Below are 144,179 nucleotides of genomic sequence, written 5' to 3'. Positions count from 1 at the left end.
TGTCTGCCAAGTATGCAGCTTATCTGATTTGCAGTATGACTGTCCACATTTAGTCCTAAACAGAAATCCTCTGTAGTTCAAAAAAATTAAGACTCTGGGCTTTGAAAAAAGGAAGCAAAGTACGAAAGGGAGATATCTCACAAAAAGGCTGCATTTCTCTAGGAACTGAGCAAGCATTTCTCCAGAAGATTTCTACTGAGAACAGCAGGGCTATCAAATAGCACTTTTATGTCTCTTATTCAGATAAGGCTTTTGTTCAGTGTTTGCTACATTTTCCCTCTTAAAACATAAGCTAGAGAAGGTTTCTAAACTGTACATTTGTTTATTTCTGTCTTGGTGCTACCTATCTGCAGTAGCTTTTGCCATTTTTTCTTTGTGTTCATGTGAATATTATCTGAATGGACAAGTATAATTATCAGTTGTAGTTCTTATTGGAAAAGATGAGATAGGGAATGCAAATATCATCCCTAATGCTAAGTTTATACTGTGGGGTGTTTTTTTAATCACTCTTCTTTCTTTACAGACCTAGAGGGAAAATGCTATCAAGTGGAATACATTTATAATGTAAACTACAGGCACAAAAACCTGCCTTGTTGGAAACATGCACAGTTTTTCACAGTGTGAGGTAGCAGTTTTACTGTCAGTAGGCACTGATTAGAGACCAGGCAGGAATGTGCTCGGGGTCATACTGAACAGTGGTGTGTGATTTGCTGTCCTATTAGCAATGGTTGAGTCTTGCCCAAAGTCCACGTACTTTTGGCATGGATGAACTCCGACTTGTGTGCAGGTTTGGATCTGTATCTGGAAAACAGTGTAGACATATCTAAACTAGTCACGTTTATATAAACCCCAGCTGGCAACAAATATGCAAATCAGGCTTAAATTGAAACAAAAATCCTTTATCCAATGCAAGATTAACTTTTTTGAATGATAATGACAAATCATTAGTTTTCTTTCACAGATACCACTAACTGCCCTGGGGCACAACTCTGCAGGAAAGAAAACCTCCCTTTTTCAGGTTCTGCCTCATTATCCCTAGATAACTTCACTGCTGATAGGGATATACTGACATGCAAGCATATAGGATTCAGTGACAAGAGAGAGTAGATGGGTGGTGGCAGCTATTTAATTTTGGAAGGAAGGTGATCTCAACTCATCTGGAAGATAATTTGATTTTTATCGCAGTCTTCCAGTAAACATATTCTTAAATCAGTCTCTGTTTTTCAATTCTGTAAGCTCTGTCAAGCTAACAATGCAGTGAATCAGTGGTAGGTTAAATTTGTGTATAACAGAAATCACTGATACATACTAAGAAAAAAATTTCTCTTTCAAAGACAACCGAGAATAACAAATATCTTAAATCATACTGAATCTGCCCTTTTTTGAGTTCTCACCAAATCTTGTTACAAATATTTTTTATTAGAAAATAATAAATTGGAATTGTTTTGCGTTTTTTTTCCACTTTGTGCTGTGTGTTATGTAGAGCACAGTTATGCTTTCTGGCTAAGCAAATGCATTTCTGAACCTCAGTTCTGTCTAATGAGCTAGCAGAATATATCCTATTCATAGATTAACAGATTCCTTTAGGTTGGAAAAGACCTCTGAGATCATCAAGTCCAGTCCTTGACTGATCACTGCATTGCCAACTAGGCTGTGGCACTAAGTGACACTCCAGTCATTTGTCGATCATCTCCAGGGATGATCACTCCACCACCTCCCTGAGCAGTCCATTCCAATGTTTAACAACCCTCTCTGTGAAGAAATTTCTTCTAATGTCTCAATTCCTTTTAATGTCCAAAACTGGCACACCATCTTGCTTCCTCTATATCCACCCACAAATCCATATTGGAAAAGAGTCAGCCCACCTGGAATAACCTGATCTCCCCCTGATACTTGTTGTAAATTGTGTCTCTTCTGAATTCCAGCTCCAAGCAACAGCACAGTGCCTGATTGCAAGCATCCCTACAGCCAGGCTGTGTTTGGACACCACATACCAGCAGGTTAGGATCCAAGGCACTCATAGCTGGTTGGATCATGCTTAGCAGGCACTGGGAACAGACTTTTAAACTGTAGTTTGTGTCTGTCTTTGAAACAGAACAGAAATTCCTGGGACTACATTGTACAGTACTATTTTAAACAGATGAGAATCCGATGGTATTACAATAAATAAATAATAAATTGTAATAATAATATTAAAATTTTTGTGTGTAGTTTTCAACCACGTTTAGCATCTTATTGTTATTACATTGGACACTCACATTTTTACTCACTGTATCCTTTCATTCTAGAAGCTATCTTCCTCCACTTATAGATTTTAAAGGCATCCTTCTTCAAAAACAGATCAGCAGCCCATGATAGCTTTATTTTTTCTGAGCTGCTTCTTCTTTTACATGAGACCTGACTAAAAGTAAGTTATTCCAGTTGTTTTTAAAAGTTCTAAAATTATCCCTGTGGATTGCAATGTGCTTGCACTCTATATACTGCAATAAAGTTTTGGCAAAAGAGCTCAGAATGCAACAAGAATTTGTAGTGCATTGTATAAAGTACTGAATACTTTCATGAAGGTAACAGCATTCACTTATGCTTAGACAACCTCATTTTGACTGCTGATCTGTGAAAAGATGAAAGGAGAGGTCCTCATTCTCCAGTGACACCTAAAGAACTGTATAGTTTCAAATATAAAATAATTGTTCTTGATCCTTGCTGGAAGATACTATATGTTTGGGTTTTTTTGAAGATTTGATTTTTTTTGAGTGGAAGATTTACCACTGGTTGAGGTAAATTATACATTTAGTAAAGTGCCATAGTCATAACATCAGTGTTCCTAGTAACTGAATTTTACTGACAATATTGAATCATAGAATGGCTTGGGTTGGAAGGGACCTTATAGATTACCTAGTTCCAAACCTGCCCATAGGGACACCTTGCTCTAGACCAAAGCCCCATCCAACCTGGCCTTGAATACTTCCAGAGGTAGGGAGTCCACAACTTCTCTACCCAATCTGTTCCAGTGCTTTGTCACCCTTGCGGTAAAAAATTCCTTTCTAATTCCCAGTTTGAACCTACTGTGTTTCAGTTTGAAGCCATTCACTCTTGTTCTGTCACTGCACAGTCCCTCAACAGTGCTCTTGGATGCTTTCACCAGGAACTGAAAGACCACAGTAACATTTCCTCAAAACTTTCCCTTCTCCAGGCTGAGCAACCCCACCTCCTATGTCTTCACGGGAGAGGGGCTCCAGCACACTGATAACCTTGCTGGCTCTCTTCTGCTCACTCCAGCAGGTCTACATCCTCTGAACCCAGAGTGGATGCAGTGCTCCAGGTGGGCACTTGCAAAGGTAGAGCAGAGGGGCAGAACCACCTCTCAGCCTACTGCCCATGCTGCTTTTGATGCAGCCCAGGCTGGTTCTCTGGGCTATGAATGGACATTTCCTCTTGACAGCAGGATGCAAGATGATGAATGGCAGTTGAATGACTAGATCAAGAAGTGTGAATGTTTTAACATGATCTGTGTGGTTTTTTGCTGTTATTTCTGATTATGATTACATCAACTCTACTTTTGAAGCCATTATTCCTCTCTCATGCCTATTATAATAATAGGTTATATGATAACAGTGTTAGGTGAATTTAAAACACTTAGAAATTGGAGAGAATGCTGAATACTGAATGTGGCAAAGGTTCTTTTTGTTGTAGTCAATACAAAATGAGATGGCCTTAAAACAATGCTTTGATTCTTTCTTGTAAAGATTAAAGTGCATTATTTCAAACACTTGAATGCTGCAGTTAATCCTATCATATGTACGTAAGTGCTACTGAGGACGTTCCTGTAATCTAGTAATTAGTAAAGCAAAGCCTTAGTTATCTAATTGTCATTGATAATTCTAGAGTTCTAGTGATTGTGATAAATACATTGTGAAAATTTGCAGTACAGGAGCTCCTGAGAGCTTTCATTTCTTTTAAGGCGGAAAATGCAAAAGTCTGGGTCAGATGTTTAAAGTTTGCTTGGCATAGCATCTTGAAGTTCTGGATGCTTCATGTTGCAGCATCTAACAAAAATGATATAGTGGGAAAGGTAGGGAAACCATTTTTGGGGAAAAAAGTAGTTGTGTATCTCAGTATTTCTTGGTGTGCCTAATTATTTCTGCTTTTTTTTTTCCTTTCTCTTGCTGTGTCTGCCCAAACCACCCTGAATTAAATGTTTTCCACATTTCTCTTCATGGTGAGAAAAGCTGAGACTTGAGAAAATTGTTCCATAAGATAAGTCATGTCCTTGTCTGCTGTTTTTCTTTGACTATCTTCTCTCTCTGTTTACAATCCAATTGTTGTTCTAGATTTTGCCTCAGTTGTTTATTTCATAGAAGCAAGGAATTTATGCACTCCCCACATAAACATCTGCTCATCTATCATTATGCTGAATTCAGTACTACAGTCAGCAGTTTGCATATGGTTTTATGCTTATAGTCTCTCATAATTTTTATCTTGTCAGGTCTCACATTCCCTCTCACAGTTTGGGATTGTCTTTATTCTTCCCTATTCCTCAGGTTTGTCATGAGACTCTTGAGAGTTTTGTGCTTTAAATAGAGTTATGTCTGTCCTAGGTTCAGAATTCTTTTATTTTTGTACCTGTCTGGTTTGGAGCATTTTTTTCATTGTTCTGGTGGTTATGCTTGTATAGACACTTTAAAATATTTTTCTTAAGGAAAAAGCTAAAAAAACCCTGCCTTTGCCTCTCTAATATGCTACTTAAAATACATAACCAGATAATGCATGCTCAAGGTAAGAGTTATTGATACCAACATCCCAACTAAATTGCACTTTCCACATTTATAATTAGAGCAGATACAGAGGTGTGACCTAGGAGTTGACCCTGCTCTGAGTTGGTTGATGAGTGAGAAACTGGGAAATGACATCTTCTCAATGTCCAAAGTGGAATAAAATCCCAAAGTTGGAAGGGACTGAAATGGTATTGGTTCTTGCACTACATCATGCTCCAACCCCATCTCTCTCTCTCCATCCCCTCTAAAGTAGCTTTCACATTTGTTACGGCGTTATTAAAGATTAATTGGGTGAAAGAGGCAGACTGAAAAAGGGCATGAATCTGTGGCCATATGGTCACCAGAAAGTAACTGAAAGTACTCTAAATCACATTTATGTACTTTGTTCAGTAACAGTTCTTGAAACACCACCAGGTATCAATTTTTTTATTTTATTTCATATTTTAAGTTTTATTTTTAGAGTGAAACTGTTGTCAGTGGCTGTCAACTCATGTGTTTCCTGTGGTGGAAACATTTTTCAGCCCTTTGATGGGAACCAAAAGAAGCCCCATTAGCAGGGGAAGATGCTGAGCCCATGCTCTGAGGTGTTCAAGGCACTCTGGGTAACTCCAGTACCTCTGACTGCTCCAGTCTTTACATAAGCATTTCATCTAGTGACACTCTAATTAATTACAGACCTTGAAACACAGACCAGAAGGAGGGCCTTGTGACATTAAATCCCTTTGATGTTCCTTCTAGCCCCTTAATCTCAGCTGCTGAACAGGGACTTGGCAGCAGTGGGGAGCCCTCACCTGCAAGGTGAGACACGGGCTCAGGACCTTCACTGGCGGAGGAGAGCCTGGAGCAGTGTGTGTGCCTCACAGGAGCTGATCCTTACCTCTGGCTCATGGGACTCACTCCAGGGCTGTTCCCCAGTTGTCCTGCATGGAGCTGGTGTTAGCAGACTGGCTGCCCTTGGGAAGGGAGCTCGTTTTTAGCAGTGCTAAAAGCCCACCCTGGAACACAGAGGCACCTGCAGGAGGATTTATGGTGCAGTCTGACGTGACACTAAGCACCTCAGCGCCATCAGAATGAACATCAGAATGAATGTGTGACGCACAGAGCCCTTTTGAGTGATGCCTAACAAATGCACAACCCGTGGCACTTCGTGGCATTTGGCTAACTGCAAGGTAAGGTGCCTGCTAAATGCTGTTTTCAGGCTGAGTAGATAATTCCTCTCTGAACACCTACACAAAGGACCTCTCTCTTTTGTGGATCCAACCTATGGGGTTCGGCTGTCTGTCTCTGCTCCCACACACGCTTAGGATGGTTCTTTGCACGCTGGGCCTCAAAAGATGAGTCTGGACTCTAGGTTTTTTCGGTCTTCAGAATTGTTTATTATATTTTATCTACAAAGTCCCTTCTCTGCCTGACCGGGATCTGACCAGCACAGCAGCCAAAGGCACTCTGACCACCCCCAAGGCGGGCACATCTTTTATAACAAAAACTACGTATATCATATTTACTTTTTATCTCCAATACCTATCACCCTCGTCAGCAAGTACACCCCCACCCCAGACCAATCCCCAAGTGCCAACACCACAGCAGAAGATGGACGACAAGAAGAAGAAAGAAGAGTCTTGTGACATGCCCTGATTCCTCCATCTTGTCTCTACAACTCCCCTGTACCAAAACCCCAAGACCTGTAATTTACCCTATAACTATGTTTTCCCTTCACCATTCACACCCGAGTAATTCCCACAGGTTCCATCTCCTCATACACAGGTGGCACATCCCTAGATGGATCAAAATCAAGCCACCAAGTGCTTTTGGCAACATTCCAAGACCTCCGATCCCCCCCCAACGGTTCTCTCAGTAGCTCTGGACATCAGGAGTGATGTGCTGAGCTCCCACACCAACCCAGGTTTGTATTAGCTGTTGTTTGATGGCTAAATACCCTCCTAAGGGTTTCATTTCTCTAAAGGAGTCACACACTAATTTATTCAGAAAAAGTATCTTCCATTGCCTCAATACAGACACACTTTAATTGTTGTCCCTGTGAAACTCCTCAAAACTGAACCACTTTCAAGTAGTTCAGTCTTTAAATATCCTCTTTTATTCTCATTCAGGAAATTCTGGTTTTGATAACAGTCAAGGATTTTAGTTTTTCATTTCAGCTAAAAAAAAAGGTCAAAGGAGAAATATGGTAATTTTTATCCCTTTAATTACGGGGCTATTTTCTGACATAGAGCAGTGAAATCTGGTTAACAACATATAATCAAAGGAAAATAATTTTATCTTTGATTTTACTATTTTAGCAATTCTTGAAGTAAAAATACACCTCTGTGTACGATTTTGCTCGCCCACTACTTTTAAACCGCAGTAGGAGCTCCTCATGTACAATCATCAGCATTTTGCCTATATTTTTATGCATGCAATTTGTCATCAGTTTATGCCTCTTTAAGGCTTGGCAGTGATTTCTTTAAAAGTCTCTTCTAATTGCAGTGCTGAAAAATTACTTTTTCTTCCTGGGTCTCCTTGGTAAAAGAAGAAGGCATAGTAGCATAGAAGTATTACAAACTGAAGCAGATGGGATTTTGGTTTTGCAGAATATAATGAAGCTTGCACATAAAGTTAATTGTTCCATAACCAAGTACATTTCTTGAACTATGATGTAAATTAACCAGATATTTCCAGGAGGAAGGATTTTCACATAATTTAAGAAAGTGTCACTAAATAACATGCAAATAAATAGAATCATTCCAAGCTAGGAAGGCTTGGTGAGGTCAACAAATAAGCTAATGCAAGGAATTTGGCTGCCTGATGCTTTTGAAGATGTCTAGTCCTTTCTGATGACCATGTTTAAAGTACTCATATAAGTCAGAAACTTAAGTAAGTAATGCCAAGTACTGAAACATCAAAATTAAGAGAAGCATTGAATGGAGTTACCCCAGTCACTTCTTTTGGGAGTTGCCAGTAGCAGGATTAAATCAGATTTGACAAATATGTCATGGTCATTTGAGAAGAGATTTCTCCATTGAAGGTGAAATAAGCTTTGTCAGTGCAAAAATGTAAATGCCTTTTCAGATGAAAAGGTAGTTTGAGCAGGCTTTTTTTAATGATATCTAGTGTAGTGTCAAGACTGTTCTATTTGAACAGAGAAAACTGTTTATAGTTCACTGTAGAAAAGAAATAAAATATGTGCTACTGTGAGGGACTAAACAGTGGTGATAAACTTACTACTTACCGTAACTGGCTGTAACTTTAGGGATTAAAAAGATGAGAAAAAATTTTAGGGATTAAAAAGATGAGATCTGAGAACTTTTGAACAGGCATCAGAGAATATTAATATAAACTACAAAGGCAAAATTAGTGTCTTTAGGGTAAAACAATAAGCATGCAAGATCTCCCTTGCTTGTTTGTTGTTTTTTTTTTTTTTTTTTATTGTTCTTACTAGTCTCTGGACTGTCTTACCTCTTGAAGTCTTTCCCATTTTTTTTTTCTGTTAGCATGTTCTTGGATCATAACTCTTTGCCATTATATATATTTAAAACCTAGTAATTTTTTATTTATTCTTTTAGTGTGCACTGTAAATTGTATGCAACAGATACCATGAACCTTATATAAAATATAGAAAGAGTTGCCAGCCCTAAGTCTTGCACGTGCAAGGAGGCAACTTGTTCATATCTAATTATGCTGCCCTTCATTGGTACTACTGGAACTCTTTTTATTACCCAGTAGTCTACAGTCTGTATATACAGATGGCTCTTTATTAACCACAAAAGAGTAGTTTACAACAAATCCACCTACTTGGTTTTGCTTAAACTACAAGTGGTCATGTTTATGTTTTTTTCAAATACTCAGGAGTGTTTTTTCTTTTCCTTAATACAGAAGATAACACTGAGTATTAATGATCTAATGCTGTGGAAAGAATGTTTTGAAAGAGGAAATTACTTGTGCATATGGCATAGTAAAGTAATATCTGGAAGATATGTACATGCATGATCTGGAACCTGTATGGGGGAAAGAGGGGAGTTCCCACGGGTGCTTCCTTAAATTGAGATATATAATCATACTGGTTTTGAATGGTAATAGTCTTTTACCAAGGAAATGCTATTGAACTAGAGGAGCTTCAGATTCCATATAGTCCTCCATTGTCTATAGGAGGCTTTGCTTCTTTAATCTCAAAGCACAGATTTCGGCTGTAGCCATCCAGAGTACCTATAGGTTCATTCTGCAACAGTTCATCCAATTTATTTTCTACCAGCCTGAACATTGTGTAACTGAATTTTCTAGGCCCTTGTTTTAATGTATACTTCAGCTCTATGAACTTCATGCCTTTCAAAGTAAATCTGTCATTGCTTTTGTTCCCCCTTCCCCATCCCTAATCCCACTGTTGAAGGAAATCTCTGCCTGATGGAGCCCAGGTCTTCTGTATGACTGATGCAGAGCTCACAGCCTGTCGGCAACAGAAGAATGCATGGAACTGCAGGTGTGGCAGGCAGAAACAGGTTGTCTAGGGACACCTCCAGCCCACAGCAGTGAATGAAGCTCTGGGTACATCATGACATTTGCAACTAGTCAGAAAGGGATGTTTGGATTTCAGAACATAGGCATGTCCTTTAGTAGGACAGGCAGCTTGCCTCCAGCTAGAGAGAGTAGCTATGGGAGTCTACAGGAGCCTTATCTCTACAGTTACTTACCCCCAACTCTGAGTGCTGCAACAATTTTTATCATGTGGTATTGCCTACGGGAGTGATCAGCAAACTGTTGAAGAGGCTCCGGGAGTGCTTCTTGTCAGAAATGATCTAGAACTCAAGATTCTGCTATAAAAGTACAGTTGCTTAGGGGAAAAAAAAGTGAGGTGACTTTTAAATTAAAACTAAATCACCAGTTTCTGCTGTCCCCTTGGCTTATGTACCTACCACATTTCCTTTCTTGTTCACCTGTTGTGTTGAACTCCAAACACATACTTCCCAAAGCCCTCAAGTCCCCCCATGTCTTAGAAGACTCCAAGAAAAACAAAATTGTACCAATCAACCTGATGCACAGTTCTAGGACAGATGTACAACCCAAAAGCAATTTTTAGCTTTCAAAAATAATGAATATAAAAGGCCTCAGATATCTAACTGAATAGTTCTGATTACATACAATTAAAGGCCTTACTCAGATGTCTATTATTTGCTATGAACTCAGAGATAGATAGCAAGGTGAGATTTAGCAAATCTTTTAGTAATGGGATGAAGTTATGAAGCACAAACTTCTACCAGTTATGTCTGGATGTAAATGAGAAAGTAAACACAGGGAATAATTAGAGAAAAATGCAAACAGACAAATACAGAGCTTTATTCTTTGTACTCACAGTGTGAAGCTTGATGCCAATACACTGTCTTTACTGTTAAAAAATATTTCAGGATAATGTAGATAAATTGACTAAATTCTATAGCTGAATACTGCAGCAGCCAAAGAATTAATACAAGTGCACAGGTCTCCGCACTCATTTATTCCTGAAGAATTAGGAATGCTACATTACTTTCTTAAAATGCAATGAGGCAATAGGACAAGATGTAATTTTAAAATGTGAAGAATTTAATGGGTCATATGCTGCTAAAGAAATTTAGTTTCTGAACTTGTAATCAAATGCTTGTATGGCAAGTAACTATGCCTCTTTTCTCCTGCAATATTTCTTCTGAAATATGTTCTTCACAAATGGTGTTCAGAACAATTTATTGGACAGTGTTGCCACTCCTCTGTAGGTAGGAATACAAGGGAGGGATGGTCTTAACAATGTTTGCTTCTATCCAGTGGGAAGCTCACATAATCAAAACTGCTGGTGCCTATTCAGGTGAGACAGTGATATTTGTTATTCCAGGCTGAAAGGAGGGTTGACTCGAGGATCTGTGCCCTCATAAACTGGAACACACGGATCTGTTCCCAGACTATCTAAAAAATAGAGACTGATGTTTATACTATGAGGACCATTCCTTCCTGGATAGTTTGTGTACTTTTCCACTTGGCAACCTACCCATCTTCAGAGTCCAGATGTTCTGATCACCTGTGTGTTAAGAGGTAACTGAGACAATTGCATCCTGCTATCTGGCCGCCCATTTTCTAAAATCTCACTTTGTGATGAGTTACTTTGTCATCACATCCAATGTTTCAGCAGTACAGCTCAGATGGTGTTTTTTAGGACTGATGTGACATATTCTTTACTTCAGTAGAAGGTTTATATTTTAAACCATAATGTTTATTTTCTTGTGCAAGGGGTAGGTAGACTGCTTGGCTCTTATCAGTGTATACATGATGACATTTGGACTTGGGAAATGTCATGGTTTGACACTGACCCAATGCCTAGGCACCCACAAGAGCTGCTCGCTCACCTTTCCCTGCTACACAGCAAAGGCAGGAGAAAGGAAAAAAAATTATCAAAGGCTTCATGAGTGAGACAAGGACCAGGAGAAATATTTTAAGGCAAAACAGGCTCAACTTCAGTTGCAAAGTGAAATTTATTACTAACAGAATAAGAGGAGGATAATGAGAAGTAAAATAAGCTCTTAAACCACCTTTTCTCTCAGCCCCTTCCTCCTTCCCACTGCCAGGGATACAGGGCATGGGAGTTTTGGTCAGTTCATCACCAAGACTTTCTTCCGCTGCTCTGGGAGAGGAATCCTTCCCCTGTGAGGGCGTGGAGTCCCTCCCATGGGAACAGTTCTCTGTGAACTTCTCCAGTGTGGGTTCACTCTCACGAGCAGCAGCCAAACCTCTCCTGCTGCATTGTGAGTCCCTCCCACAGGCAGACACTCCTCCCAAAACTGCTGTGGCGGGGGTCACTCTTCCACGGGGTGCAGTCCTCCAAGGACAGGCTGCTCCAGCCTGGAAGCTGGGCTCTTTCTCTCCACTGGGTCTCCCACTGGATCACAGCCTCCTTCAGGCATCCACCTGCTCCTACATGGGCACCTCCCCCATGGGTTGTGAGTGGATCTCTGCATCCCTTATGGATCCCCACAGGCTGTGGGTGGATCTCTGCATCCCCCATTGATCCCCATGAGCTGTGGGTGGATCTCTGCATCCTTATGGATCCCCGCAGGCTATGGGTGGATCTCTGCATCCTTATGGATCCCCATGGGCTATGGGTGGATCTCTGCATCCTTATGGATCCCCATGGGCTGTGTGTGGATCTCTGCATCCTTATGGATCCCCATGGGCTGTGGGTGGATCTCTGCATCCTTTGTGGATCCCCGCAGGCTGCAGGGACACAGTTGCTTTGCCATGGTCTCATCATGGCCTGCATGGTCTTGGCTCTGGTGCCTGGAGCACCTCCTCCCCCTCCACTGACCTTGATGTTTTCCAAGTTGTTTCCCTTACACGTTCTCACCTCCTTCTCTTCTCTGACTAGAAGCCGAAACCTTGTGACTTTGCTTTGATTCTCTTCTTAAATATGTCATCGTAGAGGTGTTACCAGCCCCTCTCATTGGCAAATCTTGGCCAGCAGCATGTCCAGCTTCAGAGCCATCAGGGTTTGGCTCTGCTGCACAGGGTGGAAGCTTCCAGCAGTTTCTCACAGGAAACACCTTTGTGGTCCCCCTGCTACGAAAAACCAGGCTGTGCCAAACCAATACAGGAAAGTCCTCAGGGTAGCCACAACTGATCAGTCTGGTTTGCTCTGGTCCCATCCTCTCTCTTGAATCAGCATGTTACTTTTTGTACAGTTTTTCAAAAAGCCATTTTGAGAGCTGATCTAGTTGAAAATCACGTTTTATGTATACTTGATTTTCAGTTTCATTCTCTGAAATCAGCTAACTCTTTCCACAAGGTCAAATGGTACAGGCAAAGGTAGAAGATAAGTGGACAATGGAAGCTTGAACAGATCCTGTGAAATTTCATCATCATTTCAGGAGATGAAGTGGGGAGGGGAAGGAAGAAACTGCCTTCTGTAGTATGTTGTAATGGCTGTTATTGACATTCACATAAAAATTCACATTCGAAGTTTAGTCTGGATTGTTTTTTTTTTCTTTTATTTATTTATTATCTTTTTGCATTTGTTCTCCTGCTTGAGTGTAGGCTTTAAAATTTGTATTTTACAGTGATTTTGATTTATCATATTTGTCCCGCTGGATGTTCTAATTCAAGGAACATGGCCTTGAGAATATTAATGACTATTACAGTCAACAAGTTTATGAAAATTAAGGATTTCCAAACTCCAAAGGTGCTCAAATAATGCCTAATTTTCTTGGATATTCTTCTTACTTATTCCTTCTTAGTAGAGTATCAGAGTGGTATATGAACAATTGCTCTTTTTATCAAGTAACAGAAATGCCTTCTAAGGGAGATTTTTAATTTTTTATTCTGGTTAAATGCATGAATAGGTTATTTTTTTCCCAACAGAATATAATCTTCTCCTTCAGTGAAGATTGTGGCTTGTGCATTCACTCCACATATGGGAAAGTAGAACTGAGTTCCTTCCTCTTTGGGAGACAGATTTATGGTCCTGAAAAGAGTGCCATAAATACACAGCTCTCAGATGAGTGCATTTGCTCTGAGCTTGTAAAGTTGTCTCTCTTTGTCTAAACCAAAACATTGAGCAAGGGCCTGGGCTCCTCCTTAGGGATTTCAAAACAGATGAGCTGAAGGTTCACTGCCTCTCTGTTCAATCAAGGCAGAAAGAAAACCAAACCTGGATTCTACCAAGTATTCTAGCTAGGAGCTGATGGAGTTTTCTAGAGCAGGGGTCCTTTGCTGAAGCTATTTCATCTTCTCTAAAATATTTACGCACATGTCAAGAGGCATTCCAAAAATGTGAGGCATTGACATGAGGTCTCCTCAGGCCTTGTAATCCTGTATAAAATGATGTTTTTTCATAGGGCAGTTTTATGAACTTTAGTTTTCCTTCAAATGAGTGTCCCCAAACAAAACTTTCTTTTTCAGGCTTAAAAGATGAATTTTTTGGTAGATGGACCAGAACTTCTCTACGACCTTTTTCAATCTCAGGAAGGGTTGACAAAAATAAGTTTAGCTTGATAAATCCAAATATGATTTACCTTTTTTGTTGATTCAACAGCAAAAATCTCAGATGAAATAACCTCAGAATACCAAAAACCACTGCTCTGCCATTTTCATATGTATCACTTCTTCATTTAAAGACCTTTCTGTGGACATCTGTTGAGTACTATATTGCTTGAAAATAGTTCACTCTAATATTTTTAATCATTTATTTATGATATTTTTTTGTGATTATGTTACATAATACTGTGTCTTTCTAGACCATGTAAACAGAAAAGAATAATTTTCTGTCTCAATGTAAATGCTAATACTGGTACCAGAGTTATCATGTCTGACAATTGATATCATCCAATACAACAATCCTGCTGAATATTTTCTAAGATAAGCAAGTATAAGTGGCAAGATTATAGTCAAGGGAGGAATTTATAAATGTCTCCATAAAGATTTTTACCCACTATTTACTCAGTGCTGTTCTTGTGACCATGCTTAATGAAATGCAGAAATCAGACCTGAATATTTTAGAAGTCTATTCATCTGTATTTCTCTTTTAGCATTCTCTTTTCAGTATGAAATACTCTGCCAAGAGCTATGTCTGTGTAGTTTACAGAATTCAGATTATGTAGGAAGATGAAAATCTAATTTAATAAGGGAAAAAAAACCCTAAAAAAGCTGATAGCATATAAATGTCCATAGTGGCATAAAATAAATTTACAAAGATAAAAAAACCAAGGTAAATCTCCTTATGTAACATTTATCACTATTTTGCACACCAAACCTCCTACAGCATATATAAAAACTAAAATAAAGACAACAAGGAGGATATTAGTAATTGATTCAGGTAGATGCAAATGCCTGAAAAGAGAAAAAAGAAGAAAATTTGCTGACACATTATCAACTGATTATTTTCACCCTTGAAATACTTTACCAATGTATATGTTTTCAAGATTTGAAAGAAAAAGAAAAATAAGAAAAAATACATTTTTATATAAAAATATAAAACCCCTAAAGTTTACACCTGGAAATCATTAATAATGACCTAGTATCAATTGTGGCTGCTTTTCTATACTACTCCCACATAGCAAGAATAATATAATTCAGTTAGTCTGTTTAGACAACTATATATTTTATGTTGTGAATGTTAAAATAAATTGGTCTTATTCTATGCAAGATTTAGCATAAACACACTATAAGCTTTCTAAGACAACCTTATCAGTCACAAGACAGCTGATCTACATTTTATAATACATTTAATAAGTGATTATGGGTTTTAGATGGAACAAAGTAAAGGCAAAGTTCAACCAAAACAGATGGAGCTACAACAGGATTTGTAAAATGGGTTACTTCACTGCTGGCAGCCGAGATCTCATTTAAGAGAGAATCAAAGCACAACTGAGAAAGAAAAGGAAAGCTGAAAAGGTCACATAGAAGATCTGAAAACACACTTAATCCAGAAACTTTTTTTGCATGTTTTTCCTCAATACTTTTGAGGTTTTGAATTAATATGACACGCCTCTCTCTGAGCTAAGGTAGAGAAACTGCCTACAAGAGTGTATCTTTACTTTAAGGATATAACAGTGGTCTCACTGCATGTTTTGTGTATCAGGGAAGTAATGGAGAAGACAGATAGTACATACACTGCTGTAGGCTTAGCTTCATTAGTGATTGTGCTAGAGAATCAGAATCATAGAATGGTTGGGGCTGGAAGAGCCCATAAAATTTCAACCTGCCTGCTATGGGACATCTTTCACTAGAACAGGTAGCTCAGAGCCCCATCCAGCCTGGCCGTAAACACTTTCAAGGATGGGGCATCTACAGCTTCTCTGGGCAACCTGTGCCAGTGCCTAACCACCCTCACAGTAAAGAATTTCTTTCTAAAATCTAATATAAACCTACTCTCTTTCTCCTGTCACTAAATGCTCTTGAAAGTAGTCTCCCTCCATCTTTCTTGTAGGCTGTCTTCAGGTACTGGAAGGACACAATTAAGTTACCTTCCTATCTTCAGGCTGAATATTCCCAGTCCTCTCAGCTCTTCCTCACAGGAAAGGAGCTTGATCTCTTCAACCATCTTTGTGTTCCTCCTCTGGACTATCTCCAGAGGTCCCTGTCCCTACTGTGCTGGAAGCCCATCTCTGGATGCAGTGCTCCAGGTGGGTCCCACCAGAGCAGAGCAGAGGGGCAGAATCCCCTCCCTGCCCTGCTGCCCACGGGGCTCTGGATGCAGCCCAGGACACGTTTGGCTCTCTGGGCTGTGAGTGCCATGGCAGGGCATGTGCAGCCTCTCACCCACAGCACCCCCAAGTCCTTCATATCTCAACTTCCTTTCCAAAGATATTAATGAATCTTTACAATAAACACACTGAATTATTGTGGAATCCTTTTCAAGAATATGTTGTATTTATGAGGGCTTGCTTTTAGTATTAATTTAAATTAGATAGATAGATAGATAGATAGATAGATAGATAGATAGATAGATAGATAGATAGATAGATAGATAGATCTGTATATACTATTACGGGAACAGGCAAAGCACCACTAGATTTACAGAAAATGCCTTCTTTTTTTATTATGCTTTTTCTTAAAAAACCAACAAAGCATGGATGTGGCACAACTAAGACTTGTGTTAAAAACTGAATTAATAATTTAATATTAATTCAGAATTTGTCTTGCATGCATCAGTGGGACTACTCATACTGAAAGCTTAGATATGCTTTGCAAAAGCAAGGTCTTCATTCATAGTTAATACCCATGGACATTATTTTATTTAAACAGAAAAAAAAATACTGACTTTATGTCCTTTAAAAAACCTGATTTACCTAAATATTTCTTCTCTTCCAAGTAAAAGCCATCTCACTCTTGTTTTCTTCCAGTTATTTCTTAAATTTTTATTAATTTTGGTTTTTACCTCCACTTCTTCTCTTTCCACTGCCACATTGTACATTTCCTTGGGACAGGTCTTTTTGTTTTAAACATTCCACACTTTCTTTTATATTTGCTGTACTTGTGGCAATCATATGCATGGCTTGCAAACAAATTGTCTTCATAACTACCAAAAGACACAGTCAATGTGATGAATGCTTTACATGTTTGGCTGTGTTTCCTGACAGCTACAGAAGTAAGCAAAACCTCACAAAATGCACTCTCTTTCATGATTTTAATGTTAAATGCAATGGCTGAGCTATTATTTATAAAGGAGGGAAAACTATGGTAGCTCCTGCCACGTGACACAACTGTTCTACTAGATGAGAAACAACCATAAAAGATGGCCTGTAAACAGTTAAAAAGATAAAACCCTTAGCTGCTGAGGCACTGGATGGAAGACTGTGGGAAAGTGACCAAGGAAGACACCCTTATGGAGTCTGAAAGTTTGGCTGTTGTATACAAGCTTGGGATGCTTTTGGTAAGAGTTAGATGAGACAGATGCATACGCTCATTAATTATTGTAAATGTCACTTTCTTTTATGTTTAGTTCCTTAAGATTAAAGAGAGCCTTCGTTTAAGAAGACTGACTGAACATTGCATTAACTCCCGGTTCCAATCTTCTGAAGGGAACAAATACAGGCACCCAAATCTAATTATGTCTGTGAAGTTAAGCAAGGTTGTGCAGCAGTGGTTGAGCAAACATTATATGACTTTGCTTGAGTATAGGAAAGAGTATAGCTGCAGGAGCACAGAGGCTAATCTTTCCCTTTCTTCAGCCTCTCATTTAGAGTTTGGTCAGAGATCAGTACCCCACAGCCTGCAGTGTATATGTGAATTCCATCAGTGACATGGTCTATTGATGGAATTGGTCCTCAGTTCCTAAGGGTTAATCTTGCAAGGTGCTGAATGCTTCCCACCCTATCAATTCCATCTAAACAGGAAATACTTGACAATCCCTTTTAATTTGGGGTTACAAATTCTTAGTTAAATTCAGGCACAGGTTGGCTGCAATGGAGGCCGTTACAGAAGGAAAGCATCAGTACCTGATAATAGATGGTGACTTGGTGAATTATATTTACTATAGCAGAAAATGGACTTAACTGGTTATTTTTAGCAAGGTAAGTATTTTATGGTTTGAGTACCTTCTGGCATGACTATTTGCTATGAAGAAATTTCATTCTGGATAAGAGAACAGAGTAGATTGTTTTAAGGTTTTTAACCATGTGTTTGCTCAGAAATTGAGAAATTTACTATGTAGTAAGTTCAGCTGTGCTTAATGACACCAGAAATAGTACAAATTTCAGGAATTTTGTACTCTTTAGCCATTCACTAAACTTCTGGGACCAAGTGTGAACTGGGAGCAGTGTTTACAGCTCTCAGGGTCATAAATTCAGCTATGCTGTGTGCATAACAAAGCCATCCAGGTTCCCTGTGAAGTGACTGGGAGCAGCAAAGCTCTTAGGAAGGTTATTTTAAAGAGCTGTAAAGAGGCACAGCCTGTGGCCAGGTAAGGAAGGGAGCTGAAATTCTGCCTCTCCCCTGGGCTTAGGTGCTTATCTGCACCCCTGGAGACAGGTGCCTCAGACTGATGGGAAGGCTTTGTTATGCTCAGGCAGGAGGCTGGACCTTCAGCACTGATCACTGCTTGGCCTTAGGCTGTAACTGATAAGAGGCACAGTAAGCTTAACTTAATGACAGTCTACTATACACTAAGGACTCTCAAATGATAGAGAAATATGCTGCCTATCCTGCTGCAGAGTAATCAAGAATTGAGGCCCCATCACTTCCATTAGAGACCATTGCCATTGTGCAGCCAGGAATGCCCACGACTAGTAGAAATAGCAAAATTACTGGAAAGAGGCAACTGTGTTTAGGAACTGGCATGTACTTTAGGGCTTCCTTCTGGACTTGTTTGTTACTGATATCACCAAGTTGTGTATATAAGGTTCCGAAATATTCCTGCTTGCCTTTCTTTTAAACTTCCAGTTTCTGTTAAAAAAGTTCAATTTCAGCCATTCTAACATGAGCTGCTTATGCAGTGAGATGCCAAGAGAAGGGTACTGAATGGATGGGATACACAGAAGTTCAAGGTGGAAAAGAGGGAATAATGAGATGCAGTAGGAAAAAAAAATGTCCTAATTGTGTAAGAGTTAGTGAGGAAAGGAAAAATACAGGGGGAAGTGAGGCAAACAAGCAAAGACTGAAAGCTAGGCTAGTGAAGAAGGAAAAAGAAGAATAAATTAAAACCGTCATTACAAAGTATAATAGTAAGGGTTACAATGAAATGTGGTGTCACTGGGGACTCTAATTGCGTGCTTTACTAAACATTGCTAGGAGCATTTATCATGCCAGCAGCCATAGGTTTAGCTACTGTGGGCCTCGATGCCATCTGGAAGGATGAGCACTCACTTAAAAACAGGTCTCTAACAGGAAAGTTAGAGATCATTGTCATAGCAATTCAGAGCAATCCACACTACATCTGTGTGTAGCACCTGTACATGTTTAAATACAGCGGTTTTGGAAACTTCAACACTGAATTGAAAAAAATAAGGCTTAGTCCTCTATCACCTCAATACTTTTCCCCCCTCTATTACTATTAAAATTAATAAATAAAAAAAACCTAATGTGAGAGTTTTACACTCCCTAAGCTATGAGATAGCTTAAAATAATTCCTAAAAACTTACTGAGGGCTGGACAGCTGATATATGTATAAGCTATTGTTTGATACTGTAATTGAAGACATTACTTTTTAAAATCAAAAATATTTGAAGTTCTTGCTAAGAATTAAACCAATATTTTAGGTCATGCTATTAATTACATTTAACTTTTTTTTAAATGGAAATTACTTTTATCAATGGATAGGTGCTAGCTCACTCCAAAAATCAGTGAAGATGCTTTACTTACAGTGAAATTCAGTCTGAAATTGTGTTAAGTTCACCGTGTTAGTGTGTTTTAAGCCAAGTAATCACAGACTTGCAATGATGACCCAAAAAAGTCATTATATTTACAGCTCCACCAGGAGAACATCACTAAGGATTGTATATACATAGAGTGCCATTGACTACTTGGATGGACAGCAGTAATGGTATTAAGCACAGCTGTCTTGTATCTCTCTTAAAACTCATACAGGCTTAAAGAAAATTACATAAACTCTGAGTATTATTACATCATTACATCTATTACATCAGAATATTAGAATGTAGTTGCTAATAATGGGTGGCTAGTGAAAATTATACCAAAGATGTTTTTATTCCATGTGTCACTTCTCTGTTAGCATGGAAAGGTAAGTGTTGCTCCTGCATCTCTCACACCTCAGTGCTATGTCTTCAGGCTAATCACAGAACCAGAGCATGGCTCAGCCTTGAAGGACCCATAGCAAGTCATCTGGTCCTCCCTGCCCAAGCAGGGCAGTCCTAGACCACATGGTACAGGATTGCACCCAGACGTTTTTTGAGTATCTCCAGTGAGCGAGACTCCACAACCTCTCTGGGATATCAGAAAGCATTTCTTCCTCATGTTCAGGTGGAACTTTCTGTGCCTCAGTTCCTGCCCATTGCCTCTTGTCCAATTGCATGGAACTGCCAAGCAGAGCCCAGTCCCTGCTCTGATCCCTCCCTGCAGACACACTCACATTGATGGGGTTGCCTCCAGTTGTCTCTATGGGATTCAGCTGTCCGTCTCTGCTCCCACACACACTTAGGATGGTTCTTGCACGCTGGGCCTCAAAAGATGAGTCTGGACTCTAGGTTTTTCGGTCTTCAGAATTGTTTATTGTGTCTTATCTACAAAGTCCCTTCTCTGCCTGACCGGGATCTGACCAGCACAGCAGCCAAAGGCACTCTGACCACCCCCAAGGTGGTTGCGTCTTTTATAACAAAAACTACGTACGTCATATTTTCTCTTTATTCCCAATACCTATCACCCTCATCACCAAGTGCACCCTCACCCCAGACCAATCCCCAAGTGCCAACACCACAGCAGAAGATGGATGACAAGGAGAAGAAAGAAGAGTCTTGTGACATGCCCTGATTCCTCCATCTTGTCTCCATAACCCCCCTGTACCAAAACCCCAAAATCTGTGATTTACCCTATAATTATGTCTTCCCTTCACCATTCACACCCAAGTCATTCCCACAGGTTCCATTTCCTCATACATCGGTGGCACATCCCTAGATGGATCAAAATCAAGCCACCAAGTGCTTTTGGCAACGTTCCAAGGCTCCCGAGCCCCCCCAAGGGTTCTCTCGGTAGCTCTGGACATCAGGAGTGATGTGCTGGGTTCCCACAGTCTCCTCTCGAGGCTGAACAGGCCCAGCTCCCTCAGCCTGTCCTCAAAGATTATCCCTTGGTAATTCTGTAGCCCTGAGCTGGATGTGCTGCACGGGCTCCATGTCCTTCTCATCCAGAGGAGCCCTAAACTGGCACAGCACCCCAGATGTGCCTCACCAGGGCTGAGCAGAGGGGGCAGGATCGCCTCCCGGACCTGCTGGCACTGTTTTTCCTAAGGCAGCCCAGGACACTGCTGACCTTCTTGGCGGCTCATGGACGGCTTGCTTCAGAAATTACTGTGTCATTTTATTGTTTTTTATGCCTTAAGAGTGGAATGGTTTTGATCCTTTAAATGTTCTACCCCTGGAAGTCACTGTCTTCAGACACCTCTGAGTTTCAATCTGCTGGTGACTGTCAGATATTCCTGGACCTTGGAGAAAAATTAGAGGTTTGGTTTGGTTTGGTTTGGTTTGGTTTGGTTTGGTTTGGTTTGGTTTGGTTTGGTTTGGTTTGGTTTGGTTTGTACTAGAGCTTTATTTGGAGCATATAAAAGTGGAGAAATATTTTTGTTGCTGTTTTGGAGTGTCAATGGCCATTTTGTGGTTTTGGATTATTTTTCTAACCTCTGCCTTTTTGAATGCTCTCCCACACTAGAGATATTAGATGCCAAATAACACTGCCCTAAGTTGTATATATTCCCTACAATGGCAAACTTTCAAGTTTGGGGTTTCTTTAGTTTTTCTTAAGACTTCTAGTGTGTGTTTGTATGTCACTTGAACATGTTTAGAAAAATGTATAAAGAAGAGAGCTGGGGAGAGAACAGGGTGTCCTGATGCTTACTGAAATATTTCTAAGAGCTTTATTAATAGGTGGGAAAGGGAGTTACTTCTGGCATAAAATGAAAGAAATCTTCTTAGTCTAAAAAAGGCAAAATGCATTTACGAGCAGAATTTGTCTGACCTATGCATTTCCTCTCAGTCACTGTTTTGTTACTGAAACACATTCACTGTGTTGTTTCTATTTTATTTTCCCGTGTTACATTTTGGGCCAGTCTTCTCACATAAGTTTTCTAATCACGTACCTCCATTAATTTACTTTCTTTTCACTTCATTTACACCTCTGTAAATATTTTTTCAGGTTTCCAGGAGCACTAACATAAAAGTTAATTGTGTTTCTTTTTTACTTAATCAGCTCAGTATAATATAACTAAGGTGAGCTAAACTTGGTACAAAACTAGAAATGACATGAACCAGTTCTTAAGACTGAAAAGCAACTGGAAAGACATATCCTGAATTACTTGAGCCATGACCATTACTGTCAAGGCCAACTGTCCTACTGCTCATGTAATTACTTGTAAAAAGTAAGTTTCTTCATGGCTGTGTGTCTCTGCTTCAGCCAAATCCAGCACAGGGGGTACATCCCCTGTAAAGGAATTAAAGCATGCATACAGATACCTTTGCAATAACACTTAAGGCACCTGGATGCCAACATCTTGTCAATCTTTACAAATTTAAAGATCAATTCTATGGATTCACCTTGACTTTCCAACATCCGATTTCAGTATTTTAATAAATGGAATGATCTCAAGCTATGATCAAGCTTTTCCTCAATGAAATCAACAATTGCTGCCATAACTGTACTGAAGTAATCAAGTAAATCAATGGCCAAATTGACTTTGGAAAATAATAAATTAAGAGCCACTAACAACAACAACAAAATATAATAAATAACCATACTGAAGACTTCTTATTCAATTCAGTAGATGCTGTGAAGCCAAACATACTAACTTTCTTGAACATGGTGGTTTTAGTTTGTGGATGACTCTTCAATTCACTGTTACCAAGCCTAAAAAAACAGTCTGAGGCTTAAAAAGACAGTCAAGAATTGTGCTAATTGATATGACACTGAGAAGAACCTTGTGGTTAGAATGAACTGTAAGCAGAATAGTCAGCATAAATATCCTGCAACTGGCTAACCTCTCCCTTTCCTGATCTGCCTGGGAGGGACAAGAGAAACCTTTAACTGCAAGATTCAGGACCAAATCCCCACCAGAATAAATCAAGTTCTGATTAAGTCTTTAAACTGTGATGAAGGGGAAGGCAGCAAACATGGCTGCTGATATTCTAGATGGAAGAGCTAGGAAGACACCTCAAAATGCAGCACTTCTTAACCAATGTTGCATCACTTGACAGAATGACAGTGTCTTACCATATTATACTGCATTTTGGACTGTAGTGACAATTTTTGTATGCCTTGGAAAAGTCTTGCTGAGTAAAATCATAGAACCATAGAATGATTTGGCTTAAAAGGGACCTTGAAGATGATCTAGTCCCAAACCTCCTGCCATGGGTTCCAGAATAACTTCCTCATATAAATCTCCTGCTGAAAAGCATTAGGCTGGTGCTCCGTCTGCTTTACCAAAGCAGAAGGAAAAAAGTATAGGCTTTTATGGTAAAAAAAATCGATTCCTAACTGTATGTAAGTTTTATCCAAGGACAGACTTGCATGAAAAGCAATCCTGTACTGCTTCCACACTGAAAACTCATCTGGAAGTCTCCCTTCAAGATAAATTATTTTATTGAGGCAGAAAGTCATATCACATGATGGATTTAAAGTTCCCTTCTACTCCCTCCTATAGATAGAAAAAAAAAATGGAGGTAATTTTTCATAAAATACTGCTTGTCTTCTGTGTTTGAAATCAGTAGTAAGATTAATGCAGATTTCTAAATGAAAAAGAAAACCCCACCCACTATGAATGAATAATCCATAGGAGCTGTTTAGAGCAGGGTGAATACATAAAACCTGAATTTTGTGAATATTCTTTCAATGTTATATCAAATCTGTTTCTACTACTTGCAGTCCTGGTTTTATTAATTGTATGCATTGCATACAATGCATACAACTAATAATACAATGCATATTCTTCCACCCCCAATTGCACTGGGGTGGAAGAATACCTGTTTTTTTGCGGACTTGATGAATCCTTCCAAGTTATATTATGGTCATTACTTGTTCTGGACTAGAGCCCCAAGCCTGTAACTTGGATGAGCGCCCACTGGTAGGGACTGGACTGCCTGTGCTCTCTCCCGAAAACCTTAGGTCTGCGAGACAGTTTTGCTGGGGAATGAAGGGAGAGGAGCGCAATTAACACCGCGGTGGCCACAGAGATCCTCCTTTTACTGTTTCCATGGGCACGCACACCCGTCGACAGGTCGGAGGGGGAGGCTGGCAGGGGACGGCACTCTGCCAAGGTGGGCTGCCGGGCTGTCCTGCCCGGGAACGGCGGGGCACAGCCCTGCCCGCGGTGCCGGCCAGGAGCGCAGCCGCCGCGGAAGAGACGCGGGGGCCAGCGGCGGGAGAGCCGCAGCGGCGGCAGCGCAGCCCTGCCACTCCCGAGAAGGGCGGTACGGGAGGGCATTCCCGCCGGGGGCACTGAGAGGAGCGGGCCCCGCGGGCCGCAGCAGCCCTTCTCCGCCCCGCCGCCGCCGGCCTTGCGCAACACGGCGTTGCTCGCTTCCTCTCCGGTGTGGCCGGGGAGCCGCCCCGCCGTTCGCAGAACTCCTCCTGGCATTTCCCCATTGCTCGGGAGGCGGCGGCAGCCTGTGCCCGGGACCCGGGCGGGCGGAGGCGAGCGCCGGCGGCAGGGCCGGGACCATCGCGCCCGCTGCCGCCTCCTGGGGAGCCCGCCCGGCTCTGTGCATCCGCCTCTTCCTCCCCCCGCGCCGCCTCCGCCGGGGGAGCCGGCGGGGGCCGTACGTGCCGGGCCGGGAGCGAGGGGAGGGTCTGCGGCTCGGCGTCGCTGCAGCAAGCGCCGGCCCCGCGGCGCCGCCAGGGACCGAGTGCGGGTGCCGCCGCCGGCTCTCCGCGCTGTGCTTGCTGCTGCTGCGCGGCGATCGCCGCTGCTGGCGGGAGGGGCAGGGATGTGAGCGGCAGCGGCCGGGTCGGCTTGGCCCCCCCGCCCTTTTTTTTTTTTTTTTTTTCCCTCCGTTTTTTTTTTTTCTTTTTCTCTCGCCTCCAAAAAAAGACCAAACCAGCCAACCAACCCCAAAAAACCCAGAGGGCGTGGGGGGGTGGGGGGGGGGGGGGGGATCCCGTGTCGCCGCCGCCACCCTCCGCTGGATCCATTGTGAGGAAATTGCTATTCGCTAGCAGCGGCGGCACATCTGGGCGGGCGCATCTGGGCAAACAACATCGGCTCCCGCCGCCTGCCTCCAACGTCCTCCAACCGGCCGAACGGATCTCACCGGGCCGCCGGGGAGGCTCCTGCTCATCAGCCCCGGGCTCCTTCTTTCGGGCTGAATCTTAAAAAAACCTTGGCAGTGCGGGAGGTGGGGTGGGGTGGAAATAAAGGCTGCTATTTTTTTCCCCTGGGATTTATTTCATGGGGATGTGTTCAAGACAAGAGAGGATTCAGAAGGATATTGACGTTGTGATCCAAAAGTGCAAGGCGGAAAAGGACTGCCTGTTTGCAGGTGAGTTTGTCCCCGGGCGCCAGGTTGGCGGCGCGGAGGCTCCCGTCGCCGCCGCCGCCGCCGCGCCCGCCCCGGACCGCGCTCCCGCCGTGCCCGTGCCCTTCGCCGCCGTTCCCGGCCGCGGGGCCGCTCTCAGATCCCGTCTTCCTCCTCTCCTTCCGAGGGCATATGAGGGCAGCGGAGACCGGGCGCCGGCCGGGAAAGGGGCGGGCGGGGTGGGGGGGTGGCATCCCGAGCCGGGGAGCGTAGCGGCGGCCACACGCAGCACCGGGAGCGTTGGGCGCCAGCCCGCGCCCGAGCGCGGCGCAGCCCGCGGGGTTTTCGCTGCGCGGCGGTTCCCGGGCGGCCGCCCTCGGCGCCAGCCCTGATCCCCGACCCCAGGCCGGTGGCACACCCAGCCACAAGCGGGGCCCTGACCGTGCCAGTAGCCCCCGCCGCCCTCCCCTGGGCATTGGCGGCGCCCCCGCGGTGCCGGTGCCGTGCCGGTGGCGTGCCGGTGGCGGTGAGCCATCGCAGGAGCCCGGCTGTCGGCTGCCTGTTGCCGTGTGTGACAATGGAATTCCCTGCCGTTGCCATAGCACCGGGCACTTGTTGCGAGGGGCTGGGGGGAGATGCTGCATTTCCTCTGGCTCACCCCGACTCCCTCTCCACCGCCCCCGTGTCGAGAGCTCAATGCTGCTCCGTAAAACCTCGGCTACTTCAGCCGAAATAAAGGCAAGTTGTAATAAAGCAGCTCTTTGTCTTTCAGATTTCAGGTATTCAGACTCCACCTTTACCTTCACCTATATTGGAGGCTCCAAAAGGTACTTTTTTTTACGGTAATTACTCCATTTCCTGGTGGCAGTAAAATGCGGTGGTTCAATAACGTGGCAGGTTTTTTTGTTTCCATATCTTTTGCAAGGTTGATTAAATCATCAGCCTTCGTGCAAACGTAAACTGAGGAAGAGGTGTGGAGGGAGGTGATGAGAAAGGTGATCCTGGTCGTCAGAGGCTCCTTCCTTAGAGTCCTGCTCTGTGAAGCTTTTTGTCTTTGGTTTTTTTTCTCAATTTATGTAGAGACATAGAATTCCTGCCATATGTAAGCCTAACAGAAACATTGCAAAGGCATCTGTGTATGGTGCAAAGTTAATTCATATTAAAAAACTGGGAAAAGTTAAGATTGTAATAACAAATATGCCAAATTTCACATCATCAGCTTACTTCAATGCATGAGAGCCATATTTGGTCCCATGGCAGATGCAAGGCTGTCTGCAGTTGATGGAATTAAATTCTTGAGACATTAAATGAAATGTCAGTATAACCTAGAAGGCTAAAAAAATGTTGTATTGAATACTATTTTATTAAATAGTATTCAATTCAACTGTGTGTGGTATGAAATACTATTTTTAAGTGGATCCAAGTTTGTGCTTAATAATTGGATTGTACCTGTACACATTTTCAAAATATATTTGAGCATTCATTTGTTGCACTTGTCAGTTTTCAAACAGAAATATATGTAGAAACTTGAACACATTATTCTGCTTTCCCTGATTGTTAGTTATAGGTATTAGAGTAAGTGGTAAGTTGGTCTCTTTTAGCTAGATTTTAAAAATTTGATGTAGCAAGATGTTTTGCATTTATTTTTCGTTCCTTTTTTTAAAAAAATAATTCAGTTTCTCTGGTATCTTTGTCAGTTATTTTTCTTTTGCAGGGTACATCACAATAAAGTACTGCATTCTTTCATATTCTTTGCAAGTGAGCCTGTCAGTGGAGGCAGCACTCCCACAGCCATCGATGCTCCCCCTGTGCATACTTTGGGATCTGGCTGTAGAACCAGACTCCCAGATGGTCCCCAGGCTCCCAGGGTTGCTCAGAAAAATGTTTTCCCACCTCACTACCCTACCACTTCCTACTAAAGGAAAGGACAACTTCTGTCACTTTCAGTGAAGTAGAATATTTCACCCAGTATCTGAGAACCAATATATTTTTGGGTTGCTGATAGTATACTTTTGCCTTCAGTATTTTAATGTATGCTTTGCTTTGGTGTGGTTTTAAGACAGTTTCAAAAGAACTGATACTGAAACACAAGCCTCGCGTGACATCAGCACCTTAGCATAGATATGAATTCAGAAAACCTTAAAGGTGTGACTGCCATGTTGATGATCACTTTTGCAAGCAGGGCCTAGCTCTGGTGAGCTAAGGTGATAAGGAGGGAGAGGCATGCTAATTGTCATGAAAGGCAAGAAAAATGCAAAATTATAAGTTTTGTTTTCAATAGATGGAAAAGAGAAAAATGTAATCCATAAAGCACAGGCATAGCAAAGCATAGTACCAGTTGGATAAATGTGATGAATATGATAGGAACTATCTACCATGTTTGTAACCCTAAGATAAGGAAACTACAAGTTATGTAAGATGTCAGCCCTTAGAACTGTACCTTTCAAATAAGGAAACAAAAAAGGGCGGATGCCAGAGTTGTAAAAGTATAAAAGCCTGTGTAAAAGGAACCACAGTCAGACATGCAAATGGAGGTGCTAACCCCTGCATGTTCTCTTGGCATCAATAAAGGTGTGCTTTTCTTTACAGTACCTGCTGTGGAGTAGATTCCTTCAAATCAATGCAGTAAAAACTATTTAACAGAGACACCATTTATCATTTAAATAAAATGACTGAATTTGAAAGTTGCTTTGAACTGTTCTCTAAATCAAAGATCCTAGCAAGAAAACAGGAAGTTAAACCTATCTTTTGTTTCCATTTTCTGAGCTGAATAAAGTGAAAAGCCTAAGGGTACAACTGATGGCAAACAAACTGGTTTATCAATGTTGAAATAAAGTGTTGGCACTTGCTCAGTGAGAAACAGAAGAGGGCCTTATGTTCCTCAGCCTCGAATTTTAACAGGGGTCAGCATTTGCTCAGGAAATTGATGACTGAAAAACAGTCTCAGGACCTTGATGATTCAAACAGAATTGAGAAACAATTGTAATGCTTACAGAAACTGGGGGAAGTGAGTTGTTACTTAGAGCACGCTCAAATTCCACTTTCGTTTTGACATTTTAAGCACATCAAAAAAGCGTCCTTTTAGAGGAGGGTTTCATGTTCTCTGTGTTCCCTCCTTGTTTGTGTTGCTATTTAGGAAGTTGTTCTGTGGTATTCTTGGTGTACAGTGGTGTTCTGAGTGGCAGGCCTACGGCAGTAAGCTCTCATACATAAAAAGTGTGTAAAATGAAAGCTATTCAGAACAAAACCTCAGCTTCTTACATCAAAGGTGTGTGAGTGGTTTCTTCTTGGAGGAGGCTCTCGTGTAGCAGCAGCTCTACTGCAACATGTGCAGCATTTGGGCAAGTCTCCTGTACAGGGTCAACAGCAGTGACTTATACATAGTGACAGTTTAGGAGAGCACAAGGTCATCCTAGGACCTTCTTTTTGGCCTTGGGTATGAGTTTTTTTGCTGACACTGCAGCAGCTGTGCTCTTCCTGAGCGGTAACACCATTTTCTGTTTACTGCACTCAGGACTTGTCCCCAGATGATATAGTCTCTTTTAGATCATGGTCATCAGCCAGTAGGCCCTGTACAGTTGCTTCAGATACTCAGCCCAATGAGTTTTGTTTTTCCAGTCCACAGGAGCACAGACATTAGAGTAATGGGCAGAGGAGTGGATGTTCACTGAATGGATGTTCAGACCAAGGAAAGGTCTGAATGAATAAGAGTAGAAGTGTTGTGTAAGAAAGATTAAAGTGCTTTAGTACTCATTATTAGCCATGCCTGTAACTAAGAATTTTTCATGCTTTGTTTCCTTTAAGTATTTTTTTTAGGTCAGTGTGTATGTAATATGGCCTTGGTTTAGCCATAGTGATTACATGGAAGAGCAGAAGTCCTTGAAAAACAGCAATTTGTTTGAGAAGCAGGATTCTTTGGCAAATGATGATACTAGCAAGTTAAACATCTCTCTGGGTTTTCCTCAGCATACTGTAGTTGCCTCTAGTGCCCATTATGTTTGTTTCACAGTGATCTTAAATTTAAAAACCCAGAGCTTGTTAAACAGTGCATCAGGGTAAGTCCATGGAAGTCAGTGTACCAGTATTATTACAGTTATTATGAGGACCTAAGGTTTATTTGTGGTTTTTTTCCTTCAAACTGCTGAGTTTATCTGTGTGAGTTTTTTTTTTTTTTCTTGGGACCAGCTTCTCAGGTTTTATCTGATTTTTCCCTTGTTGCTTGGATTGATTGAATAGCCTCTTCCTGCACTTTTGAAATATTAAGATAGTACATAAGCATGCTGCAGATCCATCCAAATAGATAAGTCTGACACAGAGGACATTTATTATTGCTTATGTGGACTTAACTTGTAATCTCATAGTAAATTAGTAGTAGTTCAGACAATCCTTTTAGAGTATATTCCTTAATGCACTGTGTTCACACTTCCAGATTATTAGATCTGTTTGTCACTGCAGAGATGTGACCTGTTTCGGGAAGGTTGTAATTAGCAATTTATTAGTAAAAGCATGTCTCCATGCTAATGTGGGCACTAAGTGGAGGGCAGATTGTTTATCAATTTAATATGTTTTTATTTCATTTTCAGAAAACAATAAGTAGGTTGATTTCTTATAAAAAGAGATGTTCAGCCAAGTGCTGTGACTGTGCAAGATTTATTCTCCTTTAACTATATCTAAAGGAAAATTTAAAAATTTGTATTTTTTTCTGCAGGATCTAAAACACATATTAAATTGTGAACATGTGGAGTTCTGCATTTTAAAAGAATCTCTAGTTTGCTTTTTCTGTCCCTGTATGAAACACTGTTCCTCCAGAAACCAAGCAGACTGAACAGATCTGCTGATCTGTCATCTTTCAGATAAAAATGCATACTGCCTGAAGTTGTTTTCAGTTTATATGTCATTTGACATGCTTTACATAGAAGCAGCGCTTGGTTGTCCTGAAAAAGATATTTTCTCTTTAGTATTTTTCCACCCTGCTCTTTTTTTTCCCTGAGGCTAAACAAGGACATCATATCAGTCCTGAAATACTTCTTCATTCAAATACATTCTTAACTCTCATTGGCAGTGAAGGACAATGACGATAAGATTGTGCATGAGAACTAATAATGAGATTTAATACTGCAGCATACTGCAACTAGGTAACACCTGAACATACAGATTAATTTTGCCAGCAAAGTTCTCATCTCCCATTCATGCAGTGGCTTATGTTCTGCCTACTGTACTTTAGCACAGTGATTGTACCAGTGGCAGTTCTGAAAAAGCCAGGAAGTTTTGGTCTGGAGTATTTGTTTTTTTGCTTAAAATAATGATAGTCATTCATTATGTGGTTTTCATTTTGAATATTTGGCTTTTTGTGTTTTATTCAGGAAGTTATATTGTAGTGTCATGTAAAATGATGAGTTACTTTCCGTTTCACTGTAGTAGTGAACATTTCACAGATAGGAAGCTGTGCTACTGGAAGAGTGACTAAATTGCTTTTAACTTTATAGCTAGAGATGAAAGCACTCTCTGAAGTTCTAGCACATTAGGTCCACAAGGTGTTTAAACCACTTGACAATTAATAGGTGCAGATAACCTTTTTCTCCCCTTTTATGGTATGCTCTATTGATGCTTCTGTGGATTTACAAAACTACATTTGGTGAAGAATTTTGACATTCTGGTGTAACTGATAACACTGAAGTCTTTGGTACACGAATTTGTAAAGAAAAACATGTTTGAGATAAATGATACATATCTTAATATTGATGTTCGCTTTATGTAAAATATAGGAAAAAAGAGAAAACTGAAAAACGGTTTTAAACTAAAACATATAATTGTGTCCATCAGAAAATACCAAAATGAAACACATTTTTTTTGGTTGGTTTTCTTTATTTCCAAAATCATGTAGTTTAAGACCAGCGTCTTTTGATTGGATTCAGCTCCTCTGCCAGGTTTGTTACATGGCAGTGTGCTTACTGGCTGTGCCAGAGTTGGAAGGGCAAGGTTAGACTGTTCCTTTTGGAAACAGTGGTAGCTTACATAAGATGAAAGTATGGCTTGTGAAGGTGAGAACTCGATTTAAATGGAATCCATTGCCCTGACTGGTTTTAGTTTAGATGTAATCTGTTTTATGCAGAGCCTAGGAAGGGCTGGTGCAAGCACAGGTAATCTCCTGGTGCTGATGGCTGTGTGTAACTTTGCATTCAGGTTATTAAGTAGGTAATTACATTCCTAAAATCTACTCTTACAGTAAGAGAGGGGTGAAAACTAGATACACAACTTTTACTGAGTCATCTGTTACTTGCTGATTCAAAATACCTGGAAATTTTTACATCTTTTAATTTTATTTCCTATCAAATATGGCTTAAGATTTTTTGCAGTTACTGCAATATTTCCTACACTGTTTCCATGAGAGAAAAGTCTGTGGTATGAGATGGGAATCTAGTATAGCTATTATATGGCAAGAGTTGTGATTTTCATTTTTTCACTAAAGATTCTGTAGATAAGGTAATGTAGAATGCAGCTTTGGGTACTTAAAATAGCAGTTTTGGGTCAGGCATTACTAAAACTTCAGTTTTAAAATCTCTCTCTAAAACAAGTGTTTTCCATCTATGATCTTCTGTTAATGCACCTCCATTCTAACTTTATACTGCTTTTAATATTGTCTGTGTGCAGTATGTACGTGAAGCCTATCCGTAATTCCTCTAGACATTTTTTTGGTAAATGCTGGAAGAAGTTCAGCAGGTGTGATTTGACAGATTACTCATCCTAGAAAGAGATCTAGTAGAGCACAATAGTAAGAGTGCATCATTTAGTTCAGTGCTAAAAGATTGTGAGGAGCAATATCACCACTACCATTCCACTCACGGTGATACTGAACTTGCCTTATTTTGTTGGGTTTGTGTCTGACAGCTCCTTATTACCTTGCTATTAAAAAGTTGTTCTGAAATTAACTCTGTCCCCATCACTGCATCATGTAAAAACATATACTTCAGGGAGAGCATGGTCCTGTGGAGATCCTGCTCAGGTCTGGTGAAGCAAGTTCCTGTCCTCTTTCAGCTGCCTACTGATACTAAGAGCAACTACTCTAAATTGTGAACCCCTTCCTTTCAGTGAGAAAAATGTGGTTTTAGGCATTTAAATTAATGGTCTAGTTTTCAGAAGTGTCAAGCTGCCATACCACATAGTAGTCTTGATATTAACATGGGTTGTTTAGCACGTTTTAAAAGTGTCACAATTTTTATTGCAGGTGTTTTTGCCATACAGATGTGTGCATTGTTTTTTGAATGGTTTTCCAGCACAGAGTTGGGGAGAGTGCTTGAATGTCTTTACAGAAAACAATTTCAGTAACTTCTTTCTCTACTTTAATCACATATTTTAACATATTAGTACCTAAAAATAAACCTGTCTGCTGTCACTGTTAAAGTGTTAATGTGGTAAGACAAATAAATTTGAAAGCAGAGTTCACTCTGCCAAAATTAATTTAGATCATTTTTCTCCATATTGGGACTAATGCCATTTCTGCCTTTTCCTGTTAGTCTCTAGTAATTTCCCATATATTTCATTGCTCATAAATAAAGATCTAAAGATACCTATTGGTGTATTTTTTTCCATGGATTACTTACTGTGTAGAACATGAATTCTCATTTGAGTCAGAGTCCAACCACTCCTGAGTCTAAATAGATTCAACACCTAGAGTGAAAGTAAATTTAAACTTGCTGGGAGAGTTCACTTAAAACTAAGAAATGGATGAAATGTGAGTCAATCTAATGTGTAAGTCTGCTTCAGCATTAAAGAAATCCTGTGGAAGAGGACAATTTATGTCCTCCTTGCTACAGGAGGGTGAAGATTTTTACAGCTATATCGTGGAATATGCCTCCTTTGAGGAAAAGGAGGTCCTTTTTAATGACATAAAATTGACTCATGAGGATAAACCTGCTGTCCCATGTAGCAGTAGCAATAAAGTCTTACTGAAGGAAGAGAGCCCTAACAAGGTACAGACTTAACATCTCCTTCTCCTGAGATCCCTTGGCATGCTTACACAAGGTAGCATCCACCCCACTTCTATGGGCAGAAGAGCAAGAAAGAGTCTTGAGTAAGGAACGTGGGGGAGGTTGTTTCTTTTACAAGTCAGAGTTCTCTGGGAGTTTTGCATCAGGAATTGTATTCCCCTACTGCTAGGGCATCCAAGTAAGCTATGGTCTTGCACATGCTCATGCAAGGCAGCAGGCAGAAAACAGCCTTGGTCCAGTGCTTTGAGCACCTTTCTGTAGCTTGCCTGAAGGCAGAGGATCTGTGTGAGCCTGCCTTGTCTTCTCCTGTCTGTCACAGAAGATGGTGGCATATCCTGGCAATTAGGATGGAACTGAATTGTGCTGAGGGAGAGGTCTGTAATGCTCAGTGGGAGCTTGTCTGGAGCCAGGAATTAAGGGCAAAGAGGAAGCTCAAAGAAACCAGCTAACCCTTCAGATGTTTCCTCCCAGCCTCAAGGCATTGATCAGAAATAAAAAGGGCAACAGCATGTCACCTGGATAATGAAATATACTGTTTGCCAAAACAGAGTGCAAAAAATGGTCACATACCATTTGGAGAAAGGAGTATGTAATTAAAGGATGAATTCCTTTCAGATTGTGTAGCATTCTGCATTTCATCTTGTACAGGCTCCTATCTTCAAATCTTGTTACTTTAAATAAGTGTTCCATTTTAAGCTTGTAGAGAAGAATTTTTTCACATAAGAGCCAAGCTAGAAGACAGCCTTGCTTTGCACCATTAAGATGTTATGTTTCTACCCAAAAAGGTGTAAGGTGTTTGTGACAGACACTGGTTGCTCTCAAGCAGAAAAAATAGGCTATGGATTAGACACAGTATTTCAGGTCATTAGCTTTTCAGCAATTTTTTTTTTTTGTGGGGTGTGTGTGTGTGTGTGTGTGTGCATAATCACTTATTCTTGCTTATTCTTCTTCCTTAACGTTGAAAAAATCATCTTGGTTAGGGAGTTCTCACCCCCAGAATATTCACACACACAGTAAAACATCAAAACAATTAGGATGCTTCTTCTGTCAGTCTGGAATTGATAAAGGTGTTGAAACCAGGAAGTATTTCATTGTAGTAAAAGTATCTGTTGATAGTCAACTTCTTGATCTGATTTAGAGCTCTGTGTCTGGTGTAGTCCTGCTGATGGGATGAGGCTCACTTGTGTGCACAGTGATACTGCTCAATGTTTGATTTTGTACTGACTACTCACAGTGAACAGCACTTTGAATGATTTTTTTCGTATGAGTAGGGGAAATTCTGAAGACCAGAGCTGTGTTTTCTGTCGTCTTTGCAGACGTTTTTTTCTCATCTTTGAGTACTTTTGTAGATCGGAAAGCTGCAATCTATCCATGGGAAAACCTCAGTTTCATGCATGCTTACTGGGTTGCTGATGTTGCTGAGGGCATGGACAGATGGCCAGTTGTCAGACTCGTGCTCCTCCTCTGTCTTCCTAGCCTTAGCATCTGAAAACCTGGTTGTCACAGAGTCATCTGCTAAGAATGTGATCTGGGCCCTGTGAAAAGCCTCTTTACCTGTCATTCAGTCAGAATCAGTATCAATTCTTAAGCTGAGTCTGAAAATGGTTCAAGATCTTTTTGTAGGTATTAGGTAGGTATTTTGTAGGTATTAGGTTCAAGATCTTTTTGTAGGTATATTAGTTGAAAGAGAATTGATGATTTCTTCTCAAGGACAATTCAGTGAAAAAAACTAAAAGGATCATACTGATTTTGTCTATATTGAAACTGTGTTCAATCTGGTCATTTCAATATATATTTTTGCAAAACAGTGGAAACACAGGAAAGAGAATTACAGTATTTCAGTTTACAGTTTTTCAGACAATTAACAGTATTTCAGACCAAAAAAAAAGTGACATTCAGATATTAAAAACTTCTGGAAAACCTACTTGGCTTATAACTGTAGAGCAGCATTTACAGGCACTATCAGTAGTCTTAGTTACAGACAGGGACTTATATAAAGTAGTTTATGTTTTAATGCAGTTCTATGAATTTTTCATGAACTCTTTCATACATTGTTGTAGCTGTAGTAGAGTTACAGCTGAAAACTGAACATGCTAATTCTGCTCTTTTAAGAAAGTATAATGTAAAGAATTATTTTACTGCGAAGACTTTCAACCCTTCTGTAGAAGAAAGCTTGTTAGACTTGGTATAAAATTTCAATGCTAGGATTTTGTAGGCTCATTCTGAAGAAGGACTATTGTTTTATCAGTGGGTGACAAGAATAGTGAGGTTGGATATGTTTAAGTGGCAACAGGAGGAAAATAACCTTTGCCTTTGGTATGCAGTCCTGCTTTCTACATGTTCACTGTGCCAGATTTTGCTGTTGATGGAATTTTTACAGAAAACTTCAGTGTTGATTAAAGCATTAAGTAAAATAACATGGGGTTAGCACCTACCAGTTCAGTTTTTGTTAAACTATTTTCCTGTGTAATCTGAGGACATTTACAGTTTCATGTTTTAGCTGTTCCATTTTATACATTCATTTTGGTATTCTATTTTTAAATGATGAGTTGTGAGTGCTTCTAATACTTCTTTGGTTTTAGCTAGATACAGTGAATTAGAAGAATTGCATTCTCCCTGTGAGTCACTGATGGGGAGGAGGCAAGTACAAGGAGACTCCAGGCTCTTTTTGTACCTGAATTTACATCTCATTCATAATCATTTACTTGCTATGATTTGTCCCTCTTGTGATGAATAATTACTTATTATGCTGTTTCTGTGTTTAATTATCAATTATTAGATATAACTATATAAAAATATGACTTCACTAAAATGTATGCCTTTATTTAAGACATGAAGAAACACATTCATTCTGCGGTTCAGCAGAAAACTGACCTTTGCCAAGGGCAGCAAACATAAAAAGATATGTTGGGTAAATATATATCTTCTGTATCTAGCACTGTCTGGCTTCAAGGCAGACATGGATGTGTGGAAGATGCTGGCCTCCCAGGGGGCTCCTAAGGATTAAACGTTTGCTGTCTGTGAAGAGAGCAGGAGTTGTAGTTAAATGAGTCAGGATAAAAATTACAAAAGCTATTGGTTTTATGGAGCACATAAATCGATCACCATTTGGGGTCAAGAAAAGCTGGCTACAGTCTTTACTTATTTCACCAATTAAAAAGTCATGATCAGCCAGCAGCACAGTGAGTCAAGTCTTTGACTGGAAGATCACTGTGAGAGGTGGCCTGTCTTGTGTGGCATGGCAATTTCTAAAGCACATTTCCAGCATATCTCAGTGTGTGTAAGTTGCAGAGCTTTTGATGTGAGTTCTGAGCAGATCATCATAAATTGCTGGGATTCATGAGGATTTTGTCCTTCTTGTTGCTGTTTACAACATATTCCTGTCTTAATTTTGTTCCGAGTTAACTTTTCTGTTGTACTTTTTGTGATGTAACATTATTACCATATTCTCAGCTAATTTAAATTGACAAATTGCCATGGAATTTGGCGAAGTCATGCCAATTTACAGCATTGCGAACCTGTCTATATTTGTATTCATCTTGTTAAGGAAGTGTAAGTAGAGCAAAGCTAAAATATAAATGTTATCTTCTTTGACTTCTAATAGAAAAGTTTAGTATATGCATGATTAGTTACATACCAAAGTGAAAGTACACGTTATTTGTGTTTGCATTTAGGTGACAAGTAAGGACATGTTGCATTGAGGCTGATAAAGGGAGATACAAAGTATGGTTTTTAGGAGTAGCTTGTATTGAAGTGGGGAGGACCAAAATGGTGCAGGGATTCCTGAAGCAAGAGGGACTTGAGATGTTCTCCCATGCAGGAAACAAGTGTTCCCAGCAGTGTGGCATTTGAGTCTCAGGTTTGCATGTGCTGCAACTCGTAGGTAAAGGCCAAGACAGTGGGGTGTCTTTTGGTTTTCAGGGCAAAGCTGAACTTGGCAAAGCACTGACCAGTTTGTTTATAATTGGTGGTCCCATGGGATACCTCTGGCACAAGGAAGACTTTATCCCACAGAAAATACCACCTCTGCGCTCCCCCTTGGGCAATAATGATGACTTCAGTCTGCAGAAGTTAGAGAAAGTTTGACACCAACTGTGGCTGCTTTCATTTTGTCTGTGCCACTGGGGAGCATAGTCTCCTTGCAGTTGTCTTCCTATTTCTTCCCAACTTGTCATTTTCCACCTTCTTTCTTACAGCCTTTTGTTTTCCAGAAGTGCTTTGCGTACTGATTTATTCTAACCAAAACTTCTGGTTGTTGTCTTCACATTGTTGAAGCAGACAGAAGTGAAACAGTTACACAAGTGTGCCATGAAGGTTAACAGCACGGAGCAGCTCTAGACCACGCATCGCCCAGTTCTTTTCAGTTTAGATATAGGTTCTGAAATGCTTCTTTCAGTTCTTTGGAAGTTTCACCAGAATATCGTATGCACGTCTTCGTGGCTGTGTGGCTAGGAAAAAATCCCCCAGAAATCACCACTGAAATAATTGCAGCTGCTGCCTGAGTTGTTTGCTGGTTTAGGTTCAAAAGTCCTTTTAAGCTAGGGTGTGTTTGTGATTTCTGTTGAACCTAAGTAAGTCTAAACTTAGATGTTTGGAAGTGGTATGTATTTCAGATCTTTAGCTGTAGATGCTGCACAGGTGCAAGAGTGAATTTTAGCTTGAACCAGTAGAAGTTGCATGCTCTTAGCGTGACAGAAACTGTAAAATAGAATGGCAAAGGAAATAAACCCAATGTTGCCTACATGATTTCCCGTTCTTCATATTACAGGCTTCTTATGCTTTAACAAGCAACCTCTGTAGATCTTTGTGAGTCTCTCTCCAGTAATTATTTTTTAATTCTGCTCTCCTAAATAAAGGAAATCTGATATTTTGATCAGTAACAATGTATGGTTCATTAGGTACATGGTGCTCTTAATTGTCACTTTGGACACTGAGGGTGTTCACTCCCAGTACTCACTTTGGTGATCATGACAATGTTATTTTCCTGTTTGTGGTCAGTAATAGGACTGCTCGATGGTGACTTTTTACTCTCTTTAATGTTTGAGCTTTTCCTTGGTTGGATTCTGCTTTGATTTATAATAGTAAAAGTCACAGATGAATTGTCCTGTTAGTGGAGTTTCACTAGTGTGAACTGGACACCTTGGGTATGTCTGTGGTTTCTTTAAGGGTCAGGCTTGAAAACCAGGTTTGCCTGTTGTGCAGATCACCAGCCCCAAAGGCACAGTGTGGATGAGATGTGCCCTCCACACACAGGACCTGTAGTGCCCAGGAAGTCTGCTGGGGGGTGTACCAGAAGGTACAGCTGGAGGGGTGAGCCATGGACCGTGCCCTGCACAGCCACGGAAATGGTGAGAGTGTGAAACTCTAGTGCGTGCACCCTCCCCGAAGGCTGCTCTGTCACACCTCCCTTAGTGCACTGGCATCACCTGCAGTGATTGTCCTTTTCAGAGCTCTCAGAGCAGGACAGAGAGCTGCCCCAGGTGAGCTCTGCTGTCTGTGGGACAGAGCCTGTCAGTCTGCCACGGGAGCCTGCACTTTGAAAAGGCTGCTCTCCTCCACTCTCGGGGCGAGTGGGACTTGAGGAGTAGTGGCAGGCTGGCAGATAGCAAAACACTGCAGGGCAGTGTGGTGGAAGCTGGGTCAAGTAAAATAAAAATTAACTTTAAGAAATAATAATGAGGCTGGGGGAAACCTTTTGTTGTCAGCAAAAGGCTTGCCAGGCAAATAGAAGGGATTCTGTAAGTTCAGTATCAGTGGAATCTGGGAAGAGAGGAGTTGAAGAAAGATCACAGATCTTTTTTATTACCTCTGCTTCCCAGAAGTCTTGGAGTCCAAGTTAAGCATAAAATATTTGATACTTAAGAGGAACTATGCAGAAAGTATCTCTTTGGCATTGCTAATCCTATGCAATAATCCAGCATAAACCAACCTGCAGCATATGCAGCCACTCCAGATCATATCCAGTGTGTGCACACACGTTGATTTTTGGCAAGTCGTGTCAGCTTTCCTGTTAGCATTCCGCCTTTCTCAGAGGATTTTTAGATCTGAATACATCTGGGCTCTTCTAATAAGTTTATTTTTTCCCTTTCATTTTTTTTTCTGGTTCAAATCTGTGTGTTTTTTTAAATAGTCATGCAAATGAGTTTTGCCCTTCATTTCCCTTCTAAGTTGTCACAGTGGCCCTGAGGCTGGCAGAGGTTCTGCAGCATTGCTTAGGGTGTTGCTAATATGTGGCTGAAGGTGGAAGATCTTGTCACAGGAAGAGGTTCACTGTTTCCTTTTTGTCACTGCTGCTGTTGCATGAAGGACAGAAGCGAAATCAGGAGGAAGTACAGCAAAGAAAGACCCCAGTTTGATATTCAGTTCTGTTACACCAGTTTAAGGTGCAAGCCTGCCTGTGTGAGGAAGGCATCTTTATTAAAGAGATTGTGTTACACAGCAAAGGCAGAGTAAGATGTTCTTTCCTCTACAATTAATATATGTTAAAAGACAATAAGGACAATGAAAATATCTGTTTTCTCATTATCTGTTTACCTCTTATTTTCTTTGAGTTTAAGTTTATTTTTAATGGCAGTAAATAATTCTTGCAAGAGTTTGAAGCCGGATATGTTATGTGCTATAATTGTGTTATTTCCTTAAGAGATACAATGCCAGGCTTTGTATTATTTTAATCTGAAGGGCTGAGTGTGACTAATACCACACTTTGTTCAGATTTTCTACCTCAAGTTCAAAAAGTAAGATTTTGTTTATTTGACTGATGTGTATTCAAGGCTCAGATAGATGAAACAGTTGTGCTGTTCTACCCCTAACATCCTTAAGTTCCTTGTTGGGTGCCGTCCACAGGTCTGCAGTGGCACATTGTGTCAGTGATGGGGACATCAGCTGCTACTGACTGAGTGAGAATCCTTTACAGCTCTCAAACTTCAGTGATATCAATGTCTAATGATTGCAATATGCTTATGGTGAGCTAACTGCATATATACTGTGCTGAAAAAATGCTTGGTTGGTGAGGTGAAGGCTAAGTGGGCTTGAGTGATGTTGGGACTTTCCTACCTAGATTGTTTCAATTTTGAAGTCAATTGGTCAGAACTGCTGAGGTTTTTATTATTGTACTTGATAACTTTCAGGAGATTATCATAGAAACATTTTCATTTTGCTGCTGATCAGTCTGTTGACTGAAACAGAATATATAAAAGGTTTCTTCATTTAGCCTGATCCTCTCCACCTCTGGACTATGAAAGGAGACTGATGAGATGACATAGCTTAACTAAAGAGAAAGCATAGTTTAGTTTCCTTTATATGGTCTTCTTTTTTTACCTTTACTACTCTATTTTTTTCAGTTAAAGTTTATTGGAGTAATTGAAGGAAATATTTAACTTCTGGCCAAATTTAATTTAGAAATAATCTCATTTATAGTTCAAATTGCTTTGATTATTTCTGTGGCTGCAATCATCTGCATGAAGTTGAAGTAGTGATACTGGCTTTATTTACACTCCAAGAACCTAACCCAGTGTATCTATCTGAGTATCTTGGCCATCTGTCTAACTAACCACCTCCTGCCCTGCCTGATGTTTAAGTGTAACATGTATTTATTTATAGAGGCTCAAGGTACTCTCTGATTCCTTAATATAATTTTCATTAAGATTGACCATATCACATGGCCAATGTCACCAACAGCATTTTGAGAAATTCAGTTTGCATTATTTCATAACCAATTGCATCACAGTAACATTTAGTAAAATGGCAAGTGAGCCTGCAGAGATGTCTTACAAAGCAGCATGGTAGACACATCCACCTTTTAAAATAAAATCCAGAACTTTATTTTCCACTGACAGTGAAGACGGATGAACAGGCCAAGCAAGTGCCCATGGACTAGTAAGAAGGCAGTAGGATATTTGGGTCAGAGAAGCTTACACTTGTTGGTCTTTTGAATAATTTGAGAAGTAACTTAGTCAGGTCTTACAGCACCCATCTTGTAAGGTGTACTGGCCTTTCTCTGGAGCTGACAGTATGGGCACCCAGCTCTGGGTAGGACTGCCAGGGTGCTGAGGAGAGGCTTTGCAAAGTTGTCCAGTAGGAAAAGCTGACAGGCTTGTGTTAGGACTTGCACTCCCAGGGAATTTAGGTACTTGGCTCCTGTCTAGAGTCATGTAGTGTGAATGCCATGGCACAGAGGGAGAGAAACAGCAAATGTTTCTCACAGCGGCTTGTGAGAATTTTTAGGGAGTTGCAAGGATGTGATAACTTGTTAAGTATAAACAATCTGCAGGTGGTGTTTTTCTGCTTTGTCTCTCTGTTCTTTTCAAGGACAGTGTATGAGGAAGATGTTTTTGTTAGTTAGCTAATCAAATAGAATGTATCGTATCACTAAATAAACCGTGTGGTTCTCTTGAATAAAGCCTTCTTTGCTCTTTCTGCAATACTGCCTCCCACCTGTTCCTGTGTTATTCCCTTCGCAAGAGTGACAATGTAACATTAGGTATCTATGCAGGCCCTTTTTTGTTTCAAGATACGACTAAATGTTTTGTTCTTGTGGTTGCCCTCCATTCACTGGTGTATGATCCTGATCTGTTCCCAGGGTAGAGTTGTCAGGGTGAGACAACACCATCCAGCCCCAAAATTAGGCTGTCCCAGCATGAAAATAGAGCCTAAAAATTTCCTGAAACCTCTGCGTTGTCATGTCCTTTCTCATTTGTTACCTTTTGCTTTTTCTAAACTTTGGTTTCAGGATTCTAAATCCTTTTGTAAGGATTTCTGGGTGTGACTAATTGTGCAGGGCTGCTTGGATGCTGGCAGCTGGGATGAATGCTTTGGAGCAGCAACACAGGCTCTTGGTGGAGACAGCTGGTTAGGAATGGAGATGTCAAAGACCTTTTAATGGGGATTCAGTCTTTTGTCTCCTGGGTCATCTGAAGAGTTCTGTTGGTGAAGTGAAGCTCAACTGAGTCAGTTGACATAGGTTCCTGTATTTTATAATGGGATTTCGCTCTAAATCCATCTTTTAATACAAAGCAGTTGTGAGATTCGTGCCTTACTGTGGTGTTTTGAGTAAAATGACAGTGTATGTCCAGCATACTCTGTGTGAGGTTCAGGTGCCACTGAATTGTGACATCAGGCCTTTGACATCTTAAGATATATTTCACACATGACAAAATTTTCTGGGTTGAAAGGGGCAACCCCCACAAACATGGTAGAAATGTGCTTGATCCACAAGGATCTCAAGTCCAGCTCATAAGTGAATGGCCCATATGGTGATTGAACCCACAACCTCAGTGTATTTAATCATTAAAGAAAAATAACAGTTGATTTTTTTTCCCCCCACACCGGTAAAGTCTGTGCATTGTGATCTCCAAATCTATATATCTCATGCTACAGCTTCACCTCAGGCTGCCTTGGTACAGGCATGGTTTATAACCTGTTTCTGCTCTTGAGTGTTCTCCTCTTGTGATGGTATGTTTTAAAAAGGTTAGAGATAGTGGGGGACAAGGTCTGGATGAGCTTGTCTTTCAGCTGGGTATTGCACTGAGAACATAATGTAGCTTATGAACTCAAGCATCTGTACTGTATGAATGCATGTAGTTGCATTCAGGTATTTGAAATCAATGTTTAAAGAGGTGCCTAATGGAATGGAGAAAAGTGACATACCATTGCATCAGCATGAATGTCTGTGGCTCTGGATGAGAAGTGATGTTCTACCAAATTTAAAACAATATGATTATGCAAGTCTTGTCCTAATGTAGCTTTGGTGAAAGTCTCATGGCTCAGTGAATGCTGTTGTCTTGTTACAAAATGTACACGATGAAAAGGTTAAGTGACTTTAGGGGGTGTCCCTGGCTTTACTGGAATGGTTTGGGGTATTTCAGGAATAATGATCTTTCATTGCCTTTCATGTCCTCACACCTTTTGGCAGCTAGGCAGATTGGAAGTCTGACATGGGAGCATAGCTCAGACTAGATGCACAGAACCAGTGCTCAGGTGGGTGGGCTGGAGCTGCCTCACTGACTGGGAGCCAGGTATGGGTGCACAGAAAGGGTTAATCAGGAGACAGCCCTGGAGAAACTAAGGGAAGGAAGATGGCTGGCTATTAGTAGAAAGGGCAGTGGGAGGGACAAGGAGATAAACATGTGATTTGGAAGGGGAAATGGAAAGATAGGTGTTAGAGCTTGAGTCAGAGAGAAAATGACGCCAGTATGAGCATGTGAAGAAAGACAGTGTCTCAGGGAAAATGAAAAGTAACACTCTTGAGAAAAAAGGAGAGGAATGTATTATATTCTAAGAAAATGTAGCATTCCATATTGATAGGCTAGGAATAAAGGGAAGAATAAACTTTGATGCTTTAGGGAGAAAATGGACTACACAACAACAAAATTGAGTAAAAATCAGAATCTGTAAGTGCGTATGTGCTCAATGCTGCTCTGTAGGACAAGACAGGTTTTATATCAGCATGTATAGAAGTCTGTATGGATAGATACCTGGAACATCCATCTTTCTCTTAATATCGTGTTCTTGATCTAAAGCTTGAGGCCTCCAGGTCTGGCAAATAAATATATATTTTTTCATGTGGGTAAAAGGATAGTCCTAATTAGTCTCATTCTTAGAAATAATTTCCCCATTTTAGATTTTACTTTTTTTAAAAAAGAAAACTAAAGATAATCTGTTGAAGGAAGTGCCCCCCAAACATTACAGTTTGATAAAATTGCAGAATATTTTTAATGATGGCCATGATCAGATTCAAAATTGGATTTAAATTAATTTGTGTCCCTATAACTTGTAAGTGTGATTGCAAACTGTAATATAATCACTACATCTAACTCCTGGCTGAACTAACATTTTTGTTTCAGGCAAACAAATTAAAATTGAATTAATTACACAAAACCATTTGAGTGAATATAGCATAGGTTTCTTATTAAAATACTTTACTTTCTTGTCTTCAATCTGAAAACAATATACTTGCATATTTGCATGCATAAAGCTGAAACATTTGTAGTGTTTGTAACATCTGTCAGTGAGATTTTAAATAAGGATTGTAATCCAGATTCACATAAATTTACTCTTATAACAGGTTACTGCAGGGAATGATCAGATAAGGGTTTGCAATGAGGCCTGTGGTGATGCCTTAGGATTTTAGCTTTTATATTTTTCATGTATTTGTTATGCTCCAATTCTTTAGTGTATAACACTAAAATCCATAATAGAGTGTTAGCTACTGCTTTCCCATTTTGGTCAGACAAAACAATTCCTCTCTAGGCCTGGGAATCAAGGACACCTCACTCTCTCAGGCCCTGAGAAATGCAAACAAAAATGAGCTGGGGTGGGAGCAAACTTGGGGTAAATGACTTCATTACCTGAAGCTGTAATTGGAAGATTAACTCCCAATATGCAAACGGACTGAACTTATAAAAATGTGAAAACCTATGACCCATCATCTGTTTTTGGGTGTAGCCCCTGGGTGGGCTCTGTCTGCCCTAAATGTACATGAAGGCACTTCAATAAGTATCACTGCTTTTTATTCTCTTCATTTTGTCTGGCCTCTGGTTTTAGGTAGTCCCAAAAAGGCATCAGCAGTAGTACATAGAAAATATGGTGAGGCACATGGGGTGTGGGTCCATTGCTGGTCTGTTATGTGTATTTTAAAAGAAGCTATCACAGTATTCCAAAAGTAACACCTGAAGCCAGCCTGGTTATCATTGAAAAGATGTTATCCTTAATGGTTTTCAAGTTCCTTCAAAGCTGGAGATGCACAGTCGTTCTCGGACCTGCATAAGTTAAAATGGAGAAGGGAGATAAGAAAAGCACATCTGGATGTATTTGAAATTTTACATAAGTACCTGAAGTGCTGCTATATGAAGTGCTGCTATAGGAAAGCCAAGCTCACAGCACATACTGTTAGGAACATCCTCCTTTTGCTGTCCCAGTGAATACCACGGGGCAGCTCAGCCCCACTGGCACTGCCAGTCACTTGCTGGCCCCAGCCAGAGTGACTTGGGGTTGGCTATGCTGGCTGTGCCCTCTCCTAGTCTCTTGCCCAGCCCCACCACTTACTTGATGCTGTATAAGCTCTGCACAGCAACAGCTAGACAAGCCCTGTATTACCAGCACTGGTTATCACAGAATCATAGAATGGTTTGGGTTGGAATGGACCTTAAACAGCATCTTGTTCCAAGATGGGCAGGGACACTTCCCTCTACGCCAGGTTGCTCAAAGCCACACCCAGCCTGGTGTTGAACACTACCAGGGATGGGGCATCTGGTGGGTGATGCACCACCACCTCTCTGTGCAACCTGTGCCAGTGCCTCACCACTCTCATGGTGAAGAATCTCTTCCCAGTACCTAATCTAAACCTACCATCTTTTAGTGTGAAGGTGTTCTCCCTTGTTCTGTCCCTGTCTCACTGGGTAAAATAATCCCTTTCTGTCTTTTTCATGGGCCCCCTTCCGGTACTGGAAGGCTACAGTGGGGTCTCCCCAGAGCCTTCTCTTCTCCAGGCTGATGTCTCCAATCCCTCAGCCCATACTCATGAGGCTGAGATGTGCTCCTAGCCCTGAGATAAGTTTTGTGGCCTTCTCTGGAACCACTCCAACAGGTCCACATCTTTCTTGGGCAAATGGTTCTTCAACATCTTTCCAAGGAACATGAATTCCCTGTTGATATTTTGCCATCTCCTTGTTGCAGTCTCCTTACACCCTGTGTGAAAGAGTTGGACTGGTCTCTTCTGGACACATACCCAAAACACAGCATTGTACAAGCTATTGTGAAGAAAATTAACTTGAGCCCAGGGAAAATCTGTACAATGCCATACTTTTTCACATGTGCAGTTCAAGGAATAGGTAACACATAACCTATCAGGATACGTGTCAGTCTGCACTGACATTGGCATTTCTGGGAGTTTTTCTTCCTCCAGGAAGAAAGAAATAAGTTGGTAATTATTCACAGCTCAGCAACTCCCTCTCTGCCCTCACTAACAACATGTGAATTGTGGACTATTCCCTTTGAAATCAATAAAAGTTTGAAGGAATTATAATAAAGCAAAAAGAATAAACTTCTTTCACCTTCTGTGCTTTCTTTCCCACATCTTAGATTGCAGATCAGTGATTCTTATTTGGAACCATTGCTATGTATATATTTTTGCATAAAATCCTTAAAATGTTTTAAAGTGCAGTTGAAGCATATTAAACAAATACTTGTATCTGTTCCTAAGATTGCTTTAATTTCTATCCCTCATGTTTTGTACAGGTCTAGCCACTAAGTCTGCATGAAATTAAACTCTGGTGAAATGAGACACCAAGTGCACTTCTCTGGGTTCAGGGAAATCAAGTCAGGTTAGCACATCATTGTGCATTTTATTCTTCAGAGGATTTGTTCGCGTGACCAAGAGCTATTTTCCTCTACTGATTCACTTTAAATTAAATGTTAGATCACTTCTGTTCAATAGACATAGGGAAGAATATGTCTGAGGGAGAATCTTATTTAATTCAGATCTTCTTTCTTACTTCAAGACTTCTGGTAGCAATGGCAGCCCAGAGATTCATAGTACACCTGAAAGAAAGATGATTGACATTTTATGTCATGTATTTTACCCATCGGTGCTGAGACACTTCAGAATTAAAATATATGGTCCTATTATCTCTTTATGTTTCCTAAAGAAAAGAAGAGTGTCTGATATGCATCTTTAGAGCATCGACAAGCTGTGGGTTAGAGACAGCATCTGTCTCTGAAGGTAGCATTGAGGATATCAACCCCCCAGCTCCTATCCTTTGAAGAGTTTCCTCTGTTCAGAGTTTTCTGCAAGAGGAATAAGGTGAATGTAAGTGGCTGCTGCCAGTGCTTTTCTTAACAGCATCCCTTCCAAATTGTTAAAAATCTGCTGCTGAAGCTGCGTGATCAGTGATCAGTGAGGTCTGTAGTTAGTCACATTTGCAGGCAGAGCAGCAGCTCTGTTCCAGCTCTGCAGAATGCTGTATCTGAAGGGTAGGGAGGGTGGAATGGTCGTGCTCTTTGTGTGCTCTTTGCTTGCCAAGGAATCCCAGACGTATATTTTCTGTACCAAATGTTAAGCTCCTAACCTTTCTCCCATTTAACCGTAAGTGCTCAAATTCTGCTGGGAATGTGGCCTCTGTCTGTCTGTAGATAGATATATGTTACCAAGTCCTTGGTTTTATAAAATATTGCACATATTTGGCTACTCTTCCTAAGGAAGCTGAGGCTGTTCTTCACAAAACAGTTCTCAATACTGAATACTTCTCCTTTCATGAAAACTGTTTCTACTGCCACGTTTTCTGCACAGAAGGCATTTTGTGTTGTAAATGTTGTTTTGTGTAGAAATAGAAAATAGTGTTAGAAATACTTTGACAGGAACAGATTATTGTATATCCTAGAGATGCTCAGAAGGTGGAATTAGCTGATCTTCCTTACAGAAGTGAAATGTTCCCAAGTTTTTATTTTGTCCTTGTCTTTCATAAAGATGTCTACCTGGTCATCCATGGTGGTTTTGAAATGCACTGTTGTCTCACCTTTGACCCAGCAGTGTCTGACAAGTCTCCCTAGCTAGATCAGGATCTTTCAGACAGGCAGTTTCTTGGCCATGTGCTTTAATTCAGTAGAGGCCTTTTAGAAACAGGTCAGATGTTGTACTAGCTTCAGCTCTTGACTGGTGTGAGTCCTCTTAAAAGCAAGTTAGTGGGGGTGGCAGTGAGAAAATGGCAAACCAGGACAGTGAGTTGGATTCCAGGACAACACAAGGAAAGCTGCAGGGCTGCTGTTACCTCTGTTTGGTACTGTACAGACAGTAGGAGATGGTGTTGGGTCATATAATAGTAGCTTTTGCCTTTCATTGGGTTTGTAGAGGCTGACACTCCTTTTTTTTTTTTTTTTTTTTTTTTTTTTTTTTTTTTTTTTTTTTAATTTCCTGTGTTTCTGGGAATGGCCACTCTCTTGTGACCCTTCTGTGTTTGGAACCAGCTAGCCTACAGGTCGTGGAACACCTGCTCATGACTCAGACTCTGCACTCCTGATTAACATTTGTTTCCAGACCTTCATTACCAAGGAATTTTTATGCTTTAATAAGTAGCTGTCGAGTGAGAGGTAAAGAAAACAAGTAGAAGATGGGTTCAACATGGGTTTCTTGTCTCAGTTTTGCTTAATTCAACCCATATTATACACAGGGGCTCACTGTCTTGTTCTCTTTGCTGCTGTGGACATCCTTTGGCCTCGAATCGGGGTCAGGCTCTTTGCTGATGTATAAACCACCTTCCCAGATTCTAGGCTGATCTTGAAACTTGGAGCTTGCTGGCAAATCCTACTTCAGCCTGTCTTTGGTTTGGCACTTCTGTCTGTGTGGCCTTCCCCTCAGTCCCCCAGAGATCGCAGAATACAGCTTTGGAGCCTGTACTCTTTATGCTGTTTGCAAATTATTTATTTCCAGACTTAACACCTTTTCCAGAGAAATCAGAAAAGTCATTGTGTGTTGAAGTAACCATGCTTGTTCCTTACGAGCTCTTAATTACTGTGTTGGCTATTTTTTTTCTCCCTGACAAATTAGTAGTTGTTATTTTTCTTCTTTTAGGGGAAGGAGCACAGTTCAGTGTATTTTGAGAGTGAGAAGCTGCTGTTAGACATAAAAATCAAGGCAGTTCATAAAGGCAGAAGAGAATTCTTATATTTTATGCACACAGATTTACCCACAGCACTGCAGACAGCATTTTCAGTTTTCACTTGTGCCCTGTCCTTTTTTTACCATTTTTGCCATGCTTTCAGTTTTTGTACATTTTTTAATCTGTAAAAAACTACAGACTTAAGATGCCCAGTGCAGATACTCCCTTTTCCTCACCCTGCATGTTGCCTCTGTCTTGTCCTTCTTTGGATTTTATGTGCCTACATGGAGACTGTAAATTTGGACTGGGGGCACTCCTAACACTGTGCAGTGCTCATTTCCTCTGGCTGCAATAACTCTCACCCACACAGCAAACCCCACTCAGGATCACAGAGGTCCTGGGTCCGTGGGCTAAAAGGAAGGCTGAAACACTTGTTGGGGAAGATGATAGCTCTGTGTAGCAGTTTTGAGGAAGGAAACTATCAGTTTCAAAGGCCTGTATGGGTAGGACCTGTGTTGCCAGAATTAATGTGATGAGCACAGAAGATGTGTAGTTGTTTACATGGTGTAGTTGTTTTCATGCCTGAGGTTTGGCTGAAAGATTAGTATGTTCTAAGCAGCAGAGTTCCTGTTTTGTAGTACATGATATTTAACTGTGCTGGTAAAATATTATTTCTCCTTTTTTTGTGCCTCTGTGCTGTCATATCCTTAACCTTTGTGTGGTCGCAGACCAAATGATCAGTCTGGTGAATTCAGTTTGTTGCAGAAAATATCTGTTCTCACCAAAGCAAGACCAGACTATATATCTGGTGGCCAGGCATGTTTTGAGTGTCAATTAGTACCTCAATTTCACCAGTATTGCATGGGAATAATTTGATTTCACTTCATAGTAGTATTCTGAGATTAATTAGTTTATTTTTTTAATACTATTATAACTTGTCATTGTTATGATATCTGAGGTTCAGGCAGCAAGAGCAGTTGCAATTTCAGCACCAGTTGATCTCAGCTTCTCCAGATTAACTCTGTCCTCGCCGACTGTGGCTACTGTGAGAATTGTAAGGTAGTCCATTTATTTGCCTAGCAAACTTTTTTTTTTGTCTTTCCTTGAGCAACATTTGCATTCCTTTTTTTCTTTGGGAGTATCTACAAACTACATATGTAGCTGGTACTTTAAATCTCTGTGGTTATATACCTTAGGACCTGACATTTCAGGGCTTAGGTTTTTGATGACTTATAAGGAGAAAATTTCACAGTTCATGCTTGTGGCCATGCAAGTTATTCTCTCAGGAGTTCTGACATTCCTTAATACATCTGAAAGCTTTTTGTTGGAGTTTTGATACCAGATGGGGAAAACATCTTTATAACCAAGATAGTCTCTCATGTGTACAGCTCCCCAGATTGGAAAATTTAAGGCAGATAATGCAAATACAAGGTTGAAATGAATTAAGTATTTAGGGAAATGTGGGTGCAGAGGCTGTGCAGAGTGTGGTTTCTCATTGTGTGCAGTCCCAGACTGCTGCCCAAAGGCAGGTTTTTCATTACCTCCTGGTAAAGAGGGGCATGCAGCTATATTAATTCTCCTTCACTTCCACCAGTGCCTCGATTTGCCAGAAAACTGATTATGGCTGATTATGGCTGCACAGTTGTTATATGCAGTACAAGGGAGAGATTAAATAGGTTGCTGGGTCTTGGGAACAGTGAGAGTGATGAGGAGAGAGAAAGGAGACTCTCTTGTTGGTGGCAGCCCAGTGTTTAGGTCAAATTAACCACAGTACAAAACTGCTCTCTTGGGTCTAATATTTAATAATCTGTGAGATGTTTTAGTGGCACTGTAACTCACTGCCCTTGCTTGCTTATCTCCCCTTGTCAGTCAGAACATTTCATTCTCCCTTGGTTTTAGCTCGCTTTGCCTCATCTGTTATATTTATATATTTGTCATTGCAGACATAGCTGTATGCCGTGCACATTCTGATAGAGAAAGCCATGAGCATCTTGCCTTGCTCCCCTGTTTGGGGTCTGGTTTGGATTTCATTAGGCATACACCTTGTGGTTCCTCCGATGCCCGAGATGTGATGCCTGCTGTAACATCTGCTCCCTCAGGCTCGTGTCTTTGTGCAGAGAGCACGTTCAGACAATCCCTCACTGTCATGCTGCAGCAGCAGGACCAGGCACGTCCTTGCTGCACGCAGACCACTTAAGGATTCAGGAGCAGATCTCCCACTAGGCTCTGGTTGTAGCTGTTGGGGTGAGAATTAGTGATCAGAAAATTTTCATACTCTTAATATTAATCACTGTAGGGCAGCAGTGCTGGCATTATGACTTCCAGCTATTTGTTTGTGTTTGTAAGGAAGGTAATTGTGATAACTAGGCAGGCATGTGAAGAGAGAACTGGGAAAGGAGAAGACATGTTTTATTGATGTGCTTTGGATTTGCCTACTTATAATACTGCTGAGAATGAGATGGACTTCCTGAGGATAATGTACACTGGTGAGAAATCTGGCTGGACCTTTGAATGTAAGATTGAAAAGATTCTGTAACACTGAATCCAACCTATTTCTGAGCAACCCTTTTGTGATAATCCATTTGGTAAATGTATCAATCTCCAGAAACTGGTGACAATGGGAGATAGTGTTAGACACCTTCCTTGTAATTATTAGATGCTTTTCTAATTTCTGACCACGCTGTAGGTAGTGAGCCAGCATCTCTCTTATTCTTGCAAAAACATATTCCTTTATATCAAATAGTTGCTCTTCCTTTTGCAATTCTGTCAGACACAAGCTACACTCATCACTGCTTTGTTTTTGCTTGGCCTCCCTGGTTAGATCTCTTTACGGTGTTGTTCAGCTTGGAAATGTCTCTGAAGAGCCTAGTACTTGACATCTTATTTCAGGCTGAAAAATAAACTCTGATCTTTGTCTTTGCACTTTGGATTAGTGTGTTTTTTGCTTTGGGTTATTGTGTTAGGGCCTGTTAAATCGGTAGTAAATGTTTGTTAATTGCACCTTTGAAGAGTGTATATGATTAAAAGAAATTGTAACTGAAAGACATAGCTTCTTTCTCATGGCTGCATTTAATTTATTCTGCTCAGTTTGAAAGAACTCAGCGGTTTAAAAGGTGGCAGCCATTAATGCTGTGGCATCTTAGTGTTTGCATTTTCTGTTGAACCATCCATTCTTAGTATAAGCAAATAGTGTAAATGCAGGAACTTGGTGTTCCCTAACATTGTGCAACATTATTGTTTGTTGGACCTGGTTGTTCCATTGTAAGAGCTAGTTTATAATACAGTTTAATTTATTTTAGATCCACCTATGGTAGAGATGGAAGCAAGAGCCTGTGGAGAGAAGTTTCTTAGTATTTAAAGAAAGTATGCCTTGCACAGGGTTCTGCTAATAAAAACTGGGTGAAAAATCTGTCATGATGATTAAGGGCATGGCTGTCATTTTATATAAAAGTGGAAATGTTAGGATAAAATTAAAACAAGTGTAAGTATGTAGAACATTTGATAATCTGTGTAGTTAGTTTTCAGACATTAGTGGAAAGTCTCAAAACATGGAGTGTAGACAGAGCTCCAAAATGGCTGAGAAGTGCTTCATTTCCTCACAAGGCATATTAAAAAAAAAAAAAAGCAAAAAGCTGCACTGGCATTTTTTTTTTCATTGATGTGTATTTTGTACTTGTCTCTGATACATTATGCCTGATAGATCTATACTTGAATTTATATTTACAGGTTACCAGCTTCTACTTTGCATATTAAAGAGTGCAATGTACCAGCTGCAGACCGGGCCCTCAGCCAAGCTCTTCTCACATGTGTGTGTCTTTCTGCAAGGGCGTGCCTCCATTTCTCACTGCACGTCTTCAGATTAGGGTTTCTCTATAACACAGATGTATTCTTCCTAACTTCAGCTACTTGCTTACAGCAGATGCTCCAGTGAGTGGAATTGATTAAAAGGTGTATTATTTAATATAACTCTCTTAATACAGTATTTTATTCTTTCCTGTATTTTCTCTCTCGTATTTGAGGCTGTGATGTTTGATTATGTGAACAGTGAATGTTCAGAATAAGCTGTTTTTCTCCATATATTCTCTTCTCAACTCTTCTGTTTTACTCATGGAAAAATAACCTGTTCCCCATCTCTGTGCATTTTAAAGAAAGCAAAGATTACAAATCTCCTTTGTGTCTTTCAGATACCTGTATTAAATCAATAGGTGCTCTTGCCTTTGAAATCCATTATTTCTGGACTGTTTATTGAAGTAGGACCATTTAGACTGTCATGCTCTATCATATGGTGCACTGCTGTAGTTTTTCTTTCAGTTCTGCATTGCTATGAAGATAATTTAGCATTGTTGACATAGTCTGTGCTTCTGTTTGAGTTTTGTCAATAAAATATTTCCATGTGTAGAAAGATTCATTAAGACAAAAATTTCAATAATGCATGGAGAAGGTAGGGGTTCTGCTAATAAACAGACTCCAAAGCAACAAAACCAATTATTTAGCTAGGATCCATTTTAATGTATCTGTAAGTAGGCAAAATGTTAAAGTTGTTTGAGACTCTGGGATGATCATATTAAATAGCCTTAATAGCTTTGCTCTTATTATGGAGACAGTGGGATTTGAGTTGTGTTCTTAATTTCCTTACTTGACCAATATAGCCTGTGTTCCAAGACTTAGGAGATACACCTTCTGTATCCTTAGGTTGTGGTGAGTTTCCTCTGCTTGCACTAGCTTTATTATTATTATTATTGTTATTATTAATAATAACAACAACAATAAACACTGGTACTTAAATGGGAATTGTTAATTCAGTGTCCTAATACAAGTTAGGAAAAGAGGAAGAATATTAATTTCATATAGAAGTCTGTGTGTTCTCTAATGAGGCTCATGCATCTCATCCCTGTTAGTGCTTGTGTGTGAAGACTCAAGTATTTGGAAGTATAGCCCAGGGAGGTTTTTAATTGTCAAGTGCAGTTTTCAGCCAAATTTTGTTTTTGTTCTCCCGTGAAGAGGCAAAGAAGTCCCCTGTTATAGTGGTGCTGATGTCACTCTTAGAGGGACTGACTGAACTGAGGGGATAGAGCAGTACTAGGCTTCCCTCACAACTCGGGTCAGTCCTGCTTTACCAAATACCTTGTTTTGTTTTTCAGTCTTTGACATTGACTGAAAACTTGTGTACGACTGATCCTACTTGTCTGCCAGTTTTTATTGTACAGAAATAGTCATGCAAAGCCATTACACTTCTATTCACTGTTTGGTCTCCAGTGGTATCAGCTGCTTTATCAGTGAGGCTTTATCAGTGATTATCTGCAGGAGTTTGAAAAGATCATCTTAGTGCCTCCTACCAGAGCATAGAATATGACTGCTGAATTTTATGTCTGTCACCTCTAGGTCATGTATGCTGGCAGGATGGAAAATAACTGAAAGATCTCAATCAGTTGTCTGTCCAGTGTATGTAGGTGAACCTACATTGAAGACAGAAAAGGCACATCATTATACGCCTTGTGTACTTGCCAAGTCCTGATATGGCCATTCCCTTCCTTGTTTGCCTTCTGTAACTCACATCTAAATCCACAAATTTTAGTCCAGTTTTGCTGTGTATTTGTGTGTTCATATAGTAAGAGACCTTGATTGAATGAGGTTGTAGCTTTGCTTGGATCGATAGTCTTGAAAAGACACAGGGAGCCCCATTTCCCATTTTTGCCTGAGTTAGTTATTGCTGAAGTGTTTAATTTAGACTCTTTATAATAAAACTCACTTAAAGTGATTTTTAATAATAAATTGTCTAATTATAAAAGTTTGTAAATGCTTCAGTTCAGATACTGGCCCAATATTATATCTTTTCTTCCTTACTGTGTTGCTGGAGAGGAAATGAAAAGGCAAACACATGTCACTGTTCTGGTGACCCCCGGACTTTTACTGCTGCACCCTTTGGGCTCGGTCTACCTGGCAGCTGAAGGCAGAAAAGTTTAAATTTCTTATTTCAGCCCAAGACATTTTGCACTTTGTCTCCTGCGAGGTTTCTGTGCCTTTTGTCCCTCTAGAGTTCCTTTTATTATCTTTATGAAATGAAATGTGGGGTTGGTTGGTTGGTTGGTTGTTTGCCTGGGGTGATGGATGGTGTGCGAGAGAGACTGACACTTTGTTAGATATGGGATGCTTACTCTGTTTAGGCCACAAAGGACATGAGGTTTCTCAGCTCCAGTTTCCAGGATTCACTAAGGCTGTATAAATACATTTCAGCCGTAAGATATTTACCATTTTGATTAAAAACTCATCTGCGTGGAGGGCATGTTTCTCATGGAATTTTTTGTTCTTCTGGAGACATGATTTTCCGCGGTTAAATAAATGATTGGGAGTTTTAAAATCCATTCCATTTTGCATGATAAACTACAGCCCTTTTACAGTTCTGTGCAGATCATGAGAAAAGAAACGGATGTAAGGAGAAGGTGAGAAAATAAAATGCAGAAGAAAATTGGAAAGGAGAGAATCTGATATGCAAATCAGGAAGAAAGATTTCATAGAGGAGTGAGGGAAAGGAGAATTTGACAGTGTCATTATAGTAGAATGAAATGAAGTTTGTCTGTATGTTATTAAGTGATAACATAACAAAGAGAAAAAATGACTAAGTAATATTAAAGCAATGCAATTTTAAGTGCATGAATCCTTAGCAAAAGTAGTTTTAGTAATTTAATAAATAAATGTGTACTTTACAATTGTAAATGTGAACTATTAAAAAAAATGCATTGGAAATCTTTATTTTCTGCAAAACCTGTAGACTTCTATTTGCATGGCCAGCAATAGTTTCCAATGTTATTTTGTATTTGAAATTCAGTCTTCAGAAACTGTCAAATTAATGCCACCAGATTTTACTTTTATGCTGAAAATATAGTAACTTGCACATTTTTGAGTTAAAATTAGTAAGTCCTGATTTTATTGCCACTTTATGGGGATTTTTTACAAGACAGAGAACCAAATTGGCATGGAATATGAATAGTATTTTTTTGGGCTACTCAGTCCTGAGAATTAAATTGGATAGGGAAGTGACAAACAAGTATTCTATTTGCTGCTGGCTGTGGGTGACAGCAGCCCCAAGTTGCCCAGGCAGAGCTCAACTGGAATTCTTCTCATCAAACCAAGTGTTGCACTTCATCTAAACATCCTGCTTGAACCGGGAGAGAGGGACAAGGACTTTTTTCTTTATTCCTAAAAATAATCTCCAGCACCCTGACAGGACTGTGTGCCGTGCTTGCCATTGGCTTCTTCTGGTTTTCTTTTCAATGACCTTCCCCCTCTGCCACCTTTTCCTCCTATTAATCATTGTGAAATACACGTCAGCAAAGATGTTTCTGCCAGACTTCTGACCTCATCATATCTAAATGGGGTGTCAAGGGTGAAAAGTTTATCTCTCTGCAAACGAGATAACAGGTTATCACTGAAAGTGCAGGATTGTCATCCTGATCAGTTTTAAATGGAGGGGATGAGAAATAAGCTATTTCCTATTCTTGTTTGTGTTGGGGCTTAGGGCATGAACGGATTAAAAAACCCTCTGAGACACGGACGTGGGGATCTTTCATATGCAGCAGGAAGGTTCTGTTCTGACCTGCTCTTAAAAGAAATAAAGTATAATACAATACCTTGAAAGAATGATAAATCTTTAAACCCTGTGCAGACAAATAGTGTTCTTCAGTGATAAATAGTTTTGGAAGTTCTCAACTAAGGAGACATTTGTTATGACTGCAAGTATTTCAGATGAGTTATGACTACTCATGACTAATACAAAATCGGGATCCCAAATGAAGACATAGTTGGACAGTGGTCCAGTGACACCAAGTTCTACCAATCTTCAGAAAATAGTTGTCTCTTCTCTCTTGTTTAGCAGAGGATAATTATTGTTTAATTATTGTTTCTGTACTACAAACTCAAACAGATACGGTCTGTGTTTATAGCTACAGATTTAGATGGTGCATGTGCATCACTTATTGCGGCTTTATTTCTAATCCTGGGAGATACATGAAAGGGTCGTTTCTTCTGTAAGGTCAATATAAAATAGTAATTCTTACTAGATTTTATTGGCTTAGCACCTGCATGTGTCAAGATTTCAGAAATAAAAAGGTTCACCAGGAATTACAAGCCTCCATGTATGGAGCAGCACTGACAGCTGTCAGTGCTTTGACTGTGTCAGGAGTTTCAAGAACATCATGGATGTGTTGGAAATGCAGTGAACTTAGAAAGCCTTAGTACTTCTGACTTATGTTTACTTACAAAGCGTGGGACCTCTTGGGATAATGTGAATTTGGATAGCCTGCTCTGTGGAGAGAGAAACTTTGCCTGTTGCCATGTCCAGAAGTGTTTCTGTTCGATGCTTGCTCCTTCCATGGTGGCAAAGAACAAAGTGTACTGGCCTGCCCCTTGTCTAGCCTCTTCCTCTCCCGTCTGTGGCAGCCTTAGTACTTCTGATGCACCGTTTTGCAGTTTGGAACCTCTCATGTGCCTCTGTTGTTTCTTTCTTGCTGTTTGCTTGTTTGTTTAGTTTTGTTTAGTTCCTTCATCACATTAGTCTATTTGGTGTTACCCACTTTTAGGACTGCATGCCATAAGGAATCCCTAGCTTATTCTCGTGTTAGGAAGTCTGGGAAGTAATCTGTGGATGTGTATATGGTAGTGACATGAGAGATGAAGAGTAGGAAAAGGCATCTTCAGATCTGTGCTCAGATCAGCAGTCTGATCAGCAGATCAGCACTCCTCACTGGGCTGAGGAGTTTATGCACACAGGAGACTGATTATTCTGTCTGCATTTTTAGGGATGCTCACACAAGTGCTCTCTGAAAGCACTGCTCTTTTGGGTGTACCTGTGGTTGCTTCTGAACATTTTTGTCTCTGCCTGAAAGCACCTGTCCTCTGTCTTTGTATGGTGGGACTTTGATCTTTCCCCCTTATAAGTGTAAAATCACAGGCTGAAAGACCGTACTATCTCAGACAGAGATCTATGAACCACATCAAATATTTGTTATTGAACAGGTTTAGCTGGATGCCTGTGTTTTCAGTGGTTCTAACAGAGAATGGACTTGGTGCTGTGTAATGTTTAAACCTGAATAAATAAACAAGTTTATCTAGTAAGTAAAGAGAGAACATGGGAAGGAATTCCTGTATTTTCACAGACAGCTCTATAAAGTAGTGACTTTGCAACACAGCAAAGCACTAGAGAAAATTGTCTCAAGAAAAAGTATCAAGGGGTGCTTCAGTTAAATTAATGTATAGTTGTATTTCATTGAAAATAAGCATATATGGCTTCCCTCTTAAGCTAAGAATAACGCAGGTCTTGATTTATGTTTACTTAGAAAGCGTAGGACCCCTTGGGGTAATCTGAATTTGGGTAGTTTGCTCAGGGAGAGAATAACTTTGCCTGCTGCCACGCCCAGAAATATTTCTATTCAAAGGTTGCTCCTTCCACAGTGGGAAAGAACAGTGTCCTGGCCTGCTCCTTGTCTAGCCTCGTCCTCTCCCGTCTGTGGCAGCAAAGAGGCACCCTGGGGTGATGGCAGAAGGGATGCTCAGAGTGCAGGATGCAGCGTGGCTCTCCAGGTTCTGCTGCAGGGATGCTGCATACTGGAGGTGTTTAATAACAGGGGAACTGGAGAGCAAGCAGTGCCCAGTCCCTCTTACCATCTGATGAGTTTTCTGATCCGCCTTGAGACAAGCTTCTTCTGCACCCCAGCCTTTCAAAAAACCTCTGTTTTTCTGTCACCCCTTACAACTCACTAGAATTTCACTACAGTCACTGCAGAATGCTTTGCCATTGCTGGGAGACAGACTCTGAGCCTGTGCTGCTGAGAAACCATGAGTCAGCTTGCTCAAGGGAAGGAGGAGGATGCAAGGAAATCTCCTTTTATGATGAATCTTCCCACACTTCCTGCTGTTTCTGTTTTGGGCACACTGGTTCAGAAGCTGTGGGCTGTTTTCTGCCTGGCTCTCAGTGTGTGAAAATTGTTCCTTCCCTAAGAAGGATCACCTACTTGTCCTGATATGAGGTGACAGTATCCCACGCCTTTCCCCATCTAGAACAAAAGGGATAATCTTTCATCTCCACTCGAAGCAAAGCACAGTGTCGTGCGGGAACTAGGGCAGGAGAAAGCCCTTGCTGAGCTCTGTAGAGTTTGAGAGTCCAGCAACGTTAGAGAGGTTTTCTGAGTCACTCTTTACTCGGAGGGGCTGTTGTTTAGTCTAATCCTGTGGGATAAATATATTCTCATTAAATTCACAGGGACTCAGATCCTAACTTAACTAAGGCGTGACTGGACTCACAACACTTAGCAGCAAAGAGTTTTTTTGCAAATAACATACCATACATTTGTGGGGGTTATTCAGCAGAAAGCCCTACTTCTACCTCTTCGCTTTGAAGGTCATATTCTGAGGGTGAGCACAACAGTGCTGAAATGGTTTTAATATAATACGATTCTGGATAAAAATGATGACAAAGAGCTAACAAAACAGTGTAGTTCCCTTGCTGGAAACATCTTGCAAGTGCTTCAGTTATATTTCATGCTCAAGTTGAGAGCTGCTACAATAGTGACAGGAGGAGAAAAATAGAATTGCTTCATTTCTTTTCTCCCACCCACGGACATTTCTCAGTGTGGAAAATGAGTCATCAAGAAAAGGTATTTTTACTTTGCAACAGACATTAGAGAAATGTTGATCTTCAGACAAACTGTGTCAATTGATTTACTAGGTAAGAGGTCTGATCCTGCTTGCACAGATTTTATTTCTTTCGGAACCACTGCAAAGTCACAACAAGAAGAAACCAACACAGACTCCCCAGGATTCACAGTCAGCCCAGGTGAGGCTCCACTCTGGCAGCTGTGTGACATAGCTGACCTGAGGACTGTGCCAACCTGCTGGGGTATGAGTCTGCTTTGACAAAACTGGCGTTGATCCTCAGCAGAGGCTGGCGGTCCCAGGGCCCTCTGCAAGCACTGCCCCAGCCCTTTGGCATGATGGGTCTGCCAGCACAGGGCCTGCTGGCCAGTTCTGCCTCAGCTCTGTCAGATATGGCCAGGGACATCTCCTCCTTTTGGAGGTGTAGACTGACATATCAGAGCTTTCAAGAAGTTTTTTAGAAGAAGTCTTCTGTCACAAGTGAAAAGTTAGCATCAGCTTAATCCTGAGGTGGCCTCTTGGTTTGAGAATATCAGCTGGGATGTCTGGGCATGCTGCTGTTTGCCATCTGAGAATTTGAGCACTTAATCTACTTTTAATTTATATCTTATTTTGGATTGTAAGGCTTCAGTATAATGTGTAACAAATATAGGGATTTTATCTGTCATTGTCAAAGCATTTTGCAGAAGGGGAAGAGGAAACTTGAGGCTCAAAGCTATGTAAAGGAGATAATCGAATCAATCTGCAAAGTGCACACCTCATCTTCATTGTTTCTCACCAGACCACACTTTTATTCCTCTAAGTTCTTCAAAGGTGCTGGTGGCTCAGAGGAATGTAAAGCAACAAACCTGCAACCACAAACTAGTATTTCTCACAGCCAGACTAGTGTTTATCACCCAAAACATGTTTTTCTGGCAAGCCGGTGTTACTGTTGAATTAATGTTTTTCCCTTTTACTACCACGTACTTTTGCTAGTTTTTACTCTAAGATACCAAGCTTGCACACATCTGGTGAGCTTTCTGTCTTGTTCTGTCTGGGGTTTGCACAGCCAGGTTTTGGTCGCAGGCAGACTAGTAGGGGTGACTTCTGTGAGAAGCTGGCAGCAGCCCAAGAAGAATGTGCTGCTGGTCTATGGTGGGCCTGTCAGGAAAGGTGTTAACACCTCTGTGATATTTAGGAAGGGAAAAAAAAGTTATTGCACAGATGTAATTGCAGCCAGAGAAGAGAGGTGTAAGAAGATGTGAGAGGAACAGCTCTGCAGGTCAAGGTCAGTGGAGAAGGAGGGGCAGGAGGCTCTCCACGTGCCAGGGCTGAGTCCCCTGCCGCCTGTGGTACAGACAATGGTGAGGCTGCTGTGCCTCTGCAGCCCATGAAGGAATCCAAGTATTCAGAGATCCAGCCTGTGAAAAAGACTTGCAGTGAAGCAAGTGTGTGCCTGGGAGAGGAGGAGGCTGTGACCCCATGGGAAAGCTCTGCAGGAGCAGGGTCTAGGCACACCCATGGAGAGAAGAGCCCATGCCGGAGCAGGTTTTCTTGTAGGACTTGTGAACTGTGGGGGACCCACACTGGAGCAGCCTGTCCTTGAAGGACTGTGCCCCATGGAAGAGAACTGTTGCTCCTGTTAAAGATGTTCATGGACAATTATCTCCCATGGAAGGGACCCATGCTGGACCAGGGGAAGGACTCCTATCCTTGTGCAGTAGCAGGAGCAATGTGTGATAAACTGATTGTAATTCCCATTTCCCCCTGCACCAATGTGGGGGAGAAAGTGGACCCTTCCTCCTGGGAGGAGGGAGAGGTGGAGGGAAGATGTTCTTTTTTTTATTTTAATTATCCTGGTCTGATTTTGATTAGTAATGGAATTCACTTACTTTCCCCAATGCGAGTCTGTTTAGCTGGTGATGGTATTTGGTGAGTGATCTCTCTCCCTGTACATATCTCATGAACCTTTCATTACATTTTCTCTCTCCTCTTCTGTTGTGGAGGGGAGCGACAGAGAGGCATTGGTGGGCACCTGGCATCCAGGTTAGCTGGGGCTAACTCACCATGATAACTGATATTTGGAAGTTTGTGAGCTGTGAGGATTATAGTTAGGATATCCTTAACCATGCTTTGGTGGCTATATAGTTCTTTTTTGGGTACCACACGAGGAGTTGACGCTTATTTGTGTAAATCCAGTACAAAGACTGTGTCTGCCAGTAGTTGTCAGTTGTGGTAGCCTGCCAAAAGTGAGGCTAACACAGCTTGATGTCACCAAGTCCAGCTGGTAGTGAGGTTGGGCATGTATTCCCTCTAGGCATGATGCATGTCTACATCTCTGTATGACTGCCCCCCTGCTAGGCCAGCTTGCTGCTCATGAGGGGCTTGCTGCTCGTGCTTACCCAGTGCAGGGCAAGAAGACAGCAGTTCTGCTGACACAGGGCCAGCCTCTTTTATTCCCTTGTCCCTCTGTTTCCCCATGCTCGTTGGTATTACCCTGTTGCTCTGTTTTGTTGCCTTCCTTTGGTCCTTACTATTGCAAGACTTCAGGAGTTCCCAAGTGCATTCCCCAGGAGCCTGGTAAAGTGTCCCCTGCCCTGGCAGCAGCCTTGCAGTTTGGAAAATACAGCAGTGTCACTTGTGTGCTGGGGTTGGGGCAGGAACGGGCAAGAGCAGGATTGTAGCAAAAGCGAAGAAGGACTTTATTCAAAAGAACCGCGCAGTTTCCATAGAGTGGTACAATAGATTCTGTTCTATTGGCTAACTAACAAAAGCATCTTCCTCACACACTGTCCTTGAGAGAAACAGAAAAATACAGTAGAAAATCAGCACCTGCAAATTGTTTATAGTCAATGGTTACCACATCTTTCCAGCTCCCTAAAACTTCTCCCAAGCCGCAGTGAGAAACGCTTGCCGTTTCTCTCTCCCTGTCCCATGGCATCCACACTGCAGGAAACATCTCCCACTGACCCCTCGTGTTGGGTGTCAGCCCCCAGCCGTGGAGCCTGTTAGTCCCTGGCTCTGCTGGGACGCCCCTGGCCAGAGCAGGCTGTTGGCCAGCCTTCACTGACTGGTGTCACTGTGAATGGACGTGGTCACCCAACCTGCGAGCAGACCGAGTGCAGTGCTGAGAGTCCCTCTTTCCAATACATCTGCTCAGGGCTCCCCCACCCCCAGGGAGCTGCATGTTGCCACCAGTGGCTTCAGCTCTAGATCGTGTCATGGGTGTCCATGGTGTGTGAAAGCTGTGGAGATTTCCCTCAGCTGCTGAGTTGTACTGACTCATTAGGCTGTTTCCATATGTTTTTATCTGTCTATTAATAACTTTTATTAATAACTTTCATTTTTTCCTAGGCAGAACTGAACTCCTTAAATGCTTGTATCAGTGTATTTAAATTGTGATTGAGTGCAAACTGATTCAGGAAAATTACAATTTTTTCCTCTTTTTTTTTTTTTTTCTTTCTTTTTTTTTCCTTTGGCTAGATCTCTTAATAGATTGTAGAGCAAACAGCTCGCTTGCATTTCTTGTCCTGGATTTTCACTTGCTGAGACATCCCCTTGCCTGATCCTCTGTGGAGCTTTGTAACCACATAGAAGAACTTTTCCCTATGGAAATCGATGTCAGGGCTCCCATTGGGTTTAGGAAGAGCTCTATTTAGAAATGTAATTGCTAGGCATTCCCAGTTCATATTCCTCTCCATGTCTTTTCAGTCTCACATGTTCTTTGGGTTAAAGCATACCCTCTCCTTGCCCCCCTGTTACAGAAGAGGGGCTGGCGTGGTGTTCTCAGTTTTTTCTTTAGGAAAGGATGTTCATTTGTCTCCGTGGATTTTAAAGAAGAGGTGCAAATAGAGAGACAGAACAACTTTTGCCATAGAATTCTGTTTTTCTGAGGGATAAGATCCACTGAGGTCACTGAAGGGATTGCAGACCCCGAAGAGAAGAATGGAGTCCTGTTAAATACTTTATATGCCTAGACCTCCAGTTGCCTGAATCAGCTGTACTCTTTTTTTGATATTTAGATTTAGGTTTAGACTATAGTTTCTACTTGCACAAATACTTTGATGAGAACAAATACAGCTCAGTGGAAATTCATTATGAGAGTAGTTGTTGCCTATGTTTGCCTACTTTATTAGGCACACTTACAGTATGCTGCATTTTTGTTTCTCTTCTGATCTAATATAGTAAAAATAGTACATCAAATTAAATTAGCTTCATTTTCTATTTACTCAGTAGTGGATGCAGTGTCTTGCAGGATCTGCTTTTTATTTTTAAAACAAATCAAACAAATGAAATGCAGTTATTTCTCAGTAATTTCATTTCTTTCTAATTATAATTTTCAGAGGCAAGTGGTTTTGATATTAGAAAGATTGTGCTGATGTTCATTAGGTTAGAATGACATGGTGAATTCACAGAAGGGGAGGAACAACAAATTGTTTGAGAGATTGAATTTGAATTACCGTAATTTCTCATTAAAGCCTGGATTCATTAGTGAAGTATATCAAACAAGAGCAATTTTCTTTCTCACATTTCAGTGTGATCTGTGTTGCAAAGAATGTTTTTAAAAGATATGGAAGAAATTCTATAAAGCAAAGGATTTGTTGCTCTTTGGATTAAAGTCTCATAGTCACTCTGTATGATCTTTTCTTTCAATTTTTCATACCAGTTTTCTACAGCATTGCTACATCTGTGAGCTCTGCATTGCCTTTGCTGCTGCTGCAGAGCATTTGGCAATGCTGGGATGGTGTCTGTGGAAGTGTGCTCATATTCAGTAAAGACTTGTATGATTGCATTGTCCCAGTTGCAAGAGGTATAGCTATACCTCTTTTCCCAATGGAATTATTTCTTGTTCCCATTGTATCTTTTTCTATTTACAGACATAATGTTAGTAAGATTTCAATTTTTTGAAAAATAAAACTTGTTACTACACCTCTGGCTCTCTTTGCAATTTAGCAAGTGTGAGGACAGTAAAATCCCCTTTCTCTGAGAAGTAGTGGCAGTTGCATGGTCAGTTGCCATGACCTGATGTTTAGTGGAAGTTTGGTAAAAATGTACAGGGAGTGTTCCAAAGGTAAAGCTCAAAGTCTTTATTTTATTGAAAATGCAGTCGCTTTGATGAGAGCCTTTTCACTCTTCTGAAAAATGGAAGTGGCAGGGTTTGGCAGTGTGTGGAGGAGCAAAGCTGTTGTCTGCATTGCGTGAGTTTTCATTGCATAATGTACTCATGGTTGGATATACCTAGCTAAAGTAGGCCAGTGATAGATGTGACATTCTGGTTGTGTGTCTGATGACTTCAAAAACTGTAGCAAAATGTCGGTCAACCTACCTGTTGGGAAATGGGTAGTAAATCACCTTTTGGGATTGAAAGTATCTGTATTTGGCAGGAGACTATCAATGTGAAAGACTGGTACTCTGTGGATAACAACAGTTTTGGTGTCATTGAAGAATGTGCTGTAAGGAAGGATGGTTTCTCTCTTGTACCTGTGATGGAAGAGATCTTTTGTTATCTATCACAGACTGAATGTGGAGCTTACATGATTCAGTGTCATTGCAGACATTGTTTCCCACTTACAAAACAAAAGCATCAAGTAAAACACCTCCAGTATCAAGCCCAGCCAACAGCACAGCACTGCGAAGGTTAGAACCAGACCACGTTCCCAAGTGCCACATCTGTGTGTAGCCTACACTCTCCCCAGAGATGGCAGCCCCAGCATCCCACAGCACAGCTGTGGCTTGCCCATCAAGGTGTTGTCCCGACACCTTTGATAGTGGTTCCACAGGGGCAGAGGCCCAGAGAGAATGCAGCTGAGAACAAGAGCAAGGGGTGTGTCCTGTGGTGGTCCACCAGCTACAGAAGTTGGGAGGAGGAGAGGAAAGGTTTATTTCTGTTCCCTTTAACTCAGAATTTTGAATCTGAGTAACTCGGGGTGAAATAGTGAGGGGTTTCTGTGGTGGCAGTTGTAGTTTATGGTTTTGGGGTTTTTTTGTAAAGCTTGAAATTTATTTGCATTTACTACTAACTCCATTGTTATTAAATGTTGTTAAATAAAGCTTTTTTATCTGACTGAGTAATTCAGGCTAAATTTTGTTTGACTTTTCCTTTGAGCACTGAGGATCTTACCCTGTAAGGTGCTAAATAACCTTATGCCACAGCCTTCTCAGTAGGGAGGTGGCTGTGTCTTCACGAGGCCAGGTCACACACAGTCTAGCATAATTTAAAAATAGGATAAGGGTTTTCAGATGTCTTTTCGTTAATACGTCAAGGACCTCGTACTCTAATAGTTCCTGTGTGTAGCACCTCTCCCGCGGCCGCGGGGCTGTGCGGGTGCCCGGCTTGTTGCCGGCGGCCCGGCCGAAGATGCCACACGAGGTGCCACTCCTGGACTCCCTCTGGAACCCTGGCAGTGGTTACCGTCTGTGGCGTGGGTGGCGCAGGCGGAACTTCGGCTACGAGGTACCAAAGCAAAAGAAGGAGGAGGGACGCCTGTGTAAGTACCAAGATCTCTTAATCTTCTTCCCGCTGGGCTCAGGGACAGGCAACAAAGACAGGGTCCCGGGGGGACGCTGATAAAGGGAGTGGGTGTGATAGGAGGAGACACAAAGCTTACCAATAGCAAGGACCCAGGGAGGAGCGTGGGTTACAGCTAAGCCACTGAGGATCACAGAGGGGAGGGGAAAAACCACAGGGGCAAATCATACATCAAATTAAGGAATGACTGACACAGAGAATTCTCGAGATAAGGGGGGGGGGGGGGTGGTTACCATGACAGGCAGGGGAGGGGGGAGCAGCTCTAACAGGGAGAAACCATTGTGAGGGAAGTACATGGGGGGGGGAACCGAGGACCGAACCATTATTGAGTTACAAAAGGAATAACTGATTCTAAAACACACAATGCCACACCTGTGGCTTAATATATCACTGCAAGTATTTTGTTTAATAGTAAAATCTTGCTAAATTTTTCAGGCCATTTGTTACTCGTGTCTTGTTGTGAAAGAAGGCAGCTATTTTTCCTTTTGATTTTGCTGGTGCAAATAAGTGGTACTGCTGTACTGTTCCATTTCACCACAGGCAATAATTTCAAATGGTTACACCACTTCTTTTGGGCTTGATGACACTATCAGATGATGGAAAGTGAGTGACCTTTCAAACTGGAGTGAATCGTTCCTGGTTTTCTGTTCTGGAAGGAGCAGCCTCCTCAGTAACCTTCTAGCACCCGAGGGGGCTGTGGGTGAGACAGGGGAGTTTATTGATCAGCTGCTTGCATGACTCACATCACCAGTGCCTCCGTAATAAACAGCCCTGTAAGCAGGTGAGCAGATTGGCCGATGCATGGCTGCTTGTAAGTTTTCCAGGGGAATTCATTTGAGATGAAAACGTGGTGTACCCACCCACAGGTGCCAATGTACTTGACACTAAATTTACAATACTTGTGCCAGTATTACCTGGGGGTTTTTTCATGTGAATTCTCTTTCCTTAGGACCCCAGGCCTCAAATTTGCCAAACAGCCTTCATGTGTGCTGATGCTTACGTTATTTTTTGCTCTTCCTATTTGTAATATTTGCAGTTGGGTGTTTGTATGTTCTGTGTGTCCTGAAGTGCCTGAGATGACACTCTGTATCTTGGTAAAACTGACCCAGATTTTAAGATGTAGATGTCTGAGTCGGGTTTTTTTAATCTCTATATTTAGGTTCTTCTGTACAATGGCCTCAGTAAAAACAGAATGACAAGCACTGGCAGCTGCATTACTGTTTCTGCTGATGCTTTCTGTCGAGTCTGGGCCACTGCTAGCTGAGTAGCCCTTCAAGTCACTGCGAGTGTATGTGGTGTCAGTGAGACATCCATCTTCGGTGGCTGATCCTTTCTTCTTTCATTCTGTTGGTTAATTGGTTTTGTTCTCTTCAAGCCATCTAATTTGTCTTTACATTAAGTCATCATATCTCTGTCTTTATTAAAGGCTCTGAGGAGATCTTCAGATTAAGAGCTCTGTGTTAGTGAAAAGTTTACTGGTCTTAATTTCACATTTTCAGAAGACTGGTGTTTTCTGGCTGTGTTGGCTTTCATTCTCTAAACTTAGTAGAAATGCCTAATAATAGAATGCCTGATTAAAAAACTTGCACTTTACAGGTTGTTTCTCCTCTTCTGGATGCTTTCCGTATTTCTGTGATAATTTTGGTGTGCGAATGTGCTAAATAGTGCAGTCAGAGCAAAGAGTAAGGAAGAGATTAAGGGAGTACATCATGTTTGGCAATTTTAAATTGCAAATTTACTCATGAAGAAGCGGACAGAAGGATAAACCTTCACTTTTTTCCTGGGAGTTTTGCCCATGAAGTTTCATGGGACCAGGATTTTACTGAGTGCTTTAAAAAGCATGTACCAATTTTTACATGCACCTTAGCATGAGTCCTGTTTTGTCATTTTCTCAAAGGTATTTAAATGCTGGCCTCATAAAAGGTGCTTAGGTAGCCATATCCCTTTTGAGATACCTAAGTTTCTACTGAAATCTGCAACAGGATGGAATTTTTTGTACCTTAGTGAGTACATTGCATTGTCTAAAATGGTGGATATGTACTGACGGTATTTTCAAGGGAATATGAAATTTAGTTTTCTAACTGCCTTTTCTGCACAATTATTGTTGACCATTTATTTTTAAAATCTGGACTCTAAGCCCTTTTTTTCAAAACTGCTGATGGTTCCTGCTGATTTCTCTTGGAGATGTAGTGGTTCAGCACACATGAAAGGTGAATCAGTGACTGTAAAGCTTTGTAGTTACGGATCCCTTTTTGAGAAAGTGTGCATTTTTTCTTGCTGGGAGGCATATAACAAGACACAGCTGGAATTAGAACTGTCTCTGCCTTTGGAAGAATACAGGGGCTTCCTAAACCAGTGCTTCATCTGGCATGTAATTAGTTTTTTGAGAAGACAGGGATCTAATTAAGACTGGTAGAGAGGTGTTTTTTTTAATTTTATCTTTACAAATTAAAATTGCATTTAAAATCTTAACTACATGTTGGGGTAGGGTACCAGTGTTACCTGTTGTTTTTTGTTCTATAGTTTGTTTAGCATTTTCTGTAAGAATGACTTCCAGGAAATATTCAAATATGGTGTGTTTGAATATAGTATAAAATTAATATTTTTATGAACAATCATGCATCTTGAAGCATTCTTTGGCTCAAGCCCATATATTTAAAATTGTTCTTTATTAGATGAGCTGCTGCTAAGTATAGCAACATTTAAAAAAGTTCAGTATGCTTCCTAATGCTTTCTGTCAGGAAGAAGAAACAGATTGTGTGATATTCAGGATTAGCTAAAATTTGTGAGAAGGTGGAAGAACTGTGTCAGATCCTCTCGCCAATGCTGCCACTTCAAATGTATAAAAAGCTCTTGAACTGAAATTCCCTGCTGCTGTTATTCTGCACCCTACTGGAATATAGTACTGGGTTATGCTTTGAATTTTTTCCCTGAGTCACATTGAGAGTTGTCAATGTCGTATTCAACTTACAACTTTGCTCTCTGAGCTACTAGTGAGAAAGGGAGGTAACCCTGCGCTTATTAACATTTAACTCATGGAAATTAGCAAAGGAAACACAGTTGTTAGTAACCTTACCATTGCAAAATTTTTCCATTAATTTTACTTAAACTTCTTCTCCATCCTGGCTTTAAATGATTATGTGATTAGCCCTCTGCCCATTCCCTGGAAGACCAGCTCAAAGTTTAATGGAGTTCTCCATTCCATTTCTGATACTCTATCAAGTTATACCTTCTCCTCTGATTTCACATGAATATGGCTTGCCATTTTTCCCTGGGCCGTTTTGTAAAAATTACACCCATCTTTCATGCTGGCACTCTGCAGAAGGTGCTGCAGCAGTCATCACATTTCCTACCATGCTTGCTCATTGATTTGCCAGACTCTGTATACCTGGCTGTCTGGACCCACATAAATATTTTTGGTCACTATCCATTCTTCCAGATTTGTGGTTGTTTCTTGATGATTGCTGTATTCCCCTCATTTTACTGACACCTTCTAATTTGAAGGACACCAGGACTGCATATTGTGTTAGAAGTGTATCTGTGCCCTCAGACTGAAACTCTCACACCTGAAAAAAAAGGAATAAAAAAAAGTTTTCTTGTCATCTCATACTGAATTTTCATTTTATTTGCTGTTTGTGAGTGCATGCTCTTGCATGACCGTGGTGTCGTGGCAGAGATAGGTGTCTCAGTGAGGCTCCAAGTGTGAGGAATGACCTACTCTGCTCTTCATGTTGCACCTTCCATCTCTGTAATTCTTGGGTCTTTTGGGCAGAGGAGACAAACTCCACTGGCAGTGCCCCAGCCATGTAGCAAGTCTTTTTGTGTCTCTAACCACAGAAAACAGAAAGGTTTTGACCATTTTGGTGTAGTGGGACAGGAGGATGAGACAACCCTTCAGGTTTGCAAGCAGTCCTCACTTCTGTGTGCAGGAAGAACAGCTGTTGCCTTCGATTTAAATACGTGCAGGATATGGGTCAGTGCTGTACCACAATCTAGTCATTTTCAGAGGTGCTGGTTTTCACCTTAATGATTTGAAGATGGGACTCTGTGTACCTGTAAACAATAGATAAATAACTGGCTGTAGGAATGCCAGTGGTCCTGATTTTTGTGAATGGATTATATTGGCATAAATGAAATGATATGGACAATTCCACAGGTAACATGTATTAAAAAATGTTGTTCTGTGGGATTTTATCCTGTTGAATGTGTGCACTTTTGGTTTAGAATAGTTTTAAAAGCAACGGTTTGACATTCAAGTAATATATTTGGAAGTTATATATTAAATTTGGACTAATGACAGTGGAACCTGAAATGAAAATGAAGAATAACTTCAGTTCATAAATACAGTATTTCAGCTGTATCAAGAAATATTCAGGGCTGACTTCAGGAGGAAGGGGAAAAGTTTGAGTTCTGTCTGATGTATCAAAAAATGGATAAGAAAGGGTATTTAAATTTGTTACTTTTTCCCTGCACAGCAGTGCCTATCGCACACCTCATTAGGTAAACGAGCAAAATGTCAACTAATTAATGAACGTGTAGAGTGTTCAAAGAACAATGCCTAAGACTTTCCTTCTTTTCTGAGAACTGCATGCAAAGGAAAGGAGCCCTTCTGCTTGTCAGGGATATAATGAAGTTAAACAGTGAATATCTCCAGGGGTTTATATAGGCTTAATTTTTAGTTTTCATTACTGCTAAGATGCTGAAATTATAAAATTATCAGGTAAAATTTCTTATGTCAAGCTTCTCTCTTCTTGGATAACTATAACTGTTCAGTTTGTCGTTTACCTTGTGCTTTGGGTTTGTGCGGTTTTTTTTTTTTGTGTCCTTTTATTTTAGTTTTGAAAAATAACAACACAAAGGCTTTGTACAGGGGCTGGACAAGGTGTTACTCTTCAATTGATCTGAACTGAAAATCTGATTACTTGAATTAGAACCATAGGACCCTCAAAACAGGCTTCTAGTGGGAACAATGTGGCTCTATCATCATGGCTCTAAAATGCTTCCAAATGGAGCCAATGGCTTAACTGGCTTCCAAAAGGGCATATCACAGTGTCTTTTAACAGCAGTGCTCTAAAATTAAAATGTGGAAGCTGAAAAGAGAAAAAACTTTCTTCTCTAAAGCCACTCCCAAAAAAAACCACCCACAAAACCATGAACAGCAGAAAAAAAAAATTAAAAACCCCAAACCCCCCCAAAACCCAAACTAAAATAAAATCAACCTCTAGAAAGCACATGGTGGAAGAAAGTGGACCCCATGATGTAAACAAGGTGGTCAAAGGCACATGATACTATGTGATGCTCTGGCTGCTGCTGAGCCAAGAATTTACTGTCCTGAGGTTTTTTAAGTGCTCTGTTTCCTGGGGAAGACTGAAAGTGGATGAAGAGTTCATGGGGAATACACGGGGAGAATTCAAACCCACAGGATCAGCAGAGGGAAAGGATACAGACCCAAAGTATAAAATGCATCCATCCATGCTGGGAGGAGGGAGCTGCACCTGGTAACACAGAGCAACTTGACAAACAGGAGGCTTTAGTAGTTCTCAGTGAAAGGTCAGATTCTGGTACAGACTGATTATGGGGAACCTGGTTTTGCACATGTAGAAATACTTGTGTCACCATAGGACACAAAATAAAACGGCGCAGACACGGGACTCACCAAGGTAAAGAGAGAGCATTTAATTTCTGATTTATAGCATTTATAGATTTCTAAAATTGACAGTGGATTGGAGGATGACAGTGCCACCTCTCCAATGACACTGGACAAACTAACAGTCCATCAAATTTCTCCTCCTCCATAAAAGAATGCAAAACAATAAGTTATTTACATAAAGTACTTGAAAAAGTTTTTGCAAGAATGTAAACATCAGAAGGCTTAGAAAAACTTGAAAAAACAGGGCAACATATTTGAATGTAACTCTTTCCAGAATGTCACACAGCACATATATTTTTCCCCTCTCCCAAGTGTTCCTAAATTGCTAATTTTACTTCGGAAGTGCCCTCATGTTTGCTAAAGTCATGATCAATTCTGTAGACTTTGATGTAGTTACTAGAAGTTTTTGTGCCTTTTTCATTGGCAGCTTTGTTAAAGGGAAATGTTTGAGCTGCAGTTTTCTGTGTCCCCTTTATTTGAATAACATGCTAAATCCAGCAGGGCTTTATGAGTAACATTCCCCGTTTGATTCAGGTGCAATTCAGTTTCATGAGAAGACCAGCAGCTCAATTATTCTTAGTGACAAATGCAAACTATAATAATTTTAACTCAGTGCCTCTGTATCCCCAGGTAATGTCAAGAAACGAAAGCAGTGCCATTTTTGACTCACTGACACTGCTCATCTCTCTTTGGAGTAGTTCTGATCTGACATCAATAGATGTGCCTGGGACTTTTCATATGTCACCACACACGCACGTTCTCCATCATCCAGAGGAAAAGATTACTCAGAATCACTTGTTATTCCTTTCTGTATAATTGCTGGTGCATCATGGGAAGTTACAATGTAAGATGAAAGGGGCTTGTGCACAAATTTCAATTCTTTATGGGCATCTGTCTATATCTAGCAGCAAAAAATAGCTGTGACTAATGCTGGGTCATCAGTTGTTGGATCACAAGGAATACAGAAACTCATTGAACTGGGGTGTTTCAGGAGATCTAAAGTGGCCTGAATATCTGTAAAAAAATTTGCTGAGATGCAGACATGTACATTCAAAACGTTTTAAAAGGTACTTCAAAAGGTGTTTAGAAATCCATGAAGATTGTTTCAATAAAGAATCTAGACAATTGTATGGATGTGAAATGGTTGGCAATCCAGTTGTGTAGCAAGATTCAAATATTAAGGGAAAAAAAAAAAAGAAAAAAAGTGCTCAAAACTATTTGCACCCTTTGGAATACATACTGAAATTTTTAGCAAAGCAAGGCAGTACTTGCTTCTAGAATATAACAGAAGTGTGGTAGGGGGCCAGAAGTCTTTTATTTTCTGTGCAACTTGCCTGTAATCTTCTTTGACAAGTACTAAAGCCTCTCTTGGACTTCAGTGGGATTTAGTTCAAAATTCAAAGTTCTAAATTCTGTAAAAGAAAATAAACCAATCTTTAATATTGTGAGATTATTCTTGCTGTGCTTGAGTGACAGTCACTTTTTCCATAGCTGTGCAAATATACGCATGAAAACCCAAGTCCACCTCCTTTTAGTTTTTGTTTCGTTTGTAGCGTCTGATGCTTTCTCCCAAAATATAGGTTGTTTTTCACTAATCATCAGTCTATTTAATGGCATCAGTTTTAAAATTACTGCTTTAAAAAAAAGGTGGAAGTCCTCTGCTTTTGTAGTTATTTTCCCATGGGAAAGAGCAAAAGCCTATGTAATTATTTGTATTTTAAAAAACCTTATGCAAATTTTTATTTCCAGAACCATGTTATGCGATTGGCTCTCTTGTGTATTTCTGTCATGATTCTAACACTGTTTGTCTGTCAGTGCCTTTTGAGTTACATGTCACTTTGTGGTTAGTGTTTTACAACTGAAACATTTACTTAGTGCAGTTTATGGTTTTGTCACATTGCTGAGGCTGTATTGTAAGGGTATCATACGTGAATGGAGTGCAGAATGTACTGATTTGTACTGCCTAAGAGTATTCATGGATTCACTGAGTTTTGTGAACTTTTTTTATGGTTTCCCATAACTTCAGCAAGGCTTTGGCCACTGTCTCTCCCAATACCCCTGTGGCCAGCTCAGGGAGTGTGGACTGGATGAGAGAACAGTGAGGGGGATTGAGAACTGGCTGAACAGCTGATCCCAGAGGGTTGTATTCAGTGGCACAGTGTCTTGTCACCAGTGGTGTACTCCGGGGGGCAATACAGGGCCCAGGAGTGTTTAATGTCATCAGTGGCTTGGAGGAGGAGGAGCAGATGCCTCCCCAGGGAGTTTGCTGATGACACAAAGCTGGGAGGAGTTGCCAATATCCCAGAGAGCTCTGCAGCCCTTCAGAGAGACCTCAACAGGTTGGAGAGGTAGGCAGAGAAGAACAATCCAAAATTCAGCAGAGACAAATGCAGGGTCCTGCACCTGGGGGAGGAATAACCTCAAGTGTCAGTACAGGCTCAGGGCTGACCTGCTGGCCAGCCTTGTCTCCTGTGGAGAAGGACCTGGGGGTCCTGAAGTCCCTGAGCCAGGACACAGTGTGTCCTTGTAGCCAAGAATGACAATGGTAACCTAGGGTGTATTAGGAAAAACAGTGTCAGCAGATCTGGGAGCTGATTCTGCCCCTCTTCTTGGCCCTGAGGCACATCTGGAGAGCTGTGCTGAGTTCTGTGCTCTTCAGGACAAGAGAGTCAAGGAACTCCTGGAGCGGGTCCAGTGGAAGATTGCCAAGATGATCAAGGGATTGGAGCATCTCTGTTATGAGGACAGACTGAGGAAGCTGAGCCTGTTCAGCCTTGAGAAGAGACAGCTGAGAGGGGACCCCATCAGTGTCTGTCAGTGTCTGCAGGGAGGGGTCAGAGCAGGGACCGGGCTCTGCTCGCTGCTGCCGAGCAATGGGACAGGAGCAATGGGCAGTGAGGGGTGCACAGGAAATTCCACCTGAACATGAGAAAGATCTGTGCTGGTGACCAGGCACTGGAACAGGTTGCTCAGAGAGGCTGTGTAGTCTCCTATAAAGGAGATGTTCAAGGACTATTTGGACACAAACCTGTGCCATGTACTTTGGGGTGATCCTGCTTGGCCCAGGAGTTTGGACCAGATGACCCATTGTAGTTTCCTCTAGTTTGACCCATGCTGTGATTCTGTGATATGTAATAGAATAATAGTATAGCTGAAATTTGAAAAGGCCTCTAAGATCATCAAGCTCAACTCTTAGCACCACTAAACCATATTCCCAAGTGCCATATCCATACACCTTTTAAATACTTCCAAGGATGGTGATTCCACCATTTGCCTGGGAAGTCTGTTCCAATGCCTAATTACCCTTTGAGTGAAGAAGCAGAACAAAATTTGTGTTCTATAATTGTAAATGTATATTTATAAGTGCATTCTAAAAGTCTCCATATCTTTTTGGTGAGGACAAAAGTGAATGCCAGCAGGAGTTGTTTACAAAATCTGCCAGGTAAGAAAATACAGAATGCTGCCATTGTTCTGTGTGTGTTTCTGAATATGATCTTCAGTGGACCACTTCCTCAGCTGATGTGTGCTAAGCGAGATACAATCTTTCAAAACCTCCAGAGTGGAAATCAAGATTATTTTCCCATTCTTCTATTGTTTTTTTAAGAGCTCCACTGAAATGTAATGAAGTGTTTCTCAGCACAGCTCTCATATATACCAAGTGATGGAGTATCTTGCTAATTTACTTGTTCATAATCCGTTGAAAAACCTAACATTTATCATTCACTCATACTTGTGGCAGTTGAACACCAAATGGAGAGGTTTTATTAAGTTTATTTATCGTAGCTGAAATATTGTTTGCTTACTTATCAGTTGTTAAAGTTATTTTGTTTGTTCTGTTTTCAGCATAAAATAAAACAGTTGTCTCCAGGCTGTGACTTATAGGACTTGTCGTTTGGTGTGTCCATCAAACAGGAGATACCTTTTTGCCATAGAAAATTGGTGCTTCTGGCTTCTACATCTCTTCTGCTGTTATTTGCATACATGCAATCTACATACAAATTGGAAGAAAGACTTGACATTGGAATCTTTTGCAGTGTGTTTAAATATTAGTTTTGAATTGTACTTTTCTTCACATAGTCTAATTCATGTAAGGTCAGTTACAAAAGTAAAAAAAAAAATTGTGTTTTTTCTTATGTTTTCTAATCCAGTTTTTTGTGTAAATAGTGTACCTAATTTTTCATCTGGTCAATGCCTAAATGCCTTCATCTACCCGCTCTCAAGGCACTTCATCAAAGGTCGACTATTTCAGAAATGCAATTTGAAAGTTTTGTTTGGGTGCAATCCCACAATTTGTCTTCCAAACATCATAATTTCTACCCTGTATTTGTGATGTGGTTCATTGTCAGGTTATAAGGTTCCAAAGTGGATCTCAGAATTGAGAGTGTGAGAGTGGCTTGTGTTCATGCTGAAAGGCTTTTTGGAATGAATTTTATTTTGTTTGAGGACAAAGGCAGGTCAGAAGTAAGGCAATATGAATGGTCTGGTTTCAGGATTAAATGCTGGTTTTATTGAAGTAGAAAAGGAGACTAAAGGCTGTGACAGTAATAGGAATCCACTGAAGAATTTGTAAGCATTCTCAAAGATAAGAAAACAAAAACTTGAAGATAGAAGTATTTACTGTACAATTAGTGAACATTCATGAAATGTTGATCTGCTGTGGCATGTTGTGTGCAGATACTGAAAACGTAAGAATTTTGTGAGTTTATAGCTAGTAAGTGGTGAAAGAATACAATTCCACTTGCATCTTTTCAGCTGGATCTTATTCCTCTCTACAGTTTCACCTAGAAGAGAGTAAAAGCATGATGTGTATATGATGCTGTACTTTCAGAAATATAATGTAGATCATTAAACAGGTCCTTTGGCCCAAAGTTGTCACCAGCACAGTTTTTTGGTTTTTTTTTTGTATCAAAGTTTCAGTCATATTTTTTTCATCTCACCAACTAGTTCAAAATCTGACCCCAGCATAAAATCAATACCTCAGTAGCGTTTCATATTTCAAATTTATCCATAGCTTGTTTTGCTGACTTTCAGTGTCCTTCTTAAGGCCTAAAGTTTTGTGCTGATTGCATTACATCCTTGATGAGCTAGATCTGAGATTTTGGCATATCGTAAACAAAATCTCTTGTGAATTCTGTAGCTTCAGATGCATTATGGTTAAGTCCTATTTACTCTTTCTTTTGTGTTTTGTTATAGATTCGCATTACCACCAGATGCCACATGACAAAAAATCCTGTTTTCTTTCTTCATCAAGTTTGTAAGAAACAACATTAGGACATAGAGTTCTGCCTCTAATAGAGATGACTAAAACTGGAATAGAAACTAGATCACAATTTCCACACTTTAATAAGGCAGTAAGTCAGTTCTTACCATGGGAAAGAGCTGGTTGAATTGTCATAACTATTCCGTAGGCATAAATCTTAGATTTGCACCAGATGCTTCACACTGTTCCTGCTGTGCAAAACAGCTGGAAGTTCAGCTTGAAGGATTTCTTTCTTAGACAGGAACAATGGGTGGCCTGGAGCTGAGATAACCTGGAACTAACGGGTAGCTGCATCCCAGATATAGCATCGCTGTTGTGGCTTTAGGATGTGTATCTGATTATGGGGTTTGTATCATGATGGGTGAAACAGCAGCTCAAGGTTCAGGAAGCAATCTTACAGGTGGATATAGAGAGGTGAAGCTGGTTGGTTTCCTTTTTATGAGTGTGCTTTGCTGCAGTAGCTTTTGCTTTTCTCTCTTTTTTTGGTTTTCATGAATATTTTTCTTCGCCCTGGAGATGCAGTTTGGGGGTAACATTTTTGCCTGGTAATAGAATCAGTTAAGACTTTCTACTCCTTTTTAACTAGCTTTGAGAAATTGTAGTAATGTCAGATGAAGATGAATCTGCTTATTTTGTATTCAGTTGGGAAAGATTAATTTAAAAAATAGCAATTACATGGTGCATACCCATCTGGTTGATGAATTAGTTCTCCAATGGAGATGAGCTCTTGCATAATAATTTTTCTGTTGAAGGAATAGATATTGTTAAAACACACTGGAAAATTCTTGCAATGAGACCCCCGTGAGTAAAATTGCTACTAAGCCAAGGCTGTCAATGTTAATATTATTTCAAGCAATAAGAAGTTTACATTAAAAAAATGAAACATGACAGTTCCTACTAATTTCTCATGTAGTACTTTACTATTTATTAAATAACAAAAAAAAAATTTACTAGGCCATTTTGAGTCTGAAGCTTGTTCTAAGCTTAAGGGTTGAGAAACGTAGGTATTGCAGGATGTCTTCTGTAGAGGGTCTGAGTAAAGCAGAAACAGCACCATCATAGAGGCTTTGTTTATACCCCAGGAGTTTAACTCTTCCTGTAGCTAAAGCAATATAACTGAACGAGCGATGGTGAATGTGTTTATGGGAACAGGAATAAATTATACTGCTGTAAGCTGTATTTAGTAACTGCAGTAAGGGTGTGCTGAGGAGCTGCATTGCCAGAGGGAAAAATCATTTCCCTCACTGGAATAATCATGTTGTTCTTCTATGTGAGGGCCAGGCCTAAATTAATTCCAGTTGCATTTCTGAGTTCTTAAATAAGAAAGCTGCTTCAATAAAGGCTTTCTTTGGCTTTGGGAGGATTTGATACTGAGAGGTGTTGAACATCTGCATCTTCACTGGAGTCTGTGCTGTGTAAGGTGCTGTAAGTCATCAGGTCGTGTGTTTGTGGCTTGGCTCTAAATCTTGTTTAAGTCAGTGGGAAAATGCTTGGGTGGCTGGAGGACAGGAACCTTTGGGAGACCTTTGTTTGCCTGGCATATCTTGTTCTCTGACAAATCAGGTGTGCAGGCAGTAGGAAGCAGCTTATCCTAAAAGCAGATAAATGTGCCAAGGGGTGACCGTGTGTGACAATCACAGAGGAGAGCTCAGATAAAAATCCAAGTTTTTTTTGTTCAGTAGTTTTATTTCCACTTTTTGCTTCCATAAACCATGCATAGCTAAGATGAGTTGACGAGCTGAAGCCAAGCACTACCACCTCTCTCTGGGGGAGGTGGAGTGGATTTATTCTCCCTGTTACTGGATTCACTGGGCTCTGGATCAGATCCCAAGTTTGAACAGTCAGGTTTGAGACTATTTCTAGCTAGTGCGTTCCTTAACCTTTTAATTTATTCCACCTCACAAGACAAACAGTATGTTGTTTGGTTACTAGTTTCTGTTTGGCAACACCACAGCTGCTGCTGGCAGAGGTACCCACATGATGAAGAAAAAGGAAGAGAAAACTCTAGTTCCATCAGGTTTCTGTACATGTACACATTGACTAAGCAGAAGTTAGCTTTGAAATCAAATCCAGCTTCAGAATTAGGTTAGGTTGCTGATGTCTTTTCCCAGCTGAATTTTGAGTATCTGCACTCAAGAGGTTGGGAAACCCTTCAGCCCCTGTTCTTGTTCTCAGTATTGGAACAAACCAATACCCAGAAATTCTGGAGGCAGAAAAGAGGTGTGCAAGCAGCCAGTCTAAAAGAGTAAGGCGCTTTCAGTAGCTCTTTCAGTAGTAGAAGGAAGAACTCATGGTCACAAACATTTCTAGAAGATGGGGTTTGGTGAGAACAAGCACGCACTCAGGAATTTTTTGGGGTATTCTGTTTTTTTTCTGCATCACAGAGCAAAATTCTCTATATATGAGTGCACTGAGATATACCATTTCCTTATTTTGGAATATTTATTTATTTAAAATAGTGATACTATACATGATGACAGATTAATTAGATTTAAACAACCCAGTTATGGGGTTCGGCTGTTCGTCTCTGCTCCCACACACGCTTAGGATGGTTCTGGCAGGCCGGGTCATGAAAGATGAGTCTGGACTCCAGGGTTTTTTGGTCTTCAGAATTGTTTATTATATCTTATCTATAAAAGTCCCTTCTCTGCCCGACTGGGATCAGACCAGCAGGGCAGCCAAAAGCACTCTGACCACCCCCGAGGCGGGCACATCTTTTATAACAAAAACTACGTATATCATATTTACCTTTTATCCCCAATACCTATCACCCTTGTCACCGGATACACTCTCACCCCAGACCAATCCCCAAGTGCCAACACCACACCAGAAGATGGATGACAAGAAGAAGAAAGAAGAGTCTTGTGACATGCCTTGTTTCCTCCATCTTGTCTCCATAACCCCCCTGTACCAAAACCCCAAAATCTGTAATTTACCCTATAACTATGTTTTCCCTTCACCATTCACACCCGAGAAATTCCCACAGGTTCCATCTCCTCATACATCGGTGGCACATCCCTAGATGGATCAAAATCAAGCCACCAAGTGCTTTTGGCAACATTCCAAGACCTCCGACACCCCCCCAAGGGTTCTCTCGGTAGCTCTGGACATCAGGAGTGATGTGCTGAGTTCCCACACCCAGTCCTTAGGAAAAATACTCCCAAGATGAGGAGATACAGATGCTGCCTATTCAAAATATCTAAAATGTAATTAAACCAGAAAAGTCATAAAATATTGAATTTGTGCAGTGATGGGATTTTAATCAGCAGTTGTGTGGCAAAATCCATGGTCAGCTGTAATAAATGCTCTTTCTTCTTCAATTTATGAGAGCATTTGCAGCTGTTGAAGAAATAGGCATCTTTGTGTCTTAGTCAAGCAATACATAAAATATTCTGGAATAGATGGTGTGCAGAAACAGGTGACAGAGCTGTGTGTTAATAGATAGACTTGCAGGAGCAAGTGTGAGGGAATTGATTGCCTCTTACAGTCACTGGATTGTGAAAATGGAACTCATTTAACAGAAACCCTTGAGAGAGAAACATTGAAAGTCATACCTGGCTTCAGTTTCTTGTCTACATGGAAGCTGTATTCATGTCATTTAGAAAGATTGTATGAACCAATTCTCAGCAATTTTTCAGCTTGTGCAATACATACCAAAATTTCTTAAGAGGACTGTACTGTCCTTTGGCTTAACTCACTACAGACATGAGCCCACACCATATATTATTTAAATGTGTAAGCTGACACAATATAGAGGATTTAGAATTGGAGAGAATGTGAATTACACAACAGAAACCTTTCAGTGTGCTTCATAGTTGATTGTTTTTAATACAAAAATTAAGATGCACACTAAACTTAAAACCAGAAGGACTTGGTGGGTAGTTAGATAACTGAGCAACCCACCACGCCTATTTGTCCTGCTCTCAGCAGCAAGTTTAACTAAGATCTCACTGGAACATAAAGAAAGCAAATGTAACTGAGCTGCAGAATCAGGATGATGGTATTGAGTGACTGTTTTCTGATGAAACAGATTCATGGAATCCATGTAGTGAAGCTGCTCTTCAGCATGACTGTGGCTCTCTCAAATTTTAATTTGAACACAGTTTGACAAAAAGTTACAGATGCTATGTAAAATACAGAGTTTTGATGGAAGGAAGGAGCCCAAGACATCCAGAGCCCTTGGTGAAACTAAGAGAAATGTACAGCAATGAGAGGGGCCTCCTGCTGAGTCTAGAGTCAAATACAGAAGCCAAATAGAGGCAAAACTGAGCTTTACTAGTTCTCTAGTTCTGGTGTTCAAAGAGTGACCTTTTTTTTAATCAGAAGTGAAATGTTACTCTAAAGGGAATATAATGCAGCCTTGATACTCCTTTTAAGAACACTGAAATCAGGATATGCCAATTTAGCAAAGTAAGCTTTCAAAATGGGCATGACGCTTTTTATTTTCAGCTGAGCACTTCAAAAGCCATCAAAATAGATGTTACCTTCTGTTCCGGAAACTGTCAGGAAGCTATAAATAAGCATAAAACAATACAGGAGCAGGAAAAAGTGTTGTGCCAGCAGTTAATGTTGTTGTTTCTAATTTTGATGTTGTTTTTTTTTCTTCTTTTTTACAGTGTGTCCTATTCAGTGCATGTCTCTGAGGATTACCCAGGTACAGTGCAACATCCTTGCCCGTGACACATGTGTACATGTTACCACAATTTGCTGTATTCAAATGAGAATATCTGAAAGGGTGTTGATGTTTTCCAGGTGTATCGTGTACCAATCATTTTCCATTAGTTAAGATTATTTTCACGGTCCCTTCTCTTTTTCAGGCATGGTTTATCAGCTGGGTCAGGGTGAGAACATGGGTTCACGAGTTCAGATGGACTGTAGCTTGGGGTGCTGGAGCCATTGGGGATAGGAGTGAGAAAGCGCCCAGCTTCTCTTTGGCATGGTAGATAAAGCTTGATCTTTCAGGAGCCTGAGGAGGCTGGCACAGGGCCAGCAGAGCACTTGTGCTGGAGACCTTAATGAGGCTGCTGGTGCTCTCCAGGGTAAGCCTGCAGACTCTGTGCCTCTTGGGGTCAGCCAGAGCCAAGCACTCATGTGCAGCTCTGTGGTCGTGCTGGCTCACAGAGGGGCTCCCAGCTTCTCAGCCCAGCCCAGCCTTACTTTAGTACTTTGAGCTGGGTTGGCAAAGGTGTTTGCGTAACCACGTGGCCAGTCTTGATGTGGCATGTTATTCACAGGAAACAGAAGCAGGTGAGAACAAAAGCATGTTTTCAGGGAGCCTATTTCCCCGATTTCCTTCACAAAGACACTGCACAGATACTTCAGGCAGCACAGGCTGTCAGAAGCAGAAGAGGGAAGCGAGGATGGCAGGTGCTGTGCAAGTAAAGGTTTATGGTAGTGCTGTTGGACTGCACCACAGGTGCACCTGTGATTATTTAACAGTGTAAGTACTGTGAATGATATGAAACCCTCTGCCCTTTTTTGTTCTTTATCTGTAGCTTTTCTGAAATGTTTCTCAAAGAAGTATTGTTTCTTTTAGAGACTCTAAAGAAGTGTGATTTTGATCTTCTTCACTGATAAGCAGCAGATTCTGTCTCATCAAAACACCAGTGTTTGAAGCAGATAGAGAAAGAAATCAACTGTGATGCCAAAAAAATGGATTCTGTGAAAGAATGCTAAAACATTTATTAGATTTATTTTTTTAACCAATAAAAACTGTGGGAGAGAATGATATTAGTCTATTCAACATTAAGAAATGGGAGAAACTGAGATTAATAAAATGCACAGTCATACCAGTGATTTACTGGTTAATGCATTGAGCTGACAATGAACAGAGGGACAAATAGTTGAAAAAAATCTTCACCATGTGTTATTAACAGTTTCTTCACTTAAATGTCACAAAACTTGACCTCTGGGAACTTCTAAGTAAATGGCAAGCTAAAGCACTGAACGAGCAGCAGTTACTCGCACAGCACATGGGAGCTCGTTTCCTGGCCAAGTCTTTTGTCTAATAGACCTCAAAATTTCCTTCTGAGTGTTATTTGCAGCATGTCCCGATAGCCTACAAGCCTGAGTGACTTTAGTGTCCCTGAAACCTGATGAATATTCTGTGCCATCACGCCCTATATTTTAAAGGCAGATAGCAACTGAACATTTCACACTGTAGTTAGCTTGGAGCGGAGAATGAATCAGTATGTGTTTACTGATTAAAATCCAGCCCTTCAGGGCCTTTGAAGAGCTGATTTCATTCACATCTCAAGCTTTTGCATGATATATGTGTGCTTTATGATGAAGAGATGTTCAGTGTGTTGGGAATGGTAAGGACTTTCTGCCATTTTGCAGCTTTGATCATAAAACACTCATTTTGACTCAGTGGGCCGGTTCTTTGTTGACTGTTTTTGTCCTAAATTTCTAACCTAATGTTATTGCTGACTGTGTCTTCCTTCTCTGACATGTGTCTTAAGGAAGGTTTCAGGGACATGTCAGGGTGTGATGGTGTCCAGTCTGGGAAGCTCTGTGCTGATGTCCTCAGCTGGAAGGTGTTCTTCAAGTACTGCTGCAAGTTGATAGAGTTCAAAGCAGCACATGTTCTCAAATTAAATTTCTCACAGGATAAGCCTTTACAGATTAAGGTTTAAGTCCATTAGCGCATAGCTACAGCAAACTTTTATCCTGTGTAGATTAAGACTGTATAATACAGAGTGGATCAGATTTGTAAATCCAAGACAAGGCTGTCAGAGTTGATCATCAGATAACTTGCTAATGTGTGCAGTAAATATATGAAAATAGGTGAGATTGGGCCATGATACAAGTGATATAATTCAGCTAAAATGCTACCACCAAAAGTAAATTTTGGATACTAAATGAAGAGCCTTGGGTAGTATACATACTCCCACAGCCTGCTTTGCTGTAATGCACACAGCATCACCACTTTGGTGCTGGCAACAGTGTGTAGCTCTTGCTGAATTACTTACTGAAGCATCAAATAGAGGCAGCTGAGTTTTAAGTCGTACCTATGGAAACCATAATGTGACATGACAATTTTCAATAATGGAAGGTGTTTGAAGGCTTCATATTTAAGAGTGAAAGCTAAAGTGTGCTCACAAAGGCACACTGAGGACTTAACAGTGATAGGGTTGAGACAGTAATGTCTGAAAGTTACATATCCATTGCTGGAGTTGTGAAAACAGAACTGAAAAGTTTAGAGCCAGGTAATAACAGTTTCAACAAAGTATTACTGTAACAATTTTCTAAGAACATTGACGCAACTGGAGAAAATAATCCTTCTGAGGAGCAGTTATAGAGTATAACGTCCATGAGTAGACTGAAGTCCCCCTTACATGAGTGTACTGTGGCTCCTTTGGGAGCCAGCAGAGCAGCAAGCATTTTGCTAATGAATTTATGTTCAGAATAATTTGTGTTGGCTGACAGAAACTTGTAGAACTGCTGTAGTCTTTTATCCCAGTGATTTGTAGGTTACATACCTACTTAGACCTCAATAGATTGCAACAGAGATGGAGAGAACCAGTTTGGGAGCTAGCTGCATCCCTCTGCTAGGTCCAGGCACTACGTCCTCCACTGAAGAGGATAAGTAGTCGTAGGTGTCAAGTGTTAGAAACAGGTTGTTAAAGAAAACAAATCAAAGCCATTATCGTAATTTCAAGTCTCATCATATCAATGGAAGGGAAAAAAAAACTGAATAGCTGCCAAATAGGAAAAAAAAAAACAGCTTGGCAGTGAAAGTCATATTATCCAGCTGCCAAGAAAGAATGACAATGGACATAAACATATAATTAAAATCTATAAAACCTGTAGCTGAGCAGTCCTTTTCCCATATATGTATGTCTATTCTGTACAGAACATACTCTGTTCCTAGTTTTCTGTATAGCAATAAGCCGGAGCACAAGGATTCCCCCACTCCTTCCCATGCATGTGGTGTAAGGTCTATTTATAGCCAAATGATGGCCTCAATTATCTCAGCTCATTAGACTCTATAGCAATAACTCACACTCCCAAAACTGGGAAACAGATGTGTTTGTATTGTATGTGCAAGATGGACACGGAAATAATGGTGACATGGTGGAGAATGTAGATAGCATCAAGGCCGGGCTTCTTGCAGAGAGCAAGCTGCAGCTGTCCTGTGGCTGTAGCTCACAGTCCCTCCTGCCAATAGGGAAAAGTGGGACAAGGAATGAGTGCTGACACATGGGACCCCGCTTTGCTCACATGATGCCATGGCTGTAAAACATGGCCCCGTGGCCAGTGTGTAGCTGAGCAGGAGCAGACTGATGTTTTGTTGTGCCCACAGGAGTGCAGGGCTTGGGCATCAGTGGTGCTGGCCTCCTGCAGCATTGCCTGCACACAACACGTGTGTGTGGAGCCAGCCACAGATCCCTCAGATTGCCTCGCAGGACAGCACAGGAGTGGGAGTAGGCCAAGGTGTGGGACAGAGTCAGACCTGGCAGGTGTGTATGAGTGTGGCAGAAAGGCAGTTTTGCAGTGGCAGCCAGGAAAACCCATCTGTGTGTGGGGTTAGCTGCTGCCCTGCCCAGCCTGGCGAACCGTGCAAGGAATGGCCACATCCCTGTGCTCCCTCTTGATAAAGGTGGCCAAGAGCTGCTGTGATACAGAGGATGATATTATTGTGCTCTCCTCCCAGTTAATGTTAACACCTGCAGTGTTTCACTGGGAGCACTCCAAAGCTTTGAGGCTGCAGCAGTATGCTTAAAATTGTGTGTGATTTCATGCACGCTGCTGATGTGGGACCAAAGTGTTTAAAAGTATAATACGTAAGTCACTTTATGTGTGATTATCATAATTGTCAGCCTTTCTTCTCTAGAGCATAGGTTTCAATTCAGCCCACACCATTAGAAAGCAAAGTATCATTACCTTCATAAGCCGTTCAGCAATACATGCAAAATTAGTTCCTGCAGATAGTACAGAAGACCCTGCTGCTTCTTGATTTTTGTTAGGAAACATTAAGTTGGAAAGAGAAAAAAGAAACCAAACCAAAAAAACTCCAAAAAAACCCCAACAGACACACTCCTCGGTCTTATCCCTACATTTTTAAAGAAAATTTTGTAAAATAGTTATAATATTCATACATAGCAATGTTTAGGTTAAGTGGGGGGGATTTTTTTTTCTCCCTGAATCAGGTGGAAGAAAGGTTATCCACAGACTTGAAGGCATTTCAAATAATCTTTATAAGACTAGGCAAAATGAGGCACAGGTATTTGGCATAATTCACTGTTAACACCCAGCTGTCAGTGCAGTTTTCAGTCTGCTTATCGGATCCAGCTTGAGTTTTGGTGTCAGACACAACAAAAACCACAGAGCAAGTATTAGTTTTAGGAAAGACTAGCCACCCTAAGCCTTGTGGGTTGGTTCAGAGCACTGCTTGGTGTGATTCAAAAGAACCATGACATCACACTCTGTGGTTTTGCTTTATAAAGTTTGGGTCTGAATCTCTGGTATTTATTATATTTTTCTTTTTGTTAACAATTTCGAGGGGGAAAAAGCCAAACACGCCAGGAAGATGGTAGTGATCAGCTTCCCTGAGCATCTGGGGAGTGGTTCCTTGTGACAGAAATCTGGGATAGGAAACATTGGAAGGGGCTGACGAAGCACAATGGAACTTCACCATGCAAAGTGTTTTTCTTTCGTAGATAACACTTACGTTTCCAGTTCTGATAATGATGAAGATGTGTTAGTTACAACAGAGCCAATTCCAGTAATTTTCCACCAAATTGCTACAGGTAATCCTATATCCAGAGAGTTTATCAAATTCATAATTTTGGAGAATAGCAAAGATGTTGTCTGCACTTAGAGGGAGATGTGATGTTAAAGGGTTCAGCTGTACAGTTTGCTATTTTCTCTGGGCTTGTTCTAGTAAATTGTCCAACATTTCAGAATAGAAGAAATTAAAATATTTCTTCTGGGGATCACTACAATTGTGTGCAGAATGTATTTTTTTGCTTTTAATGTCTTGCAGCCTGTGCTAGAGCAATTCCCCTTGAATACAGCTAGAGATGCTTAATACTTTCCAATTATGATCACTTGCTCAAAACTTCACTAAATCTTCACCACTGTGGATGAAACAGTCTGTAACTACTACTGCCTCTGGTGCATTCTGTCAGGAAATGGTTCAGCTGTTTCACTAGATTCTGCTATAGAAAAATGATTTGTTTTTTCCCAATGATTTTGGGGGCCCTCTCATTTTAAATGATTCCCTTATTTTCAAAAAGTAATTGGTACACGAAAGGGGATGCTTGTCAGACACCGACACATTTATATTATATTTAATAAAGATTTGTGCACACACTTCATAGAGACAGTTTAGGTTCTAGCATACAAATTCTCTGATTATTTCAGGCTGCAGAATAAACTGCACAGAGCACTCTTAATTCTGGCAGGTCTTCAGATAGGAACACTTGACTTAAATTATTACTACTACTACTACTATTATTATTATTATTATTATTGTTGTTGTTGTTGTTGACATTTTTTTGCATAACAGAAAATTATTTTGAATTCCACTGGGGTATCAGTACGATCTTCACTCTATCTCATTAATGCAGATGTAAATCAGGAATTATCTTACTGAAGTTATTTCAGCAGCACACAAACACAATCTTGCTATTATCATCTGAAGTTTGTGATAAATTTAACTTGCAAACATTTCTTTACTTTCAAAAGAAATTAAGCCTGTAGTTTTTAAGAGAGTAAAAATCTATCTTTTCTATAGAAGATTTATTTTCCTGAGGGGTTTGATTTTTTATTCTTTTATAAATTATATTAAATTAGTGAATGACACTAAATGGTAAATCAAGAATTGGGAAAAACAAATGTCCTAGATGGATCAGCTGAGTTTCAATTCACACTTTTAAAAAGTCTTCTGGGAAGTAGAGGCTTCCTAGTGTTAGACTGTTGCATTGTAAACTCTGTGATGCATTTCATATCTATAACTTTTTGTTCCTTATTTGTTCTACTACTGCAAGTAAGAATTCCAAGTCTGCATATTCAAAACTATTTCACTTTTTTTTCCCCACACATATGTTTCTTATTTTCCTTTTTTTTCCCCAAGAATTAAGAAAAACCAATGATGTCAACTATTGCTTATCCATAAAGTCAAAATTACAGAGGGAGAATGGAGAGGTATGTATTTCTTGTATGTATATTTTAGCAGAAGTTATTTTAAGGAAGAAAAGAAAATAATAGAATATGAATGTTTACCATAGAAGTCCTATCAAATTGTGCTTATTCAATCTGTGCATGTTTACATGTTTTAGAAGGTTACCATATTTTTCTGGGTTTCATAAATGGATTAACCAGTGATTCACTTAGTTGGGATAGAGATTCTCCTCCTATCCTAGGAAATATGTTTTTGGTAATTAATTTTTTGTTCAACAGTGTTATAGACTCTTTTGGCCCTAAATATACAGCTCTCCTGGAAAAGTAGGTAGTGATTCCATTACCTTTTAACCTGCTCTGGCATGTATGACCTCATCTCAATTACTTCCTCCTGACTGCTTCTTCATATAGCCCCCAGCAATCCCACTGCAGACTCAAGACCTCTGTAGGACTCTTCTCACCATCAGCAGGGTCCTGAGAGTTAGGGTCTTGCAGGCATGGTGGCATTTGCCCTGAGCTCTTGCACAGCTCTCTGACCAGTCTTGCTGAGGAAGAGGTGGCACAAAGGTGAAGTGCACTCTTGGGGCTTGACCTCAGAGATTGTGTCATGGCCTCAGAGAAGGCACCACAAAGGCTCCTGCCTCACGCCAGGGGTCGAGCATTTTCAGGACTCCAAGTGCTTGACCTAAAGTCTTCCTTTGGTAAGGGTGGGGGCTGAGTTTCTTACCCTGGAAAAGGGAGGTAAGCATGCCTGGATGCTATGTGTATCAGTTTTTTCATTAAATGAAATGTCATTTGACATGAAAAGCTGTGCTGAAAATACTTTGCTTCTACTGCCTCATCATTGTATTCAGTGCTCTGTGAGTATAAGAAAAACAAGTGTGGGAAGAATTTACCCATTTCCTTAAAAGCCTGAAATATAGTTAGCTTCTGTGGGACTGAGTTTGAGCTTCTGTTTTGTTTCTAGTTGAATCAGGTACTTAAATGTGAAAGTACTGAGAAAAATCCCTTTATAAAAAAAATCTCTTAACACTTATGATTTCTGTGTGCTAGGCAGTTCAAGGTTTGGGTAGGATATGATGGGTTGTCACTATTCTAATGTGACAGTTCTGTGTGGAATTTTTGTTCAGTTGATTTCTGTTTTGAAACGTACTTCCCTCTGAAGTAATTTTATTATAAAACAAAGAAGACGAAAGTTATTTTATCTATTTTCAGTGAAGTAGAAGCAGAAATTATTTTTCATGTCTTCACAGAAATTGCCATGAGATTGGGTAAATACTCCTTTGCACTGTATGTATACGTACAGTGAATAGAGCAGGAATTTAGAGGCAGAGGTAGAAAAATGGGATTACAATGTCTGACCACAGAAACTGGTGATAAGTGTGTGCACATACTGACATTTACGGCTGTGGAATTTAAGGGGTAACTTCTATTTTTTTGATTCATATTTCTGATTTCTATTCCATTATGCCATGTCTGTATAGAACACGAAAAAGAAAAAATGGGTTAAATACATTTCGTTCAGGTTGAAGTGAAGAATGATGATTTTACTCGGTGTTCTTTAGGGGCTACTAGTCACCATAGGGCATAGAAATAACACATGCATTGTGGGAAACAAGAATTACTCTCTCAAGCAATTATATCATTATAAGTAAAGGTTCTAGTGGTGGGAAACAGAATATATTTTATCTCATGCTGAGTTGCAGACAGTACCAGGATCAGTTCAGTTTACTTGATATTATTCACAAAGCAGCCTATCTGGAGCAGGTTTTACTTAGGGAAGCATAGGACTCTCTAATCCTTACTTTTCACTGTCTCAGAGAAGGGCTACTCAGAAAATTAAGTTTGAAACTTTCCTAGCACCAGGATGGAACTTCTGTTAAAAATAATAATTAGGCAGCAGAGTGTCAGGTTTTCACAGAAGGAGCCATAAGATATTCCATGCTTGGACTTGAATTATTTCCTGAAACTATTAGGGTTTAATTATGAGAATAAAGTAAAATAAAATTGTAGTAGGTTGCTGACATACCAAAAGATCTAGGTCCAGAGCCAGTCTTGATGAGAAAGTTATGCTTTGTGAAGCAGAAGCACAGAGTGAAGTATCCCTACAAAGTCTGCTGAATTATCCAGTTCTTTAAAATACCATGCTGTGTTTCTAATCGCACAAGTATTATTTCTCCAACATATATTCAAGGTGTTTTTATGTATCCTGTATAAGGTGCTTTTTTCATGTGACATTTCATCATTCTTAAAATTGGTCCTCTGGAAAAATTATACTAAAAGATCTCATAATAAAGGATGCTCTGAGCTTATTCATAAAGCATAATTTCTGTAGTTACGTTTAGATCTATACATGCAAGGTCAACATATTGCTTTTATCATTGTTAATTTTCCTTTTCCATTAAGGAGTTACGACACAGCAGCACAGTTGAAGAAGACTCTGAAGGAGATAATGACTCTGAGGAATTTTATTATGGAGGACAGGTAATGCAGGAATTTTTTTGCACAAGAAAGTAATATTTGAGAGCTCTTATGTTCATTCCATTACAAATTTATAATATTTATTTTCTTATGGTTTTTTCAGTTTTTGAGTAGATTGGCATGTGTATGTATGTACCTGGCACTTTATGGCATAAATATTGAATGTGTTCAAAGTTATAATTTTAACATTTTCAAAATAAGGTCCCTTTGCTTACTTTTGCAAAGCTATGAGAATGGAAAAAGCAAATACCCTTCAGAAAGCTTGAAAATAGAAGATACTTGCTTACTTCCAGGAAACAGATAACTGACTGTGTAAAGCTTACCCCATTATTAATTCAAATAGGAAGTCAGGCTGGATCCAAATCTGTTTCCTTCTGGAGAATTGCCATTTTTTAAAGTAAAGAGCACTGCATTTTTATGGTGAAAATCATTATTGCAAAACAATTTTGGTCCAGGCAATAGTCCGTTCTTTTTCAGAGCTCTAGAGTAAAAATCACCTTGAAAAATGCTGCATATTTTAGCTGATTGCACTGCTCTCTGTCTTTCCTTCTTGTTCCCTCAGCAGAATTAATTCTTACATTCTCTTGTGTATTGGGAAATAAAATCTTTTCATGCCTTTTTCTATTGCAGTGTGCTTTGCGCTGCTAGTCTCTTTATTCAGATTTCTCTTGTTTTTTAGCCTCAGTGTTGCCCCAAGGAATCATTTCTCGCTTATGTTTATTAGAACTGTTTATTTCGATGAACACTTTAGTGAATTACGGTCGCTATTTATGAAGGTTGTCCCTTACCTCAGCCTTGAGGCTGAAGCCATCCGTGGCCTGGGTGCAGAGCCAAGGCTGCAGGAGCACGCCAGCAGTGCCAGCAGGGTGGGTCGGTGCAGAGAGCGTGGGATGCTGATGAGCAGGACATCGCTGAGTCTCTTCTCCTGCAGAGCCAACAGTGCAGTGGGGTTAGCACACAGAATTCATGTTGAGGTGCTGTACAGTTAAAAAACCCCAAACCAACAAAACCCCACCAACAAACAAACAAACAAACAAACAAACCAATCCCATGCCCCTGAAAAGCTATTAAAAGTTATATTGAAGATGGAACTGGAATAATTTATTTTCATTGTTTGAAATAGCCACCATGGGGAATTGACTCATGTTTGCTTTAGAAATGACTGCAGGAATTGCCTGCCTTCAGCTGCTGACTCCTACAGCCCCATGCTGGGGAGTGCTGGGGAGGACCATACACATAATTCACTGCAAAGAGTGATGTTTTATTTTAATCTGCCTGAGAGGAAAAAGCTTCTGATCTTGTCCTGTAGTGATGAGTTGTGTGTACTCTCTTCGTTTTTCAACTCTGAAGGAAGGGCAGTAACCTCAAGGTGAAGGAAAAGGCAGAAAACAGCTGGGAGTGCTTATTTCTTGAACCAGGGCTGATACATTCGGTAAAGGATGCCTGGCAGTGTCCAAATGAATTAATAAATACTAGCACTGCCTGTGAGATACAAACACGGATAGCAGTACAGCATTTTGCAAGGCATAAAAGACCTGTGTAATAGACAAGACTGCTTGGAATTTTAAGTGCCTTATGTTGAAATGGAAATTAGATTATATTGCATTGCCTTCGCTATGAGATAATACATTTAATTGAAGGAGTAGTAACTGGCAAAAAAAGATCAGGTCTGCAATAAAAATAAAATATCATTTGAGTATTACAGTTTTGAATTTAAAATATCCATAAACAAAATACGGTGAACAAGAAAAGAAAAAAGAAGGCATCACAGAAAGTGTATTTAAAAGGATGTGTCTAATTTAAAATTTCATGGTCGAAAAGATAAAAGTCTAACAAAGACTTAGAGTTAAAAAATAGTACTGAGGGCTCAGAAGTTAAATAGGAAATCAGGTAATGAGCAAAGTCTCTTGAAAGACAAAAAAGAACAATTCTTTTTCAAGCAGAGTGTTTGTAGTAGTCATCAAGTGAGCACCAGGTGTATTGTATGTCTTTTGCCTCTCACCAGGAGAGACAAAAGATTGGACCATATATGTGGGGAACAAGCAAGACAGGCTCCTTCCTTTGAGACAAGTGCCCACAGAGAGAGGGGGCAGAAATACTGATTTGAACAAATAGAGGAAAGAAATGCCAGTGTAATTGTGTGCAATACAGTTGGGAAGGATGGAGGTCAGGATAATTCTTATCATTTCTGAGTGGCTGCAGCTGGAGAGGCAGGAGAGCTGCTGCTGATGAAACAAGGCCCATGGAGGGTGGGAAGTGGCATTTGATGGGCCATGTAAAGAAGATGCAACCTTTTGCTTGTAAATTAAATGTTTGTATCCGCTTCCTAAGCACCTGCTTGTAATCCTCCCCAAGGATTTAATGGATAAATACTTTTAAGTAGCTAAGTGGTTCAATAGTCTAAGGCCTATTGATTTTCAATGGGATTTAGGTTTGTAAATCACTTAATCTCCTTCTAAAAAGCAACCTTTTGTAAAATAATCTGAATAAGGTCTCAGATTAAAAACAGAGACTTTCTGAACATAGACCTTTCAGTCACAACAAAGTTATCATATTTTTAGCTTTTATGTTCACTTTTTCTGCAACTCTGCTAAATCTTGCTTTGAATCACTATCTTCTACGTTTGCAAATAAGAACAGGAGATGAAAACAGAAATACTACTGCCTTTGGCTCTCTCTCTGGATGTCTCTTGTGCTTCAGCTGCAAGACATACTTGAAAATACAGAAAAACAAAACCTTGACAGCCTCCTCTGGGTACATCAATATGTCTGTGGCACTAATTCAGGGGTGGAAAGCACCATACTGTGGTCTTAAAATTTGCCAGAGCACTGCTTTATTTCCTTTTTGAGTTCATAGCCTCTTACCATGAGAAAATAGATTAGAAAAAACTATTATTTTGAGCAGTGTGGTGTTCTGCATAATGTTCCTTTTTTATTTCACTGTTATTGAAACAGAAGATTGATTTAAAAATCTGGTTTAGGACCAGCAAAGGTGGCAAGTGCACCACAGATACAATTTGTGAAATGATTGCTGTGCTTTCTTTGGAAGCAGGACAGCAATTATTTACGCATCTTTAAAGAATTCTTCTTTGAGTAATGAGCATGGAAAAAGGATTGGTTTCCCCCTACCTAAAGAGAAAAAAATTGCAAGAAAAATTTTTTTCCTGTGCTCTTCTACTTGGAAAATTGTTCTGACATGCCTGCCCAAAAAAAGGAAGGGTACTTTTTATAATCTTCTGGTCATGAATATCATTGCTATCTCTGAAAAATACATGTCCATGCCATGCTGATGAATTTTGTGCCTTATACTTAAAGAATTCTAGGTCTAAGTCTAATCAAGTTACTCTCTGCTGATTTTCAAATGTAAAAAAAGATGATCATTTGATTATTATTTTAATACTACTGACATTTAATTAAATGGAAAAGTACATCTCTAAGAATGTGAGCTGAAAGTGTCATAGAACTAGTTTCCTACAGATTTGGGTGTACAAATGGAAGAAATAGTACTGCATATGAATGTGGCTCTGCAATAACAAGAATTCTCTGCAGGATTCCTATATAAGGTTATATATGTGTGTGTGTGTGTGTGTGTGCGTGTGTGTGTGTGTGTGTAGGTCTAAAGGGATAAATTGCATTTGGCTGCTTTGCTGTCTGAATTTGTCAAAGCTACAGACCAAATCTTACACTCATTTCTGAATCTGTTCATATCTAAGGAGTTCCTTGACTTCTGTGGAATTACTGTCATTCTAATTGTTCTAAAGACATAGATTTAAGTTCACAGCATCAGGATGATTTTGCTTGAGAAGAAGGTAATAATAGACAGATGATTAATAGATTGTTACATGCCCAACGAGGTATTTTGGACCTTGTAAAAGATAGAAGGATATTAATTATTTTGACTTCATACAGTCCAACTAAACCCTTTAACATGTTTTGCTTTTTGGTGTAAGCACAAACATAACTTCTTCCATTTTTCATGTAGAGTTTGAAAAAAAAAGGAAGGGGTTGTTGTCTAGATGTATTCATCTTTATGCCTTCTCTGGTGTAATACTTTTTACGTGGAAAAGTGTTCTTTTAATTAATTTCTTTTTCATCTGATGTTATTGCACTGGTGGGCAGAATGTAGCCAGTGAGTAAGCTGAAAATGTCATTTAGATGCTGAGGTGCTGGGTATAGAGAATAGTTTCAGGCTTCTCTTGTGCCCAAGCCATACTTTGTCTAGCATATATGAGAGTGTGACAACAAACAAGAGCAAGCAAACCTTTGTGCTGTAGTGGTTGGACTAGGATGACAAGACTGGGGACATCTGGTTCTTATCCTACTTAACGTTTTTAAAATACACAAGCGTCCCAGAACAAACCCTGGGACAAAATAGGACATATGGGTGAGTCCTTTGCAGTTTCTCTTCCCACAAACAGGAAGAGAACCCTCAAAACACTTCAAGGCAGAGGTGCCTGCTTTGAAAAATCTTACTGCTTTAGCAGATGAGGTGGCCTCAGGGCTTCAACTTGTCCATTTGAGTGTGGCATTAAAAAATCTAAATGCAACCTATTTTACACAGAGTAAATAGTCTAAATCAGGTGCCAGAAATGAAACACAGAACTCCCAAGATATTTTTCTTTCCCCAACAGGTTAGCTATGATGGAGAACTTCATAAGCACCCACAGCTGGAGGCTGATTTAACAGCAGTGAGAGAGATCTATGGACCTAATGCAGTATCTCTCAGGTATGCCACGGGCCTTTCCCTGTTGTGGAACCTTTAATGTTTTGGACTTGGAGTTCTCTATGGACCTTCCCTGACTGCCAAAGCACAAGTGCTTTCTGGTGATCTCTGCATGTTGTGTGACAGAAGGAGGGAGCACTGCAAACCAGCATCAGTGCTGGGTTTTTAGGGGTTCTTTTGTTGTTCAGCATGGTTGCAAGTAGCTGTGCTGAGAACAGCCCTGTTCTAAAACATCATTGTCTTTTGCAGTTCTAGTCAGGCAGTTGTGTTTTGTTGTAAATTACTATTCAACATTTCTCTAAACCCTTGTTAGACTCTTTTTCTGTCATATTCTCTATTTTGACCTGGAGGTGAACAAGAGGAATGATAAGAGATTTAATAAATACTTTCCCTAGGGAACAACTGAAGGAATTGGATTTGTCTAGTCTAGGAGAAAAAGAGAGAGAGAGAAGACACAAGAACAGTTTTTCTTCTTCAAGAAAGCTGTTTGTAGGTAGAACGAGTGATCAAATACTCTGTATTGTCATCATGAGAGAGACAGTAAGAAGCTAGGGTTTGATTAGAGATTAGGGAAATTTTCAGATTGTGGGGATCTAAAGTGTCCTATCCAGGGAAGCAGTAGAACTTTGGTCAGATGGGAATTGCTAAGAGTAATTACACACTGATTCTGTTGGGCATATATGAATGTGCATGATTCTGCCACAGTGCATATCCCATATATATTTTAATAAGCATCAGGTATTTTATAACTTCATTTTCCATCAATGTAATCTTAATAATTCCATAAAAATAACAGGTAGGTAAGATGTAACAGACCTCTCCTGTATTACAAGGAAAATATCAAAGTTGTCCTACAAGCCAGGTAAGGAGAAGAGAGATCATACATGCAGCTATGGTGTGCTATACCTTTTCTAATTAAATGGAAATTTATTACACTTCAAGAACCTGGGGAATCAAAATCTGAATCGCTGTGAACATTTCCTATATAGGTTTAGGAAACGAATAAATGTTTATTTGCTAAACTGATTACTATGAAATTCCTTTGAGCTCTTAAAATGGAAACATTATGTGCAACCTTTCAAAAACTTAAATACATATAGTTTATTGAATCACCTCTTTCACTGGAAGCACTGTGATCCCCTTGAGCTCACACTCTTAGAAACTGGCACCTGGGGCTGCTTTTGGCACGTGTAAAACTTTATCCACTCTATTGCAGGTGAAAATATTTACAAATTCTTGGAAATACACCCCACAGCTTTAAGCGTTCATTTTTATCCTCCTTGTGCAGCTCCACTTCTCTTAGAGAGAAGTTTGTCTGACAAGGGTATCCACTGAGAGTGGATATTTCCTAGACAGTTGACCCTCCTTTCAGTAATCTCTTGCTGTCACAGAGTCAGTTTTACATGTAAAAGTGATGTTTCTGTACCTGCATGCTTTCCACTGCTGCCATTAGAAATCTGGCCACAAAAGTGATCCATCCAGGTGATCTCTTTGCATTGCTTATTCATTTATGGGCAGAGGACCTCTGGGAGCTTCAAACTCAAGATGGGTTGATGAAGCTACTGTAGACAGCAAATCATAAGATGCAAGTGTTGGAATAAAACATGCTTTCCTCCTCATGTCAGCTTGGGAAATTAAAACTAGACTTAGCATCATGTGTCTAAAATCCATCTTCTAGGATAGTAGTGGGATAGGGGCAAAGGGATTTCAAGACAATATGGAAATGTCACAGTTAAAACTGATTTTTATCTTACTCATTCTTCACTAATCTTTCTATTCCATTAGTTTAACCTAATGGAATAGAAAGATTCCTCACTTTTATTTATAAAATCATTCTTGTTTACAGCCTTTTGAATCTCAGTTTTGTGAGTAACACCAGCCTGCATTCATAAAAATTACTTAAGATACCACAACAATGTTTGGATCTTCCGGAAGGTGAACAAAAAACCTGATGGCACTGTTGTGTAGGGTAGTGGCTAAGCCATTCAGTGGGTGGAGAACCTCCCTCTTTCAAGCCAGGTTTTCAGTGAGCTGTAGGAGGTCAGTGAGTGCCTGTGTGGCACCTGCTCCACCTCTGGGTGAGGTGACGCTGGAGCAGCCCTAAAGGTGGCTGGGTAGTCTCCTGTAATACAAGAGGCCCTGTCCTGCTGTTCACCTGCCCTGTGTGTGCAGTGTGTGGGCAGACCTGATCTAGAGGGTGAACTTGGGTTTTCCCTGACCAGAGAGAACCATTGGGTTGCTGAATTTTGATGAAAGGGGCTCCCTTCTCAAACTGTGCAAGAGCTCCAGCAATTTCCAGTGCAAACTCAGCCCTACCACAGCTGAGAGGTCACTTTGGTAGGAAACAGTTACATTTTACTCTTTTAAACTGCCTGATTGACTGATTCATGCACAACTGCTGCTTTGCACTTAGTCAAGTTTAATAGTAAAGCATGGAAGTCACTGTGACAATAAGCAGAGAAATGGAGTTTCAAAGTTAAAAACATCCTAGAGGCTGGAAGCTAATCTGTGAAAATTTGAGAGATAGTACTTTGACAACATTGTCCACTTAAGTAATGTAAATGAAAAGAAAAAGTGATTTTTGTTTTACTTTGTGTGAATAAGTATTTTCTAGCTCTATTTTTCAGAAGTCTAAAAGTACATTGAGGGAGGGAAATCAGAGTCAGAAGATAAGAGGCAGAAAGTAACAGTTTAAATGTAAGATTTCAGATGACAATGAAATACCTGTTAAATCTGAATCTTGCAATACTACATATAACAGATAAAAAAGGTAACAATTGCCTTGAGTATATTACAGGGCAGTCTTTATTTTTGACAAAAAAATGTTTGAATATATGACGCAATCCCCGAGGTATATTGTGCCATCCTCTAGGCTATGTTGTATTTGTCTTCAGTGGTTTATCTGAAGCCTGTTCTTAGGTTACTGGCTGTTAGCCTGAAATACTTTTGAAAATTAACAAGGGTTTTCTTGTGCCATAAATGGGAGTAGCATGTGACTATTAATTTTTCTTTGTTCATCTGTGCAGTAAGTGAGACATAAATACATAGCAGCAATGGGGAGATATTTTGGGGGAATTAGTGAAAAAGCAAGCCTGTTTAAGCAAGATCCTCTGAAAAAAGCTTTTAAGTGCAGCAGACGGTCACCCACTGGAGATATTGATCCAATCTATGTAAATGTGTATTTTAGAACTATACTGATTTTACAGATAAGATGATCCTTTATAAAATCTTCTATGTTGTAAGTACTTCTGGACTGAGGAGTATCTTAAAGAGCTCTAATGTAATGTAATTATTTCCTTTCAGGGAATATGGAGCCATTGATGATGTAGATATTGATCTACATATTGATGTTAGCTTTCTTGATGTAAGTAATCTAATCACAGAATTACATAATGAACATTAATACCCATTTAATTTCTCTACACATCAGACTTTCTAGACAACCACTGATACTGTCCCTTTTTTTTGGGAGACTTGATCTTCACAAGTGGGTGTCACATTATTGATTGATACACAGTGGAAAGGTTTTCTTCACTTTTATGACCACATTGTTAAAATGCTGTGTTAGGTTTTTATTTGCCACATGTGTATTTCCTTCCAAACATTTTTTGTAAATAGTAAATGCTTTAATAATATAAATGAAACACCGTTATATTTATGTTAACCTAGGCATGAGCCAGGTGAAAGCACTTCTTGCAGTCCTGAAGGGAAGAGGACTCTGTCAGGAGTGCGCCTGTACAGTGATTGCAGAGAGGCTTGACTGGCAAAGGGACAGTAGTGCTGTTTCTAGGCTGGCAGCACAGCATCTCTAGCTGTTGTGCTGTCATTCAACTTCAAACTTCCTCACCTCATCTGTGCAGCAACTTCCTGGCCTCTATATAAAGAACAAAAGTGAGAACTTTTAAGGTCATCATTAGCTTTTGTGCAGATATGTCTTATTTTCAGAGCCACACAGCGCAAAAGACAGTTACTGAGCCTTACTAAATTTTTAGGAAAATCTGATCGTAGCTTGAATTATTTATACAAGTTTTAAGGAGCAAAAGTTTCCTTAGCCCTTAGTTATGGGGCTAATTTCTATTCTGGTTTTGTTGCTCCTTTCCTACTCAGCTTTGAAGCAGTACCTGTTGGTAGATGGGAATGTCTCTGCCTCTACATGCAGAGTTGTGTATAAATCTCTGCTTGGTTTAAATGAGCTCAGTCATGAACTGGACGTAGTCTGACACTGCTCTTCAGGGGGTGTTGACGTGCCATAATTTGTCCTGAGTCTAATGTGTTATGTTGGAGTAGATACTAAATAACTGGGTAAACAACAAATGGATGGATGGTGTTTATAGCAACCCTAAGATAGACTGACAAAAAGCAGTAGTTCCTCACAATGGCTAATGATGTCTGTTGTTTTCTTTTTGTCTTACACTAGGAGGAGATTGCTGTGGCTTGGGATGTAATTCGCACAGAGCCTATAATAGTGCGACTGCACTGCTCACTTACGCAGTACCTAAATGGTCCAGGTTGGTCAATTTAGTATTCTTCTTCTTCTTCTTCTTCTGTGCCTTATGTGGTGTCCAGCCTGAGCCATGGGGCAGACACTTATTCACTACCAAATCTTTGACCCTGCTTGTGCTAACTTCTACTGCTGAGAGAAGTCCTATTGATTTGAAATTAGGCTGACAACTATTTTCATGGCTGGGCCCTTCCTAGTGACACAGGCATCTAATTTAAAGTTTCATAGGTTGATTTTCGGAACTTATTTTCCTGATATCCATTGAGATGCAACTGCTTCCCCTAGGAACCAGGGTTAAGCAGTAAAGATTGAGATTTTCTAATATGTGATTTCCTCATTTTTGAAATCAAACATCATCTGCACCGATGAGATATGACTGATAATGAAGACATACACAGACCTGTGCAGCACATTAACATGCCCTTCTTCATGCAGCTTTAAAGAGTCAGGCCATGGTAATTGCCCCTTCAGCTTCTGGTTTCCACATGAGTATTCCAGTGAACTCTGGAAATCTTCAGATTTGAAAGAATTTTTAAGTGAGTAAAGTGTCCTCATTAGAGAAATATGGCCAAGCTCATGAAGAATCGACTGATTTTGAAGATTTGGAAGCATTCATGTACAAGAGTCAACTTCAGATATATTTTTACAGTGCAAGTCAGGCTCAGTTTGGATAATAACTTGCCCAGCCTTGGAGACTTGCAGTACAGGCTGTCAGTTCATGCTTTTATCTGTGGCAGAACTCTGCCTCTGGAAAAAAAAAAAAAAATAGATATTTCCAGTCCTGTTTAGCAAAATCTGTCCCAATGAGCTGTTTCTATAGGATATGTTGTCCGATGATTCTAACTGTAAGCTGTATTCTGTTCATTCAAATAAGCATTTCATTATACCAGTCCTTTTTTCCCCTTGACTGTGGTCTTTTTGTCTGTGGTTTATTACATCAATCATTTTTGTTAATATACAAATCTTAAAGTATACACTTGCAATAGCAGGAAGCAGTATTAGTATTCAGAACATTCTCATCAAAATGTGATTTAAAAAATAAAGAAATGCAGCAAATACGAGAAGGTAAAGTGTGTAGAACTGCATGCAGTGAGAAATGAGAAGTAACAAGAATATATATTCTGCATCACTGACAAGGTTACGGTGGCAAACTTAGTTGCCAGTGCTGCAGCTGAGTGCTTGTGGGAGTGCCGGAGTTCTGAGAAAGGCAGGAGCAGGGCCACAGGCAAGAACTTTGCTGACACTGGTTTTATGAGCACAGCTGCTGTTGCAGCCATGTCTCTTTACTTACTAGCAAAGCACAGTGAGATTCACCATCTTTTGTGTTAATTATGTGAATTCCTCTTCTGTTTTCTTGAGAATACAGAGCCAGAATTTGATGCTGTATCTTTTTCTGCTGTACTGCATTCTATTGATTGAGAAACAGGAACACAGTGCATTGCAAAGCACAGTGGGGGATATGAGCACCACCCTGTAGCTGTGTAATGTACTGATTTTAGATAGTTCTTCTAGTTAATGGCTTGTCTCAGTAGTGTCTGCGTGGGCAGTTTGTCCCTCATGCTTTAGAAACCTGTCTTAGAGAGGATGAATCAGCCAGTGGAGATATTGGCATGTCTCATCTGATTGTGGAGTCTAGACAAAAATTTTGGTCTAGATGTCAGATTTTAAGATTGCTGATTGTAGGTTTGATGATATTTAAAGTATTCCCCATCCCACCAGCCCCCTGCAGTGTGTCTGAATTTTGACAATCCAAAGATATTGCTGTAGTTAATGAAATTATTCAGCCCTTTTGAAAAAAATCATTGGTTTGTATTTAAAAGATGAGTTTATGTTTGATGCTTTTTGAATAGTAACATTAGAGGAGAGGTAACTACTGACCTTTGCACTAACTTAATTTGCATGGCAAACTTAGATATATTGTGTTTAATTATCAAATTTAATCTATTAAAGCAAAATTAAAGTATAACTTGGATATTAGGAATAAAATTCTGCTGAGTGGCCAGAATAAAATCAAAATATTGATTTCTATTTCTAATAAAATTTGCACATACCCGAGATTTTTTTGTTTTAACTTCTTTTTGATTTTTACCTTGGTCATTATCACCCTATGCAATACAAAGTATGCAGTCTATTTGTGCTTTTAATATATATGCCTTGGTTGTTGTCCTGCCTTGAGGCCCTGTGGCTCTCTCAACAAGTACTGGCTTCCATCTGCCACTTCTATCTAGGAAATATTATTGAAGGATTTAAGAAATGCCACTAGCTAATTTCCATCCTTTACCCTGTACGTTTGCAATTTCTAACATGAATATGGATATACCAGTCTTAGGACAGGCCTTGAGAAAATTTCAGGGTAATCCTTAGCCAATTCACATATTGGGCACTTAGATGATGGTTTTTGATCTTGTATTAAAACACCCTCAGAAACAAAATCCAGGTACAAATGAATTCAGGTTCAGTGTGGACTTTCTTTGTAGCCAGAGAAACTCTGCTGTGTATAGACTACTTACTTGGGAAAAAAGTTTAAAATACTAGGTGAGACAAACTGCCAGTCCAGATACATTTAATCTGATGCTGCTTGGTACTTGCATAGTGTATATGTAAAAAAAATATATATTTCTGTAAATAAAATGGCTAAGAAGAGATACATTTGGGAGAATTCCATGTGTAAAATTGTAAATTATACTGGCTCAGGTTTCAAAAAGGACCATTCCTTTCTTAATATGCTTAGATGGCATGTCCAGTCTTGCAGTCTTGCCATTCAGTTTGATTGTCTACAGCCAAGCTCCACAAAGAAGAGGGTCCTTAAATAAGACTTACGTGGTCTCGTGTTTGTCATTACTGTTGTAAGTTCATGTATCAACAAAATATCCTTTTTCCCTAGTGCCAACTGTGGATGTATTTCAGATCTCTACTAAGGAAAGATTTGGGCTGGGACATCAGCTGAAAAAGTAAGTCTAGAAAAGTACAAACCTATGTTTATAGGCAAATATTGTACTCTTCTAGTTCTGGACCTTGTCAAGTAGAATAAAATTCATGTCGTCGAGTTCGTTGTTGGATCAAAGTGTCTTGAAGTTGTTTATCTTTAAATAAAAGTCAATATTTGCCGTATTAAGTTTGGGTTTGACAGCTGTTGATGAGAACCTGATTTGTGTGTGTTACTTGCCAGGGTTTCTGTCACTTTGGTGCCATTTAGGAAGTAAGCTATAAAAGGTATAAAGACCATATCTAGGAATGTTCAATTTCATGTTTCTTTGTAGATGGTGAAGCCTCTGCAACAGGAGTCTTTTTGAGCTTCCCACATACCCTGAGGGGGCAATGCTTTCATGGTTGCCTCTAGGATATACCACAGAAATTAGGCCATCTGTGTTTTGAGGACAAGATGGAATAGTCAAAAATAGGATAGTCAAAAAAACTGTCAGTTTCATGTGGTCACAGTACAACTCTTTTTAATACAATTTTGCTGAGTCATCTCTTTCCACATGCTTTTATACATGTAATAAATTTTTAAGTATATAGGCTTTAGTGTCTCACCTTTACATCATTAAGAAACCCCCAAGGGAAAAAAAAATCCTGTTTAGTGCTTTAAGAAATTCAGTGCAACATTTTCATAATCTTAAAAATGAAGCAAGTTATTAAAATCTCTATGGTACATGACTTTGAAGAAATAAAAAAGCAATGTTCCCTCAAAATGAATGGTTTCTGAAAATTTTTTCTATTTACCCTGTCTGTGATTTTTCCCATATGAGATTTTCAATAACATAGCGGCACAGTTCACAACTGAGCAGGAGCAAAAATACCCATGAGCCCAGTGGTCCCACATGACTGAGGCAGTGGGATTTTTTTTTTTTTTTTGCACCAAATTCAGGCTTGACTTTATCACTATTAAAACCCCCACTGACAGATTAGTCAGAGAACAAGGTTCTGCTTAGCCATGCAGATGCAGTAGCCTGTGGTCATGTGAGAGGTAGACCCCTGTAGCTGGAATTGATGCCCTTAACTCACTTTGTCTCTAGATCTCCATGATAGATGTAGTCTGCATAAGTTTTGCAGTTGCAGTGGTTCTTTACACAGACTCTATTGTCATTAAGAGTCCCGTAATTAATTAGTTCTATGTGTTAAAAAGGGGTTTTTGAGGAGCTGGGGCACCCAAACACTAATCCACATACATGACAGAAAACTTCAGCTGTAGACTGAGAACACTGCATTGTCACCTGCATGGTGACCACTGAGACCATAGTATTAAAACGAGTATGTCCTGTCTGGGATAAGAAGACCTTTCTTTTCTATCTTAATTTGCAGAATCATGCAGACATTTGTTACACAACAGTGGAAGAACAGTAAAGAAAAATCTAACTGTACGCACAATAAGAAGGTGTCTGACAAAAAGGTGAAATCCCCTCTGCACATCTTTTCTACATTGCGCAGGTAATAGCAAGAAAAATGAGCTGTTATCACCATAAACTGTTCACAATCCACAGCAGGCTTCACAAGGTGAAAGCTTGACTTTTCTCCACAGAGAAGTTCTCTATTTATATCATACCTCATGGGTTTCCTGTCCTTGCATTGTATGACATCAGGAGTGAGCTAGGTACTGTTGCAGCTTCTAAGATTATTAGAAGCCAGAGCATTTCAGTGGCCCACTCTCTGAAACAGCCATGTTACAACTAGAACTGGAAATAATTAATTTTATTTTAATTTGTCTTTGTATTTTTATTTTATCTTTACTTGAATAGCAGCAATAAAATACAAGTAATATATAGCATATGTTATGTATATTTTAAAAAACTGGTTTTCCAGCTCTTCTTTGTACAGCAGTTTGTATATTTAGTTTTTTAAAATAGGAGTGATAGTAATTGAAAGAATGATTTTTAAAGATGCTGAGCACCCTCCCCTCTCCGGTATTTGACTACATTAATGTTTTCCACTTCTGAAATGCAGGCACAGAATTTCAAAGAGAAAAGGCATTAGAAAGCGTAAGAAAGAGTTAATGAATAGTTTGAATGAATTTGAATTTAATACGATTTCTGCCAGTTGCTCATTCTCGTAAGTATATGTAGAATCAGGCTCTGATTTTACCTCTTTCAGGGTTATCACTATTTACTCTAGTGTGTTTTCCTGATTATGGAGGGTTGACAGATCACCCCTTCGATTCAGTTACTGAATTTGAATTGAATGCTTCTTTGAATATCCCTTCTTTTTGATGAATTTTACCATTCTAAATTCAGAGTATGAAAAAGAGATAGAGTACAGCAATCGCTCAGAATGAAAAAGGAGGGAATGCCAAAAATGACAGAAGATTGTCTATTCAAAGGCAGAGGAGGAAAGACAGTGTTTTGAGTAGAAGTCTTACCCATTCCCTACCACGCAACATACTTCTGCCAAGCACAGGCTGTAGCTTGGCACTTGTTTTTATTCAGAATGGGCATACAAAACCAGCCCATTATTTTTCCTCTTGGTTTGGGAGCTTAAGTCCAGTGATGGCTCAGCCCAAGTGCAGGGACCCTCTTTGTTCCCAGGGCACCAGTCCTACCTCCCATCTGCAGGAGGGTGATAGTGAGCCAGCTGCTTACAGTGAATCAGCAGCCTTCACGAGCATCCTCCACTGTCAACACTTGCTAACAGGGTAGGGAAACCTGCCAGCCTCTCCCCTTGGGTTTTTGCTTCTCTATTTGATGCAAAAAAAAACCCACAAAAAAAAAAAAAAAACCAAAAACAAACAAACCAAAAAAACCCCAAAAAACCAAAACCAACAACAAAGAAAAGCAAAACAAAACAAACAACAACAAAAAAAACCCAAAACAAAGAAAAGAAACTCCAAAGGTTGGTGTTGCTTATAAAACATCGGAAAATGATTCAGCATACCTGTTACATGTTCTTTTCAAGGACAGGGGAATGTGAACCTTACAGAAATGTGACAGTATGTGTGAATGTTGTCTCATAAAAACCTTTTGTTCTTTACTTCCTGCATTCATAATTCAGGTCTCTCACATTCTCATTTTTGGTGGTACAGAGTTAGAAAGAAGGGTAAATATGTCTTTCACAAAGTGCCCAGGTTATTATGATGGTTTTAAAATAACATCCTTTTAATCTGAATTAAATTTACTGTCTCCAAGTTTCACTGCTCATTGTATCTCCCATTGGATCTGAACATAGAATTTCTTATGCTGTTTCTAGAATACAGTTTCTTTCATGGAGTCATGCTGTGATCATTACATAGAAAAGATAGATTTTTATAAGGAAAATATGTTATAAGAGGTGGATTTCATTTTGAAGATAATTTCCTGAATAATTGGATTGTTTTGAGACATAGAAGACCTTACAAAGAGCTGTAAGGTCTCAGCTCTAACTTTTGCTTAAGTAGTTGATTGGCTTTTGATTGATGAGCTCATGTGTAAATAGGAGTAAGTTGTTTGTTTTGATACATTGGTTTATTAAAAATTTGAGTTGCATTTGTCACTAGTAAAAACTTAAACACAGATGACACTTAGAAGTCTTTACATCTGTGTGAGCTTGCTTGTTTTGCCCAGAATTTTGATTATTCTCCAACTTTTCAATGTTCTTTATTCTAAGGTCGCCAAGTTATCCTCCACCTGGCTGTGGTAAGAATAAATCAAAACTGAAGTCAGAACAGGATGGCATCTCCAAGACTCACAAACTACTGAGAAGGACTTGCTCTAGCACAGTGAAGGCAGAGGATGTGTGTGCCACAAAATCTCACAGAACCTTTGGCCGCTCGTTATCGAGTGACCCTCGGGCTGAACAGACAATGGCTCTTCGATCGCACAAACTGCTGAGTCGTGCTTGCTCTGCAGCTGTCAAACAGGAGGAGTGCATCACTTTAAAGCCCCATAAGGTGTTAAATAGGTCGTGCTCTGGGGATCCTCGATGTGAGCACAACAGCACCTTGAAGCCCCACAAACTTTTAAGCAGATCCTACTCCAGTAACCTTAGAATGGAAGAATTGGATGGATTGAAGAATCACAAGTTGCTCAGCAAGACTTACTCCAATGCCCCTAAATCATCCAAAATGGAGCCTTTCAAGGAGTCCACCATGGCAGAGAGCAGGAGGCTCTCTCTTACCTCAGGGCTTATTGGTATCTTAACACCATCCTCATCATCACCTTCACAAGCTGCTGTGCGTAATATTTATTTTGTATTCTGCTCATTTTCCTCCTGTTATTTACCAAATGTGCTATCATGCATTTTGTGCGAAGGCATTAATACTTGGGATACGTGATAGTGACTATATTAGACACACTAGAGGGCAAGAGCAATGAAGTCAGCTTTTTAAGGAGGATTCAAACAGCTGTACATACACATAAGTTGTAAAATCAGAATTTGCTGGGGTCAGGACAGAGATTTTATGTGTCCTGTTGAAATGCAGCTCAATGCACAGCTGCTGGCCATGGGAAAAATTCAGTCACGCATTTCTTCCCTGCATACTTCCTGCTGGAAGAGGAGAGAGTGTGCATCTCTTGTGCTGCAAAATTAGGTTGGTTGCAGAGGACTTTTCTCATTTACCTGCTTGCTTTGTGGAGGAAACAATTGTCCATTAGATGGTTTGAGTGCCACATCACCTCTCCTTCTAGTCTTTGCATCTGCCATCATCATCATCATCATCATCATGAGCTCCACTGGATCATCAATCCAGTATGAGCTCCACCCTCATGCTGGAACGAGCTCAGTCATGGTTCCACCCACTTCTTGCACATTTGTGATTTGTGAAGGGTTAAACTTCAACCTTCAAATGTGCTGGGGGACATTGGAGGCCATGCAAGAAACTGGGCCCATGCTGGCCCCTCTTAATTCAAACAGAGACATGATCAATTGGGAAAACAAAGTGCAGCACATGCTCTTGCATTTAAGAAAGAGCTTTCAAAATCTTCTGCCTATACCTCTTTAAAGATGGCTTTTTACTTTAGAAAGAAAGTGGGTTTGTTTGCAGTCTTTCAAGGCAACAGCATGTTTTTTGTGTTTGATGTGGGGAGAAGTGTTTAGAAAATAGTTCTCTCTACTCCCTTTGCCCGGTGGTACTTGGAACCTGATTCTTCCTTCAAATGCCATACATATGTTTAAAATAGTGCATTCTAAATAATGAAATTACATTGAGTACGCTATGTTTCATGGTAATTTAGTTTAGTAAGCTTTAGGCTGTACTCTTCAGATCTGAAGGCAGGGATACACTATCATAAGATCATTTATATGTATGCTGTGTGGTTGATTTATGTGATGTGCTCAGCAAAATTAATTTAAGATGAGCCATCAGACTTTATTCTTGTTGCAGTTTAGAGCTGCACTTTTTTTCTGATTCAGCAGAGGATGTATTATCATAGCAAGACTTTTCTCTCCTGACATTAATAGGAAAAGTCCCTCTGGTGTTTTAGGAAAATGAAGAGCTGACCAGGTTTCATTACTGATGTTATCAGCTGATAATGAAAAAAGGCAAGCCCTGTTTGGCAGCCTATATAAACTACCCATAATTTGTTTCTTCAATGCACTTTGAGGAAAGATCATCAGATGCATGGTCAGATGTAGTATGATTTTAGTGGAAGGGCATCAAGAGTCTATTTCACATTTTATATGCAGGCATTGGATATATGGGGAGCTTAGGAGCCTAACTGCAATCTGAAGTCAGTGGAATGTAGGAGTGATGAATCAAGATACTGAGTTCTCTTCAATTCTCAGTTAAAATATGAGAGTCTCATATATGATTACAAGTAGGATTGTTTCCCAGAAGACAAATGAAAAAGCAGTTAAGCAATTAAACAGTAGAAAAATGAAAGGAAATAACCTATTAAAAAAGCCTGCCAAAACACTGTCAATGGAGCTGATGTAACTCTATTCAAAAGAATGTTTGATTGAAGTAGTTGTCAATCTGGAGGGAAGTCTGACTCTTGTTAACAGAAGTTACTTCTAATTTATGTTATTGTGTACTGAAAGAAAAATAATTTGAGTAGTATCTGAGCATAAAGATTTGCTAGCGCAGTGTTGCAGAAGTGAGACCTTAGTACATGTAAGATAAAAAGGTTTTCAGCCTTACTTAGAGTTATAGTAGTCTTTCAAGCCTTAACATACAGCCCATACTTGGATAGGCAATACGCAGTGAAAACACAATGGAAGTTACCAAACTTTAGTTTATTAGGATGGAGTGAAGCCACTGGTGTTTCCATTTGAGATTGAAGTTTCTCAGATGGTGAGATACAAATCTTCATCAGATTTAAGAACTAGAAAGAAATACTAAAAACCTACACCATATTCGGTAAACAGTAAAAGGATTGATTATTTGTAATGCCTTGTTCACACAAGTGAGAGATCTCTTTTGATGCAAATTGTTTACATATTTACATGCAAAAACTTACAGATGCTTTTACCATTTTCTTATAATTAGTCTGCCAACACTGAAGTTGCCTCAACTTTTCCCTTGCAGCAAAATTATGGTGCAAAATGCATTCCAGTGCGAGACCGTGGCTTTCTTGTGCAGGTAGGATGTCATATGCTATTCATATATGAAACACTGTGGAGCTTGAGCTGATTGTTAATTATTTTTAAGCAGATGCTGTTATTCTCATTTTCATTGTTCTCAGACTATTGAATTTGCTGAGCAACGGATACCAGTGTTGAATGAATACTGTGTAGTTTGTGATGAACCTCATGTGTTCCAGAATGGCCCTATGCTGAGGGTAAGTGGTGTGCTGGTAAAACACTGCATTTTATAGTGTCTTGAATAGCTGTGGACCATGCAAACCTGTTGGAAAACTGATAAATTATTTCAGATGGGTTTCATTCTAATAACTCTTTTGAGATGCAAAAATATGAAGCTTATTAACTAGATTTTTCTGTAAATTTGGAAACAAAAAAAGTCTTAAAAGGAAGGGAGAGAGAAGTTAGGACTATATCCTTCCATAGAAGTGTAAAGTGGTATGTATTTCACTGAACACTATTGTGCTGCAGAAGTCACAGACAGATAAGACAGAGAAGTGCATTAGATTGTTTTCCCAGTGCTCTGACATTTTTCTGAAAGCTTAGGGCACCTCATCCCTGAGCTTTTATCAAACCATGACCATGGGATTTACATACACTGGTGTTAATGCCAGCACTCTGAAATTCTTCTGACCTTGTTTTGCTCAAAGACTGCTGGAATGAGCTGTTCTCAAATATGATAAAAAAGGCAGTAGAAGGAGATGTTCTGTGAGCTGCCTGATCTAACAGTGACCCAGTCTAGGAGCACTGTTGTGGCTCAGTACATCCAAAGTCTGGCCACTTAGACAACTCTTCCTTTCATTCCTCTATGATGGGGAACAGAATTTTGCCTGCTGACCATTGTAGCCTCTCTCATGCTGTTGGTGGAGCAGTGGAAAAGAGTAAGATTGGTCATGAGATACACAGTGCCTGGAGCTGTTGGATCAATGCAGCTTTGTGAAAGAGTATATTAACAGAATACAGTTCTTAGCTTTAGGACTGGTCTTGCAGTTTAGAATCCTTTTGTTTCACCTGCCCTTCATCCAGTAATGAAACATGAGTAACCTAAAAAGATTAAAGCCATGGAAAACTAACTCCAGTGAGTAAATGGTCTGACACCAGGCAATTTCTCCACAGTGTGACCAGCAACTACGCATAAGCTGAAGCAGATCTTGTCTATGATAGTTCCATGGAACTAAATTCAGGAGGATTCTTGCTCTACCTGGTAGCAGAAGTCACCTCAGTGTCACTCCCCATGACACTGACTGGCACCAGGGTCAGGCATTCTCACTGCATGCAGGATGTGCAAATGGGCTGCTGGTAGGATTTGAAAAAGCTATTCATACCCAGTTAACACAGTTTAAGTCATGGTTAAACCCCTATAGCTGTGGATATTCAGTCAGAGTTATTTTTGCCTCTTCAAGCTCGTATCTGTCTTTTAAAAGCAAGGTTTTCTGACAGGTTTATCAGTAGCCAAAACTGATTAGAAGCCTGTAAAAAGGCATCAGTTCCTCACTGTTTGTCTTTGTATGCTCTGCTATGTATATTACCTGTGACAGAAAGAGATAAGACAAAATCAGTAATGTTTGAAGAGTGATAAAGTTTGAAAAACATTATTATTAAGTTATTGGAGTTTATCTATTATCTATAGATCAAAGCAAACAGTAGGATTTATTCTCTTAAAAAGAACCAGAATGTAAAGTTATCTGCTCTATATGAAAAAAATCTAAATTCCTTCTTTTCTACCGCAAAGATTAAAACCTCTCAGAATTACTCTTTTGTGTCTTCAATTTAAAGGATCATTTTATAGCTATCTGTTTAAGACATTGTCAGCATTTCACAACAGAAGAAGCTGCAACCATCTTTGCTCCTGAATGTATATTCATCACTGCCTTTGAAGTAGCATAACCTGACAGGCTTGGCAAAAATGAAAGAGTGTCATTATATAACCTAGGAAAAATTACATACCAGGAAGAAATCTAGCATACTCTGTGTATGCTTGAATGACTCAATAAGCAATATAGAGCCATTAATGAGTTTGCACTTTTGTAGAAGATGAGAAAGGATCTCAGTGTGAATTGAGCATTAGCTTGCCCTGGAGTGTGCTAAGGAAATTTATGTTTCATTCTACTGAGAGGTCTGGCCAGGGGCAGCTTGAAGAAGTCAGTTTGTGGGGTTTATATATACATGCTTCAGCTGAACACACACATACACATGCATGCGTACATATATATGTGTACATAAATAACATGTGTGAGGAGAAAGAACATTTTCTCTTTAGTACTGCTGCAGGAACAGATCACAGAGCAGAGCAGAAATTGAGTACTTTTGTTACAAGAATGCAGCAAGCTTTCATTTAAGCCAAGACTGCATGCAGTGTAGCCTTTTTGAGGATCCCTGGCCTTTGTAAAGAGTTCTTTCTTCAGATGCCACAGTAACCTCACCAGGTTGTGTAATGGTGGGTGCCTTGCCATGGTGTGCTTAGCAAGAGTATCCAGATTTCGTTTTCTACACATGCCTGCATCCCAAAGGCATTTCATGATAGGCTCTCTCTGCAGCAGGTTGTGTCACAGGATGTGCCATAGGCTGCATAGTTCTGGGTCATTCACCAGTTTCTCCCTTTAAAGTTTAGTTCCTCCACACAGATGCACACAGGTTCATATTTAGGTGTGGGTACTCTTAATAGTGATTTTCCCTTCTACATTTTGGACCTTTTTTTTCACCAGCAAAGACCTGTTAAATTATAAAAGCATAATAAAGTTACTGCTTGAAAAGTTACTTTAATATGTATATAGGTTTGCTTTTCTGATCTTTTATGGAGTATTATGCAGTTATAAAAAAGCCACAGAGAAATTTGATTCTCTGATCCTCCCATATGTCAGCCTGGTGCCTTTCCTGAACTATCGTGTAGTTTATTTATTGTCTTAAATGCAGTTTAAAAAATTGATCAGTTTCCATCACACAGTAATTACAGTCTTTTAATACTGTGAAGCGCTATGCCTGCTCACAAACTCTTGTGCTGGACATAGTTTTTTGTGCTAGTTATTACTGACTTTGGAAATTCAGACGTCTCATCCTCACAACAGCTGAAGAAGCATCTGAAACTGAGAGATAATTTTTTTTTCTTTCTGCAGGCTATCATTTTATCTTAGTTGTAAAGTATCTTTCAATCAATCTTTCTCAGCAAGCTTTCTTAGTATAATGTTTCATTTGCCTAAATAAAATTTTCTGGGGGAGTAGTCTGGCTTTAATATCTATTTCAATTTAAGTTACTTTTTAAAAATCCTGACATCTTTTTTCCCATAAGATAACAATCACTTGATGACAACCAGATGTTTCATTTTGTATGGCTTTATATAGGCACAAGAGCCACAGGGACGACGTATCAGTGTATGGAAGATTTTGTTGCAGAACAGCTGCATGACACGATTGCATATGTTTGACTTGATTTTACAGTGGACATCTGTCTTGCTCCAGAGCCCTCAATAATTATCTGATCATGCAAATCTTCCCTACTGGTTCAAGGATCCCGTTGTACATTGAAGTCCTTGGGTGTTGTTAGGCCTTCTTAGTCCTTTATTGAGGATAAATAATGGGGCTGCTTTATTGCCTTACTGAAGACAAATAAGTAAAAAATTCTTATATTTCTCTTAGGAATTTTTTTACAGAGCAAAGCGAATATCTTTGAGAATAATCAGCTTTCTTTTGAGCTCCAGAATTCCCTGAAATACAGAAGACCAGACTTAAATACTCAGTTCCTCTGTGTACTCCACAAGTTTGTGTGTGTGGAAAAACAAAACAGATTTGGTAGAAGAGGTGACCTTAGTACATGCCCAAACCTAATACCCTCATGAGGAACTGCACCTCTGTGACTGTGAAGGAGAAGAACAAAGGTTCTCTTGAAGAGAAGGAGTCTTGGAAAAGCACTATTACACATCATGAAGTTGTAGCACTCTTCTTTATAAAGGCTGATGGTCCATTGATTCATTCCATCCGCTTAAAAAAAAAACAGTAGTAAAGCAGGCAATGTTTTCCCTTAAGTATTCACACCTTCCCCAGATAAGATGGGGATGAATGAAAGTTCTCATCATAGCGTGTTTCTTTTGTATTTCTTTGAAAAGCACAGTGAGATCTGAGTATTATTTGCAGTGCACCAGAAGTTATAAAAGCTAAATTGGATGTTTAGAGGTACACACTTATATAGAGTACCGCCAAAATCGGAAAATTACTTGAAATCACTGCGTGGAATGACTTGCAGTTGTTCTCCAAAGCAGAGGAAAAATACAGTGAATACATGGATCCTAAGAATAAAAAATATTATTTAAGCTCTTACATAACATGGATCAATGCTATTTCATGCAGTCATTTCTAATGATGGTCGGAATCCTGCATATTTCACTTTTCACAAAAATATTAAGAAATAGCTGTGGAATTATTAGCAAGTGTTATGACTGCAGTCTATATATCCAAACAGCTCCCTTAACTCATATGAAGAATCATAGAGCATCTTCCTGCAAAGCAGCCTGTGCTACAGAGCTGTCAGGAGCTCTGCCATCTTCTGAAGTAGCTCCTTGCTCTGTTTTGAAAAAGGGGGAGGCGAAAGGTCAAACGCAGGTTTGAATGGAGGAGACACACAGAAGGCAGACATGGCAAATCTACTGAAAGAAGTGAGGGTCTGGTCATTTGAATTGTTAGCCTCATGTTCCCATCTTTGAGTTTGTTTTCAACACAGAAGTTGTTCAGATGAGTGAGAATGGACTCTTATTTGTTTGTAATTAATGGCTAGATTTGGATTGTCTCAATAGCATTGTGAAATGCTTTTTTTTCCTCCTAACATTCTCAAAGAATTGGTATTTCATTCACATCTCTGTTGTTTAAATAGTTACATAAATTATCCTGATTTCTGTCAAACTACAATATTAGATTAAATATTAGAAACTAAGGGAAGTTGAATGGAAAGCTGAATGAAAATTTCCACAAAACCATTATGAAGCGCTGAGAGATTCTTGCATGGGGCATGTGTCTCTAGTGAAAAATTCCTGAAAATGGAATTTGTTTCATCCACTGCCTTTCACTGGCTTTTGAAGATCTCCAAGGATGGAGACTGCACAGCCACTCTGAGCAGCCTGTTACAATGCTTGATAAAGCTTTAGGAAAAACTTATTTTAGCTTTATCTAAAATTTTGGATAAATTTTAGATAAAATTAGTCCTGTATGAGAGAATAAAAGTTCTGACTGACCTCTAAAGGTTCTTTTCAACCATCTGATTTGGTTCATCTATCTCAAAAATGTATTTTCCAAAGCAGATTTAAGAATGTAATAAAGAAACCTAAGGATTATTTGGTTCAATGTTAGAAGGCTATTAACTTCTTTTAATGCTGTATGAAAGTCTTCCTTTTATTATTACTAGAATATTCTGGAGAAGGACAAAGTTGCATTTTAATAATGCAACAGTTTTGCTGCTGTAACAGTAGAGAAATGAGTTGTTTTAGGAATTCAGCATGTACTTTTATTACAAACATTTAATGTAATGAGATTACAAGTCACTAAGAAAAGTGGTTGTTATATTTAAAGATCTGACTAAAAGAAGTGCAATAAAAATGTGATGTCATATTTGAAGACTGGAGTAAAGAAAATGTCAGTCCTCTATTAAAAGGCAAGAAGGAGAGGTTCCAGAGAACTCCATGCTGGTCACCCTCACCTTGATCTGTAGGAAGGTGATGAAGCAGCTAAGCCTTAAAACCATCTCCAGGCACACTAAGGACAAGAAAATCTTCACAAAGGGTCAGTATGGTTTCACCACTGGGAATTCATACTCGAGTGACTTGATTAAACTTCTTTGAGAAAGGAACTGCTCTGGTAGATGAGGGGAGAGCAGTGGGTATTGTCTGCCTGGACATGAGTAAGGCTTTTGGCAGTGTCTGCCATCAGATCCTTTTAGACAAGTTGTGGATGCATGGACTAAATGAGGAGATGGTGAGGGCGTCTGGGCCTCTAGTGTCATGTTCAGCTCGGCAAAGTCTGCTTAGAGGTCAGCAACACACGTTGTACCCCAGGGGTCAGTAGTGGCTCCAGTCCTGTTTAGTGCCTTTATTAATTACCCAGATGATGGTGCAGAGTGTATCCTCAGAGAGTTTGCAGATGATGGAAGATGCTGAGAAATGTGCAGTACTCCGGAGCGATGGGCACTGCTCAGAGGGACCTCGACAGGCTGGAATAGTGGGATGCCAGGAACATCATGCAGTTCAGCAAGAAGGGCAAAGTCCTGAAGCTGGGGAGGAACAAACCCAGGCACCAGTGTATGCTGGGGGCCACCCAGCTGGAAATCAGCTTGGCTTGGGCAGGAAAGGACACGAGTTTGGACACAAAAAAGCAATGTGCACTTGTGGTATGGAAGGCTACCGGTGTTCTGGGCTACATTAAACACATTATGTGTGTGGAGAGATGTGATCCTGCCCCTGCACACAGCCCCAGTGAGGCCGCACTGTGCCTGTTCTGTGCTGCTGAGCACAAGAACAGGATGGTGCTAGTGGAGACAGTCCAGTGAAGGGTCACTAAGATGATTAAAGGAGCTGGAGCACATCACATAGGAAGAAAGGCTGAGAGCGTGGAAGAAAGAAGGCACAGTTGGGATCTTACTAATGTCTGTAAATAATTGAAGGAAGGGTGCAAAAAGGATGGGGCCAGGCCCTTTACGGTGGTGTTCAGTGTCATGACAAGGGGCAGGGGGTTTCAGTGGAACAACAGGAAACCTTTTCACCATACCTTTTTCACCTTTTCTGAAGGTGACTGAACATGGGAATAAGTCGTCCAGGGAGGCTGTGGAGTTCACATCTATGGAGAAATTCAAAAGCTGTCTTTTCAGGGCAGCTGGTTCCAGGTGACCGTGCTTGAGCAGGGATGTTGGATGAGATGACCCGTGGAGGTCCTTGCCAACTTCAGTCTTTTTGTAGATCTTATTCAGCTTTTACATAGTGTAATTTGTAAAGCTAATGTCTATCTTGCTGTTCTGTGCCTTCCCAAATTCCTCATTTGCAAATACTGAGGGCATTGACAGAACAGCATGACTGAATGGGTTTTGAAGTCCTGTGAGACAATTATACAGGACAAAATAATCTCAGAATATATTCAATAAGGTAAATAAAAGACCATCTGTGTACCAGGTTGTTGTTTTTTTTTTGGTTTTTTTTTTTTCAGTAAAGAAGTCTCTATAGAGTGCCATCTTGTGTTGAAAGCTCAGACTGAGACCTCCTTAGACCAAGGAAGGGATTAGTAAAAAAAATAAACAAAATTAAATATTACAACTAGTTTCTTTAAAATTTGTACTCTGGTGCATACATTTCTGCTGTTTAATGTATTTCCCATAAAATATGAACAGTAAAATACCGTAAAGTAATGTTTGAAATACCTGTTCATATTACTTAGCTGTAAAAATAAGCACAGTCTTGTAATTCTGATACATTTCTTCCATTAGTAAGCTTGAATTCTTTTTAATGTTTTTTTTTCTCCCAAAGTGCTCTCAGTTATGTTTTATTTACTATGGGTGAAATCTTGACCTTGATGGGTTCTTGTTGACTTGAAGAGGTCTTGGATTTCTCTGTGCTTTGAATACAAGAGTCTTAGATGCTACTGAAAATACAGGAGCATTGGGTATGCTGCTTAATCATAGGAAATTTCTTGAACAGAATAAACATCACTGAACTGTGGAGAAAAGTATAGATGTACAAATATGTTTAGTCAGACTGGAATTAAGCCAAGATGCTTATGGAATTCCAAGATCTTTGTGGAATAACACTGTCGTCTTTCTAATCCTTAGGCCACAATATAGGTTGGTTTTATCTCATTTTATGAAAAAATCCTTTCCAGCTACAATCTGTATTTTAATAGAATAGATTTCAATTAATTTATATTTTACTGACAGAGTAAAATGACTGCAGTATATCTTTTCCTGTTGCCGACAAGTTACCAAGTGCATCATCTCCATCAAGCAAACTGTAAAGCTTGTTTGTTCACCATTTTTTCTGTATCTGTGAAGTAAAAATAAATTTTTTGAAAGTGTGTAAGATGCAGGAAAAAAAACCAAAAAACCTAGAAAATAAAATTTAAATCAGGCAAAACAAAGCCAAACAGAACAAGTGGCATTTATTAGACTACTCTCCTCTTTCTTCAGGTTGTATCTGATCACCACTGTGGTATCTCCCACGGCTTTGAGCAGCGTGTTCTATGTAACACGTGAATACTATTCAGGGAGTTTACCTCACAGTAAAACTAAGACTTAGCTTAGTGGAAAGTAGGAAACAGATTTGAAGTTCTGTTTTGTCTCCTCGTCGGTTGCTTTCATTCAGAAAAGTGGGATGGTCACTAATGGTTTCACCTTCACCATTTATTACATTTTCTCTGTGTCAGGCAGTGAGCCTTGCCTGAAGCATCCCATGTTAGATCAATAGTTTTTAGGTGTGACAGTCATGTTACAGGCTCTTTAGTGTCTGTGTGATATCCCTAAGAACACAGGAAGGGGTGACACGTTGCTCTGAACATCAGCTGCAGCCCACATTAGAAAGATGCAAGATCGATATAGACTATGAAAGTTTCAGCTTTTTCAAATTGAAAGAATGTCTAGAAAACATTTTAGGTGATGTATTAGTCCAGGAACCAGGATATGTCATAGTGTGTAGGTGGTTTGTATGTCTATTAGTCTCAGACACTGCAGAAACAAACACATTTGCATTGTAACACACGGGAACTCTGTGCTTTTTTCACTGCAGCAGCAGTTGGGTGGGAGCTACTGATCATGCAAAGAATGGGGGTGGCTAAAGGAAAACTGAAAACTTCAAACATGCAGAAGATGTTCTCTCGTTCTGTGATTGTCTTCTGCCTCCAAGCATTTGCAGTCAAAGATTAACTGCCCGTGTCTTCTTTTTTTCTGTTTTTTCCCCACTGGAATAATGATTCTCCTAATAGTGTTTCAGCACCCAATGATCTCCACTTAGCTAATAGTTCTGTGAAGACCAATGGTTTTATGTTAATTTTCTATTTTCAAGAGAAAAAATAAAGTCTGTGTGAGACCCTGGTAGTTGCTGCTTGTGAGAGGAATTATAGTTGCCCTTTTCAGGAAGCAACAAAGCCCCCCAGCCAGGCAGCTCGTATCCTCAAGGTGGTCATTGTAATCTGTGGAACTGTGTGCACCTAGGATGAAACTCACATTCAGAAATAAATGTTTAAGTGTCTAAGCCCTATTTTGTTTTGTATTTTCCCCTTGAAAACAATGGGAGACAGTAGTCCAAGAAGACATGATTAATCTGAACATGTGTTGCTGTGAATTCCACATCAGTAAGAATGTATTCATTGAACATTTCATGTACAGACCCAAAAATTCTTAGAAAGTTTAGCTTGTTGAGTGGTACATATAAATGAACCAAAGTAAGAGTATCCAAAGATGACATTGGAACAACGTAGCTTTTATAAATGTGTCAGTAATGTTCTTGTTTGTTTAGTGTGGCTAAGGACATTTCTCATATTTATGATCTGAAGTCAGAACAATACTGTTCCCGTCCCAAAGGCTCACATCCTATGACAAGAGAAGAGTGGACCCCATATAAAGGGAAACACACTATCAATATGCAGAACATTTGCAGCAGAGCAGGAACAGCCTTGAATCCCAGTTTCCCTGTGAAGCTTGTGGTTTTCTTTAAACTCTGCCTTCTAGAATTGATTTATTAACTTAGTTTTCATATGTTTTCATTGGTTCCAGGGAGCACAATTGCAGGCAAAACATATGTAAGGAAATGTAACACTGAATAGGGAAGTCACAGAGTGTGACAAACACGAGTCCCTCAAACATTTGCTTCCTAATTGCAAGCTAGTATTTCCATTTTGTAGGGATTTATACAATACAAATGGTTGAGCTTAACTAGTGATTGGAGTAGAGGACACTGAAATGGCCATACCAATGTCTCTTGGAATACATGGCTGACACCTGTGGGAAATTTAAGTTAAAAACATCTAATTTTGGTAAATTGAGACAATTCTAGAAACATAATTCAAAAGTGCTTTTAAAATTACTTTAGGTAGGGCTAAAAGGCATCCAGACTAGCTACATGAAAACAGATGTTTGAAATGTCCCTTTAGCTGCAAGGTTGGGATTATTTCCCCCATTTTATCATATTGAAAAAATATGCGGTGCACAGAAAAGTTCATCAAATACACAAAATGAAAATAATTGTATAGATCCTAACAGAAATACCTGTTCCACTTCAGGGCTGAAATTCTGCTGTCTTGCTTGTCTAGAGTTGTCCAGTGTTAGCCTGAGGCAAGAAGACATGATTATGATAGTTACCCCACTGAACAAATGATTTAACCATCTTCTAAATGTGGAAAACCCAAGAATAATGACAGTAATAGATACTTTTTGTCTAGCTTGCCATGTGACAATGAATTTGATCATGTTTGGCTTCATCTGCTGCCTAATGCAATGTAACATGACAGATAAACTGAATTAAATGGGTAACATTATCAGATTTGAAAGATGCTAGCTCTTGTAAAGCAAATGAACTGAGACTGTATCAATCCAGAAGATTTCAGATTTTTACTGAGGTCTTGAATCTTTGAAACACAGCAAATTAATGTTTTAAGTCCTGCAAAGCAAGTGACTGCAAGGACAACAGTATGCTTATTACTGACAAAGCTGTTGCCTGAAAAAGAATTCATCTAAATTTTAGGTTTTCTTTGTGTGTTTAATTATTTTTTTCATTTCTGCAAGTGCTTTGTAGAGGCAGTGGCTTGAAAGCATACTACTAGTAGTAGTATGCTTCAAAGCATACTACTACGAATGCTTTTGCACTTGTTGTGATCACTAGATTCAGAACTTTCAGTTACAAGATAAGTTTAAGTTTCAGTGAGCTAGGATTTAATAGTATGCATTCAAATAAATAGTATCCAGGAAGCAGTTTTGATTGTTTTCAGGATTGTCATAACAGGTTGTGTTTACTGGGTAGTTTTAAGAAAAGTTTTAATTTGTATTTCTTTCAATGATTTGTTAATTTTGAATACTTTTAACAATTCATGGTGTGATATTACTTTTTAAAGTTGGTCTGCTAATTATCTTTTAGTAAATAAGATGGAGTTGCTGTAAGGGTTGTACAGTTAGGAATCCCATGAAGACATGCCTATTTTCATTACCTAATGCTGTGTTCCTAATTGTTTCTGCTTTGTGTGCCTTATGAAGGCAAAATGTTCTGTTCTCACTCAATATGCAGTTTAGATAACATTTTTTTATTTATGATGACATCATGAATTACATTTTAATAGGCAAAAGCTGGTTCAACAAGAAGGGGTTTTTATTATTTAATAGCTGAAAAAAGACTTGAAGTATCTGTATTTCTTAAAATAAGTAGGCTTCAAAATACAGTGTTTATGCTGTAAAAATGCATTGGATTTTCTTATAGTCTACCAAAAATTTGTTGAATTGCCAAAATTTAAAAATAGCCTCTTCAAGAAATTTGTTTTCCAGATCAGATTTTTATGTGTGCTCTGAACAGCAGTGTAAGAAGCTATGAAAAATAAATTTGCTTCCATTAGCTTCAGGATTTGTTCTCCATTAAGTTTAATTATGTAGGAAGTTTTCAGATAAGTAGTCTTAAGAACATTTGAATACTATGCCTGTAATTTTAGTTTTGTAAGTGTGCTGGGATTTCTTTTAAATTTAGCCTCCTGAGTACTTAGGAGTTTTAGAGTTTTCACTTCTGCTCTTCAGGTTATTAAAATGTTTCTCTAATGTATCTTCCTCAATAATTGATATGTATTAATTATTTAAAATTAATGTTGCAGTTAAAATATGAAGAATTAGAATTAATTGTGTTTGGGTTTTGTTGTAGCTCATGACATGCTAAAAGCAAGAATTTAAATTAGAACAGAATTAAAATTAACTTTCTTTTTTGTATAGCCCACTGTTTGCGAACGGGAACTCTGTGTATTTGCTTTCCAAACGTTAGGAGTGATGAACGAAGCTGCTGATGAAATTGCAACTGGGGCGCAGGTAGGATTATATAATATTTTCTGCAGTTTACTCAGTCCTCTCTGTCTCTTCCAGTATGTGTTTTGACTTGTGTGCACCATATGAGTACTGTTTGGTAAGTATAATTTATTTGTCCACTGTTATAGCTGTAAATGCACTGGGTTTATGCACAGTGTATTCAGACAATACTAATGAGGTGTTTCCATTGTTTTGCTTCCATGTAATTGGAGTAACTGTGGTTTTGTGCCCTGTTGTATTCAATTAGGTCACCTGGGTTGTTAATAAAGGCAGCCATTGTAATTGGGAGATAATTCACATTTATTTTCACCTAATGAGCCATTACTACTCTCATGCAATTAATAAGTTACTTCCTGTTCATGGTCTTGGGATGCAGGGATCCACTGAGCATCTGTTGTTTTAATCATTACATAGCAGCGGGAAAGTCCGTACTGATGTTACTACATAGGGTTCTTTCTTCTTCTGAAGCATCAGGAATTTAATATAAGCCTGCTTCCTGACTCGAAATTCAGTTATTTATGTAGTTATAATCCTATCATTATTTTCTGAAAGTATTTTAAATTACACTTCCAAATCACTAACCTAATGTTTCATTAAAAACAGAAGTTAAAAGATCTTACATTTAAGTTCCCTATTTAAGATCCTATTTAAAATTAAGGTACAAAAGCCTGCAGATCTTAAGGAAAAGTGCATTTGTGTCCAATTTTCTGGTTACTGTGCTTCTACATAGTAAACAGCATGGGTTTTTTGGAAGAACAAACCTTCCGTTTATTTAACATTAATTAGCACTAGTGAGTATAGTCACTGGAAGTAAACTATTCAGATAGGTGCCTGAATACAACCATGAGCATATCCTCAAAGGCAGAAAGTTGCAGCAGTGTAGATCAGCTTCCTCACTTGAAAATATGACTGTGGAATCAGAACAGCAGCTCTTCATCTGATGTCTGAAGACCACTGGATTTGTCATATCTAGATACCAAGTATTGGGATGATAGTTTGGGCTTGTAAGAAATGGAAGGAGGTGTGCAGATGAAGCCCCACATCTTCCTCAGCCTGAAGTCCTGTGAGCATTTAATTTTTTTAATTCAGGCACATGTTACATTACGCGTACATTTAGAATCATAGAATATTTGGAGTTGGAAGGGAGCTGTGAAGGTCATGCAGTCCTACGCCCTGCCATGAGCCAGGACAACTTCAACTAGATCAGGTTGCTCAGAGCCCTGTCTGACTTGACCTTGCATGTTTCCAAGGATCCGGCATCTACCATATGTCAGTGTTTCATCACCTGCACTGTAAAAATCTTTATCTCTAGTCTGTATCACCCTCCTTTAGTGTAAAACCTTTACCTCTGGTCCTGTCACAGCAGGTTCTGCTAAAAAGATTTTCCCTATCTTGTCATCCCGCTTTAAGTACTGAAAGGCTGCAATAAGGCTTCCCAAAAGCCATCTCATCTACAGGCTGAACACCCCCAGCTGTTTCAGCTTGTCTTCATCAGGAGGGCATTCCAGTCTTCTGATTGTTTTTGTGGCCCTCCTCTGGACTCGCTCCAACAGGTGTAGCTCTTCCTTATCTTGGGGACCCTAGAGCTGGACACAGAAATCAGGTGGATTCTCATGAGGTTAGAGGGGCAGAATCCCCTCCCTGCCCTGCTGCCCACGGGGCTCTGGATGCAGCCCAGGACACGTTTGGCTCTCTGGGCTGTGAGTGCCATGGCAGGGCATGTGCAGCCTCTCACCCACATCACCCCCAAGTCCTTCTGGGCAGGGCTGCTCTGGGGCTGTTCATGCCCAGCCTGTGCTGATACCAGGGGTTACCATGACCCAGGTGAAGCACCTTGCCCTTGGATTTGTTGAACTTGGCAAGATTCCCATGGGCCCATTTCTCCAGCTGGTACAGGTACCTCTGGATGGTTTCCCATCCTTCAGGCACATCGGCTGCACCACTCAGCTTGTGTAAAATGCAAATTTGCTGAGAAAGCACTTGAACTCACTCTCTATGTCATTAAGTAATGCTGGTCCCAGTATTGCTCCCTGAGGGACACCAGTCATCATCAGTGGCCATCAGGACATTGACCTCTGGATAAAACTATGCAACCAGTTCCTTATCCACAGAACTGTCCATCCATCTAATTGATCTCTCTCCAATTTAGAGATAAGGATATTGGGAGGGACTACTTTAAAGACTTTATGGAATATAAATGACATCTGTAGCCTTTCCCTTGTCCACTGATGTGGTCACTCCATCACAGAAGGACACAGGGTTGGTCAGGCAGGACTTGCCCTCAGTGAAGCTGTGCTGGCTGTCATGAATCTCCTCTCTGTCCTCCACATGCCTTAGCACAGCTTCTGGGAGGAGCTGTTCTGTGATCTTCCCAGGTGAGGCTGACAGGTTGGTAGTTTCCAGGGCCCTCTTTTCTACCCTTTTTAAAAATAGGTGGAATATTTCCATTTTTTTCAATCACTGTAACTTCACCTGACTGCTGTGCCTTTTGAGTTAGCATGGACAGTAGCTTGGCAACTTTATCAGCCAGTTCCCTCAGGATTCTGGGATGCATCTTATGAGGTCCCATAGACCTTTCTATGTTCACGTACCTCAGGGGCTCTCAAATTTATTCTTCTCTGGCAATGGGAAGGGCTTTGCTTCCCTGCTTTCTTTCTTTAGCTTCATCAGCTCAAGAGGTGTGTGAAGGGGAGACTTCTGGTGAAGACAAGCAAAGAGCTGTCAAGTTCCTTGGCCTTCCCATGTCTGCAGTTACCATTTTGCCAGTTGTGTTCAAAGAGGGGTTCTTTGACCTTCCTTTTCTGTCTCACATGCCTTCAGAAGCCTATTCATTATTCTTTGCATTTCTTGTCAAGTTCATCTCCAGTTGCACCTTGGCTTCTCTCACCCCATCCTGACACAAGCAGGCTACGTCCCTATATTCTTCTTAGAATATCTATCCCTGCATCCCTTGCCTGTGCATTTCCTTCTTTCCTTTTAGTCTTACCAGCAGGGCTGGAGTCATCCATGCTGACATCTTGTCTTCCTTTCTTGATTTCCTACACATGGGGATTGAGAGCTCTTGCACTCTATGGAAGGCATTTCTTAAAGATCTGCCAGCTCTGATCTGCTCCCTCATCCCTGAAAACAGTTTCCCAGGGGATCCTATTGAATAAGTCTTTGAACAGATGGAAGGTCACTTTCCTAAAATGAGTCAAGAATTAGATATAAGCTTTTTTAAGTAGAGCTGACTAAGCAGAGGAGATGTGGCCCTAGTTAGCTCTTACTCTGTTTTATGTAAGTATCAGAGTTGCAGGCACGTGCACAGTTTGCTGAAGATCTCTGGAGTACCTCTGCATTTACCAAGCTTTACTGTAGAATTCTGAATCCATTACAACCTTAAGAGTGCTTAAAAGAGTTAGATAAGGAGTTTTGTCTTTTGTCCCATTGGACCTAGGTAGCTAAATTCTGTTAAGTTTCACTCTAGTGATAGCATTGCAGCCAGCTCATTTTGTTGGATCTGACTGAGCACCCCCCCCCATTCCTGTTTGCAGAAAAAAAATTATCAATTCTAGAATTTGATCCATCTGAGCTTTTTTTGTCTTTAGTTTAGGACAGTGTGAATCACGGCATAGTCTGTCAGCATATAGGTTATTTCTCCAACAGCCTAGCAAGCTTAGGCTGACTAGTAAAAGGTAGGTGTTTGCATTTTGTCTGATTAATCCTCCTCCAATTCATTTTGTCTAGTGAAGAAGCCTAAATACAAGTTCCCATAATTAGAAGTCATATCCTCTTTTGTCTTTTGTGCTTTCATCTAGTTTCCTGAGGTGCACAACTCCACTTTGCACTCCAAATAATCCAATGGCTTCTCCTTGATAATAAGTGATTGTACTTTCTAAAACTTTCCAAAACTTTCCATCCTGAACTCAGATTACCTTGTATTAGTCATGTAGGCAAAATGCTTGAAAATTAGATGACTGATTTCTTGATAGTTCCTACTCCCTGTAAAGAGTCTCTTGAGAGTGAGAGGCACTGTCTGAGGGATTGATGTCATAAGAGGAATTGTCATCAGCAAGTGTTGTCTTGTCCTTCATGCAACTATTTTAATCCTTACTTACTTCAGTACCTCTGATTGAGGAGGAGTTCACACCCAGTTTTAAGGACATCCGCTAGATCCACAGCACTTCCTATTCCCAAGGAATGCACATGCAAGGCTCTATTATAGGGTTTCTGTTAGATTTACCTCCCAGTTTAAGTTGTTTTACATTGCCTCAACTCAAAACAATGACCTCAGGGGAAATCAAGTGCAAAAAAAAAAGCAGAGTTGGAAACAATCTAGGCATCAACAGTTTGTTTAAAGGAGGGTTTAGGCATGGTATCTGAGTAGAACTGTGACAGTTTTAAGACAGTGTCCCATCATGTAAATCATAAAGCAAGACAGCTTTGAGTCTCTGCATTAAAAGTTCTGGGGACTCAAACAGCTCTTCCCTAGGAGTGTTTTGTGACAGCAGACTAAGAAGTGCTTTTCAGAAGCAGCGTGAACTCATGCTCAATTTCTGGGTAATACATTTACACAGGGGCAAGTCTACTGTCTGATCTGACTGCTGATCTCCTTTGTAAATGCTAGTGCATATGCCCTATTTCAAAACATTATTCTCACATACACATAGCATAAACTGGAAAGTAATTAGAGAACCATTGGGGAAGAGATCATTATTTAAGTAATTTCATTTTTCAATATATGTGAGATATTTAGTAACTGGAACTAACAGAATATATTAAAACTGATGGAGAAAATTGTCCATTAATGCTGAAGGAGCAGAGGAGGAGAATGGCAGCTATATGACTCACCACAGCACAGTTGTTTTTCCCCTTTCGTCATTATTCTTATTTTCATTCTGGTTCTCTAAAGGACCATAATTTTTTTCCATCCAAATGGTCAGGTACAATGACAGACGTAGAAAATCTTCTAGATGAGCATGAGCTGTGAGATGAGATCTGATCCATGTAGAGTTGTGGGGGGAACCAGGAATATCTACTAACTCCAGCTTGTCTCAGCTTTTCCTTTCTTTTGTAGAAAAGTCGTTTTCACACAGGAATGTTTTCAGAAGGTGCAGAAAAAACATGAGGAAATGAGTTAATCTGCAGCTACTTTTTAATGTAGTGATTTTGGATTTCATTATGAGCTGGATTTATATTTCACAGCTGCCAAAAGCTGCATTCTTGCATTTTTGTTATTGCTGTATTCTATTTTCAACCTCTGAATTGCATATTTTGAAACAATTACATGGGACTCTGTGTCTAAGTGGTGTATTTACTTATGTACACACATCTGTGTGCACAATACATGCACAATCCTGTGGAGAAATTGTGAAACTCAAAGATACGTAAAGAAGTGTTGTAATTTTGTATAACAAGATCGAAAGAAGAGGATGCCCCAGTGTGAGTTGTGCAGATGACTGTTAAATCATTGCAGTATTCTGGGTTTAGCAGAAGCAAAGCTTTCAAGTGTTTCTGTGATTACAGTCTTCAGGAGAAGAGCAGAAAGTGGTACAAATTTGACAGACTATTCCTTGTTCTTGAACAAAGTTTTTACTGGTGTGTCTATACACAGATCTAGCACAATTTCATTTTCTTAGTGAATAAATTTGATACAGGAATTCCCATGTGTGCACAAGAGAAAGCAATACTTCAAGCAATATATTTGATGTTATAATACTTTTAGGACCAGATACTGGTCCTGTGCACATGGAATAATATGCCACAGCTTAACCCAAACTCTGTTGAGTCAGTGGAAAAAATTTAGTCCTGAACTATCTCCTGTAAATAACACAGTTTGGGCAATATAGGCAACAATGAAAGACAATATATCTATAACATGTAAAAAAAGGCAGCCTGGAAGATATACTATAAAAGTACTTATTTTGAATAAACATAATAAATATGTCTTTCTTTATCCCCAGGTCGTTGATCTGTTAGTATCTATGTGTCGGTCTGCATTAGAATCACCTAGGAAAGTTGTCATTTTTGAGCCATATCCTTCTGTAGTTGATCCTAATGATCCTCAGATGCTGGCCTTTAACCCTAGGGTAAGTAGCTACCTTTAATTTTGTCATCACTTGGTTTTAGTGTTCGAAAGAATTGATTTGCTGAACATTTCTCTAGCTTTGGTTTTCTACACAAAGAATTCAGTATTTTAGAGCCAAATACTAATAATCTTTGAACTTATTTGTGTATTTTATGCCACATCAGAAGAAGAACTATGACCGAGTCATGAAAGCATTGGACAGTATCACTTCCATCAGAGAGATGACACAGGTAAATGTAAAAATATTCACCTAACTTAATCACTGTTTCTAGAACTTGAAAGATGTTTGTATTGCGTGCCTGTGATGGCTTGGGAAGTCAATAGTACCATTTCTTTCCTATAAAACTGTAATGATACTGAAATGTTTGTTCAAGATAACAAACCTATCCCTAATGCCAGTTAAATAAAAGTAATGAAGTAGAACTCAGATCTTTTGAAGTTTAAATAAGAGATAATAACAGCAGAACGAGACATTGTAATGAGGTAACCACCAACTGCTGCATTTCTGGAAATATCAAAGCCAGAGACTTTACTTCCAAAGCAAAAAAAAATTGATGTTATGTCAATGTTCTGAATGGAATTCTGAATGACATGATATTTATTTCTATTATAGCAAAATTCTCTATCAACTAAGTATAGTTGGGGACTTGGCAGGTTGGGTCTCTTTGGTTTACTGTCATATTATTTTTCATATATGATTGTTGTATTTCTGTTTATTGTTATGTTCCTTTCTCAAACAACCCAGCTGATTATAAGTTGTTGTTTAAATCTCTTCCATATATCTGCTTTTCCAACGGCTATATAAATGCATCCTCACAGCAGTTTTCAATCTTGCTGTCGGTATTAACAAAATACTTTAAGATTCTTGAGTGAAGAATGTATAGAGAGGAATAAAATAAATTGAAAATTAAAATTCACCTTTTTTATTAATTTGTGTGATATTTTGTAAAAATTTTAAAAATCAGGTGTTCTTATAATTTTTTATGATGTCTTTTAAAAATAAAATATAATTACCATTCTGGTTTTTTTAAATGTTAAAAAAATTATTGGACTAATGAATTTAAGGGGATGCTTTGCATTGTGATTGAAATCAAGAACAGTTTTCAGAGATATTATAATATGACATGGTATTTATACCTTGAAACAATTGAAAATACCAAATGGATTAGTTTGGATTTCTTTGAGACACCTAATTTTGTGAAGTCCAAATTTCTTAATCAAGAGCCACACAAAAATAGATGTCTTCTTCTATTCTCCCTGTGATCACCAATGTTTGCTATAATATAGTCATTTTGATGCTAATTATATGCTTATTATCTTAGTCAAGGGACAATAATCACTATATTAATTCTTGTTGTCAAAACACATTTATAAACTCTACTATGCTGTATATCAGTAAAGCTGTGATTTAAACCTAATAATGTATTCATTTTAATAGATGAAATCATGGGCAAGTAACATATAAAATTCAACTTAGAAATAACATAATTACTCTTTTCTAGGCACCTTACTTGGAAATAAAGAAGCAGATGGATAAACAAGACCCGCTTGCCCATCCTCTTCTACAATGGTATAAAGTTAATTCACATGAGATAATAATTATTAAATTATCATTTGTAGTGAATAATCACTTGACCAGTGTAAAGTGGTATAAAGTCAGCCTGCTAATTAACATTGGTATTTTCAACTGCAGCTATTCTGGACTGTTTCTGGACCTCATCTGGGTCCTCTGATCTCATTTTCTGGTGAAGGTTTGGCCTACTTTCATCTGATAGGTTTAGAGGCCTGAAGATGCATGCTTTGTAATGGCCATTCATAACACATTTTTAAGTTTGGTTTGGTTACCATGTCTAATATATCTGTTTCTTATTTTAGGGTTATTTCTAGTAATAGATCGCATATTGTGAAGCTACCGGTGAATAGAGTAAGTGTCTGTGGGTTTTCTTATTCTGATTTTTTTTTATGGCATGCATTAGCATTTTAGGTGGGAGTTTACTAGCAAAATGTAGTTGTCTGCATTCAAACTGATTGCATGGACTCCTTTAATAGACAAGGCAGTTTTAGGTCCTGATTTTAGAAACGTGAATATCTGAAATAGGTCAAGGGAATAATGTTCATAAAAAACCTATTTGAGGTGAGTAGCTCACATTCAGGTGTCTACCTTGCAATCTTCTGGGATTAGGTGATAAAAACATCACTTTTTGTTCTGTTACCATATAGAATATTAGATGCAGAACTGTACAGAAAGCAGTGCATACAAACATGCTGTATCAGGAGATCCACATATAAGTAACCTCTGATTAAGGGCACAGTAATGTGCAGCCTTCCAAATAACCTTGGAAAATAGGTCAGCTCTTATAGAATACTATGATGAAATTTTTCAATTTAGCTACTAAACCCATTTTCAATTGGAATCTAGTTTCCAAAAACTTCCATTTGTTTCATAAACTGAAATTCATTCTTACTATTTGATCTCAGCTTGAAACTGTGGAAGTGAGACCAGTTTCAACTTAATTCATGTAGTTACTTAGATACAGTCATGTATGGTGTGGAAAAGTATGGTATCTTAAGGATTGCCATCAGGGAATTACAGTACTTTCATATTAATCAACTTCTTTTCACATGTGCACTCTTACATTTTACAGCAACTGAAGTTTATGCACACTCCCCACCAGTTCCTTCTTCTCAGCAGTCCACCAGCCAAAGAATCCAATTTCCGAGCTGCTAAAAATCTCTACGGAAGTACCTTTGCATTTCAGTGAGTACATATATTCCTAATAAACAAAGGTTATTGAAATGCCATGCTATTTTTTTTACTTCTGGCATTTGAGGTTTGCAGCTGTGAATCTAGTATTTTAAAGGATTTCTGATGTAATTTTTGCATTTTACACTGTGAATTTTACCACTTCCTTTTTCATTTTATTCAGTGGTTCACACATTGAAAATTGGCATTCCATCCTGAGGAACGGCTTAGTTGTTGCTTCCAATACGAGGCTGCAGGTAAATAAACAAAATAGATTATAGCTAACCAGTGCATACTTGGTTACATACTAGCTTTGGCAAGGTTTCAGGGGGTTTCATTCTGGTAGCCATATAGCTAGAAGAAGGGATAATTTCAAATACCATCTTGTTTCCTGGGAAAAGTACTTTTCTGATGCAATTAAGATGAAGCAATGTGTCTGCTAAAACATCTAGAAAACTCTTTGTGGGAATCAGTGTTTCAGTTTTACGTTGCAGAGCAGCACCTCTAGGAGGCTTTACTTGGTACTGCCTAAAAGCAGTTGCAAGTGAAACTCAGAGCTGCCTAAACTGTCTCCGTGTCATAGGGTCCAGAAACATGCTAGAGTTACAGGAACGGGGCTTGCAGCACTTACTCTGCCCCTCTGATTTCTTTGGGAACGGAAGCATGAAGTGTGCTGGCCATAAGGGATCTAATGCAAACTTCTCACAATGAATCATCAGGAGACCACTATTGCAGAGCAAAGTAGGCACTACAGAGGGACTAGGGAGCTCTAATGCAGAGTATTTTAGCATTGTGGTTTTGGCAGCTCTCCCCAGAGCTGTCCATGTACCTTGGAAGAGGATCCCAGGGCATATTTGGTCAGGTACGAAAACACTCTTGTAGACTTCCTCTATAGTAATATTAGGTTTAAAAACAGAAACCACAATTTTATGTATAAGTATTATGTAAAATTTTGTGTGGGCATCTGTTTTTTTTTTTTAAATACTTCTTTGAACATTTTTAATTACCTGGAATAAATTAGTAGGGTGGGTAGATGTGCTATGACCTGTTCCTGTAATTATTATTATTTTTTCCAGGTAACCAAATTAATGCTAAGTAATCACTCTGCTCTTTTTCAGCTCCATGGTGCAATGTTTGGAAGTGGAATCTACCTTAGTCCATTGTCAAGCATATCATTTGGTTACTCAGGTGACATTTATAAATCACTCTAAAGTTGGACAAATATAGCAGTGTATCTTATTCTGCTGCTTCTTCTTACAGCTTTGCTGTTTAAAACATTATATTCAATTTAATCTTTGTTGACTGTGATTAAATTTATTCAAAAAAGAGAATTTTTTTAATATAAATAATAAGATAATAGAAAATTACCTCATTAAACACTGTCCTTATTTTTCAAGGTACCTAGAATTCTTAAACTGTGCTTGAAGTAAATATTAGCTAATACTGAATGGTATATGTAGTAGGTCTTGATGATTCAGCTGAAATCCAACTTTGTGATTTTTGTCAATACCTGCCTAAGTTCCATCTAACTTCACCTATGAATTCATGGTCTTTTACAAGTTCATTTGACAAAAAGACATGCTCAACGCTGTATATTTAAGAGTGTTCCCAAGTATCACCATGTCAAGATTACATTAGAAGGTGCAGTTCAGTGTGTTTATTTTAGCCTGAGAAGGAACATAATTTGTCCCACTAGTGAATCCTAAAGTGATTTGTGCAGAATTTTCCATGTAAGAATTAAATAATAAACAAAAGCATTAAAATAATAAAAGCATTAAAAACAAGACAGTTGGTTATGTACATTGAGAAATTAAAGGGATTTTAAAATATGGTGACTTTTTTCTTTAGGTATGTAGTATTTACTATTTCCTCTCATATGAAAGTGCAGGTATATAGTTTATTGTGTGTTTGTGGGCATGTAGATGATTCTGAGAGTTTTAGTTTGCTTTCTGATACTCAGTGTTTCTAGGCCGTGTTTTAGGAGCTCAGCTTTTTGAGCTACTATTTGAGGACTTCAACATCAGTTATCTCTAGATGTACTTTTAGCTTGTCAGAGATTACATGAGTATGAAGGCATCTTAGGTCTCACTAAATATGCTGGTGGAAGTATCCGTATCTAACAAAATGTCTTTCTTTTTGGACAATACTGTTTTGTCAACTTCAATGTGCTATTGCTCCTCTCTCTGCCTGTCTTGGCCCCTTCCATCCTGTCTCTTCCAGAAAGGAGGCTTGTGTTCCACTGAAGTGTGTAATCCTTGAGGCCAATAAAATCCATGGAGTCCTACACATTCTGTTCCTTCAAAGAGTTAAACTTCCCCATAATTCAACCATATTTGCAAAGTGCCGAATAATGGAAGTGTTCAAGGTCAGGTTAGATGGGTCTCAGAGCAACCAGGTCTAGCAGAAGGTGTCCTTACCCATGGCAGAGGGGTTGGAATGAGATGATCTTTCAGGTCCCTTCCAACCCAAACTATTCCATGATTCTGTGAAATACAGGATGCTGGAAACTCAAGGAAGCCCACTGTATCATGCAAAACACGAATTTTATATAAACCAACATGAGGGATATGAATGAAATCTAAGGCACAAATGTAGATGTTTCAGTTTCTGAGATGGAATCAGATCAAATGTGACTGACTAATAATTTAGTATTTTACGGGTCGATAAGGAGATCAAACCAAGGTAGATTTCAAAACTTAAATTGCCTACTCATACAAATTAATTAGACTTTTAATAAAGTTCCATAAAGTGCTAAAGATGTATATCTAAAGTTCTTTCTCTCAAGATTTTTGCCTTCCCACCCACAGTAATCAGATTTTTATTTCAGCCTGAATAGAGTCAAGTGGACTGAGGACATGCTGACCTACAACCCCATTAAGTCACCTCATAAGAATATTCCTGATCTGAATTCAGTGGTGTTTAAGCTCAGGTTTATCCTCTTTTGCTCCTAATCAGTGCTAACTTGACTTTGCTAAAGTCTTTGCAATACATGCAGAGGTACCTGTAATTTACAGGATTTATATTGTGATATTCTGTGAAAGAGTTAACCAGCTTTTTGAGTGCCATGCAAAAGACTGTGATTCTCACTGTGCTACCTCTTCCATTCTCATACTGAACTCTGCTTTTTATGGTATTTATAGACCAAGTTATCTTACATTATTTTAATATTTCTAGGGATGAACAAGAAGCAGCAGAAGGTGTCAGCTAAAGATGAACCAGCTTCAGGCAGTAAGGGCAGTAATACATCACAGGTATGGTACATCAACTGTCCCTGGAAGACTTGTGGGATTTATTGTTGGGAACTCAGTAACTGAAAGAGAGGTAATATTTCCTTTGTGCAACTTCTCAGTGTTATTGCATTGAATGAGATCAACAACTTCCGAGACTGCAAGTAGCAAATACAGTCCAACTGCTCTAGTAAAAATTTACGGAGCATATTGCAGACCTTGTGCCGTTCTATTCCAAGCAGAAGAATTTAGGAAGAGAATGAAGATGAAATACATGTTGCATTATGGCTCCTAGCAACCCCTTGCATTCTGAGTTTAAGACTTCCAAAATGATTCAAAAGAAATTGAGAATGGTTATTGCTGGGAAATGAGTAGAATTTAATTTATAGCAAGTAATGTTTTTTTTTTCACAAATTTTGCATGTTGAACCATTACAATTCTGCTGTATCTAAAGCAAACTCACAGCATCTGTGCATAGGGCTAAATTTCAAGAAACTATCTTATATCTTTCTCCATGATTAGCACACAGAAATTACAGAATAATCTGGCTTTGAAGGTAGATTGGCACATCCCAGTAGAAGCTCTCAGAAGCAGGAAGGCAAATAAAATATCAGGGTAGTGACCAAAGAATTAGTGACTAACGTTACCCCTGTTTTCCTTTATTTCTGATATCAATTTATTTATCAGTAACACTGATATTCTGGTAATATTTTTAATTTTGTAATAATTAGGCAGTTTTAGGTATTTTTCTGGATAAAGGAGTTCAAATATCTCCTACTATAATGTAAATAAGTAAGAGGGGCTTTTTTTATAAATTCTATTTTTTTATAAATTCTATTACGTTTAGAAATAAAATAGAGACATTTTAGAAAGACTGCCTCTACCTTTTTTCATTAATAAATCACTTAAAATAGCAGCTGTCTTCTTTGTTGCTTTTTGTCTCTGTTTGTTTTACTGCACTAATTCTATTTTCTCACTTTTTTACATCTCAGTCGCAGAAGAAAGGACAGCAGTCACAATTTTTGCAAAGCCGTAACTTAAAATGCATAGCCTTATGTGAAGGTAAGCTGAAAGCCCTTGTGAAGCTGTTTTAGTCATGGCCACAGGATGCACAGGGTACAGGCTGCAAATCAGTGGGAGCTTTAGTTGGTTGTTTAGGTAAGAAACTCCTGGTAGGCGTAGGAGTACCTGCTCAACAGCTGACCTTTATGCTTCAGTAAGAACATTTCCCCTCTTTGAACAGAACCTGTAGCAGATGCTGAATTGTCATGGAATATCATTTACATGTAGTGACTGATCATCTGGTCTGTGTTTCAAATGTGATCCTCTTCCTAAACCATCAAGAAAACCAAAGTCGTGTCCTTTGTTTGAAGCTCTGGCTTCTTGTAACTCTTGAAAAATGCTTTAAACACATGAAAGTCAGAAAAAACCCACCTTTTCATATAGAATTTCCAAACAATTTTTCACTGTTCGAACAAGCATACTGATCATCTGGCAACCAGATGATTGAAATTTCAGAAATTTTGGGAAGTTAAAATCTAATGCTCAAGTAGAGTCATTCTTGAAAGAATTGGCTATTCTGTTAATAACTAGTGAAACCTCAGGAGGTTTTAAGAACCAGTTGTGACATTTGAATAAGAAGTGCATTTGTAGTTAGGAGCTAGTCTTAGAAATTATATTAACCCAATTTGCCTATCGTTTGGAGCATTTGTTTGTTTTAAAAAAGTGGGAAAATATGGTATTTCAAAATAAAATCTTTCAGCTGTACAGAAATAAGGATGTGTCAGTCAACATGAAAATGCAATTTGAACTGTACAGAAATATACAGAATTTTAGTTCTAAAACTTCCATACAGAGCAATATTAATTACTTGGCCTTTAATGCCTGAATTTTTAAATGAAAATTATATCTTTCACAAGGACTTTTTCATCCATGTTGTTCTTTCCTTGCACTTATTAATGGATTACCAATTTTATAGCAGTCAATTTTAAATATTTGGTAAAATACATTTCTAAGCTTTCATATTCATTTCTCTGTGTAAGAAGGTGGTTTAGGGGAGATTGTTAATAAAGGTTTTATGTAAAACTAATTGCAAGGAATGTTTGTTAAAAATTGCAATTCACAAAAGAAATAGTATCAAAATTGAATATGCATGCAGATATGCTAGTTTTAAAATAAAATAAACCAGGCTATTTCAGTGCCTGACAACTGTCACCCAGGTCCAATCCTGACCAATTCAGGGCTGCACGTAATTAAGAGCAATGTTTAAATGCCTCTTAAACACTGACAGGTTGGGCACACCGAGCACTCTGTAGGAATCCAGAGTCTGACCAGCTGTTACGGTTCAATCCCAGCCAGCATCCAAGCACAGGAGAGCCACTCACTCACTTTCCCCCAGCAGGGCTGGGGAGAGAGTCCAAAGGGCAGAAGCCCGAAAGCTCATGGGTTGAGATAAAGACAGGTTAATAGGGAAAGCAAAAGCCCTGCACACAAGCAAAGCAAAACAAGGAATTAAGTCACTGCTTCCAACAGAGCTGTTCAGCCATCTCCAGGAGAGCCCGGCCCCATCACATGTATAGGTTACTTGGGAAGACCAACAACATCGCTCCCCTTTCCTCCTTCTTTCCCTCACTTTGTATGCTCATGCTTTTCCCTCATGCTTTGTATGAGCATGATGTCACATAGTCTGGAGTATCCCTTTGGTCAGTTTGGGTCACCTGTCCCGGCTGTGTCTCCTCCCAACCTCCCATGAATCCCCAGCTTTCCAGGAGTGTGGCAGTGTGAGAATCAGGAAAGGCCTTTTCTGGCTCTGTCTGAGCCCTGCTCAGCAGTAACAAAAACATCTCTGTGCTATCAACACTGTGTTCAGCACAAATCCAAAAACTGGCCCCTGCCCATCACTGAGAAGAAAATTAATTCCACCTCAGTCCAACCCAGCATAGCACACTCTTCGTAAAGAAATGCTTTGAAATGTCCAGTCCAAACCTCCTCCAGCACAGCTTTGAATCATTCCCACACATCCTGTCACTGCATACCAGGGAGAGGAGCTCAGCACCTCCCTGTGCCCTTCCCCTCCTCAGGAAGCTACAGAGTGGTGAGATCACCCTCAGCCTCCTTTTCTCTGAACCAGACAAGCCAAACCCCTCCATTAGCGTACAGGACATGTTTTCCAGCCCCCCCACCAGCTGTTTCCCTCCTCAGGACACACAGAAGGACCTTTCCATCCTTCTCCACCTGCAGGGCCCAGCAGGCCCCAGGTGAGGCCATCCCGAGGCTGAGCCCAGCGGGACCATCCCGTCCCTGGGCCGGCTGTGCCGTGCTGGGCGCTCTGGGATGGGGATTGTCCTTGGGGCTGCCCGGGCTCTGCTGACCCACCCTGAGCCACCCTTCTCCCACTTCACCCCTGTGCCCGGTGCTTCTCCTTCCCAGGTGCAGAATGCAGCATTTGGACTTGACCCATTTCACCCCATTTAAGATTGCTCAGTGCTCCAACCTATCCAGATCCCTCTGCAAGGCCTCTTGTCCCTCAAGGGAATCCACAGCACCTCCCAGTCTGCATCATCAGCAAACCTGCTAGTCATGCCCTCACCTGTTGCATGTAGATGGTGGATAAATACACAGAAGAGAACTGGAAAGGAGCCCTGAGGAACAACTTCTTGTGTGACCAGTCACCAACCAGATGTTGCCCCATTCACTACAACCCTTTGGGTTCAGTCCCTCAGCCAACTCTTCACCCTCCGCTCCATGAACCTCCTCATCTCACAGCTCAACAACTTGTCTAGAAAGATGCTCTTCAAGTGCATTTAGATACCTTCAAATGTGGATTGATGGTATAGCTCCTAATTAGCAATAAAAAGTTTTCTTTCCTGTGCTGTTCTCATTCTGCTAGTAAACAACCTATCATCAAATATGTAGAGCAAGTTTTGGCAAGCTTTTTGAACCACTTGAGTCATAATTGCTATTTGTTTTAAATATTTATTGCACATCCCACGTATAGCAGTTTCAGGCTTTGTCTTAAGCGTCTTGGTTTCAGATCAGCCGTCACTGAATACAAATCTGTTCCAAGTGCTGATTTGATGTCTCAGATCATCTTTAACAGCCCTATGGCTTTTTAAATTCAGGTTTTAATAAGTACATTTTTAAGCTTTCATTCAGTTTAACAACTTTCTCCCGTACATCAAACATTTGTGTTTTTGGAAAAGTGTATTTTGGAACTAAGAATCAAGTTCATCTCCCTTTTTGTACTAGCAGCCAACTCAAAATCTGCACTGTAGCACAGACATGTAGAGGAAAGTCACACATTCCCAAAAGGCAATTTTAAATATATAAAACACAAAATCTTTTAGAGCAGTGTTTTCCAGGCATGTTTTCATCACTATGAAATTTGTTCTTTCTCTGATAGTGATAACCTCACCTGATCTGCACAAACATGGGGAGATATGGGTAGTTCCCAACACGGATCACGTGTGTACAAGATTTTTCTTTGTGTGAGTACAAAGCTTTTCTTAACATTCAACTTCATACTAGACCTTTTTCTTATGTTCCCTCCAATAGTTGTAATTAAAGTAGATAAAAGACATTTCTTCCTAATTCTGTTCAGTATTCCTTCATTTTTTCTTTTACTGTACTTACTTGTGCTAGAAATGTATGGATAAGCTAGTGTCAGAAGTTTAGTAAATGCCTTTAATACAAATGAACAGAGAGTTCATGATTTTCCTATTCAATGGCATCACTTCATGCTATAGTAAGTCTGTCCATGTATTGTGAAGCATTATTTCTGTTTGGCTGTGTGTATTTAAGCTGAGGAATTCATTAAAGGCTTCCTGTCTGTGCTGTAATCATTTCCCCCTTTCACCTAATATTTTTCCCCTTTGTGTCCTAGTGGCTAATTCAGCCTCAGGGTTTCAGTGACAATGGCAGCCTCCCACTCTCCAGACTTTAGGACCAGCACTTTAATACAAACATGTGAACATATGGAATAAGCACTTAAAGAATGAGATTTTTTTTTTGTTTTTACATAGATTAATAAAACACTAATATATTATTTTCTGTACCTTTTTTTTTTTTTAGTTATGAAGATGGTCAAGTGGGTGATACAAGTATAAATACACAGGAACCAAACATTCATAAAGAGATTCTTCGAGTCATTGGCAATCAAACTGCTACTGGTTAAAAGGACCACTCTTATTTAATTGATGTGAAGCCTTCCTCAGTCTCAAAGCTGGATTTTGAACTGAAGAAGATGCAAAAAACTAATTTATTATTACTACACTAAGCAAATTAACCATTTGAATACTTACTGTTTTCTTACTTAGTATTTCGTATCTCATCAAAATACCTGAGATGGTATCAATTAGCAACTGTAGGGGTGCAAAGTCTATTATTATACTAAAACAATTAATAATTAAATAGGCAGTTGGGTTGCTCACAACAAACAGGTATTAAAAAGGACTTTTGTGCTGATATTTTTATACTAAACTTCAATTGGAAGTTTTAGTACTGTATACTGGTATTTTAAATTTAGAATGACTGAATTACAAGTAAGAGAGAAGATTTTATAGCGGAGCACCTGTATTATGCAGGATACTTTGCAATAAGTAAAATATTCTCGTATTAAAACACAATAAAAGGTTGTCTGGAATATGTAAAATTGAAGAGATTGGTTACCTGCAGCTGTCTTTAATTCTTTTTATTTTACTCAAATGCAGTTAGCATTTAGACTCCAAGGTGAAAACAACAATGCATTTTTTATTTACTGGGTGCAACAAAGCAAAATGAATGTGATGGTATATGTTCAGCTTTCTTTATCTTCTGTGGAACACTGTCTTATCCATTAAGCAGTTCATTTGCATTTTTTAATTATACAAGCCTAGGAAACACCTGGAAAACCTAAAGCTGTTAATTTCCTTTGTAGAATTTTTGATTTTATATACTGTATTTTACACTTTCATTAGATCAACAAGGTTTTTTAATGTTTGCATCTTAACTTCAGTGAAATTGCTCTGTGAATAAATTTATCCCCATATTTTAAAGTATGTGCTGAGTTAAGGCTTTTACATGGTTGAGTTGATTGTTGGTGCATCAGATAATATATAAAAATGCAAAATTCTACTGATTTTTGTCTTGGTAAAATAGTTTTATTAGTTAATTTCTAAGCTACAAGAAATCAATTTAACTATCTCTGTCTTTTAAATTAACAACTGTTTTTTCAAGTGAGTAGGATGGCAACACAGATAGAGAAGGGTCCAGTCTCCAAGACAAAAAGCATACCCTGTGCCCTGCTGAATGCCCTTGGCAGCCCTCATGGTGGCTATCCTGAAGCATCAATCACACCCTTGATTATGGAGAGCAGTTGAACTAACCCATCTGTGCAACTACTGCAAGCCACCTCAGAAAGCAAAAATAGACTGAGACCTCTCTTATGTTACTTTCATAATAAAGATACTAAAGCACCAAATAACAGCACAACAGAGCACAGGTGTGTTTGTTTCTTTTAAAGAGAACTGAATTAGATATGCTGTAATGGATGATTCCTTCTTTCTAGTTCATGCTACACTCCTGTATTACTTGCTGCAGTTGAAGTGCCCTACAAGTTAATAGTGGTATTTGGCCTAGGAGCATACATGGGATGTATTTTAGCATTCTACACTTATTTGCTTTTGTGTTAATTTTTCTGGGTTCATATCCAGACTTGTAAAGCAAATTCTGTTTGCATATCCCCATTTTGCTGTTAGTTCTATTGACTTGCACTCTCATTTGGTGGACCTCTAAATTAGAGTAACACTGCTCTAATTGTTGTCTTTCATGCTGGGACACAGGTTAACTTCTTGAAACAAAGAGGTTTCCTGAAATTTGACTGTCTATGTAAGGACTGCCATAGGTTGTGTGACTGCAAAAAGTCAATATAATTCAGAAGTGGAGCTGAAACCCTGGCGTGACCATCTCTGTAATGGTGCTGCCTTATGTGTCTGAATCACGCTGCCTAACAAAAAGAAACGGGGAAGCAAGTCCGCAAAGATATTCTATGATTATTTGCTGGGCTGGTAGTCCACCATTCTGGGATGCCTCTTGCGAAAAAAAAAAAAAAAACCAAAACAGGAGAAAAGAGAGATGACAATGAGTGAACTGGAGAAGCCAAGTAAACAGTCATCTTCCCCATCCCCTCAAGTTTATCGCAGGGTCAGAAATGAAACCCTTGAAGAAAGGTGTCTGAAATGTAGCTAATGAGTTGACCTCTCTTCATTGTGGGGTCATGGTACTGGTCATGTATGGTGCCATCACAAGTACAACCCCAGGAAAGGGAAGAGAAAAACACATTGCTGCCAAATTTTAAGAGTGCTCAGAGTCTTGTTTTAAATGGATGAGCCACAGTAAGGGACAGTGTGGGGGAAAGCAGGAGTCCAAGTTGTGCCTGTCTCAGGGAGCACTGCAGTGACTGACTTAAGGGGGGAGAAAGATAGTGAACAAGAGTAAAAGGCAGAATGTGACAAGCACAAGGGTTACAAACCAGTTGAAGAGGGCAGAACATTTTAGGGAGAAAAGTAGTTGTGAAGGGACAAAATGGCATTAGCAGCTCAGGTCCCACATGGTGCATAGCAGGAAAAGGGACTGGCAGAACCAAGCTGCCGCGCAGGGATACACAGCCGGTGGCAGTGTGGGGCAGCACCATGCTTGGGGCAGCAGGGCCACTTGAAAAGCTGTCACTAGGCTACAGTGCAGAGACATAAGCCTGATGTCAAACATAAACAGCAATTGAGAGAGAACAAAATTCTTTGGCTAGAAACTCAGTCACATTTTTCTCTAGCCATTATTTTAATTAGAAACTTTGAAGGCTTTGTATTATTTGCAGGAGAATTTGAATCTTCAGATCATTTAACAAAGTATTAGTTCTCATTATTTTCAAAAGATGAGGGGAAGGAGGCATGTTCATTTGGTGTTTGTTACTCCTCATGTAGGTAATTTCAAAGCTGAAAGACTCTTATCACCAAGAACTGGAATGAAAAAGCCTGAGGATAAGATTTTCTTTGAAGGATTTGTCCTTTGGGGTATTACGCAAAGGTGGCAGTTGCATGTAGCCAAATGCTTCCAAATAACATGGAATTCAGGGGATGAAAAATAAAAATCCCAGGGTTGTTTGAGTACCCTGTGTTAGGCCCAGAGCCCTTGCATTTTCCTTCCTCGGTTACCATGCTCACATATTAGTAATGGACCAATCGTTGTAACTCCTGCTGTAAAAGATGCAGGCTTTCCAAAGATGTCTTTTAATCAAAGCAAGAGCCCCAGGCTCTGCCATCTCTCTTGATAGAAATTTCCATGAAGTCATTGCTGTCACCATACCCAGTATGGAGCAACCAAGGGAGTTCTTGGTAAATAACTTTCTAACTGCTTGCTACATCCTACAACAAAATGCAAGCCCTCCTCATGGTGGAAAGGTCTGACAAAAATTTGCATTAGTCCTTTAATGTTGCACCCTAATTATGAATTATGAATTAAGTATTTATACTGCTGAGTATTTAAACATTGTGAAAGGAATTCAGCAAGATGCTTTTGAATCTTCCTTGAGATTCAGGCAAGTATTTAGCATTCAAGGGCTGAATTAAGCAATTTGAGGTATATTCTTCTATGATATGAATCAACATGGCCCTGTTTTCTTCAACAGAACTACACTGTTTTGATAACTGAATCTTTGGCTTCCTATTACTTACCATAAAGTGGCCAGGTTGTGTAATACTTTGGTTAATGTTTTACAGGAACTAGTCAATGACACTGGAATTTTTAGGCTTAATTTTTTTCCTCTACAGCCCTTGAAAAAATTCTTAATGAAGCCGAATGATTTTAACATAATAGCTGTTGGTACTAAAAATGCATCTGAAGAATTATGCTAGGATTGCCCCTTTGTTAATACAGAGTCACTCCATATTAAGACTTCATGCATAGATCAATTAAACTTTGCTTATAAATCACTTACTACTGGGAAAACATTTAGCATAATACCTACAAGGATAAATACAAAGTAGAAAAAAAAATGCCAAAAGAGAACAACTGAATTAAGAGATTCATGGTTAAGAAGGAGATACTAAAAAAAATCCAAACCCTAAGCAAATGCAAAAGTATTATTTAGTTACTTAAGAATTATAATAATTTAGACAGATTTTTATCTTGGCTCTGGGAAATGAAAGTAAGATACAAAGAATATGAGCCATGACTCACCACATGTAGCCTCTGCTGGCAGTGCTGCTGCAGCTGGAATGGCCTTGGCCCCCCATTCTCTTCTCTCCTGTGGCACACAGCATCCTGTGGTGTTTTATTTGCAAAATTCAGGTGTTAATCTGGTATCTGTGCAATTTCTTCATTACAAACACCACCTCAAGGTGAAGGATGAGCTTGTTGAGTAAACCGAGCAAGTTCTGTTGCTTGTAGAGCAGTTACAATTCTGTGAAGCACCTGAAGTTGTTCAGAAAGGACCTTGAGTCCAGTCAGATTAATTTATTCCTTAAATAAATTCCACTCAGGAGTGGAGTGACACATGCTTCAGAAGGGGATAAATAAAAGGGGATACATAAAAGGGGATAAATAAAAATGGGAAAGTTTGCTCCAAGCAGAGCGTCATTCTGTGTGCACCGTTCTGTGTGAAATGCACAAGGATGTCGCCAGGAGTTTGAATTTCCCAATTTGTGTTTGGAAACAGGTCTGAAAGCACTGACCTCCTCCATCTGTCCTGGCATGTCAGTGTTGTACTCCTGCTCACTGGCTGCAGCAACAGCCACTGACAAGAGCTGAAGGAATAAGACAGCTTGAACTGCTGTTCCATAGCATTTTGATTGCATGCTTCTGCTAAGTTTCAGTCTGACACAGAATAGCTAGGATGTAAATTACTGTCCGTTACACTTTGTGTTGAGATTTTGTACCTGTACTAGGCATAAGGCTTTTGTAAAGGGGAAAAAAATTAGTTTTTAGATGAGCATATCTACTGTGTTAAAAACCTGTTGAGAAGATTGCATTGATCATTTATCAAAAAGTCAATAAAAATATTCCTTATACATAGAAATTTAATTTAATGTTCTAAAAATAATTTTTGAATTTACCCAGTATATATTGTACCTTTCAACCTTAACAAACAGCCACTCTTTTATGTAAACATTAAAAATGCCAATGTTTCTTTTAACTCCTTAGCCTTTTTTTCTCCAAATAAATTTATTAAATTCTGTGCACAAAATCATACTGCAGCCTGCTATTTAGCCTATGGTGCCTTAGAGTTACTCAAATATTTAACAAAATGGAGATAATGTAAATACTGCCAGAAGATCACTAAGGCCAAATATTTTCTCTATTCACTTTTTACTGCACTTGCTTTCTATTGCTATTTAAGCCTCTTTTATTCAGCTTTGTAACAGCTATAGCATTGTAGCCAATGTAAATGTTTACCTTCAATAAATCAGAATTTGTTCAACAAGCACTGGGCATTTGGGCACTATTTTGAGAACTCTGTTCGAAGTTAAAACAGCCATCTAAGAATTAAACTGCGTCTGAAGCAGTTTCTTGACTTTTGCTAATCTCAATGACATCTAAAAGCTATGCCATGCTTTTACACGTTTTTGACGTAAAATTATTTTGCAGTGATCTTTTTAAAAACACTTAGATGGACAGTAAAACCAGCTTTTCTTGCTGTGTTTATCTGAATGGGTTACCCAACTATAATAAAAGCATTATTTAGCATGTACAGTATCATAAAATGCATAAAGATGTCTCAAGATGCTTTTTATAATTGCTTTTAAAGAAGTTCTC

The 144,179-nt window shown here is 39.6% G+C and overlaps 1 protein-coding gene across 2 annotated transcripts; it reads left to right on the top strand.

The window, feature by feature from the left end:
* The first annotated feature begins 25,032 nt into the window (after positions 1–25,032).
* PARP8 (poly(ADP-ribose) polymerase family member 8) lies at positions 25,033–139,866 on the top strand. Of its 2 annotated transcripts, XM_050987092.1 has the most exons (27): positions 25,033–25,414; positions 26,163–26,217; positions 81,650–81,687; positions 86,696–86,785; positions 88,114–88,184; positions 90,567–90,644; positions 95,272–95,366; positions 98,667–98,727; positions 99,781–99,871; positions 102,749–102,815; positions 104,167–104,292; positions 104,806–104,910; positions 106,438–107,002; positions 109,295–109,348; positions 109,452–109,547; positions 121,268–121,360; positions 127,300–127,425; positions 127,589–127,654; positions 128,927–128,994; positions 129,300–129,348; positions 130,070–130,182; positions 130,352–130,424; positions 131,286–131,355; positions 133,342–133,418; positions 134,387–134,456; positions 137,797–137,881; positions 138,465–139,866. In XM_050987092.1, exons 1-27 carry the CDS (start codon positions 25,324–25,326, stop codon positions 138,565–138,567), a joined length of 2,676 nt encoding a protein of 891 aa, XP_050843049.1. In that variant the 5' UTR covers positions 25,033–25,323; the 3' UTR covers positions 138,568–139,866. The 2 variants fall into 2 exon arrangements, with proteins under 2 accessions (XP_050843049.1, XP_030092883.2); XM_030237023.2 differs by lacking the exon at positions 104,806–104,910.
* Positions 139,867–144,179: the final 4,313 nt, after the last annotated feature.

The sequence above is a fragment of the Serinus canaria genome, chromosome Z, assembly GCF_022539315.1.
Source record: "Serinus canaria isolate serCan28SL12 chromosome Z, serCan2020, whole genome shotgun sequence".
In the NCBI taxonomy this organism is placed as follows: domain Eukaryota; kingdom Metazoa; phylum Chordata; class Aves; order Passeriformes; family Fringillidae; genus Serinus; species Serinus canaria.
This window is presented reverse-complemented; position numbering and strand designations above follow the sequence as displayed.

Excerpts from the sequence above, each read along its gene's own strand:
- PARP8 (XM_050987092.1), top strand. The coding sequence starts at position 25,324 with ATGGGGATGTGTTCAAGACAAGAGAGGATTCAGAAGGATATTGACGTT. Across the intron at positions 109,349-109,451 it reads ACCGTGGCTTTCTTGTGCAG|ACTATTGAATTTGCTGAGCA; the intron begins GTAGGATGTCAT and ends CATTGTTCTCAG. Across the intron at positions 131,356-133,341 it reads CATATCATTTGGTTACTCAG|GGATGAACAAGAAGCAGCAG; the intron begins GTGACATTTATA and ends TAATATTTCTAG.